Raw genomic sequence first — 131,721 nt, 5'->3', positions numbered from 1 at the left:
TGTGCTTATAGTCCCAGCTAATTGGTATATGTGGAGGCTGAACTGGGAGGAATACTTGAGCCCGAGAGTTGTAGGGCACTATGAAGGCATCTGTGAATAGCCGTGGCATTCTAGCCTAGGCAACATAGTAAGACCCCATCTCTAAAAAATAACAAACAGAAAACCTTATTTTCCTTTTAGCTCATCTTTGTTTTCTACAATTCCAAAGCCTTTTCTTCCATGTCTTTCTTTTAATCCAAACAGCAGACAGGAAGACAGGCAGTCTGCTCCAGTGTAATTACAAAAATTTCAGGAGGCAAGTGGTTTTAACTTCTCCGAAAGGAAGGATTTCCTTAAGGCTATTGTAACTTGCTTAAATTTCAGGCCTCCTTGATAAAAAAAAATCAATGAAGGAAGTGCATCAAGTGTTTCTCTTAATGTAAGGCTCTCCCTTACATTAAGTGTGGGGACATTAAGTATAGATGTCCCCTATATATAGAAACACCTGATCACAGAACTGAAGAATTTTGGAACAGAGAGTAACTAGATGTGCCCTAATATATAGAAACACCTGATCACAGAACTGAAGAATTTTGGAACAGAGAGTAACTAGAAATTGTGCCCAAGCTTAACAGATGTGGTTGCACATTAAAATTGGAAGAGTATGTAGGTAAAATTTCCAGGGGCTGAGATACAACAAAACCAAATGCCCACAGGGCGAGGCTGGTAGACAAGTAGGAAATTGTGGAGGCTGTGTTAAACTGTCCAAAACAGGCTTTGTCTAAAATTTATCTACTGAAGGGAGTGGGCCCTAGTGTTAGTTTTAGCTAATTGTTACCATTATAGACACAAGCCCTGTGTTATCAGATCTACTTTTTCAAGAGAAGCCAAATTGGGATTTTCTCATCAAATTTTGGTGTAATACTTGCTCAGAGTTTCTTATAACCGTGTTTTGGCCAAATACAACATAGCTATATCATAGGTACAACATACAGGGTATCATTTCTGATTTCTGGCTTGGAGAAAGGTTAAAATGCAGAGCAAAGGAGATGAAATTTCTTCCTTTTTTCTATCCTTACTTAACCATTGCCCTTGGAAAGATATAGCTTTGACAGTTTTTTTTTTTTTTTTTTTTTTGAGACAGAGTCTCACTGTATTGCCCTCGGTAGAGTGCTGTGGCGTTACAGCTCACAGCAACCTCCAACTCCTGGGCTTAGGCAATTCTCTTGCCTCAGCCTCCTGAGTAGCTGGACTACAGGTGCCCACCACAACGCCCAGCTATTTTTTTGTTGCAGTTTGGCTGGGGCTGAGTTTGAACCCATCACCCTCGGTATATGGGGCCGGCACCCTACTCATTTAGCCACAGGTGCCGCCCATGACAGTTCTTTGGAAAGGAGAAAAGGCTGATGGGTAGGCCTCTGAGGTATATTTTATCTTAAGCATTAACACTTTACAGATAGAGAGTTGGCTAAAAGAAACCATTATAAGAGGTACATAGCAGGTTAAAAGCTCAGGTTTTGATGTCAACAAAATTCTCCCAACTATGTAGCTTTCTGATGATCTAACCCAATTCAAGAGGAGACTGTATCATTCAAATGATCTTTTATTATAGCAACAGCAAATTACTTAACCCCAAACCTCAATTTATTCATATGTAATGAATAGCTACCATGCAGCAGTGTTGTATGAAATAATATATGCTGTTTAGCACAGTGATGTAGAGCCAGTTGAAATCCTTTAAGTAGCAGTGACACAATCAGGTGCTTTAGGATGAATAATCCAGGGCTCGTAGGCTGAATAAACTAGAGATGGGAGACAGAAAGAAAATGCCACACTCAAGTTTGGATACAGACAGATTTGGAAATGACTTCAACAAGAGAGAATCTAAAGCTTGGAAGAAGGATGAAATCACCAATAGCAAGTACATATAGAGAAAATGCTGATGACAGAAGCACGGAAGTGCTGCTTTGGAGGAGAGAAGGAATGTTCAGAAAGTTAAGAGAAAAAACAAACCAGGTACTTTGGTGCTGTAGAAGACAAGGGGAAAAAGGGTGTAGCAAAACCAGCATTCATTTTCCCAAAACTTTATTTTGGCTGCCATGAAATAATTATCAACTTTGAGGCAGCTGACCATTTGAGTTCTATTCAAATGATGTATACAGACAGTCCCCGAGTTACAAATATCTGACTTAGGAACAACTTTAACTTATGAACAGAGTATTACAATAAGTCCCCAAGTTACAAACATCCCACTGATGTTCGTCTTACATTTACAAATGGAGGCTTCCACAACTTACATACAAATTCAACCTGAGAACAAATCTACAGAACCTATCTCATTCATAACCTGGGGACTGCCTGTAATAGTATTTTAAATTTTGGAAAAGGTCGCCTTATACCAATGCCTGGCCTTTTAAACAGAATCCTTAAGAGGTTGGTTATAGGGTGGCACCTGTGGCTCAGCGGGTAGGGTGCCGGTCCCATATGCCGGAGGTGGTGGGTTCAAACCCAGCCCCGGCCAAATTAAAAAAAAAAAAAAAAGAGGTGGTTATAATTTTGAAGGCTGGCAGTAATTTCTTTGAAAGCAATCCCCATCCATTTTATTGCCGCAGTTAAAAATTGAAAGAAACTGGCTGGGCGCAGTGGCTCACACGTGTAATGTGGGAGGCCCAGGCAGGTGGATTGCCTGCCCTCAGCAGTTCAAGACCAGCCTGAGCCAGAGCGAGACCCCATCTCTAAAAATAGATGGGCGTTGTGGCGGGCGCCTGTAGTCCTATCTACTTGGGAGACTGAGACAGAGGATTTGAGCACAAGAGTTTGAGGTTGCTGTGAGCTGTGATGCAAGAGCACTCTACTGAGGGTGACAAAGTGAGACTCTGTCTTAAAAAAAAATAAAATAAACTAGTTTTTTCTTTTTCAATTATTTCTTTTCTATAGCCATTCATACTACAAATTATAATCCTTTCTCTCTCCCACTTCATCTCTGTGGTTCCAACTATACGAACTATAGGACATGATTTCAAACAAATTCACTATCTTGGTCACTCTCTTTGGAGTATCACTTTATACTTATTATTTTTTTTTTTTTGTAGAGACAGAGTCTCACTTTATCGCCCTTGGTAGAGTGCAGTGGCGTCACACAGCTCACAGCAACCTCCAAATCCTTGGGCTCAGGCGATTCTCTTGCCTCAGCCTCCCAAGTACCTGGGACTACAGGTGCCTGCCACAATGCCCAGCTATTTTTTTGTTGCAGTTTGGCCGGGGCTGGGTTTGAACCTGCCACCCTCAGCATATGGGGCCGGCGCCCTACCCGCTGAGCCACAGGCGCCACCCTATACTTATTTTTTAAAATAACTTCATACTTATTGCTTAGAATTGAGCAACATACTCCAGATAGGGTATGACCAATGGCAAGTGTAGGACTATATCTTGTTTAGACATTATTCAGATAAAGAACACAAAGAACCTCTTTCGCTATGTTAAGAATTCCAATACTAGCGAGCTAATTTAGTTGTGACCGGCAGTCAGTCACCCTGGGTAGAGCGCAAGAGTATCATTATAGCTCACAGCAACCTCAAATTCCTGGGCTCCAGTGATCCTTCCACCTCAGCATCCTGAGTAGCTGGACTATAGGCATGAACCGTAACACCTGCTAGTTTTTCTATTTTTAGTAGAGACAGAGTTTCAGTCTTGCTCAGGCTGTCTGGAATCCGGAACTCCTGAGTTCAAGTGATCCTCCCACCTTGGCCTCCCAGAGTGCTAGGATTGCAGGCATGAGCTACTGTGCCCCACATTTTTAACTTCCCTCAGGCTTCCCACACCACACATTATTAGTAAAAGGTAGGCCTTTTGTTTTTGTCTACTTGTAATGCACAATAGGATTGCACTGAAATAGCTTGCAAAGTTTTTATTTTATTGAGTCTCACTCCGTTGTCTGGGTTTAGAGTGCCAATGATGTTGCCTCAGCCTCCCTAGGTAGCTGGGACTATAAATACCACAATGCCCAGCTACTTTTTCTGTATTTTTTTTTTTTTACTAGGGATGGGGGGTGGGAGGCTGGGTCTCTCATCTCTCTCTTGCTCAAGCTGGTCTCCACAACTCCTGAGTTCAAGTGATCCACCTGCCCTTGCCTCCCAGAGAGGTAGGATTAAAGGCCTGAGCCACTGTGCCCCACCAGTTTGCTAAGTTTTTGACAGCTCATAGAAAAACTCCAGGTAAATTACAAGACCAAGGATTTTCTCTCATCTGAAACCTATCAGATTGCATTATCCTGTAATTCTACAATATAGAGCTTACCTTTATCCAAGGCCTAGGTATGTTTTCCATTTTCCCTTTCTACTTCTGAACTCTTTTTCTATAAAATCATATCATATACTTGGGATTGTATTAGAATAAAGTGAATATAGTAGCTTTTTTTTTTTTTTTTTTGCAGTTTTTGAGTTTTTGGCCCGGTTCGAACCCGCCACCTTGGGTATGTGGGGCTGGCACCCTACTCCTTTGAGCCACAGGCACTGCCCAGAATAAGGTGAATATAGTAGCTTTATATTTAACATAGACTCAGGTTTAAGTGATTTTCGAAAATATTATTCAGGCTTTAAATTAGTAATATGATTGTTTTCTATTTCCAGATTTTATTTTACGTCTAATACATATTATTATACTAAGCAAGATACAGGAAGACTAAAATTAGCCTACAGGTAAACAAATTGCTTAGGGAATTGGTAATATTATGATTTGGTGAACATTCCAATTAGTGTACCTGATAAACACACTATGTGGCTGATGACAAAATACCCTAATGACTGTCTCAAAAAAAAATACACATATATATAATTTAGCTTAGGACTTTAGAGTACATTATAGTCACTGATACAAACCATGTTTATTTAAAAGCGTGCTCCAGGGCCGGGCGAGGTGGCCCACGTCTATAATCCTAGCAGTCTGGGAGACCAAGGCGAGTGGATTGCCTGAGCTCAGGAGTTCAACACCAGGCAGGCATTGTGTTGGGTGGCTGTAGTCTCAGCTACTTGGGAAGCTGAGGCAAGAGGATCTCTTGAGCCTGGGAGTTTGAGGTTGCTGTGAACTATGACGACAATCTTGCACTCTACCCAGTGTGACACTCTGTCTTTTGAAAAAAAAATCTAATTTGTAAGGATCCTGTAGTACTTTATTTTTTTAAGAGACAAGGTCTTACATATTTTGGGGTGTTACCCCTAAGTACTGTATTATAATAATAATAGTTTGTTAAAAAGAGACAAGGTCTTCTATTATCCAGGTTGGAATGCAGTAAAGATCATACATACTTCACTGCAATCTCGACCTTCGACCTCCGGGGCTCAAGTGATCCTTCTGTCTCAGCCTCTTCAGTAACTGGGACTACAGGTACATGACCATACCTGGCTAATTTAAAAAAAAATTTTTTTTTTTTGAGACAGAGCCTCAAGCTGTCGCCCTGGGTAGTGCCGTGGCATCACAGCTCACAGCAGCCTCCAACTCCTGGGCTCAAGTGATTCTCTTGCCTCCGCCTCCCAAGTAGCTGGGACCACAGGCGCCCGCCACAACGCCCGGCTATTTTTTGGTTGCAGCCATCATTGTTTGGCAGGCCCAGGCTGGATTCAAACCTGCCAGCCCAGGTGTATGTGGCTGATGCATTAGCCGCTTGAGCCACAGGTGCTGAGCCAATTTTTAAATTTTTTTTTTTTTTTTAATTGTTGGGGATTCATTGCAATTTTTAAATTTTTTAATAAAGACAGGGTCTCACTATGTTGGCCAGGCTTGAACTCCTGGGATTAAGTGATCCTCCTGCCTCAGTCTCTTAAAGTGCTGGGATTGTGGACATGAGTCACTGCCTGGCATCCTATCATGTTGGAAAATATTCAGTTTCTCTGTTTACTGATAAGAAACCTCCAAGACTTCAAAGTACATTAAGTGAAAAACAGGAAGATACAGAACAATGCACTTTGCATGCTGGCATTTGCATAAAGAAGAAAGAATGCATATATTCATGCTAATATGTGGTATACAGATCATCTGCAGAAGGATAAACAGGTATATGCCTCTGGGAAGGGGATTAACATAACTAGAAGACAAGGTGAAGTACGATACTAAATACCTATTTTATGTTATATACCACTCTGTAGCTTTCGACTTTCTTACCATGTTTACGAGCCATCCATTCAAATAAATACCCCAAAGAATGCTATTTTAAAATGCAGATGCTAAGGCTTATTCTGCCCTGCTTCAGTGAGAATCTTTGCAAATAGGGCTTAGAAATCTTAATTTTTAATGTTCCCCAGATGACTCTCATTCATAGTCAAGTTTGAAACTATGCTATGAAATCATCTTTTAGGATCCTACATCATTTTCCCTTTATTGGGAGGTATAGCTCTGTGAAGTTTTTTTTTTTAATATAAAAAATGGTGGGTAATTAAAGGAACTTTTTTTTTTTTTGCGGTTTTTGGCCAGGGCCGGATTTGAACCTACCACCTTCGATATATGGGGCCGGTGCCCTACTCCTTTAAGCCATAGGCGCCGCCCAATTAAAGGAACTTTTTTTTTTTTTGGCCGGGGCTAGGTTTGAACCCGCCACCTCCAGCATATGGGACCGGCGCCCTACCCCTTGAGCCACAGGCGCCACCTGTAAAGGAACTTTTTATAAGTTACATTCATAATACGTATTGACAACATAGCATGACCATGTAAAATAAGATTTCCACTTTTTTCAATAAGCAGGAAAATTTTTTTTTTTGAGACTGAGTCTCACTACATCGTCCTCAGTAGTGTCACGGCATCACGGCTCACAGCAACTAGGGCTTTAGTGATTCTCTTGCCTCAGCCTCCCAAGTAGCTGGGACTACAGGTGCCTGCCACAATGCCCAGCTTTTTGTCGCAGTTGTCATTGTTGTTTAGCTAGCCCAGGCTGGGTTCGAACCCGCCATCCTCGGTGTATGTGGCTGGTGCTGTAACCACTGTGCCAAGCAGGTGCTGCCCTGGCAGGAAATCTTGTAACACTGTTGACTTCAAATCAGATCCTTTCCTATGTTGTTCATGCAATTCTGCATTTACTTATTAAGAGCCTCACTCTGTCACCTAAGCTGGAGTGCTGCGGTGTGAGATCAGTTCACAGTAACTTTAAACTCCTGGGTTCAAGTGCTCTTCCTGATTCAGCCTTCCAAATAGCTGGACTAAAGGCACCCATCGCAACAGCTATTTTTTTCTATTTTTAGTGGAGACAGGTTCTCACTCTTGCTTAGGCTGGTCTCAAAACTCCTGAGTTCAAGGGATCGTTCTGCTTCAGCCTCCCAGAGTGCTAGGATTGCAGGAGCCACGATACCCGGCCAATTCTGCCTTTTTAAAATTTTATTTCTGAGACAGAGTCTCACTGTCACCCTGGGTAGAGTGCTGTGGTGGTATAGTTCACAGGAACCTCTAATTCTTGGGCTTAAGCAATTCTCTTGCCTCAGCCTCCTGAGTAGCTGGGACTACCAGCACCTGCCACAACGCCCAGCTATTTTTTTTTTTTTTGGTTGTAGTTGTTTGGCAGGCCTGGGCTGGATTCGAACCTGCCAACTCCAGTGTATGTGGCTGGAGCCCTAGATGCTGAGCTACAGGCACTGAATTTCTGCATTTTTATTTTATAATTTTTTTTTTTTTTTTTGAGACAGTCTCACTCTGTTGCCCTGAGTTCTATGGCATCACCTTAAGCTCACAGAAATCTCAGTCTCTTGGGGTCAGGTGATCCTCATGCTTCTGCTTCCTGAAGTAGCTGGTATAACAGGCATCCACCACAATGCCTGGCTTGTTTTTCTATTTATTTATTTTTTAGTAGAGATGGGGTCTTGTTCTTGCATAGGCTATTCTCAAACTCCTGACATCAAGAAATCTACCCAATTCTGTATTTTTAATTACAGCTTATTCAAAGAAATAAAATAAACGTAATAGAGGTTAAGAAAATTAAAGAAAAACCCAAATTTGGAATGCATTATACAATTGCAGAAGGGTGAGAATCAATTTCTTTTACTTGAGCTATCATTAAAACATAAGCATGTTGGGTGGTGCCTGTGGCTCAAGGAGTAGGGCGCTGGTCCCATATGCCGGAGGTGGTGGGTTCAAACCCAGCCCCGGCCAAAAAACAAACAAACAAACAAACAAAAAAAACATAAGCATGTCATAGAAAGCCAGTTTGAGACACAGAGAATAACTAGTAAGTCAGTCAGTTGCCAAAACTGGTTCAAGAATGCATTGGCAGGGTTATAACCAATGCTTCTTTTGACTAGAAAATTTAGTTTTAGGAATTAGAAAGTTTAGAGTTTTAGGAACTGTCAACATGGGTGGCGCCTGTGGCTCAGTGGGTAAGGCACCAGCTCCATATACTAAGGGTGGTGGGTTCAAACCCAGCCCCCAGCCAAACTGCAACAAAAAAATACTCGGGAATGTGGCGGGCGCCTGCAGTCCCAGCTACTCAGGAGGCTGAGGCAAGAGAATCGCCTAAGCCCAGGGATTTGAGGGTGCTGTGAGCTGTGATGCCACGGCATCCTACCGAGGGTGATAAAGTAAGACTCTGTCTCTAAAAAAAAAAATCGCCAAAGCAGAAGATATTCATATTCAATCCAAGTTATTCTTTCATAAGATGGTCAATGCGGCTCTAGCTCGCAGCAATAAAAACAGCTATATAAAAAATAAATATAGGGCGGCGCCTGTGGCTCAAGGAGTAGGGCGCTGGTCCCACATGCCGGAGGCGAGGGGTTCAAACCCAGCCCCGGCCAAAAACCACAAAAAAAAAAAAAAAATAAATAAATAAAAAATAAATACAGAAATAACTTTTAGTGAAAAATTAAATAGTACCATTGTATTTCTAGATGTAGACATCCAAATGCAATTTTATTTTTTAATTAACATTTCTTTATTAGAGATGGGGGTCTTGCTATGTTGCCCAGGCTGGTCTTGAACTCATGGTCCCAAAGCTATCCTCTCACCTCAGCCACCCAAAGTGCTGAGATTATAGGTGTAAGCCACCATCCATGGCACCAAATGCAAAAATTTGAAATATAGGTTCAAAATATTTTTAGAACATTAATTGGAAAGTGAGGGGGGCAGCTTGGCAAAGTGCTGATCATAGACTTTGAAATGTGGGTCTCAAATTCAATTGTCACTTAATTACTGACATCATAAATAAGAAATATAATCTTTAATATTTTTGCACTCTGGCTTCAGGTTCATTTGGAAAATAAAAAGCTTAGCATCCTCACGCATGTCATGATTTAAATGCAAAAACATGTAAAAAGACCTAGCATGGTGACTGCAATCACTGAGTAAATAATAAAGGTCAGTTCCCTTCCTTCCCTCTTAAGATAGCTGTGAGAAACAAATTCTAAAAGTTTACTCAATGACTAAATATTCAAAGAAAAGTAAAATGAAGTCCAGAAAGAGTACAAATACATTTAAAAGAAAGAGGCAGGCGAGGTGGCCCATCCCTGTAATCCTAGCACTCCAGGAGGCTGAAGTGGGTAGATTGCCTGAGCTCACAGACCAGCCTGAGTCAGAGTTAGACCCTGCCTCTAAAAATAGATGGGCATTGTGGCAGGCACCTAGTCCCAGCTACTTGGGGGTTTACTTGAGCCCAAGAATTTGAGGTTGCTGTGAGCTATGACACCAATGCACTCTATCAAGGGTGACAAAGTGAGACTCTCAAAAAAAAAAAAAAAACCAAGAAAGAAAGAAGGAAGGAAACAAAGAAGAAAATCTTGTCCCGTCCAAGTTTAGTAAAGGTTGAGGATGCCTTATCCAAAATGCTTAGGATGAGAAGTATTTTGAATTTTGGAATACTTGCATTATATGAGTTGAGCATACCTAATCTGAAAAGCTCCAATGAGCATTTTCTTTGAGTGTCAGTGTGCAAAAAGTTTCAGTTCTTGAGTTTAGAGACTCAATTGATATTCAAGAAAAGCTTGAGTCTCTGGTTCTATTTTGCCAGCGGTCTCCTATATTTCCTGGCCTTCTAAAATTCAGGGGAGAGGGGCGGTGCCTGTGGTTCAAAGGAGTAGGGCGCCAGCCCCATATGCCGGAGGTGGAAGGTTCAAACCCAGCCCTGGCCAAAAACTGCAAAAAAAAAAATAAAATAAAATTCAGGGGAGAAGATTTCCAGGAAGAAAGTGAACCAATATGGTATCAAATTGTAAAATTTTCTAGAAATTATGTACTCAGGTAATTAATAAACAGGTCAGGAGTATAAACAAAATATAGTGCCCAATAAATTTAAATATGATTTTACTGAAGCCATAGTCATTTCAAAGCAAAAGTAGTTTATGATGTCAACTCTAACATATCATACATTTAAGTCATTATATGAATTTGTTTTTATTTGTGTATTTCACTGTAGTGCCATGACAACAAAATGATATCTGTGTATAAGAGCATACATACATCAACAGTAAGATGTAACTTTTCATTACACCACTGCTAAAATATTTAGCTTTGTGTAGGAGACATAAAAGCATGTAAGATGGCCATACCAAATAATTTTCTGTTTTTTTCCTTAATCTTAATTTTTTATAGTGATACTTTACTGACCTCACTGTTAACAGAACTGTAAATTATCTGGGTGATGGGGTGTGGGGGAGATCATTCAACTGTGTTATACTCTAATAGTTGCTAGAGTAATCTCACACACACCAATAAGGAGCTGTCACTGTAATTAAGGGCTAGTTACTGTTGTTAACTGCACAATGATAAAGTTCTTTCAAAAATATTGGTTAGCCAACTTATATGTGAAAAATGCCCTTTCCACTTACACAGAAGAAAAAATATTCAGAAAGTTATTTTTGGCCTTGCTATGTCAAAAAGTCAACTGTACAAAGTCTACGTGTTAAACCTAAAATTATAATTTTAAAAGTCTATTAAAAACAAAAACGTCATGCATTTTTATTATTATGCAGAGGCTTTAAAACTGTTGCAAGACCATATAGTATATATTAGCTTTTATACTGCTAATGCACAACTAACAGCAAACTTGATTAACAGAAATCTGTCTTAATTACACCTTTATATATCACACTAGAGGGACAAATGCCACAAGATTCGCAGAAACATTTAGTTCTGAGCACTCAAATGGCAGAATAACTTTTTGTGTTGTAATCCTTCACATATAGAACAAAAGAAAAAAAAAACTCTGCAGTCTCACGTTACAAAAAAACGTACTGCTGTAAAATATAAGGGTAAAGGATATCATCTATAACACAAAGTAACTTACAACTAGTGTCAAAAGCAAACAAAACGTCTAAATAAAAATATCAAAATACATAGAGCAACTGAAGCACAAATCCTGCATTAAATACAGTAAAGATTTAATAAGACAACGCACTAGTTAATAAAAGACACAAAAATAGGGGAGGGTAGACCTAGGGTAACCAGAAAATAAAACCAAAATAATGGGGGGAAATCGGAACCAGTTTTCCCCCTAGTCAGAGCACAAGGCTACTCCTTTTTTTTTTTTTTTTTGGTGTCTTTCCATTCATATAATACCTAACACTGTACATTAACTTTTTAATGTCATAGAAAAACTTGGTTCTTCCATGAAATCCTTAAAATTCTTGATAAATTTTTCAAAGCAGACATTATTATGAATGAAAAACAGCCAACAAACGGGCACCTGTTGTTTTTAACACTGAAGATTTACAGAAACTTTTTAAAAGTTATCATAATCTTTTTTGTCTTTTTTCCCCTCAGCTTCAAATCCATCCACTCCATCACTATCCCTTCTTCGTTTCCTGTTGTTGTGGATATTGAAACGTTGGCTCATTTGTGGTAATGGATCCATGCCTAGAACCTTGTGTATCTGGCGGAATGCAAGGAGTCTCAATGCAAACTGCAACAAAAGAGTCAGAATTTAGAGTTAATTAAAAAACCCCAAATAGTAACCATGTACCACCCCCAGATAACAATATAAAAAAGTATGCTTAATGAAAGAACAATGGATTAGTCGCATGCTGCAATAATCCATATATTCTGATATTTTTATTTCTAGGCTTTTCTACATGCGTGCCATTTTATTTTCTAAAACTAAGTCAAAAAATATTTCTTTGAATACATTTTATGTTCATCAAAAAACAAACAAACAAGAAAAAACAACAAACAAAACAAAAAAACTATCCTGAAACAACATACAACAAAAGAAAAGTGTCTCTGACACTGAGTAAGCCCTTCTTTTGTTCATGTTCATGTATTTTCCCACTCCATGTTTTCTTTGGATGCCCAAGTATACAGGACTCAGTACTCAGAGCTCAGGCACAGGGTGCACTGACATTCACCTTCCCAGCCTCACAAAAAGAGAACTATGCTTCTTCAACATTTTTCAATTCACCATGCACTTATACGTTTGTTCACTTTAACAGATTCTTAAGCACTTACTTACTATGCCAGAATGTAAATGATAAGAAAAGTTTCTGCTTTTATGAAGCTTGCCAGTTAATGGAAATAGACACAAGAAACAAAATAATGACAAGTGATATCAAGGAAACAAGCAGTGCTGGGCGTAGTTGCTCACGCCTGTAATCATAGCACTCTGGGAGGCCAAGGTGGGTAGATTGCCTGAGCTTGCAAGTCTGAGACCAGCCTAAGCCAGAGTGAGACTGAGCCTCTAAAAATAGCTGGGCATTGTGGCGGGCACCTGTAATCCCAGCTACTCTGGAGGATGAGGCAAGAGAATCTCTTAAGCCCAGGAGTTTGAGTTTCCTGTGAGCTATGACACAATTGCACTCTACCAGGGGTAACGAAGTGAGTCTCTATCTTAAAAAAAACAAAAGGAAAGAAGTAGGGTGTTGAAAAATGAGAGCTACTTGCCTTTTGTATTTTTTAAGATTCCATAAAGAGAGAAATACTTGTTTTAATAGACTGCCTGGTGATAGCCTCCTTAGGTATGTGGTAGAAAGAATATAATTTAGGAAATGCAGTTATACTCATGTGAATATACCAAAAATTTTTTTTTTTTTTGTAGAGACAGAGTCTCACTTTATGGCCCTCGGTAGAGTGCCGTGGCCTCACACAGCTCACAGCAACCTCCAACTCCTGGGCTTAAGTGATTCTCTTGCCTCAGCCTCCCGAGTAGCAGGGACTACAGGCGCCCGCCACAACACGCGGCTATTTTTCTGTTGCAGTTTGGCTGGGGCTGGGTTTGAACCCGCCACCCTCAGTATATGGGGCTGGTGCCTTACCGACTGAGCCACAGGCGCCGCCCAGTAATATCTTTTCAAATGGGCTATTTATTTATCTTCAGCCAGAAAGATCTGGTATTTACTACAAGCAATCTTAACTTGTTTTCAGTGAGTCTAAATTGCTTAACAGTGGACAATGCCCAAATGATCACTTGCTTAGAATACCCACACACACAAACGCACCATTCAGTAATTGCAAAGTATGAAAAAGACCAACTTGCAAAGTCACAGTAATGCTGGATAATTTCTCATAAATTATCCATAATGTTCTATAACTGTTTCTTCAAAACACTTTCTGGTATAAAAATTTACATTAATCCTGACATCTTCCAAACCCCTGCCAGAAAAGACAACAAATTGAGATCTTAAATCCAATAATTTTCAACTACTTTAAGTGGATTATTATTGTTCAGTCTGCCTTTTTCTCCTACTCAGTATATTTCTAGAAATCAAAAAAGGAAAGCTACAGGCGGCGCCTGTGGCTCAGTGAGTAGGGCGCCGGCCCCATATGCCGAGGATGGCGGGTTCAAACCCAGCCCCGGCCAAACTGCAACAAAAAAATAGCCGGGCGTTGTGGCGGGCGCCTGTAGTCCCAGCTGCTCGGGAGGCTGAGGCAAGAGAATCGCGTAAGCCCAAGAGTTAGAGGTTGCTGTGAGCCGTGTGACGCCACGGCACTCTACCAGAGGGCGGTACAGTGAGACTCTGTCTCTACAAAAAAAAAAAAAAAAAAAAAAAAAAAAGGAAAGCTACACCAACTTGATTTTTTCCTCACTTATTCACTAGTTCACATGTTTTTTTTGGTAACTACTCTTCTAATATGATTGATAATTGATAATGATAATACTTTCTAACATTTAAGATCCTTCCATATACACGGTGCTAATATAGTTACACATACTAACAATTAACCTTCCCAACAATCCTAGACAAGATACTGCTTATATTTGTATTTTATAGATAAGATAGCAGAGCTAGTATACAAACCTAGGGAGTTGGACTCTGGTGCTCCCACTTTTACTATAGTGTACAGTGGGAAGAAAGGCTAAATTATAATAATGACTATAACCACCACTGCATATCCCTTCTGTGTAACCAAGGGGATATAGGAGTGTCTACTGATCTTGATATATATACCTTAACACCAAGGTTCAATGAGAATGAAAATGTTGCTGTATTTTTATATTAGACACACTACATAAATAATAAATTCTAAGATTTTATAGTGTAATCTTCTCTAAGGGTGTACCCGGGCGGCGCCTGTGGCTCAGTCGGTAAGGCGCCGGCCCCATATACCGAGGGTGGCGGGTTCAAAGCCGCCCCGGCCGAACTGCAACCAAAAAATAGCCGGGCGCCTGTAGTCCCAGCTGCTCGGGAGGCTGAGGCAGGAGAATCGCCTAAGCCCAGGAGTTGAGGTTGCTGTGAGCTGTGTGAGGCCACGGCACTCTACCGAGGGCCATAAAGTGAGACTCTGTCTCTACAAAAAAAAAAAGAAATAAAGGAAAGAACATTATAGGCTGTGCACAGTGGCTCACACCTGTAATCCTAGCACTCTAGGAAGATTGCTTGAGCTCACAAGTTTGAGACCAGCCTGAGTAAAAGCGAGACCCTGTCTCTACTAAAAATAGAAAAACTAAAGCAAGAGGATCACTTGAGCCCAAGAGTTGGAGGTTGATGTGAGCTATGATGCCACGGTACTCTACCCAAGGCGACAGCTTGAGACTCTCCCCCCCACCCCCCCAAAAAAGATTATATAGTGACTTCATCTAAAAGGACAGTAACTTAACAAAGCTTTGGGGGGTTAGGAGTACTATTACCTGTGCACTGGATGTGATGTCTTCACGCTGCTGGTCAGTCATTGTTGCCAAGGTATCAAAGGGATCCTTTTCACAAGGATCCAGGAGTCCGGGACTACCTATAGCAATCACAAGGAGACAAAAGCATTAGCACTATTTGTTAAAGAAGAATTCTTATTCATCCATCAAACAAGTAAACATTTTACTTCATTAAAAAAAAGTAAGACTTACCTTTAAGAATAATCCCTGAAGAAATGCACTCAAAAACTCTTCTCAGTGCATCCCCGGGGCTCTGAGGACTAGAAGCACTACTGATTGCCTTCTCTACTAATAACTCCATAGCCTAAAAATAAAAAATGTTTCACAACTTACATACCAAAGGAAATACTCATTTTTAAACACCAGCATGACAAATCATAAAGTATCATTAAAAGTTTTAAAGACTGGGGCGGTGCCTATGGCTCAGTGAGTAGGGCGCCGGCCCCATATGCCGAGGGTGGCGGGTTCAAACCCGGCCCCGGCCAAACTGCAACAAAAAAATAGCAGGGCGTTGTGGCGGGCGCCTGTAGTCCCAGCTGTTCGGGAGGCTGAGGCAAGAGAATCGCGTAAGCCCAAGAGTTAGAGGTTGCTGTGAGCCGTGTGACACCACGGCACTCTACCCGAGGGCGGTACAGTGAGACTCTGTCTCTACAAAAAAAAAAAAAAAAAAGTTTTTTTTTTTTTTTTTTTTTTTTTGGTTGCAGTTTGACCTGGGGCAGGGTTTGAACCCGCCACCTTTGGTACATGGGGCCGGCACCTTACCGACTGAGCCACAGGCGCCGCCCAAAAAAAAAAAAGTTTTAAAGACTGAAAATTTGCATAGAAGAAGTCACAGAGAGAGAAAAGAAAAATTACATATAGGGCGGCATCTGTGGCTCAAGGAGTAGGGTGCCGGTCCCATATGCTGGAGGTGGCGGGTTCAAACTTAGCCCCGGCCAAAAAACAAAACAACAACAACAACAACAAAAAAAAAAAAAAGAAAAATTACATATAACATACCAAGAACATTTGGGCTAAGTGCTATGGCTCATGCCTATAATCTTAGCACTCTAAGAGGCCAAGGCAGGAGGACTGCTTGAGGTTAAATTCATGACCAGTCTGAGCAAGAGGGAGACCCCATCTCTACTAAAAATACAAAAATTAGCCTGGTAATTGCAGTCCCAGTTACTCAGAAGGCTGAGGCAGGACCAGAAGTTTGGGGCTGCAGTGAGCTAAGAGAATGAATGCTATGCCATTTCACTCTAGTATCTGGCATGACAGAGCAAGACTCTGTCTCACTCCTGCCAAAAATTCAAAATATTCCAATTTAAGTATTCAAGTAATGAAAAACAAAATAGATAAGATATAGTTTGAAAAGGTTCTGCAATTTGTGTCTAATGAAGAAAAATGCCAAAGAGTAACAAATTTTTAATTACTGTTATCCTTTATCATGAGACCTCTTGAAATTCCTTAGATTAGGAGGCTTCTCATTTGAAAAAAATTCTTTAGACATTTAGGGCCCATCTATAAACTGAGGATGCTAGGATGTTAGAGCAAGACAAGAGACTACTAAAAAGACATTTTGTCTTTATTCTTTACAAATAGTGAATGTTATTTAAATTTTCATGTGATTTAAGTAGACTGTCATTATCTCTGAAGAAAACATAAATTACACTTTTACTGTAAATTATATTTGAGAAACTCAAAAATCCAAAACAGTGAATAAAAAACAAAAGTTAAAAAAGTATGTATTTAGGGGTGGTGCCTGTAGCTCAAGGGGCTAAGGGTCCAGCCATGTACACCAGAGCTGGAGGGTTCAAATCCGGCCTGTGCCTTCCAAACAATGACAACTACAACAAAAAATAGCCAGGCATTGTTGCGGGTGCCCAGCTACTCGGGAGGCTGAGGCAAGAGAGTCGCTTAAGCCCAGGAGTTGGAGGTTACTGTGAGCTGTGACGCCATAGCACTCTACCTATTTTGAAGGGCATATTAGGAAAGGAAAATAAAAAAAAGAAAGAAAGAAAGAAAAAGAAGAAAAAAAACGAAGGGTATATTAGCAAAATTTTTAATTTAGAGTTTTAAAAATCGAAATACAATTCACATTAAGATTTATCCTCTTAAAGTGTACAAGTCTGTGGATTTTAGTATACTTAAGTTAAGCTTTTACTTAAGATTGTAAACAAGACTATCAATAGCAATTCAAAGAAACTAGTTTTGAACTACAATGAAATCTTAAGATGGTAACAGAAGTTGAAAAGACATTAATGAGAATCCACTTATAGTTGTACATTAAAAAAACTCAAGACTTAAGAGGTAAAAACTATGTCAACCTATTCACTCCAAGACCATTTCTCAGTATTGCTTAAGTAAGACTAATTCTAAAAAGTTTGGACATATGAAGATTGTAGTCCCAAATAAAAGAGGAATATATTTCAATAGAGATGAAAATTTAAAGAAACAGTGCACATAAACAGTTATGAAAGAAAGCAGGCAGCACTGAGAGACTGAAAAGAACCCCCAAACAATGGATGTTTATTATGACAAATGCAATGAAAAAGATTAAGATCGTTCATTTTATTCAGCTGAAGAATGCAGGAAGATAATGTTCAAGACATTTTTTAAGAATTTTCACTTTAAAGGTTTTAGTATTTTAAGGACTAAGCTCGAGTCATCTAGAAAACTCTAAGCACGTACACAGAATACTTCTCATTTCTAGACAGATCAAGTATTATTTTAAGATGTCAGAAGACTGTAAGATCCTTGAGGATAAGGTTGTTGCCATTCACTCTGAACTCCCAAGTGGCCAACATATAGTAAACACTCAGTAAATGTTTATGAAATGAAATAATTTGGGAAATAATGTGAGAATAATCCTGACAATTTAGTGATAAATGAATCCAAGGAAAATAATTAGTAAAATATTGATCCTGTGCCTAAAATCAAAATTGAAGTCCTAAAACATGTAATTTTCCATAAATGCCACAAATTCTTATTATTTTTAGAGAATTTTATAAGAAATAATCAGCTACAATTTAGGCTACGTCCACACAAAAAAGTCGACATACTGAAACATACACAATCTAAGCCAACTATCTGCCTTCTGAAATCATCTGCTGTGAAGAAAGCAATCAAAACATTTCCTAAACATGGCTGTTTTGCAACCAGATCTCTGAAATATATGCACTCAGTAAAAGGGCAACATCAAAGTTAAATAGAATCAAATTAAGGAAATGATACTTCAGGCTATAATGCAAATGATTTTGATGGCTAGCATTATTTAAGAGAAATGTTCTCCATGATAAATAATTCAAAACCAAGGATTATAATAGTTGGGTTTTTAAACTTTATTATTTATTTACTTATGGAGATAAGATCTCATTTGTTACTCAAAAAATCTTATTTTTGACTGGATTCCAACTTAGATGTGGAAGCTTTCAGAGAGGACAGCCTGCATCTCTTGGCATGTGTTCCTGTTGCTTTTCTTTGGCTTCCTTCGTTCTCTTGGCCAAAAGGAGTCCTCAAACTATGGCCCGCAGGCCACATGAGGTGGTGTGATTATATTTGTTCCCATTTTGTTTTTTTATTTCAAAATAAGATATGTACAGTGTGCATAGGAATTTGTTCACAGTTTTTTTTTTTTTTTTTTTTTGAACTATAGTCCGGCCCTCCAACGGTCTGAGGGACAGTGAACTGGCCCCCTGCTTAAAGTTTGAGGACCTCTGGTAACATATTCAGCAGCCTCTTCCTTATTTTTCTTAGTATGCTGTTTCTTCAGAGCAATACATTGGCATTTATGTTGCAAGACATGTGGAGTTACAAGACACTGAATCTTGGGAGCTTTGGTCCTAGGTTTCTTACCTACCATCTTTGTTCAAGGGCTTTCTCACAATGTTTTGGCGAACATCATCATTAGAGTGAAAAGTTTGAGGATTCTGCTAGCTCTTCTGGGCCCCAGATGCCGAGGCACCGTATTGTCAGTCAGTCCAGGGATATCCTTCTCTCCTTTTTTTATAATAACCAACTTGAGAACATTCAGATTGGCATCCACAATGCAACCCTGGACAAATATGCACTTCCTTTTATTTTCAGTAGAGATAGGGTCTAGTTTTCTATTTTTAGTAGAGATAGGGTCTCACTCTTGCTCAGGCTGGTCTTGAACTCTTGAGCTCAAGGGAGCCACACACCTCAGCCTCCCAGAAAGCCAGGATTATAGGCATAAGCCATTGCGCCCAGCTGGGTTTTTAAAATCTAACTTTTAATTTTCTTTTTCTTTCTTTTTTTTTTTTTTTTTTGGTAGAGACACAGTCTCACTTTATGGCCCTCTGTAGAGTGCAGTGGTCTCACACAGCTCACAGCAACCTCCAACTCCTGGGCTTAAGCGATTCTCTTGCCTCAGCCTCCCGAGCAGCTGGGAATACAGGCACCCGCCACAACGCCCGGCTATTTTTTGGTTGCGGTTTGGCCGGGGCCGGGTTTGAACCCGCCACCCTGGGTATATGGGGCCGGCGCCTTACCGAGCCACAGGCGCCGCCCCTAACTTTTAATTTTCTTTCTTTCTTTTTTTAATTAACATACAGAATCTCTGTATGTTGTTCAGGCTGCAATGCAGTGGCTATTCACAGGTGTAATCACTGCACACTACAGTCTTGAACTCCTGAGCTCATGAGTTCTCTTTGGTCTGTAACAGGAATGCCCCTTACTCAGCAACAGGGGGACCTGGCCATGGGTCAAGACACCCTGCTTCATGGGCAAACCTTGCTTGTCATTTCCACCACTGATTCGGACCACATAACCCTTCCATTCTTCACCCAGTGCATTAGCAGCAACTTCTGTGGCCATGCGCTTCTCATATAAAGTACGAAGTTTGCATTCATTGTCCACTTCAATGAGTTTCTGGCAGCCAGTGGCTGGGAAGGAGACATTCAGCTTCATCCTGAAGTATCTGAATAATGCCTCTGAGGTGCCACAGAAAAGAGCTATTTATTCTTTTATTGAGACAGAGTCTCACTTTGTCGATCTCTGTAGAGTGCCATTGGTGTCACATCTCACAGCAATCTCAAACCCTTGGGCTTAAGTGATCCTCTTTCTTCAGCCCACCAAATTTGTAACTGGGAGTACAGGTACTCACCATGACATCCAGCTAGTTTTTCTATTTTTAGTAGAGATAGGGTCTCACTCTTGCTCAGGCTGGTCTTGAACTCTTGAGCTCAAGGGAGCCATACACCTCGGCCTCCCAGAAAGCCAGGATTACAGGCATAAGCCATCACGCCCAACTGGGTTTTTAAAATCTAACTTTTAATTTTCTTTTTTTTTAGAGACAGAATCTCTATATGTTGTTCAGGCTGCAATGCAGTGGCTATTCACAGGTGTAATCACTGCACACTACAGTCTTGAACTCCTGAGCTCAAGTGATCCTCTCACCTCAGTATTGGTGTTTGCCACTGTACTTGGCTATATAATGTTTTTAAAAACCACTCATAAAATGTATTTTTTCATTTTATCTGCAGCTTTATTTAAGACTAACTCTTACTAAGTGGGAGGCTTCATTCGAAAGCACAATTTCACTTAACCTTTTGACCGTGCCTGTGTGTTCAATTTTCAAACAAAAACTTTGAGGACACCTGTTACTGTTATGTTACCTGACTTAAGTCTATAAGCATCATATGCTTCATTCTCAGTATTTTTCACAATTGTTCCTTGAAATAATTATACAAATAGTGGATTCTTGCAGGAGTATAAATATGGAGTATAATAAATTCAGGAGACTTCATCATTGTTGAAGAATTCAGATATAGAAGTAGCCTTATAAATACTTCTCACAAAAACAATCAAGTACCTCAGAATCTGATTTGGAAAACTAAAGTATAGAACCTATTTCAAATTTAATTTTTTTTGTATGCATATTACTTTTTAAATAAATATAAAATATTGGAATGGAAGGGTGGTGCCTGTGGCTCAGTGAGTAGGGCGACGACCCATATACTGAGAGTGGCAGTTTAGAACCCAGCCCCGGCCAAACTGCAACAAAAAAATAGCCAGGTGTTGTGGAGGGTAACTGTTGTCCCAGCTACTCGGGAGGCTGAGTAAGAGGATCACCGAAGCCCAAGAGCTGGAGGTTGCTACGAGCTGTGACGCCACAGCACTCTACTGAGGGCAACCAAGTGAGACTCCTTCTCTAAAAAAAAAAAATTGAAATGGAAACCAATTTGGGTTAATTATTTTGATTCGTAAGAAAGCAAAACGTCCAATATCTCACTATTTATGGTATTAGTTGCTGCGATCACCTCACACTCACACCTCAATCGGCACATTTCGTTTCTGAGTGCTCTGCAGTCACAGAGTTAATTCAAGATTTTTTTAATTTGAGATACAGTCTCACACTCTTTTGCCCCAGGATGGAGTGCTATGCCATTAGCCTAACTCATAGCAACCTCAAACTCCTGGGTTCAAGTGATCCTCCTGCTTCAAAGTTTCCCAGTAGCTGAGACTACAGATATCCACCACATTGCCTGGTTAAATTTTCTATTTTTAGTAGAGACAAGGTCTCCCTCTTGCTCAGGCTGGTCTCGAACTCCTGAGCTTAAGTGATCTGCCTGCCTTGGACTCCCAGAGTGCTAGGTTTACTACAGACGTGGGCTACTATGCCCAGCCTTATACTGGTGCATTTATTGTTATAAGTACATGATTTCAAAGATCAGTTTTGTTCACTCTTCCTGACTCTCTCTCCCACCATCTCCCCTTCCATGACCAATGTTCTCTCAATTCCTTTTACTGGTGCATTCTCTTTTCCACTCAGGTTTTTTTTTTTTTTTGAGACAGAGTCTCACTGTGTTGCCCCCAATAGAATGCCATGGCATCACAGCTCACAGTAACCTCAAATTTTGGGGCCTAAGCAATTCTCTTGCCTTGGCCTTCCAAGTAGCTGGGACTATAGGTATTCCACTCAGTTTATTTATTTATTTATTTTTTGAGGCAGAGCCTCAAGCTGTCACCCTGGATAGAGTGCAGTAGCATCACAGCTCACAGCAACCTCCAACTCCTGGGCTCAAGCGATTCTCCTGCCTCCGCCTCCCAAGTAGCTGGGACTACAGGTGCCTGCCACAATGCCCAGCTATTTTTTGGTTGCAGCCAATCATTGTTGTTTAGCAGGCCCGGGCTGGATTCAAACCCGCCAGCTCAGGTGTATGTGGCTAGTGCCTTAGCCGCTTGAGCCACAGGCGCTGAGCCTCCACTCAGTTCTTAATGGCTCGCCATTCTGAAAGGAGAGAATGCTCTCTGAAGTACACGAACGACTCTCTCATAGAAGGCCTTGGGCAGAGATGGACCAATATACAGTGCTGAAACTCCAGACTGCAAGAGTAGCCCAGGAGTGGTCTTGAGTCCATTCATACAAGTATTGAAACCTGGAATTACTAGAACAGACAGAGCTCCAAGGGCACCCTGGGTAGAGGAGACCACGGTTGAAGGATGCAGGAGGTATTAACAGAAGAATGGTACATATGCTTGTATTTTCATACTTTTTTAGAAGTTGGAAGCTATATATGGCTTACAAATAATTGTATTTAAAAATCTATTAAGAATTCCAAACACTCAGCCAGGAGCAGGGGCTCACGACTAAAATCCTAGCATTCTGGGAGGCTAAGGTGGCTGGACTGCATGAGTTCAGGAGTTCGAGATCAGCCTGAGCAAAAGCAGGACTAAAAATGGGAAAACTGAGGCAAGAGGATCGCTTGAACCTGAGTTGGAGTTGCTGTGGGCTTTGACACCATAGCACTCTATCTAGGGTGACAGGTTGAGACTCTGTTTCAAAAAAAAAGAATTCCAAACACTCAACACATTAACTGCCATCTGAGTTATATTTAACTCATGCCAGTTTTGAGCCTGGGGCCTCATGAAACATATATAACTCACACATCTCTTGACTGATCTTGACCTAGTAAAATACCATGGTCCCAAGGAAAAAAAATTTTTTTCCTAGTGTGACAGTCAAAATGTGTTAAAAACTGAAACGTTCATATTGTCATCATGCTCCCATACAGTAAATGCTTTACTGGCTAATCAATGAAATAAGAAAGCAAAAAGTGGAGTATAAAAAGATATACAGATACCTGGGCAGCGCCTGTGGCTCATTGAGTAGGGTGCAGGCCCCATGTACTGAGGGTGGCAGGTTTGAACCCAGCCCCGGCCAAACTGCTACAAAAAAATAGCTGGGCACCTGTACTCCCAGCTACTCGGGAGGCTGAGGCAAGATAAGCTCCTAAGCCAAAGAGTTTGAGATTGCTATGAGCTGTAACACCAAGGCACTCTACCAAGGGTGACAAAGTGAGACTCTATTTCTAAAAAAAAAAAAACCCAAAAAACCCCCCAAATGAACAAAGTTCTGCTTAATGTTTTTTGTATTTTTTTTTCCTTTTTCTGAGACACAGTCTTACTATGTTGCCCTTGGTAGAATGCCGTGGCATCACAGCTCACAGTAACCTTAAACTCTTGGGTTGGGCTTAAGTGATTCTCTTGCCTCAGCCTCCCAAGTAGCTGGGACTACAGGCACCTGCCACAACACATCTGGCTATTTTATTGTTGCAATTATTGTTGTTTAGCAGGCCCTGGCCGGGTTTGAACACGCCAGCCTCAGTGCATGTGGTCAGTGCCCTACCTACTGAGCTACAGGTGCTGCCCTAAGGGGTTGATTTTTAAAGGAAAATGTAAATTGCCAAAATTAACCCCTGGAGATAGACTAATCACAATGGAAAAAAATTGAGAAAATACCATTCTCTTAAAAGGGACTGGGAACCGATGTCACATGAATTTTTATAAATTGTCAATTAAAGTTTCTTTTTGTAAATTAAAAAAAAATTCTGGGTAGGGATGGAGTCTATGTTGCCCAGGGTGGTTTTGAACTCTTGGCCTCAAGTGATTCTCCCATCTCCACCTCTCAAAGCGCTGGGATTATAGTTGTGAGCCACCATGCAAAAAGGTTCTGATGTTGCTAAAACTGCTTCAGATTTAAAAGAACAAAAGTGCTCAAATTATTTTGACAGTTAATGATCACTGCTTCTAAATCTGACAAAAGAGTACACAAACAAAACTATAAAAATTGGCTCGGTGCCTGTGGCTCAACCAGCTTGGGTGCCAGCCACATACACCTGCGCTGGCAGGTTTGAATCCAGCCCAGGCCCGCCGAACAACAATGACGGCTGCAACCAAAAAATAGCCGGGCGTTGTGGCAGGTGCCTGTAGTCCCAGCTACTTGGGAGGCCGAGGCAGGAGAATCATTTGAGCCCAGGAGTTGGAGGTTGCTGTGAGCTGTGATGCCACAGCACTCTACCCAGGGTGACAGCTTGAGGCTCTGTCTCAAAACAAACAAACAAAAAAACCTTCAAAAATTTATTTTGTGTCACTATAGAATTCCTAATCTATCAGCAAACAGAACTTAAAACTTTGCTTGGTGCCCGTAGCTCAGTGGTTAGGGTGCTGGCCATGTGCACCAGGGCTGGTGGGTTCGAACCTGGCCCGGGCCTACTAAACAAACAAACAAACCAAAAAATAAATTAAAACAAACAAACAAACAAACAAACAAAAAAAAAGGCTTGGTGCCTGTAGCTCAGCAGCTAGGGTACCAGCCACATATACCAGAGCTGGTGGGTTTGAACCCAGCTCAGGCCTGCTAAACAACAATGACAACAACAAAAAAGAACTTAAAACTTCGTTAAAAGACTATTCATATATATATCTGCATCCCTGGAATGCTAAGGAAGATCAATATGAAAAAAATCTATCTGTATAATAAATATACAGTATTAATAAGTTGATAAGGTTCTGGGCAGCACCTGTGGCTCAGTCGGTAAGGCACCGGCCCCATATACCGAGGGTGGCGGGTTCAAACCCAGCCCCGGCCAAACTACAACCAAAAAATAGCCGGGCGTTGTGGCGGGTGCCTGTAGTCCCAGCTACTCGGGAGGCTGAGGCAAGAGAATCATTTCAATCTCAGGATATCTCATACTCCTAAGAGTCAATACTATACAAGTGACGATATTCTCCAAATTAATCTCTTAAGTCAATGCAATACTACATAAAATACATCAAGATGACTTCTGAGAAACTGAAATGGTAATAAAGTTCAATTAGAAAAATAAACATGTAAGAAAAACAAAATCTGTAGCAGACTGTATGTAATGAGGACAGACAATGACTGGGAGGAGAGATGGAGAGGAAAATTTGAATGTTACAATACAGTATGAAACTTCAATAATTAAGAGTATATTTAGTACTAGAGAGGAAAACAGACTAAGCAAGGAAAGACAACTCTTGGAAATAAGCCCACAAAAAAGAAACGTTTGGAATAGTTTCTAAACCTCAGTGTTACTGATAATTTAGGCTCTACAATTCTTTGTTATGTGTACAAAGGTGGGGTGGGAGTTTCCTGTGTATTGCAGAAATGTTTAGCAGCAGTCCCAACCTCTATCCACTAGATGTCCAGATAACCAAAAATGTTGCCAAACTTTGTAAAATGTCTTCTGGAGGGTGTGATTACCTGGCTGACAACTACTGGTTTATGGTAATGATGATATTTCAAATTCAGTGTTGGGGAAACATATCACTAAATATATTATTAAATGGTCTTAGAATAAATGGCAATTTGTCTGGATTAATCTTTGATCCATTTAAAACTTTTGAAATAATCACATAAGTAATACAAATGTTAATTTATCCCAGGTAAGAATGAAACATATGCAGATCTCTTTATTAACTGTTCCGCTATACTAATCATTATTTCCTCATACTCCCCAAAAAAAATCACTATTGAATTTAGAATATATGCTTCCAGGAACTTTTGCTATGTATTTAATACACAAATAACTTTCTGATGAACAATTAGCACAAGTTCTTTGACCTTGGAATTTCAACCCTAGCAATTTATTCTACCCTCCAAAGCTTGACAGTAATATATATAATGAAGTATGAAAATATAATAGCAAAAGACTCCAAACAACCCAAATATCCATCAAATGGATACCAGTTAACTAAAATATGGCATGTCTGTACAACGGGAATACTATATAGTCAATATGGGGAATGCTATAGATCTGCCTCTTCAAAAGGGTTCCAAGATGTTAAAAAAGATGCAAATAAGCACCTTCCTCTTGTATTTAAAATACAAACAAAAAAAATTAACTTTAGCCATTCAGCTCTCACTTACCCAATTCTTTTTCTAAAATTTTAATTTACCCTTTTTGAGATGGTCTCTCATATGTTGCCTGAGCTAGACTGCAGTGGTACCATAGCTCACTACTGCTGCATCCCGAGCTGCTCACTACAACCACAAACTTCTGGGCTCAAGCAATCCTCCTGCCTCAGCTTTCTAAGCAGCGGAGACTACAGTATGTGTCTTGATGCCTGGTTGATTTTTTAAAACTTTGTACAGACAGGGTTTCCCTATGTTGCTCAGACTAGTCTTAACCTCCTGACCTCAAGCAATCCTCTTGCCTTAGCCTCTGAGAGTGCTAGGATTACAGGCATGAGCCACTGTGCCTGGCCTTCCATTTTATTTTTTGAATGAATCCCTCTCTACCTAAATGCTTGCTATTCAGGAATCAACATGTTTTAAACAGCAAGCAATATAAAAAAATAGGAACATATTATATACACATATATTTTTTTCTCCTGGAAGAAATCACAGCAGACCATTAAGATAATCTGCCTTCACTGCCTATTTCGTACCTTTCTGCTTTATTGAATTTCCTTTTTTTGGAGACAGAGTCTCACTATGTCGGCCCCAGTAAAGTGTCATAGAGTCACAACTCACAGCAACCTCAAACACTTGGGCATAAGTGATTCTCTAGCCTTAGCCTCTCGAGTAGCTGGGACCACAGACAGGTGCCCACAACAACACTTGGCTATTTTTAGAGATGGGGTCTCGCTCTGGCTTAGGCTGGTCTTGACCATGTGAAAGTCCTGTGAGAATTCTAGATCCTCCCAGAGTCTAGAATTATAGGCGAAGCCACCGCACCTGGCCTGAATTTCCTGACACGATGTATGCTTTTTAAATAATATACATATCTCAATTTTTAAAATTCCCAATTCTATAACATTAGTTTTTAAAAAGTCAACAGACATCAATCCACGAATGGATTAATAAATTGTGGTATATGTACACCATGGAATATTATGCAGCCTTAAAGAAAGATGGAGACTTCACCTCTTTCATGTTTACATGGATGGAGCTGGAACATATTCTTCTTAGTAAAGTATCTCAAGAATGGAAGAAAAAATATCCAATGTACTCAGCCCTACTATGAAACTAATTTATGGCTTTTACATGAAAGCTATAACCCAGTCACAACCTAAGAGTATGGGGAAGGGGGAGGAAGAGGGGGGATGATGGGTGGAGGGAGGGTGATGGGTGGGAACACACCTACGGTGCATCTTACAAGGGTACATGTGAAACTTACTAAATGTAGAATATAAATGTCTTAACACAATAACTAAGAAAATGCTAGGAAGGCTATGTTAACCAGTGTGATGAAAATATGTCAAATTGTATAAAAAACCAGTGTATGGCGCCCCATGATTGCATTAATGTATACAGCTATGATTTAGTAATAATAATAATCAAAAAAATCAACAGAATCCTGCATAAGGAGATTAAGAGCTTATTTTCAGTTTTCTTTGTACATCTGCATATGTAAAGGCTGATAAATACTGTAATATTTAAAAAAATTAACAATGTAAGAAGAGCAAAAAATGGACAGAAAAACACAAAAACAAGCATTAACTACAATTCTTTAATTAGCAAATTTGTTTTTTTTTTTTTAGCAAATTTGTTTTTTGAGACAGAGTATCACTCTTGTCACTTGGGCTAGAGGGTACTGACATCATCCTAACTCAATGTAACCACAAATTCCTGCCTCTAGAGTAGCTGAGATCACAAGCATTCACCACTACACTTAGCTAATTAGTAAATTTTGAGAAAATTAAATTCTAAGACCCTCATGATTTCCCACTGGAGGAGAAAAAAACTGTATTTACTAAATATGAAGAGCTGACAATGAAATATAAATCTATAGAGGCTAAACCCCACAGAAATATTTCCTACATGCTTTCACACCATATAGTTACATACTACTTACCCAGCTTGGAAAATCAGACCAAGTTGGAACTCGCTGACAGAGGTCTCGAAGAATACGTATGATAATCACACAGGACTGCAGACCGTTAGCTCTAGCCTTGAGAGCAACATAAAAACCAACTGAATTAATCCTAGAAATATTGAAAATATCCCTTGATGAAAAAAAGTTAAAATACCACTGTTCAATGGAAGCTCAGATAAAAATAAAAATAACCACACTTAAAATTGGATTCAATGAGCTGCCATTTACAGCAATATTTTATGCCAGGGTTAGTATTTAAAAGCTGGTATTTAGGTCAAAGTAAACAGATTATACAAGAACAATATTTCTTGATCCCCTGTTAACCTTGACCTGTGTTCATCTAAAACAGTAAACTTAAAAAAAAAAATCTGCCTACATTAGAAATAAAAGAAAAAGTAGAGCTAAAAAGTTTGTCTAGGGACTGAAAGGTTAAGGAAATCTGTTTGGTTTCCCTTCTGTGCCTTTGCATGACTGCAAAGTCACTAAACCAAACAGCTGCTTCCTCACTTTTCACTCCCTACACTTATTACTTAAGAGGGGGGAAAAAAATCTTAAAACTATACACAAAGCTTGAACACATATTCCATTATTTAAAGCAAAATTAATCTGCAGCCTTATGGAATATAATATATATACACAAACATGTGATGTTCCTAAACAAGTCAACTTTAAATATAGCCACTAAAAATAAAAAATACAAAACCCAAACTATAAAACACCCCCAAACCTAATTTTATCGTCAAATTAATAGTAACTGCAATATGCAGATCTTCATATCCAGCTTTCTATGTTAACATATTTTCTGAGATTTAATTTAAAATATTATTGCTTGGGCAATGTTTTGAAATGTTTAAGCACAGTTAAACATATTTTACTGAACTACTCTCTCATAAGGCTACAAGAAAAAAGTAAAATGATGTTCCGAACCTGGAACCACTTAGCGTGGCGTAGAGCAGCCAGAGCGTCAAGGCATTTTTGCCTGTCCAAGACGTCCGGTGGGTCTTTCACCATACCCGAGGTTACATCTAAAATGGATTGAATTGGCAAAATGCAGTGAGGAATGGGTGTTTGACCAGGTGAGCAAGACACTTCCTTAAAGTAGCACCAGTGTCACATGAGCCATTTGAGAGTTTATCAGCACTTTAATGTACCAAGGCGTTATTTTCAACAAATTTATTTAATTCAATATGAAGAAAAACAAGAGAATTAAGTTAAAGTCTTAATTTAGTGATATAATAAATAATCTCTCAAAATATAAACCCTACCCACCAAAATGAAATCTAAAGGAAAGATTACTGGACACAGCGCACTAGCACAAAGACAAGACAAGAGGGAACACAAAAATCCACCTTAATAAATGAGAATGTACAATGAACTACTGAGTTTGTTCAGTATTTCAAATGGTCACAGGTTATTCTGGGCTAATATAACAAAGAACTGATGATAGATATGGAATAATCAGTAGAGTAATAATCATAGGGAGAAAAATGAGGAACCAAAAATAGGTATTTCTCAGAGTTTAATGCCCACAAAACAATTTTAGCTACCAGGGAATATGAAGTGCCCTTTAAAATGCAAAGTTCCCATAAAGTATTCCAAAAAATAATTAGAAACAAGTGGTAAAGGAGAAAAGGGCAATAGAAACTAACGTGATTAAATAGAATTAAGAATAGAAAAGATACAACAAGCAGAATACTGTGATGATATATACATAGAATCTTTTAAGTTAAGACATAAGTGAGCTACACAAAACTTGAGGAGCAAATACAAAACTAAACCAGGACAAGAAGTTAATTTTACATTAATAAAAGTCATTCATAAAAGTAGTCAAAGGGCAGGACTCTAGTTATATAAACATATTGTAAAATGTACATAGTAACAGTAAATTTGCTAATCAAACTATTAACAAGCAAATGGCAACCGAATCTAATTCATAGCTCTCAATGCTTTCAATAGTATAAATATTTTCTAACTATAGAAAAATATAATCTATATAAAAGATGAATACAACAGCCCTTTGGTCAAAGAGCACCAAAATTCTGGGACATTTAGGATATAATTCAATAATTCACTGATTATATCAAATGTTTATGAGAAACAAAAGAAATATGTAAGGAAAGTTAAAAAAATTAAAGATTACTTTAAGAGTACAAATTCCAACTCTGGGCAAGTTACTTGTTTATATATTTCATTACGAACATTCAGAAATCTTAAAAGTTAACTTGTCCTTGAGTAGATGACATATAAAAACTGACAGAGAATTCCATTCCCTGTCTGAATTTTCTATTTTCAGTTCTTCTCAAGTAAGCAGACAGATAAAGATTCTTCAGAAGACAAAAGAAGCAAGACACAGATAATCAAGAAAAATTACATGGCATTTTGAGAATAAACACTAAAAGGAGTATTTGGTGCTAAAAAGAAATCATCCAGACAAAATTATTAGTAATAATCTCAAAACTTCTAAGATTACTGAATCTAGAAAAAACCTGAACATAAGAAACAAACTCCTCTGAGGTGAGAAAAAGGAACCCAGAAAAGCAGAGGTAAATAAAACGTTTAAAAATGAAATTAAAAAAAAAAAAAAAAAGGAAAAAATAAAATACCAAAAAAAGCCACTCCTCAAAGCAGGGTTCTAGAACATGCTAAAGGAATGTTTTTCATGCCCCTTATTTACCTACATTATTTGCTGACACCAGAATGCAAATAGGTGACAATGTGCAATCTCTTTCTAAAAATGTTTCTAAATATCTAATGTTAATCCGCAATTTTATAATTTCCCTCGGTATGTGAGAAAATTTTTCTTTTTGCACACAGCATTAGTAACTTTGGAAATTTTAGTCAATGGTGTATATTCAAAGATGCCAAGGCACCTATTGCAATTTAAAATGAATCAGAGCTGTAAGTAGGACATTTTTGTTAAATTTAGAGTGTGGATTTTTGCACCCATTTTCTGTTTCAAGTAGATTAACCCCTTAGATATATACTGCTAAAATCATACTTGTTGCCTAACACCCAGTTAACAAAAGTCAGTTACTTTATAAAAACAAAATGTAAATTCTTATCCTACATGAATGTATTTCATAAATTTTAAGGGGTTAATCACCAATTAGAAGACATGCTGTGTCCACACTATTTTATGATTAAAAGTTAATGGGAATATATTAATTGAACATGTTGATGTAAAATATACAGTCTACTCAACCATTTAAAAACTAGTGTGAACACTGCTCAATTCCAGAAGAGACAAAGACGAAACAAACAAACAGCCACACAAAGGACAATAAATGCCAGGCTCTGCATCCAAAACCTCTCCTTAATCAAATGGCAGATGTGACACTAAGCTTTTGAAAACCTTGGTCAAAAATCCTTCCGATGTCTTGGCAGCAACCCCTGACAGGAATCAATTCCCTCTGCTAGAAGGCTTTGGACCGGGCCTGACAAGCTACAGGTGGGAAAAAAACACATATAATATCTGACTTGCTGCAGAAGACTCTGTAGCAAGGGTTAGAACATTTTGAACATTTCAAGCTTAAAGTCAATTAAATGTTCACTTAATTTTTAACTGTCAAACACAATACCATAAAATAGATCTGTCATGCGTTTAACAGTTATTTGGACAATTTAATCATTTCCTTTTAAAAATAATTTTTGGTTATTAAACAAGATCATTATGCATTAAAGACGCTACCACACTATGTGCAAGTAGAAAGTCTTATGACTTACAAACTGTTCTTCCGGCAAAGCCTTCCTTAACCCTTGTACTAATTCCCCAAAGCAAGCTATAGGCTTTAAATGATTTTAAGACACAGAGCATTGGGAGCTGCAGTGAGGAAGAATACATACCATTATTCTGCAGCAAGAAACAAACAATCTTCATAATGAAGCTAAAGACATGGTTTACTGCAGTTATGTGCAGCAAGGAACACTCTATCAGTGTTTCTACACTTTTGCATATCCAACTTTTCAGCTCAGTGTCTTGAAGCAAAATTTTTAAATTTTGGACTGACCATTTCCCTTGCCATAGTATTCATAAAATTCAGAACAATATTCTAACTTGAGTCTGGGTCAGACAAAAACATAAATTTGTTTCCTTTAGAAGGCATAGGTCACCCAAGAATTTATTGCAAATATGATACTATTAACTTTAGACTGTTGCAACATGATAAAATTGCTTGATACCACACAAATAGGCCTAAATAAAATTAAACAAAATGTATTCTGAAATAAAGTTAAATGGTTAAATATAATTTCACACTAAATATAGCAGTATTTATAATATATGTTAGATTTTTTTCAAATCCTGAGTTATATGCTGTTTATGACTTGATTAGATTGACTCAGGAACTTTCTCCAGCAACACCTATGGCCAGACCTTAAGTGGAAAGTCATGTTCACATAAAAACCCTTTAACAAAACCTATTTATTTTTAAGATGCAAAGCTTAAGATGTAACATATAAATGCTAATACAAAGTAGGCAAAATTAGAAATATCTCCCAATAACATTTTTTAAAAAATGTTCTTTTCCTGCTTGTGAAAAGCCCACGGCCTTTAAAAAACTGCTTTTCTATAAGAAAACCGATTTAAAGGGATAGTAATTGGGAGCCTATAGACGCTATTTTACACAAATAAATTTTATATTCAACATACAGTACTCTCTCAACTTAGATCTCGAAGTATTAGTGTAGACTTACTCAACACATTATGATGTTTAAAAACGACATAGAAGGAAACAAAGTAAATTTTATCTGACCCATAAAACAACAGAACCAACATATTGCAGACACTGATCATGCTTTTTGGCTTAAAAGCTTTAATGCTTTGAAAATGTTACAGAACAGTCCCTAAAGCAACACTGCTGGCACCAGCAAGATCTCATCTTCTACAATTGTAAATTAAGTTTAGAAACCTTGAATTGTACTATAACTCACTATATCTACACCATTTATTTTTCAGTATCTCTAGTATAAGGGCCAAATGACCAAATATGCGTGCATTAGAATGCTCTGCATTTACGAAAGCATACCAAATCAAATAACCTCAGAGAACTAGAAATAATCACCTCAGGCCAAGCCAAATCCATGATTACATACATAAAAATGCCTCTTAAAAACATAAATGTTATGAATATTTAGCCAATTTTGTTTATTAAACATTCTTGCCTTTTTTGTAAGACAAGCAAGAGCAAGAACTTCTTAATAGAAGTTAAAATTGTGGCTCTAAATCACTAGCAACATTTTGAAATTTTTTCATGCCATCAATTATACCAGTAAAAATAATTTGAAGTTTTTTTTTCCCAGAAATCTGAGGTTAGTAAGAAAAAAAAATTAAGAATATCAATCATACTATGTTTTCTATAAAAATACATCACTAAAAAGACCTTTTATTTTGTGGAAAACAATCTTAAGCAAAACGGCTATTAAGTAAGTCAAATCTATCAAATTCACAAGTAATGCCAGCATGTTGCCTTCTAGGGCGTAATGCCATCTTAAAGAGTAGGTAAATAAAAAAATAGTTAATAGAAAAGTAGAATGCTTAATGGCTTTCCAACCTCCTTCCCTCATGTTCTCTTCTCGAATAATTGGAGATGTCAGGGTGATAGTGACTTGCATTTTGGGTTCCACACATGAATTCAAAATTATTGCTGCTTCAGATACGGCACATTTTATGTCATACTTTTCTGGGCTTATAACCTGTGTAATGAAAAATATAAAAAATTAATTGGAACTGTTGGATTAACAAACAAAGCAGTTTCATTATGGCTCACTCTTAGATGAAGAATTTCTTCATAAGAGAAACAGCAGCATATTTATTACATTTATTTGCAGAATGTGAATGATACTAAGATTAATCCCTGAACCTAATTCAATTTAACCATGTTTTATCAGGAAAGAGGAAGGCCTAGTCAATATCCTGAAAACCCAGCAATTTGATAAACATATAATTAAGTCCCTGTTTATATAAACAATAAAGACATCACAGAAATTACATGGAATATTTATAGTATAGTCTATAGGTTCAAATCCTAGCTCTACTATTTTGCTAGTGATGCAAAGATGGGCAAATTATCTAATTACACTGAGCTGTTTCTGTAAAACAGAGACAATAATTGTACCTAACTGACAGAGTCACTGGGGAATTAAATGAATTTACTAAAATAAAAGCACTTTAATACAGTATTATGTAAATGTTAACTATGAATTAGTTTTATTTCACTTGCTTATCAACTTATACAAGTGGATTTGGAAAGAGCATTTTTCTTTTAGCTTAACTGGCTAACTCTTAATTATTTAGTAAAGATTAATTTCCTGCTTTACAGTTTAACTAAGCACCATGATCAGGATCAATATATCTTTTTTTTTTTTTTGAGACAGAGTTTTACTACGTCACCCTCGGTAGAGTGCTGTGGCATTACAGCTCACAGCAACCTCAAACTCTTGGGCGTAAGTGATTCTCTTCCTTCAGCCTACCAAGTAGCTGGGACTACAGGCACCTGCCACAACACCTGGCTTTTTGTTGTTGTTGTTGCAGTTGTCAGATTCAAACCTGCCTGCCTTGATGTATGTGGCCAACGCCCCAGCCACTGAGCTACGGGTACCAAGCCAGGATCAAGACATTTCTCGTAAATTCCACAATTCTTCCAAGGTCCCCAAACCTTTTCTTTTTCCCCTTTATTGTCCTACCAGCCTCAGTAGAGGGGTAAGAAGTAGACACACAACACCAATTCTGCTGGCTCCCAATAATTACAAAGACTCATCTACGGTAAGAAACTTCATATCTAGAACAGTGACAATATATTAATAAAATAAGCAACAGTTAAGTGCCCGAGTTGTCAGAGCTTAAGTTAAATAGTGTGCTTCACTCTCCCTTTTTTTTTTTTTTTGGTTGCAGTTTGGCCAAGGCCGGGTTAGAACCTGCCACCCTTGGTGGGTGTGCTTTGTTATCAGTTGCTATCCTGGGGTCAGGTACTATTCTTCTCACTGCAGAATACATGTTACCAACAAAATTGAAAGCCTTAAAAAAAAACCAAAAAAAAAAACGAAAGCCTTGAATTTAGAATGCCTAATTAAATTATAAGATTTTGAAATAAAGTTTTATATCTTAAACAAGCCAAAGAATCATTGTCTTAAAACTCATTTGATAAGCTGGTACATAAACTTTTCTAAAGCTCAAGATTTAAAGAGTTTTTGTAGGACCCAAAGGGAAATGTTCTATTAATTGTGGACTGCCGTCATCTGCAGGATGGAAACAAGAATTATTGGCTACCATTATAAACTCAAAGTATTCACAATAAAACTGGAGAAATTAAAATCAGAATAACTATTTCAGTTACTGTTTTACTAAAAACACATATTCCACTAAATAGGCAAGAGCTACATGAATTTAAAAAATTTAAGCTTGCTATATATGGAATTTAGTTTTTAAAATAATCACTTTTTCCTGACCTGCCTTATGATTCAAGTCTTGGAAAAAGAACAAGAAAAGGAGGGCATATGCTGTATTTTTTTTTTTTTTTTTTGTAGAGACAGAGTCTCACTGTACCGCCCTCGGGTAGAGTGCCATGGCGTCACACGGGTCACAGCAACCTCTAACTCTTTGGGCTTCCGCGATTCTCTTGCTCAGCCTCCCGAGCAGCTGGGACCACAGGCGCCCGCCACAACGCCCGGCTATTTTTTTGTTGCAGTTTGGCCAGGGCTGGGTTTGAACCTGCCACCCTCGGCATATGGGGCCGGCATATGCTGTATTTTATATTTTTAAATAAATCAGCAAGATGGACTTCATGCCAAATAAGTACCATACAACCTAAAAAGATAAAAAACAGTTTCATCAATTTGCACAATGAAGCAAAAACTCAGTATGCAAAGTCAAGCCAAAATTTTAAAGGCTAGCTTAAATTTAAAATGAAGCACAATTAGTTTTGCCAAAAACTTTTGAAACAGACAAGGGGTAAAAATTAACATTTCTATAATACTTACAGCAAGCTGTTTGGGTAGGTTTTCTGCAATACGACTTAATAATGTCTTTGATGGTTTCTCTGAGCACAACAAAACAAGGTTGACATTTCTATCTCCTCGGAGAAGTAATCCTTTTGCCAATACTCCTACTCGCAAAACTCCTTTCAAAGCTCTGCAGTGAAATCAAATCATATTATAATATAATATTATTCAACAAGACCCATGATCTTCCCTAAACACAAAATAGTAAATGAAATAACTTTTCAGTAACTATTTTCATCAACCACAGCAGAGAAAATTCAGTTTTTGAACTATACTTCGAGATAAGCAATATGAATTAAAAAAAAAAAATAAATCAAAAGCCTGGTTCTCACAGGGATAACTACAAAGCAGAGGACACTAATACTTTATTTTGTTAGAATAGTATGAGTCATTTTTAATATAACACAAAAGTATTTCCAAGCTGGGTGCAATGCTGATGCTGTAATCCCAGCTATTTGGGAGGTTGAAGAGGGAGGACTTCTCGCATCTAGGAGCTGAAGGCTGCAGTGAGTTATGATAGCGCCATTACATTCTAGCCTGGGCAACAGAGTGAAACCCCTGTCTCTTAAAAAGAAAAAATTAAAAATGGCGAAGAGAAAACGAATAAAAAGTTATAGTTCAAAATGCAAATTTGATATGAAAAGACATTTCTTTTTCTTTTTTTTTTTTTTTGAGACAGAGTCTCAACCTGGTCACTCCTTGGTAGAGTGCCATAGTGTCATAGCTCACAGCAACCTCAAACTCTTGGGTTTAAGTGATCCTCTTGCTTCAGCCTCCTGAGTAGGTGGGACTACAGGTGCTTGCCACGAGGCCTGGCTATTTTTAGAGACGGGGTCTTACTCCTGCTCAGGCTGGTCTTGAACTCCTGTACTCAGGCAATCCACCTGCCTCAGCCTCCCAGAGTGTGGGAATTATAGGCATGAGCCACTGCACCCAGGCTTGAAAGACATTTCGGAAGTTTGGACTTATCCATGCTTTAAGGAAAAGTTATTAAAACAAAGACTGAATGTGGATGCAATAAATAAATACAGAAAAATAGCAGCTGAATGTAATTGAAAATTATTAAGCACTGACTTGAAACAGATTCAGAATAGTTCTAGATCAATTAAAAATAAAATGAGTTAAATTATAAGGTTAGAGATTGTATGTCAGTGGAACTTAATATTTCTAATTTTAGCAAAAAGCAGCTGGTTACATTAAATATCTAACAAAGACACAGCCAAGCCATGTAGATTAACACCAGTTACCACTCTCTGTAATATTTATTTCGAATGTAAGAAGTCCATGTAAGAAAACCAAAAATACATAGGTAAATAACTTTAAAAACACACCTGTCTTTATTTCCCTCTTTCTTATCATCTCCATCTTTGCTCTTACTCTTCTCATGTTCAGACAAACTGTCTGAAACAAGTTTTAGAGCACGTTCAGTGATAGAAACAATTTTCTGAACTGCCTGTAACTCCTCTTCAGTTGGATAAATGGTTGCATGTTTTGTCATTACATAACGGTCATCGGATGAGTCAGGACGACGTAAGGGCTAGAAAGAAAAGTTACTGCATTAAAAAATGTTTCTTGAGCAAAACTAAACTATTGTTTTTCAACTATACATGTATTTGTCATATCTTTTCAGTAAGTAAATTATACAAAATGCCCATTTAAACCTATTTTCTCCTTTATTCCATTTCAGTAAAAATGAAAATGCACACTGAAGAAAATTATACTATCGAGACTATATACATACAACTTAGGTGGGCAATACTTTTAATTCAACTTTAAAAACCAGTGATTCTTTACTTTCAGTAATTCAAGTTTTGTAACTGTCAAGGCTCTGTGCAAAGACAAATACGTTAAAGAAAAGGAGTTTGCTATTTTCTTGTAACTACTCTCTAGAAAACAGAACAAATGATGTTTTCAGTAGTCTTACCTCCTATGAGATATTCCTTTCACCCATTTTCCACAGAACACAAACTCTGAAGATACAGATCTTTCTTTCCTATAGTTTTCCTAACGCGCTTCTTTTTTTTTTTGAGACATAGTCTCAAGCTGTCTCCCTGGGTACAGAGCCATGGAGTCACAGCTCACAGCAACCTCAAACTCTTGGACTTGAGTAATTTTCTTGCCTCAGCCCCCCAAGTAGCTGGGACTGAAGGAGCCTGCCACAACGCCCGGCTATTTTTTTGTTGTAGTTGTTTATTGCTGTTTTAAACAGGTCCAGGGAGGGTTTGAACCCACCATCCTGGGTGTATGTGGCTGGAGCCCTACCCACTGTACTACAGGCACTGCCCATAAACACACCAATTCTCATGCTTATCTTTACTTATTACCCCTTAGGCATCATTCAATTTAGAAGAAAAAATACGTTTTAGATAGACAGAATTTGAAGAAGGAAAAGAGATTCTAAACTATTGGTAATGGGAAGATAAAAATAAATTTAAAGACAAAGCAGGTGCCTTCAAAATCAGTTGTTCCTGCTAATGCAACAAAAAACAAAGGGAAGAAAATATCTTATGTGAAAGAGTTGGCAAAAGCTGCTCTGCTTCCATTTAGCATATACTGAAAATAAGAAAGATTCATAAAAACACTATGAAGTTCTTATACATAGGTACTGGAATTGAAAACCTGTAATAAGCGGAGGGAAACGAAAAACTTAAATCAAGATTACAAGATTAAATCTATAGACCCTCAAACTGTTTCCACTGATGCTATACCAGTCTTAAACTTTCACCCTTTAAAACAATGAGGATACTCACTGCAGGTCCCTGTGGCTGTGGAGGCATGCCTGGTCGGACTCCAAGAAGGCCTAATGGGCCTGGAGGACCATGAGGATAGCCTCCATCAGGCATTCGGCGGCGATCATCCCAATGATGTTGTTCCTCCTCCATTCTTCTCCAGTACATGTCCTCTTCATAACGTCTGAAACATAAAAAATAATGTTATATATGAATGTTACTTATGAGGAAAAAACACAAACCAAGAACTTATATAAAAAGCAATTAAAAAACGTGGGCTTAGATAAAACCTTTCTTTTTCCCAACTATACCTGATTTCCCTTGTTTGTTTTCATGAGAAGTGAATAGAAATGAATGAATGCCAGTGAAAAAAGACCATGATAGAACAAAAAGAAAAGCAGAAGAAAATTTCACAGCCTGAGGATAATGTAGCAAGAAAAGGAATTAGAAACCTCCAGAGTTCCTTTCAAACTTTCCCCTTGTAAGATAGAGATTGTAAACCCAAATGTCACCAATTATATACATGTGGTAAAAAACCTAAAGTGAACATAGGACATCTAGGAATTTTCTTTTGTCTTCTAAGAAATGTGCTGTCTCCTATTTTTTTTTCTTTAAGAGAACGTCTTGGGGCTTGGCACCTATAGCTCAGTGGTTAGGGCGCCAGCCACATGTACTGGGGCTGGGGGGTTTGAACCTGGCTCCAGGCTGCTAAAACAACAATGACAACAACAACAACAAAAAAAATAGCCAGGTGTTGTGGTGGGCGCCTGCAGTCCCAGCTACTTGGGAGGCTAAGGCAAGATAATCACTTAAGCCCAAAAATTTGAGGTTGCTGTGATCTGTGACACCATGGCACTCTACTGAGGGTGACATAGTGAGACTCTGTCTCAAAAAACAAACAAACAAAACCCTAAAAACATGTCCTGGCTAGACAGAACAGCCGCAACTCAGCTCCTATTAATTATTGCCCTATGGGGATACAGTAGTCCCTTATCTGGAATTTTATTTTTTATAGTTTTAGTTCCCAAAGTCAACCATGGTATGTAAATATTAAGCAGAAAATTCCAGAATTAATTCATAAGTTTTCAATCGTGTGCTGTTTTGAGTAGTGTGATGAAATCTCGGGTAGTTCAGCTTCATCCTACCTGTAATGAGATTTGTCCCTTTGTCCCACATATTCACACTATATATAGCTCTACCTATATAGCTCTACCATTAGTTAGTTTTAGCCATCTCTGTGAATAGATCAAAAAAACATGGTTTGCCCATGATCGCATTAATGTACACAGCTATGATCTAATACAAAAAAACAAAACAAAACATGGTTTGCACAGTCTTCAATACTACCCTTAATTCCAGTTATCGACTGGGAGTCTAGGAATAAGAGTGTACTATTGTACAGGCTATATTGCTAAAGTGTTGTCAGGATTTTTATGAAATGTCATGGTTGCTGGTTCAGATTACAAAATACTGCAAATATCAAATATAACACCCATTGAGCTGAATGAAATGTGGGCAGCTAGTAGGTAGCCTCTACTTTATTGGTCAATGTTTTCACAATCTCTTCTAATTTCTTTTTTACGCCTGCACACTTTTAGTTCTATCTTCACTTTCAGTTTCCGATTAGGATACCAAAAACTTCCAAGAGATAGTCTATGTTCAAAAGGTATTTTGTTTACAACAACATGTAAGAGAGACATGCGCTTCCGCTACTAATTTTCTCAGGTTGGGAATAAGCTATGTTTTTTCATATCATCCAACTGAGGACTGTAAAACCATACATCTGTGTTATTTGGGCTTAGAAAAAAATAAAAATAAAAATGGGGGCTGCACCTGTGGCTCAGTGAGTAGGGCACTGGCCCCATATACTGAGGGTGGAGGATTCGAATCTGGCCTGGCCAGACTGCAACAAAAAATAGCTGGGAGTTGTGGCAAGCACCTGTGGTCCCAGCTACTTGGGAAGCTGAAGCAAGAGAATTGCCTAAAATGCCAGGCAGTGCCTGTGCTCAAGGAGTAGGGCCCCGGTCCCATATGCCGGAGGTGGCGGGTTCAAACCCAGCCCCAGCCAAAAAAACCAAAAAAAAAAAAAAAAAAAAAAAAAAAAAAAAAAGCCTGCCCCCATTTAACTTAATATTGTTAGCACTAACAGTAAACTATCTGAAACTGGAATGAACATGAATTTCTAGAACCTTTAAGTCATTTTTTATTTTTTTAAGAGACAGAATCTCACTTTGTCGCTCTCAGTAGAGTGCTGTAACATCACAGCTCACAGCAACCTCCAACTCCTGGGCTTAGATAATTCTCTTGTCTCAGCCTCCTGAGTAGCTGGGACCATAGGTGCCCGCCAGAATACCCAGCTATTTTTTGTTGCAGTTTGGCTGGGGCCGAGTTCAAACCCATTACCCTCGGTATATGTAACCGGCACCCTCCCCACTGAGCCACAGGTGCCGCCTGAGGGCAGGTATTTTTACCCATTGTTTAACTTACCATGCTCAGTACATAATATAGTTTTTGGCATAAAATAGGTGCTTATATATTTGATGTATCAGTAAAAGAGGAAATAACTGTATAATCTGGGTACAGAGAAGAATTTCCAATGTATTATAAAGGCAGAAACTTCATGAAGGACAAAACTGACATATAAATACATAAAAACTGATATATAATAGCAAAAACTAAAGGTAACACATAACATAGGGTTAATAACTACTGTATAAAAAACTGTAGGAATTAACAGGTAAGTAAAAACTGAAAAACTAAGCAATTTACCATAGAAGAAATACAGATAGCTAAGTATGAAAACAATCCAAATGGAAAAAAGAATGGCTATTGTGTTTAATACCTCATAGGTAGAAATTTTATTGAATTATAGCAAGATTTCTCAAAGTGTGGTCCAAGGACCCCTGTGGCCCTTGCAGGGGAATCCATTAACAATTACTTGCACAATAATACTAAGACATTTGCCTTTTCCATTCTCATGCTAAGTGTATAGTGGAATCATCCAGAGGCAAAATGTTGTACCATAACAGAATACAAAAGCAGCCTTCTCTTAAGCCAGACATTAAAGAGTACGCAAAAATGCAGAGCAGCATAACTTTCCTCAGCATTCTGGGAAAGAAGTATAGTTACATTTTCTACCACATTATGTCAAACCTAGTTAGTCTAACAAGTATACATTTAGCTAAATTAAAAAAAAAATAACTAAAATGCCATTTAAAAATTAATAATTATTTAAATTTCTCAGTTTTAATTTTTAACATAATGCATTTTTTTTTTTTTTTGGAGACAGAGTCTCACTTGGTCATCCTTGGTAGAGCGCCTTGGCTTCTTACCTCACAGCAACATAAAACTCTTGGGTTCAAGCAATCCTCTTGCCTCAGCCTCCCAAGTAGTTGAGACTACAGATGCCTGCTACAACACTCAGCTATCTGAGACGGGGTTTCACTCTGGCTCAGGCTGGTCTCAAACCTGTGAGCTCAGGCAATCCACCCACCTCAGCCTCCCAAATGCTGACAAACATGAATAAAAGCTCTTTGGAGTCCTCAATAATAATCAAGTATCTTTCTTTTTTTTTTTTTGTAGAGACAGAGTTTCACTTTATTGCCCTCAGTAGAGTGCCGTGGCATCAAACAGCTCACAGCAACCTCCAACTCCTGGGCTTAGGCAATTCTTCTGCCTCAGCCTCCCGAGTAATAATCAAGTATCTTGAGACCAAAAAGTTTGAGAACCACTGGGTTACATAATTTAGTACAGGGAGACATGTTGAGGATCCTTTAATCAAACAATTCCATTTTTAGGACTTTATTATTGGCAACCAATCACCAGATATGCAATAATACAGCCTGAAGGAGGTTCAGTATATTATTATTAATAATAAGGAAATACTGGAAACAACCTAAATGCCTCACAGTAAGGGTCTGGTTATAAAGAAAATTTTACATGTGCACAAAAGAATACTATGTTACCATGAGAAGAAAAGAATCATAATTTAATTTTTTAAAAAGTTGAACACATGTGGCTCAGTGCCCATAGCCCATGTGCTGGCCACATACACGGGGGCTGGTGGGTTTGAACCTGGCCGGGGCCTGCTAAACAACAGTGACAACTGCAACAAAAAATTAGCCAGGTGTTGTGCTGAGTGCCTGTAATCCCCACTACTTGGGAGGCTAAGGCTTGAGAATTGACTAAAGCCCAAGAGTTTGAGGTTGCTGTGAGCTGTGATGCCATTGCACTCTACTGAGGATAACATAATGAGACTCTGTCTCCAAAAGAAAAAGCTGAATACATGTAAGTTAAAAAAAAAAACAAAAAAAAACTTATAAAATATGTATACAGTATGCCTTTGCTCCTATTTTATTTTTAAATTATATCTGTGGAGATTAAAAAATAAATAAATATTTAAAAACCTACAGAAAGTGCAGCGCCTGTGGCTGAAAGGAGTAGGGCGCCGGCCCCATATACTAGAGGTGGTGGTTCAAACCCAGCCCCGGCCAAAAACCGCAAACAAACAAACAACAACAAAAAAAACACCAAAAAACAAAACCTACAGAAAAATACTCTGAGCAGCAGTATTCACAATAGCCAAAACATGGAAACAATTCAAATACCCATGGACCGATGAATACACAAAATGTATTGTAATGATGTAGTATATGCACACAATGAAGTATTATTCAGCCATAAAAAGAAAAATATTTTTTCACTACAACATAGATCATGAAAATATTATGCTAAGTGAAAGTCAGACACAAAAGCTATACATTGTATGATTATATTTATCTGAAATGTCCAGAATTTATAGACACAAAGTAGACTAGTGGTTGTCTAGGGCTTGGGAGCGGAGGTACTGGGTACTAGGGACAAATGGAGAAGTGACTGTTAAATGGGTTCGTGGTTTCTTACTAAATCAACTTTTTTTTTTGAGACAGTCTCAGTATGTTGCCCCCTCAGTAGAGTGCTGTAATGTCACAGCTCATAGCAACCTCAAACGCTTGGGCTTTAAGCAATTCTCTTGCCTCAGCCTCCCAAGTAGGCGTCTCCCACAACGCCCAGCTATTTTGTTGTTGTTTAACAGGTCTGGGTTGGGTTCAAACCCTCCAGACTCGGTACATGTGGCCAGAGCCCTAACCACTGACCAATAGGCACCGAGCCTAAATCAATTTTTCTTACTAAATCAATTTTCATACTAAATCAACTGTGGTGTCCGTTGCAAAACTCAGTGAATATACTGAAAACCAGCGAACTGTACAGTTTAAAGATATGAAGTATATCTCAACATAACGTTTTATATTTTAATATAACTGTATGTTCTATTTTGCTTGTTTTAAACTAAGGCACTTGTTTATAACCTATTACTTCATATATTTAATATATATAAGATACCAGTTACCACTTAATTCCTAATACCAAGGCCATGGTCAAATACTAGCATAGCCAATAACTTAATTTTAATCTATATCTTTCCTAGACCTAGAATCCTCCTGAAAAGTGAAAATTGAAAGTATATCAAATAAACCTGTATTGATATGAATGGAAGTCATACACCCAGAACAACCACATTTTGTAAAAAGGCTAAACCATGCTTATTTTCATGCTATTAACATTAAAAGTTAAAGATAATTACCTCATTTCCATTCTCCAGCGTTCTTCTTCCTCTCGTCTTCGCCAATATTCTTCCTTCTGCATTTGCTTTCTCATTTTCTCTTCTTGAATTTTTCTGGCTCGAATACTAGGCTTTACTTCCACTTGCAAATCTGGATTTACTTTTTTCTGTTAATGTAATAAGACACTTTTAAAAAGCAGCACCCCCAAGAATCTACATGTATTTTTAATCATACAATGCCACAAAGCATAACTGTATGATAACTTTTAATCATACAAAGCAAAACTGATATATATTTAAGTTGAATCAGAGAAAAGATTCAGAATACATTAATAAAAAATTTTAATTAGTGAAGTTTAAATTTATATACTTAGTATGTAAAAATTATCTAACAATACTGAGCAACAGAAAATCTTATGAAATCCTTAGGGAGACAGAGAGATATTTAATTTTATTTTACAGTTGACCTTAGAATAGCATGGGTGTGAATTACACAGGTTCACTTATATGCTGCAGATTTTCTTCCACTTCTGCCACCACCAGACAGCTAGGACAATTTCTTCTCTTCCTCCTCCTACTCAATGTTAAGATGATGAACATGAAGTCTTTTATGATGATCTACTTCCACTTAACAATAAATATATTTTTTGTTTCCTTATGATTTTCTTAACATTATTTTCTCTAGATTACTTTATTGTAATGTACTCTATAATACATATAACATATCAAATAAGTGTCAATTTGACTATTTACACTATTAATAAAGCTTCTAGTCAACGGTAGGCTATTAGTAGGTTTTTGGGGGAGTCAAGTTATGAGCAAATTTTTCACTGCACCAGGGAGGGATGTTGCTGTCCCTAACAACTGTGTTGTTCAAAGGTCAATTGTACTTGTTCATAAATAGATAATTCCAAATGTCTGTGTTTTGGTTGAAGTTTCTTTTCATATAAAAGTACTACCCTCTCAGACTCTTTTTATTGATTTTCATCACCTCCGTCTTTAAAAGAGAAAACATGTTTCTATGTACTTTGCTTTATCTTAGCACTTGAAGTATGTTCAATAAAGAATTCCTAAGACAAATGAAGGGATTTCCCAATGTATTAACTCATTACAAAATTCATTTTTGTGGGAAATCTACCAAAATAAAGGAGGTAAGGGGAGACTTGACACTTTTAAAAAACACTCTTTGTGAAGCAATTATCTTTATATTACTTAATCCAAATAATGTTTTATTCTGCCATACTAAAATCGATAACACACACACACACACATACACACACAAAAATAAATAAAACTGGTAACACAGTCACATTGGTCTTCTTACATTTAACAATAATAAATAGTGATAAATAAAAAACAAACAACTGAGTTTATCCAAATGAGTCTATCAATATGACATGTTAATCTTAGAAGGGGAATTCTTGGACTGGGTAAATTTTGTTTAGATGCTTGTTTTAGTATACAGAAATGTTCTGGGTTAAAGAAAAAAGAAGAAATCCTCACTTTATATTGAAGTCTGTGTCTTCGCCCTTTTAAATGCATCTCCTTCGCATTGGGATCATTAAAGCTGCACTCGCATAGTTTACAATGGAAGCGAATTACTTTTCCTTCATCATTTCTTACCTTGGTATGGAAAAATAATTCAAGAATCTTAACAGAAATGTTATAGTTCAAGATTTCATTCATAAATCCAATCTATTTTTGTTAAAGTTGTCAACAGTTAAAATTTTAAATGAGAATAAACGTTGGATTCTTGTTTTTGTTTGCCTAGGCTGGAGTGCAGTGGTGTGGGATGATAGCTCATTGCAGCCTCCAGCATCTGGTCTCAAATGATCCTCCCACCTCAGCATCTCTAGTAGCTGCAACTATAGTCATGTGCCACCATACTGGGCTAACTAAAATACAAAATTATTTTAGAGATGGGGTTTCGCCATGTTGTCGAGGCTGGTCTTGAACTCCTGGGCTCAAGTAATCCTCCTGCTTCAGCCTCCCAACTAGCTGGGATTAATGGCGTGCGCCATTGAGCCCTGGAATTTTTAACTGGAGTTTTGTCAGATGTGTTAGCATATATTTGCTTTTGCAATTATACTTCATTTTAATGTTGCTGCCTATACATAAACATTTCGATTTAAATGCAGCTACATCCCTTCAGTTCTTTAATAAGTAATTACTGAATAGCTGCTACTGGCCAAGTTTTGTTCTTAGAGATGGAAATAAAAATGACTAACAGCAGTATTTTGGTATTCAAAATTCTCAAAAAAAACTCAGGATTATAGAGGGTAATCATGGAAGATCAAGACGATTTTTTCTAACTGCAAAATCAGGATGACAAATAAGACCGAAATGTTACCATGAAGTCTATAATGGATCAAAGTGTGCACACCATTAATACTGGCTCTGAATGTAATTCTCTGAAGTTTAGGATTACTTCATTAAATAGCAGCTAGATTTTAGGGTGTTTTGGCCAAGAATTATTTTTTTTTTAGACAACCAAATCTTACTATTCTAAAAGATAACACTTCAAGTTAGAATTGTTTGTGAAATACTTTTAAATAACCTAGTTGTCCATGTTGTAAACAAAGAACTCAATATGTAATTTTCCTTGATAGAAAAAGGATGAAAGAACAAATATTTACCCAAACCTACTATATGTTAAGCACTGTGCTAGGTACTTTATTTCATTTATTTAATCTTCACAACTTTGTTGCAAAAAAATCCCAATTTTACAGATGTAGACACTGAAGCTCAGAAAACTTATACATGTTTTATAATAAAGTGAAAGTAAATAGTATTACACTATTGTATGATCTTTCTCCTAATAGAAAATATTTATTCAAGCCCCTCTGGGGGCCCCTCACTCTTCCAATTTACTGAGTTTACTTTACCCATAAAATAGGAATAGTTTTGTAATCAACTTGGGAAACCAAATAAACTGGTTCTGTTAGGCTGGTAACCTTAATTTTACACAGAAAACTGTTCAAAAAGGGAAATACTGGCTCTCTCCATCAACATTTTGCTACCCAGAAGTTTTAAATATTTTATGTTTTATGATAGGTGGAGAGCATAAGAATGTGTGTCAATAAATGGAAAGTTATTTATAACACAGTGACAGTATTAACAAGAAAATAACAAAACAAACCTCTGTGATGTCACTTACGCAGGTTTAAATGGCACTCTTTTATATAACAAGATTCCTTTGATATCCTTTCACAAGCAACTTAAATCTAAAATACAATTAAGTATAATTTAACTTCACACGTAAAGCATGTTTACAACAAAGTGACACCTTTTCCTTTATCTAATTAAATTCACAGCAGTAGTATTTTCAAACAGATTACCTCCTCCACATAATCATGGCCCACTGGCTGCACATCACTCTGCAAAGCAGCAAGAGATGTAGGTGTGACTGGTTCTGACACTGCGTCTGGCTTTACTTCTGGAATTTGGACGGAAGAAGTAACAGGAGTATTTTTAACACATTCAGTTCCTTTTAAGTCGTCTGATTTATTTCCTGTTGACTGCAGCTTATTGCCACCTAGAAAAGCATCCAAGAATTACACCGATTTTATTTTTATATAATCATATAAACCTGATAAAATGAAAACTTCAGATAAAGTTCTTATTTTTTTCTACCAATAGTCAAACTACTGTTTTATTCAAAATAGAACTGTGAAGAACCACATAAACTGTTTGACTTTTTTTATCCTATTAACGAAATACATTTCTGAATTTTTTCCTTCTCCATCTTTGAACATCCAATGACATCCCCCCCAAGTCCCCATTCCCTAAAAGTGAAATGTTAGAACTAAGCCTAACTTATGTTTGTATACTTATTGGTTTCTTGGCAAATGACTAAACAAATGAATAGTAGGTTAAGTTCAGATAAGCAGGCGGCTCATGCCTGTAATCCTAGCACTCTAGGAGGCTGAGGCAGGGGGATTGCTTGAGGTCAGGAATTCCAGACCAGTCTGAGTAAGAGTGAGACTCCATCTTTACTAAAAATAGAAAAATTAACCAGGAGTCATGGCAGACGCCTGTAATCCCAGCTACTGTGGAGGCTAAGCCAAGAGGATTTCTCAAACCCAGGAGTTGCTGTGGAGGCCACTGCACTCTACCCTGGGGAATAGAATGAGACTCTGTCAAAAAAAAAAAAAAAAAAAAAGTAAGTTCAGTGACTAATTTTCTTTGAAAATTAATTCAAATAAAGTTTTCTACTATGAAAGCAAGAGAACCAATTTAGGTTTTATCACTGATTATTTCCTTCAACTCATTAACTGCTGAAATCAGTATGAACTTACATCAAGAGTTATTTATAAAAGATTTTTAAAATTGTTGTTCTGAACTGAAAATATAAATAACCTCAAAACTAGAAGTAGAATTATAAATCATAGCTTTCATTTTAATCATCATTAAATTTACTTTATTTATTTGAGACAGAGTCTCATTCAGTTGCCCTCAATAGAGTGCCATGCATCATAGCTGAGAGCAACCTCTAAGTCTTGGGCTCAAGAGATCCTCTTGCCTCAGCCTCCCAAGTAGCTGAGACCACATGTAGGCACCAGCCACACGCCTGGCTATTTTTTTAGAGATGAGGTCTTGCTTTTGCTCTTGCTCAGGCCGGTCTCAAACTCCTGAGTTCAGGCAATCCATGCGCCTCAGCCTCCCAGAGTGCTAGGAATACAGATGTGAGCCACTTCACCTGGCTTAAACTTACTTTAAATAACTGTTCTAGAGAATATCATATTGTAAATTTCTGCTTTTAAACCATTCTTTCAAAAACATCTTTAAGTGTTTATAATACAATAATCTCAACACTTATGACAGTTCTAGTAATATAGTAAGAGTAAGGCAATGTAGCTACCCTTTTAGTGACCACAATATAAAGGAAAAAATAATTATAATGTCATACATTCGGCAGTTAAGTATGAAAAGAATATTTTGGAAATGTAGAAGAGAGAAGCTATAATACCCTTTCCCCATAAGGAAAGGAGGTGACACTTGAACTAGGATTTCAAACAAGAATTAGTATGAATTGATCAACAAGAAAGAAGAGAATGATGCCTTGAACAGAACAAATCGCTTATAAATAAAAGTACTGAAATGAAGCATTAAAAAGACTATAATAAATCCAAGGAAGCGTTAGTAGTCCAAGATGAATACTTTTACCTATGTAATAGTGTTAAGATACGAGGCTGGAAAGGTAGGCAGGAAAGGACCTTGTATGACAGTATTAGGGAATGTAGACTCTTTATCCTATTACAAAAGGAAGGCCACTGAAGATTTTTAAGCAGAAGACTAAGCCAACGTGGTATGTATTTTAATAAAATGACTGATGAAAGTGTTGAGAATATATTGAAGAGACTGGCGGCAATAAGAGACAAAGCTCTAAAGAAGAGACTGGAGGTGATGGTAATAAAGAAGAATTTTTTTTTTTGGTATAAATACCATAGAGGTAGAAACAAAAAGACTAAGTAAACAGCAGGAGGAAACAATAAATAAGAATGTTACCAAAGTTTTCCATTTGAGAAATCAGCAACTTTATGAGGTGATTTCACAGTAGTTGTGATAAATTAATGAGTCAGAAAGGGACACCTGGGAAGATACCTACAGAAATACCCACAGGATGACTACAGAATACTTAAAATACGACTCTCCAACTCAGGTAGAGGCTTTGAACTTGCTAAAAAGATTTTAAAGTCATGGTACACTCGGAAGTGAGATCACCCATAAGAACAGGAGTAAGATGAAAAGTCAGGGTTCGAATCGTAGTAACACTACCATTTAATAAAAGAACTAGTAAGAACTGAGAAAAGACAAAAAAAAAAAAAGGACTGAGAAAAGACATGAAATCTAGAGATAGAGATGTACCTTAAGGTACAGCAGTCAACTGTATCAAATATTAGGGAAGTCAACAGGATGAAACTGAAAACTGGCCACTGGATTTGGCAATTAAGTCTTTAGTGAGTAGTGAAAACAGTTTCAGGAAAGAGTAGAGTGGAAATAGTATAAGAGACTGAGGATTGGGTAGGAAGTCCAGAAGCAGAGAAAGACTTGTTAAAAGCTTGAGACTACAGAAATGGGAAAAGGTCTCTGTGACCAGGGAAGAGACAGGTATATATGCATGACTAAGGGGAAGAAATCAGTACAGGATAGACTTTAAACAAAACCAAAAATCCCACAAAAGGCAGCTGTGGGAAGAAATAAGGACCCATAGAAAGAAAGAAAATGGAGGGCGGCGCCTGTGGCTCAAAGGAGTAGGGCACCGCCTCATATGCTGGAGGTGGCGGGTTCAATCCCAGCCCTGGCCAAAAAACACAAAAATAAAAAAGAAAGAAAATGGAACAAGAGCATGAACAGAAAGGTTAGTTTGTAATGTAGGAGAAATACCACTTTAACAGAGTTAGGAGGAACACAGAGGATATTTAGTACTTGCCAACAAAGTTTATTTTGGGGGTAGATGTTTTCTTGGCAGCCATATTTGTAGGCACTGCTGATACTTTAGTGTTAGATGTGCTATTAAGAGATGAATTTCCTGTAGTCGTAAGACCCTTCACTGAAGAAGCTGCAACTGATGAAGTATTCACAGTACAATTGCTTGCTGCAATGCTTGAAGGAGAGGCAGTTGGTTTTGAAGCAGATACAGCCGTTGAAGACGTAGCTTGGCTAACAACATTTGGTTCTGTTGAAGGAATGGGCTTACCAAGTTTTGTGTGTAATTTAACCACCTACAAAACAAAAGCACATTTTATTTGTCAGGAGCCTCAAAAATGCAGATTTTGAAGTTCTCTGGAACAACATTATAGAATGAAAATCTAAACTCTATTTTCCTTTGTTGTATTTTTTCCTGTTACATGTTTTTATACACAAAACTGTTTTCAAGATAATCTCTGCAAAACAGATATAGTTACATATTCCATCTACTACCAGGTGAAAAAACTAAGGCAAAGAAGGATGGAATGATTTGGCCACATGCAGGGAATCTATAATTAAGTAAAATGAGAGGTGGAAAATAATCACATGACAATTTTCAACTAGTGAAATAAATGGCTTAGTTCAATGCAAAAAGAGGTCTCTAGTCCCTCCCTCTTTAAGTAACGACTATTTGATGTTACCTTTATGTATTATTAGCATATCAGCAAGCCTTATAATGCATTCAAAGTTTTCCAAATTTAAAGCTGCCTTTACTTAAACCCCCATTGAAAAAGTAAAAGAAAACAGACTAAGACATATGGGTGTGTGTGGGAAAAAACACCTACTTTCTGATGCTTAGCACCACGAATGTGGGCAGCATATGCATCTGCTCCTGTACAAGACACATCGCAGAGCTCACAACGTAGCTGATTTTGAGTCCCACGAGTAGAGTTGTTGCTGCTGCTGGTATTTTGTGAGGCTTTCAATGCAGCTTCTTTTTTTTTATGTTTCTGTCCTTCTAAATGTTCTTTATAAGTCTGTTTCAAACAAAAAGGACACATTTTGCTTCACTAATTTTCTTTCTACATTATCTAAAATTATTTAATTCTCAAATCTCTAATACTCATTTAAAAACAAAAACTAAAATTTTAAAAGCAATTGAAAGGGGATGGTAGCATTTCCTACATATGTAATACATCTCTGGATGTATCTTGTTTACCAAGAATACACTTACATAACACAGAATTACAAAGCACTTTCATACACAGCCATAATGAGGCAATGGCTGCCAGTTTCAAGAATTGGTATCTTTTATGGCTTATGGATAATGTTAGATAGAGAAGGCTAAGATACTGATCATACCACAAATAAATTACTTAATGACAAAATTAAGATGTGGGGGGAATGTACCTACATTAGAAGAAAAAAAAGTTACTGTATGTTAACAGGATCCTTTACAATAGATATATTTACTTATAAAACTGACTTTTCTAATTCAGAATGCATTTTGACATAGAATCTGTACTAGAATCCATGCCACCTTAAACAAAAGCTTATTTAAACTGTGTCAGAGCCAAAGTTGTACATACTTGCAAGGAAAAACAGTATTATGTAACATTAGCCAACAAAATAGTAAAATTATATATTAAAAATCACCTTGAATGAAGATGACTGAGGATGGCAGTTAATTCAAGTAAAGACAACAGGTGGGTACTTTTGTTTTGTTTTTTGAATGGGACCAAATGGTTTCTCTTTCATATTTTATTTTAAAAATTGTATGTTCACCATAGAATTTCAGAGCTGGATAGGACTCTGGGACTTATCTAACACATTGATTTTCTAATTCTTAAACAATCCTTTTTCCAAATGAAATCATATGTAAGTATAGAAAATTGTTTTCGAAAAGAAGATCTAAGGCTCAGCCATTTGATTCTCCTTTCATTATCTGAAGTGGCTCTGTGAAACAGTTTGAGACACAATTATTTAGGACATCAATTTTCAACCTGTGGGTCTCAACCCACTGGAACTGTATTAAAGGGCCGTGGCATTAGGAAGGTTGAGAACCACTGATTTAGGACAAGTCTTTCTTACAAAAGTGAGAAAACAAAAGTCCAAAGGAGTTAAAGTCTCTAACTTGCTCAAAGCCATATGGTTTAGTGGCACGGCCACAATTGCAACCTTCCCCTTACGTCTGAATCAACTTACTCTTCTTGTGAACATCTAGACCAGCGGTTCTCAATCTGTGGGTCATGACCCCTTTGGGGGCTGAACAATCCTTTCACACGGGCTCCCTAAATACATCCTGCATATTAGATATCTACATTACTTCATAACAGTGGCAGTTATGAAGTAGCAATGAAAATAATTTTGTGGTTGGGGGTCACCACAACACGAGGAACTGTATTACAGGGTTGTAGCATTAGGAAGGTTGAGAACCACTGATCTAGACTCTACTCCAACTCAAAATCTCAATATATTTTTCTCTAAGGCTCAAAAATCCCTTAAGACACCCTTAAGCGGACACTTGTACCAGACTGTTTATTGCAGCTCAATTTACAATTGCCAAGATGTAGAAACAGCCTAAATGCCCACCAACTGAGGAATGGCTTAACAAGCTGTGTTATATGTATACCATGGAATACTATTCAGCTATTAAAAAAAATGGAGACTTTACCTCCTTCGTATTAACCTGGATGGAAGAGGAAGACATTATTCTTAGTAAAGCATCATAAGAATGGAGAAGCATGAATCCTATGTACTCAATTTTGATATGAGGACAATTAAGGACAATTAAGGTTATGGGGGAGGGGAAGGAAAAGCAGAGAGAGGGAAGGAGGAGGGCGGGGCCTTGGTGCATGTCATACCTTCTGGGGGCAAGACATGATTACAAGAGGGACTTTACCTAACAAATGCAATCAGTATAACCTGGCTTATTGTACCCTCAATGAATCCCCAACAATAAAAAAAAAAAAAAAAAAAAAGACACCCTTAAGGTCTATTCTTCTATAACCATTCAATACCCTCAAATTAATGGTCAGCCTCATACCTACTCATCCCAAATACTGTTGCTAACCTATCACCCTAGGTTATGTTCTATCCTTTTACATGGACACCCACATGTTAATATGTGGCACTCATGACATCAACTCCTCTGAATAATCAGCCCAGAGTAGGGAATGCTCCTCAAATACTAAGACTGGCATTCTTGCTCCTTTCCACGTATATCGAGTCCCTGAAAACACTCCCCACCTGCCTCTATAAACCATGCAATCTACAACAAAACCATTTCCTATCATATTCATAACAGGAAGAAGTTTTATATACAGGATGTCCATGAAGTTTGTGCGAAAGTTACTACGTTAAACTATTTTAAATTGCACATGAACTTTATGTCTACCCTGTATTTAGCCATACATATTATGTTTGCTAATTTGGTGTAACTCAGGAAATGTTAGTAATTAAAAGCACTCCAAAAACTCAGTAGTAAAAATAGAACTAATCTAGTAAATTTTTAAAACATATACATAAAGGCAGAGTGCAGTGGCCCATGCCTGTAATCCTAAGCACTCTAAAAGGCCCAGGTGGGAGGACTGCTTGAGCTCAGGAGTTTGAGACCAGCCTGAGCAAAAGTGAAACTGCACACACCTGTAGTCCCAGCTAAGTGGGAGGCTGAGGCAAGAGGGTTATCTGAGCCCAAAAGTTTGAGGTTGCTGGGAGCTATGATAACACCACAGCAGAAATGGTCTCAAAAAAAAAAACAAAACAAAACAAAACAAAACAACAAAAGTAGGGTAGAAGTGTTGAAAATACCAGACAGCCAAAACCTTCTCTTTGCAAATAACATGTCTTTCATCTGCTAAACTGTTTACCAAATTTTTATATAAAAACTAGACATTCTCTCAGAGTAATAACAAATAAGGCAGAAATCAGAGTTTGGCTTCCCATTAGCTATTATAAACTCAGACCTACAAATCATCCATTTAAAGGTTTAAAACCAAGAACAAAACAAAATCAAAAAGAAATAAAGGTCTTGTGTTCTTCATTAGTTGACTATTTTTGAAAAAGGCACTTTCTTACACCTTTCTTGTTCTCAAAGTACCTATTCCTCTCATGGAAGAGGTCACAGAAATAAATCATATTCTATACAGCATATAGAAAGTCAGTCTCATTAAAAATACAATTCTGAAAATTATAAGCAATTATCTTAAGTTGGAGAATTTTGTATAATAAAGGCTTTACAAAGTATGTTATAGATGCTAAAAAGAAATGAAATAAAACTCAATTTTATACCCAAATCCCAATTAATTTGACTATCAAACTTTTAAACTAAATTTAAGCTTTATTCAAAGAGCAAAGTCTCCTTCCTTTTTAAAAAAGCTCAATTTGCCCATTTATCATTTACATTTTTACATTTTTTTCCCTGAATACAATTCTCATATCTCAATAAAATTAGTTTAAAAATGAGTGTTTAACAAAATATATGTGCACTGGCTGAAAGCTAATAGGAAAGAAACTGTAAACTTCTCTGTAGGCACAAGAGTTAGAATATCAACCATACTTAACTATCAAAAATAACCAGTGATGAATCATGGTTTAACATACAACGTAAGTACCTGTGGTCCAGCACAGCTGATCTTACAAACGTCACAATAGTGAATCTGGGGTGGTTTGGGAGGCTGTTTTGGTTTCAGTTGTTTATTTTGGAATGGTGCTTTTTTAGTAAAGGTGGTCCCTGTCCAGGCAGCTGTAGCAGCAGCAGCAGCAGCTGCTGCTGCTGCTTGTTTCTGTTGCTGCTGCTGCTGTTGGTAGTAGGAAGATGCAGCTGAATACACTGCTGCTTCGTAACCTGAATAAGACGTACCTTACAAATAAAATCAAACAAAAATTACGTTACATAATTATAGAAAGACAAGTTGTTAGTTATAAATTTAAATTCCATAAATCCTACAATGTTATATTTACTCGTGCATATTTACAAATAATGTATATCTAAGAGAACCCAGAAAAAACCTCACCTTCCTTTTCTGTAAGTCACTCAATAAGTATTCAACATATGCCAGGTGTTAAAGAAGTATAAAGAAAACAGAAGATTTGGTCCTTGCTTTACAGAAACTTAGTTCAGTTGGAGGGATTTGACAGAATGACAAACATATGGTTATAGAATCTATTAATTCCCCAAATGTAAAAATCATCAGAACACAATGAGAAGTATTGAATTTCAGGAAGAATCTGAAGTAGGATGCTAGATAGGAAAAACAAAAACTCATGAAAGTAATATTTGACATGTTTGGTGGCTAAGAGGATAAAAGAAGAAAAAGGTATACAAAGATAACCCCAACATTGAGCCCCATTGATTATCTGATGGGTTGTATAACTGATAAAAGCAAGAAGGTGACAGAAGCTAGTTTGGGGAGGCAAAGTAAATAAAGCTTAGCATAAGTTTATGATATGAAGCTGGAATTCTGATGAAAATATAGAACAAATGTTAAAAGATTTTGAAATTAAGGACCAACACACTGATTCTCATCTTCCAAAAGACGAAAAAACACTGTGTTTTCTGGTTAAATGTAAGGATTTGATATATTTCCACTATGTCTCCACAGAATAAGTATGTCAGCTAATGATATATGTTACGCTGAGTGCTTTAGAAACAAAATAAAACATTTTAAAATGTTTTGACAAAGTTGCTGATTTTATTTATTTATTTAGCCTAGGCGTCCCAAGTAGCTAGAGCTACAGAAGCACATCGCAATGGCTGGCTAATTTTTCTATTTTTAGTAAAGATAAGGTCTCACTCTTGCTCAGGCTGGTCTCGAACTCCTGAGCTCAAGGGATCCTCCTGCCTTCGCCTCCCAGAAGTGTTAGAATTACAGGTGTGACCCACCGTGCCAGGCCTGAAGTTGGTGATTTGACACCTAAGCCTGTCTGAAAACAAAAACTTGCCACTTTTAAACTAAGATCTCTGGAAATATGACAAACATTTCAGAGACTTCTTTGTAGACGTCTTTATTTCTGTAAGTAGTAATGGGTGGGCACAGAATGATACAAGGCTCAAGAGAGAGGTTCTTATTTGCCAGAATGGCACAGAAGAAGTACTTAAGGAATGCTGCTTGTTTAGTAAAGGTGGTCTCTCAAGTACAGACTGCTATACTGGAAAGACTTATGACACACTAATGCCAATAAATCTTTATACATAAAGAAGAAAACATGAATTTGAAGGGTGAGAGCTAAGATACATGGAAAATCATAATCACAGAAATCTGGAAATAAACATATCTAGAGAGAAAGGAATCTAACAAGTTTTGAGGAACACCTTTCTAGATTTTTATATCAGATTAATATTGGAGTATATAAATAGGAAGTTTTAAGATAGAAAGTATGGAACAGACAAAGTCTCTGAAATGAAAGTAGGGAGACTTATCTCAATGATAACCACATGATCAAATTTTTAAAAAATCAAACAACAAAAGTGGTTAAAAGAAAAATTCTATAGATCAATAAACTTAATATGGGAAGTCATACAAATGTCCTGTTACTTAAGAATGTGGTAAAAGAACAAACTCACAAAGTGTTTTCTAAGTTTATAGGCAAACACACAAATAGTTTAAATTTCACTATAAAGAAATACCATAAAATGTCCAATTAAAAATAATAATGCTGTTTTTAGATGATTACTGATTTGGACCATGATTTTTATAGGAAATCTTTCTAACAGACATTAGAATTTAATTTAATTTAGAAGTCTAAATTTAATTCTTTTAGAATTTTATAAACTATAAAAATGCCACTTACAATATAACTTTATAATTATATATGAAAGGAAAAAAACATAAGATAAGGGCAAGAGGCTAACAGTGCCAGAAGACTAGGTCTTCTAGTTTTTGTAAAACTAAGGGTTCAGGGCGGTGCCTATAGCTCAATAAGTAGGGTGCTGACCCCATATACTGAGGGTGGCCGGTTCAAACCCGGCCCCATTCAAACTGCAAAAACAAAACCCTAAGAGTTCATAGTATGAGAATGAATGTGCTATGTGCAGTGTAGTTTTCAGAACTGATACGTAATGCAGATGAAAAAAAATCTTACTATCCTTATTTTATAGATCAGAAAATGAAGGATTAGAAACTGTGAGATCCTTTAAACACAAAACTAATGCACAAAAATCACCAGGTTAAGCTTACTATTTACAAAATAATATCCATCTGCACATATGTAGTCTAAAACTAATAAAAGGCAAATTTAATTATAGTTTACTACTTGGTTTAAAAAATCAAAATATGCATTAAAGAGTGGGCTAAAGATTCTGGAACTCTGTTAAAGAATACCTTAAGTTCTCCTATGACTGCAAGGAAACAAATATACTCTTGTAAAAGCATTGTAGGAAAAAAATACAGTATTAGGGTCTATCTGTAAGTTAAGTAAAAGCTTGATTTTTGGAAACTAAACTAGCTTCACTTAAAAAATACTCTGATTAAGGCTGGGTGCAGTGGCTCGCACTGGGAATCCTAGCATTCTGAGAGGCTGTGGAGGGTGGATTGCTTGAGCTCAGGAGTTCCAGACCAGCCTAAGCAAGAGCAAGATCCTGTCTCTTAAAAAAGAAAAAATATAGCTGGGCGTTGTGGTGGGTGGCTGTAGTCCCACATACTCAGGAGGCTGAGGCAAGAGGATTGCTTCAACTCGGGAGTTTTTGAGGTTGCTGTGAGCTATGATGCCACCACAGTCTACCCAGGGGGACAAAGTGAGATTCTGTCTCACAAAACTTTGATTAAAAATGCTTATCAATTACTATGTTACATTGTTAGAAATGCTGAAATATTTTTAAAGGGTTAACATCAGAAACAAAAACATATCATTTCAGTAGTAAATCCATCATGGTATAAATCACCATTTAGTAGGCAGCAATATTCCATACTACTCATTTTAGTCAGAGAAAAAAGAACAGCTGACCTAAGTTGTAGCTGCCAAAAATTAGATATAAGACTCAAAGCCTTAACAATGATTTTTCTGGATTGCCATTTTGTGCTGTGCCTCACATAATCTTTGAAAATTAATAGTTCTACATCTAGGCCTTTATCCTAGGGAAAACAAGTGAGCGAATGCACACATCTTTATATATATGGATTATTCTACCCAGTGCTGTTTCTAGTTTTTCTCTAATATACAACGAAATGTTCCCAAGTACACACTTTAACATATAGGACATCCATACAATAAAATATTATGTAGCCATTAAAATGGTTTCTAAATACCATTGGAATTTATAAGAAACCAAGGTTCCTTTGTGAAATGTTTGATTATGAGTCCAGGGCAGGGAAAGCTCAAAGTGTATCTGTACAATTTACAGTGCCAAAAATGAAAGAAGTGCTCAAAAACTATTGAGAACATGTCAAAAAGACTCTGGAGCTGACTTGAAAAGGATCTTAATGGCCAAATTGGAACAATGTGAGCCTGAAAGAAAAAATGAGAGTAATGGATTATAAATACAGTCAGTCCTCCATATTCATGGGTTCTCTACATCCAAGGATTCAAGGATTCAACCAACTGTGGATTGAAAACATGGGGCGGTGGGAGACAGTGGGAGGGAAGTGGAAAAAAAAAAACACGGGGGGGAGAATAGTCAAAAATAAAAATGAAAATATTCAACACAGTGTATCATCTATTTATATAGCATTTATATTGTATTAAGTATTATTAGTAATCTAGATATGACTTACAGTACATAAAAGAGAATATGTGTAAGTTACATGCAAATACTTGGCCACTACTTTATATAAGGGACTCAAGCATCTGAGGATTTTGGTATCCACGGTAGTCCTGGAACCAATTCCACATGGATATGGGACAACTGTACCTTGAATAAAAAAGAATGGATCCATAGCAATATCAAAAAAGAAGTGAGAAAAGAGGACTCTTCTTTAGAGAAGAATGCCTAAGAATCAATGTAAAAGGATCTTGCAACTGTCACCATAAAAACTGATTCAGTTAAGAGATTTTCAAAAAATCTAATACCATAAGGTGGAAGGTAAGCGGGCAATAGGCCCACAGATTACTTGTTAATTACAAAGGGAAAAGCTATCTATATAATGGAGAGATGGGAGACACCACTTTAACCAGTGAAGGCATCATCAGTAAGGAATAAGTTGATATTACTATGTGCTCCTCATGCTACGAAATAGAAAATTACTCTTTCTTAAAACACTGCCTAAATCTAACATAAATCACCAGATAAATCAAATTGTGGCATATTTATTCTACAAATGGCCTGAGTTCTTAACAAATGTATCATGAGGCTTGGTGCTCATAGTACAGTGGTTACGGCGCCAGCCACGTGCACTAAGGCTGGTGGGTTTGAACCCGGCCCAGGCGAGCTAAAAACAATGACAACTGTAACAGAAAATGGCTGGATGTTGTGCCAGGCACCTGTAGTCCCAGCTACTTGGGGGGCTGAGGCAGGAGAGTCGCTTAAGCCCAGGAATTTGAGGTTGCTGTGAGCTGTGATGCCACAGCAGTCTACTGAGGGTGACAAAGTGAGACTCTGTCTCAAAAAAAAAACAAAAAAAAAAAAATCATGAGACAAAATAAAAAGAAGGGGTTGTACTAAAGGAAATTAACACGCTATGATAGCTAAATACAATTCATGACCTTTGACTGGACCATAAATTTAAAACAAATCACAAACACGAACACACACATGCCAAATATAAAGCCTGGCCATAAAAGACATTTTTTTTACAAATGGAGAAACTTATATATCAGACAGTTTACATGTTCAATTCCTTTTTATAATGACATTGTGGCTACATAAAAGAATATCTTTACTTTGAAGAAGTACATTCTGATGAATTTGGGGCAAAGCAACAGCTCATCTACAACTTACAAAATATATTACAGAATGCACTTGAAAACAGGTTTTAAGAGAAAGAAAGGTAAAATTAAAAAGTTGGGGGAAAACAATCAAAAGAATGATATAACTCTATTTTTGGCAAGAAAAGAACATTTACAATGACAAGAAAGCAATTTGCATAATTGCATGAAAAAGATAAATTCATTTTTATTAAATAACCATGATATTTATATACATATATTCTATGGAAATATAGACATGCAATAAAATGTTAATGAAAGTTAGTGTCCAAGGGTAAATATTTAATGGTTTATCTCTTTTCTGTTATCTACAGTTTCTAATTTTAAAGTAATGATCTGTTACTCATGTAATAAGGCAGCAAGTAAAAAATATCTCCATACTGTGTAAACAACCAGAGAGAAATAGCCATGTGTGAGACAAAGGAGAGGAAGATCAAGTAAGACAGAAATAATGAATAGGAAAGGCTACTGGTATTTCCGTTTTGTTGAAGCTAATGTAGACATTTAAAAAAAAATTAAGTGGAAGTCAGATTTCACTGCACTAATCCTGGTTATAATTATAGCTCATCAACCAGATAAGAGATGGCCAGAAAAGGTCTATCTGGGAAACCTGAAATGATAGGTCTAGAAACAGTAATAAATTTAACAGTTTCTTGAGATCTTAACAAAAGATTTCTTTCCTAAATAGGGAATATCCTTGACTATGTCTTTAATAGATTATAAAAAAGCCTTTCTACCCTGATCTCTTTGATTAGGTCCTTGACATTCACCAGTCCAACTGGAGTTCTCAGACATCAATGTCTCACTCCAATTCATTTCCAAGTGGTTGTCAGATAACTTACAAATCTGCTCCTACTGCTCCATTTCTTAAGAACTCCTCTGTGGTGCCCTTTGTGCCCATATGATAAAGACAGATAATACCACAGCAGAGTATACAGAGCTTTACACACTGACATTCTACAATTACCTCCTGATATTTACCCTGCATATCCTGTATTCCAGACACAACAAACTACTGTTCCCAAACACTGTATGCCTTCCTAGTTCATGACTGTCTCCCTAGCACCCTAGAGTAAGAGTTAAGAAATCTCTGAGAAATAAAGCGTCATTGTGGCTTATCTTCTGAAAAATAAATAAATTTAACTGATTTTTAAAGAATTCAGAAGTTAGGCTTCTTCTAATACCCAAGCTATAACAAAATATTAAGAGGTAAGAATTGCCCAGGTGTAGCAGCACATAGCTATACTCCCAGCTTACTTGGGAAGCTGAAGCAGGAGGATCACTAGAGCCCAGGAGCTTGGGTTGTAGTACACTATGCTGATCAGGTGTCTCCACTAAGTTTGGCATAGATATGTGATACCCCAGAAGCTGGGGACCACCAGATTGCCTAAGGATGGACAAACTGGCCCAGGTCAGAAATGGAGCAGGTCAAAACAACTGTGCTTATCAGTAGTGGGACTGTGCCTGTAAACAACTGTTGCACTCCACTCTGGGCAACATAGCGAGATCTTGTCTCTTAAAAAAAAGAAGAACTGAAATTGCCCATGCCACCTTAAATGCTCCATGGAACAAGACAGTATTAAGGAATAAAACGCAAACCAACAATAAAATCTTACAAGTGTACAAAGCATAATATCTATAAAAAAACCAATGTGTGATTTTAATCACCAGAATACTGTGAAGTACCTAAGCAGGAAATGAGCAAGAGTAGAGGACAGAGTAAGGTTTAGTGATCATACCTCTCTAGGGGAAATATTTAATTATTTAAGGAAAATAAAACTATTCTGTCCTTCTAAGAGGTACGTTACATAACCACCATCTTATTAATGTTTAAAAAGACTACCCAGTACTTTCATGATTGCTTATCCATGATAATAAATATAAAAAAATAGCTCTTGGAGGGCCTAAATAAATGTGTGGTATTCCCTGAGTGTCAACCTTGACTTTTCAAATTCATTTGGAAAAAGTCAAAAGGGAAAAGATCCTGTACAGGACAGGTTGTTATTTCCTCTAATTATAATGCTAGGCCTAAGAATCATAACTAGCTTTCAAATCCCCAAAGAGTATTTTATAATTTTATATTTTGCTAAGATCTTGGGTTGTTTTTTTTTTTTTAAAAAGCATACTACTTACAGTGTAGTTCCATTTGTCACATTATGCACATATATTTATATTAACACCTATCAATTTAATTCCTGTTCTTGGGAGTAAAATAATTCTGCAGAAAATCAAGACAGTTTCTAGTAAGTCTCTAATTTGTTTACTTATTTTAAACACAGTTTATCAGCCTTACCAGAATAAGTAACTGCTGTGGTACTATAAGTAGCACTCTGAGTATAGGATGGCACCACAGTAGCTGCAGCTGCTACTGGCTGTACGGTGGAGGATACAGGATAAATGGAGAAAGTAGTGGTAGCTGGACTTGGTGTGGCTGGTTTTATGGCTGTCACTTGTCGAGTTTGCTGGGCTTGAGTATACTGAGTTGCACCTTGGCTATAACCTGCTTTGGGGGCTAAAGTGGGAAAGAGACATCAAAAAATTAGAAGAGTAAGCCACTATTGTCACTGTACCAATATCCTTAAAAACTGGAAAGAACAGGTCTAAACATCACGAACTACAGATTTTATGCCAACAATTTCCTCTTGGCAAAAGGGGTAAAATTCTTATTACCAATATGAATAAAATAAGTAAACTGATTTACTATCTTTTCCTCAACGTTTTCTACGTATTTCCAAAATGATATTTTGGCAAAATTTACAACTAAGTAAAATAATACTACTTAACACTTGGTAGAAATAAAAATGTTTTTGTGAAAAAGGGTGTATTGTGTTTAGGCTAGTCAGTCTACTTTTGAGTTAGGCTTAATGCTGGAAGCAAAAGGGAGCGAAACTCAAAGTATATATTTCAATTCACAGCGAAAAGTTCAATGTCTAATTATGTAGAAATTGTTGATATACCACTTATAACATTTTACTGATTTACCCATAGTAAATGTCAATCTAATCCTAACTGATTGACTTAATCTGTCGAATGTTGATAGCTTGGATGTATTTATTCTTTTTTTTTTTGCCACTAATATAACTTTTAATGACTAAATGAATGAGCAAACAGTAGCACATCAACTGATTGAAAAATTAAATCTTTTTTTCCCAAATACATTGACGACTCCTCATTTTCTTTACTCTAATTGAAAGAATGGTGGTGTTCCCAGTGGTTCTTTGGTTTGGGGAATGTCCTCCCTCTGCTTCTTTCACATTTAGTCGCAATTCCCAACGATCCAAAAGCATGTTCTATTGCAGAATCAAGTTGAAAAGGCACTGTCTCTTCAACTGGCTTGAGAGCTATGATGTAGGCTGTTTTGTCTTCCACTTTGTCCTATTGTGGGTTTTCTGGTGCCCAATAAGGTGTAAGCTCTAGGTGAATGCCTTTCCACATTTGTGGCACACATATGGGCGCTCCCCAGCGTGAGTCCTCTGATGCTGAATGAAGTGGGAGCTCTGGCGGAAGGCTTTTCCACAGTCCTGACATGGGTAGGGCTTAGCTCCAGTGTGAGTTCTCAGGTGCTGGGAGATGGCTGAGTGATCATTGAAGGTCCTCCCACACTCTTGACATTCAGATGGTCTCTCTCCAGAATGAACTCTCTGATGCTGTGTAAGGGAAGGGCTCTGAACAAATCCTTTCCCACAGTCCTGACACACATACGGCCTCTTCCCAGTGTAGATTTTCTTATGCACAGAGAAGTATCTTCGGTTCTGAAACATTTTACTGTACTCACTGCACCTGCAAACTTGGCTCCCTTGTGAATTCTTATAAATGTAATCTGCTTAGCACTCCGGCTGAAGGTTTTCCTACAACCACTGCCTTCTTTGGCCTTTTGTCTTCCACAATGATTCTGATGTTTTATATGTGAATTATGTTTGATGTTCTTAACCTGTGAGCCACGTTTGTGCAAACGTTTTTTAGGAGACACCTTCTGGAGCAAAACCTGACTTGTGTCAAGACAAGTGTTTACCTGGGACTTGGGGCTTTCACAAGGATCCACCTGAGGGAGGACTTTTTCCAGAGCAGACCCCACTTGTTTCAAAACTTTGTCTAGGATGTTCAGGTCCACATGCTGCAAGACATCTCCCAAGATGGAAGATGTGGCACAATCCCTTGAGAATTCTTGTACTTTCAGGCTGTGGGCTGGTTCTCCCTCAGGAATGTCAGAATTTGGAGTTAACTGCTTACTTTCTGGTGTAGTCTCCCATCCCACAGAGACCAGGTGCCCGAATGTCTCCAGCATCACATCATGGTACTCAATCCTTTGTGTTGGGCCTGGCAGCCCCCACTCCTCCCGGGTAAAGTCCATAGCAACATCCTGGAAAGTCACTGGTTCCTGTGAAGTCACATGTGTTGTCTGCTCAGGACAGTTCTCAGGCAGGACCATCTCTGGCTGGATGGCTGTAGCCTTCTGCTGCTTTTTTTCCTGCTGAGCAGGGACCTTGAGACAGCAGGTGGGGTCCTGTGAAGGCTGGGCAGGTGGTGCTTCCTCCTCAGATAGCCAAGTCGCATCCTCCACCAAGGCTGCCACCTCTTGGTAGTCTTTTGGGTGCTGTGATTCCACCCACGTCCGGAGTTTCCCAGGTAGTGCACCCAGGAACTGCCCTAGCACCAGCAGCTCCAGAATCTGCTCCTTGGAGTGAATGTCAGGCTCCAGCCACTGGTGACAGAGTTCACGAAGGTGGGTGAGGGCTTCTCGGGCACCTACCACATTCTCATAATGAAATTGCCGAAATTTCTGACGAGCAGCCTCAGGATCAGCTGCATGCTTGCCCAGCTGTTGTACTGGCTCCTTGAGAATGTCAGGACTCAGGACCCCATCTTCAGCATAGAGAGTGCGAATCTGGGCATTCAGGGCACCAGCTACCTCCGTTCAGTGTAAGGACCTCATAAACCTCAGTGTTCATCAGGGGATTCTCAGCAGGAAGAGGATCCAGTTGAGTTTTGATCTGAGGCCCAAGATATTACAGGACCAGATCGTCGGAAGCCTGGAGGCCATACTTTTCTCTCTCTCAATCTGTCTGTCTCGGGAATGGATGAAGTCCCGGTGCACGCCTCACAATCGGATGTATTTATTCTTAAACGGCTACCATTAATGTCTCTGCTACCTTCGACCATATTTAAAACAATGTACTTCCAAAGAAACTTACAAGGCTTACCATCAATTACTGAATTAATCAATTAAATTAATAATTGATAATAATAATGATCATTAAAACACATAAATGTAATTTCTAAGAAAGGTCTACATAATAGGAGGCCAAATTCAGTTTATACTCAGTTAAGATACTGTAGAGCTTTCATCTGTATCTGCATATGAAATATGATCCACATAACAAAGATGATTATCTTATGCGGGAGACTAATATGTATTTAAGAGTTAAATGACTTATAAAAGTCACATAGTCAATATCAGAACTTAGGCTAAAACAAGATCTTCTGAATCTATGCTATGCACTCTTAAACACAACAATGCTTAAAGCTTGGCAATTAACAAGGAAGTTCCCTATAGATTATTTTATATACAAGTTGATAGAGATCATAAGAAAAGTCATTGTAATTCAAAATTTTTTTTTTTTTTTTGTGGTTTTTGGCCAGGGCTGGGTTTGAACCCGCCACGTCCGGCATGTGAGACTGGCGCCCTACTCCTTGAGCCACAGGCGCCACCCGTAATTCAAAATATTTTAAAACCACTTTTAAGGGACTCATAAAATCTTAGAACTAGAAAGGACTTTAGAGAGATCTGGAACAACAATTTCATTTTATGGGTAACAGAATGCAGATGAAGAGAGGTCAAAATTACTTGTCCTCATTAGTGGGAAAGCCAGTACTGTAAGCCAGTCCTAATATCTCCTAATCCAAGGCTCTACATATACACTCAGGTTCTTCAAAAATAATCACACTAGTTGACCACTTTTCAAAACTTAGAGAGGTTTGTTTTTAAATGTTCACAACACAAATCTCTACTAAAAAAAAAAAAAAAATCTTTTCTTCTTTTTCATTAAAGAGACAAGGTCTTACTCAACCAAGCTGTAGTGCAGTGGCATGATCACAGCTCACTGCAGCCTCCAGCCTCTAGGCTCAAGTGATCCTCCTGCCTCAGCTCCTGAGGAGCTGGTTCTACAGGTGCGCACCACTGTGCCCGGCTAATTTTTAGATTGTTTTGTAGAGATGGGGTCTTGCTGTGTTGCCTGGCATCAAACTCCTGGCCTCAAGCACTACTCCTGCCTTTGCCTCCCAAATTGCTGGGATTCCAGGCATGAGCCACCATATACAGCCAAAATCCATCTTTTGAAGTCTACAAATATGCAGGCTTTTTTGCAAACAAAACATTCCCTGAACTTGAACCATTCTGAATACTATATTTAACATTATAGGTGGCTTGTAACAGAAACCAACCATCATTATAGATCAGAGAAATATGAATTAAAAATATGGGCCCATTGAAGAGTTTCTACCAGTTACAAAGGCAGCTGGCAACAAAATATGTTCTGGACATTTCTGGCAAAGATAACAACGTGGTCAGAAGGTATCGGTTGGTCCCAGCTTCTTTTGTATAACTCATTTCAGCAGGAAGAAACTGTAGGCTGAAAGTCTAGAAATGGAATACATTTCCAGGAAAGAACAACGTGATTACAAATTGTTGCCATGGCCTTCTCCCTCTTTGTGATGCAAAGGCATTCTAGTAGAGGAAGAGAAGGACGTGGCTAGAACCTGCCTCTCCAGGTGACAAAACATAATTAGTTTAGATGGCCTCAAAGCTTATCTTCATAAAAAATGCCCCAAATCATGTACTTTAATGGTTTATAATGAAATCATGTGTGTTAGTAAAACCTACCTGTTTGATAGTAGGTTTCAGCAACAGAAGGCTGAGGCTGGGCAGCAGCAGCTACAGCAGCAGCAGTTGCTGTTGGTTGTTGGTAGTACTGCTTACTATCATAAGCTACAGCAGGAGCTGTGGATCTTACATATGAGTATGAATCCTAAAGAAAAAGGAATGAGAGAAAGTCTTGCTGAGACAAGTAGCAGGGGGGAAAAAATCATTATTATGTAAAAAAAGGAAAGCAAAAAACTAAATACGTAGTTTTGTATCAATCAGACCTAAACATAAAGCATCAAACTCCATACAAAGAGGATGCTTTCCGGAGTTTATCAAACAAGAGCAAAAGCATTTCAGCCAGTATGTTTAACTCTTGTTGCAGTTCGGCCGGGGCCGGGTTTGAACCCGCCACCGTCGGTATATGGGGCCGGCACCTTACCGACTGAGCCACAGGTGCAGCCCTTAACTCTTATAATCAGAGCAATCACTGCAACATTTAAAAATACTACTTAAGTAAAAATGATTTTATTGGGGCTGGGTGCAGTGGCTCATGCAATTCCAGCACTCCGGGTGGATTGTCTGAGCTCAAGAGTTCAAGAGCAGCCTGAGCTAGAGCAAGACCAGGCATTGTGGCAGGCGCCTGTAGTTCCAGCTACTTGGGAGACTGAAAAAAGAGGATTGCTTGAGCCCAAGAGTCTAAGGTTTCTGTGAGTTATGACCCCATGGCCTCTACCAGGGGGTGACAAAGTGAGACTGTCTCAAAAAAACAAACAAAAAACCCCCCAAAAACCAAAAATTGATTTTATTAAAAATTCATGGCAGCTGTGCTTTAAACATAGATCTTACAATATTAGAAAAAAAAATCTGGATGGTAACTAAGGTTCACCATTACTCAGCCTTCTTCTCATTGTTTCTTTTTTTTTTTTTTTTTTTTGAGACAGAGTCTTATTATGTCACCCTCGGTAGAGTGCTGTTAGCATCACAGTTCACAGCAATCTCAAACTCTTGGGCTTAAACAATTCTCTTGCCTCAGCCTCCCAAGTAGCTGGGACTACAGGCACCCGCCACAATACTTAGCTATCGTTGTTTCTTTTTTTCAAGAAAGATCAAGGTGAGCTGGATGAATTCTGGCACTGCATAAAGTAAGGAGAGGTGGAAAGGTATATAGGTAGAAAGGCTGAAGAAGCAGGCAGGACCCAGAAAATGATGGGTTTCATAGACCCTATTAAAAACAATAAAATTTATCATATTCTATTTCTGGACATAATGAAACATAATCACATCACAAAAAGGAATTCTAAGTTTAGTAATTTGCCAAAATTTAATAGCAAATACTAATACTGTTCATTTATATTTCAATTTCTTTCTTCACAAAGTAAATTCTTATGCTTTAGAAAGAATGTAAAAAAAAAAAACAAAACAGGGAAAGCCCAGAAGGATTAAAGTTTAAAATATGGAACCTAAAATCAAACCAGTAAGAAATGGATTGAAGAAATTAAGACCAAATTTATCTAATAAACAAGTAGTAAAGTAGTATTGTTTTAAATATAACACTGTAAAGAGAATTTATAATTCCCATAAGACTAAACAAGAGGCAACTGGATGAATAAAAGCCATAATCAATACCTGTTATACTGTATACCAAAATGAACATCTTGACTGGATAAATGTACGGGCAATAGAATTTCTAGCTTTGGTTAAGTTTCAAGAACATATGTAATTGTCCTACAGTTTAGGGTCAGAATTCTCAAAATAGGATAATACTTGTGTTTCAAATGGATAAACAATGCTACAGTACAAACAAGGAACATCTTTTCTGTCTTAATTTGTTTAAAAAATAAAGGTTAAATTATTTACCCAGCAATTAATGTAAAACCTCTTAAAAATTAAAGCAAACATAGGCATATATAATACAATAAAATAGACAGGGGGAAGGAGGGAAAATTATTAATATAAAGCTCACTTGGGCAACATCTGTGGCTCAGTGAGTAGGGCGCCAGCCCCATATACAGAGGGTGGTGGGTTCAAACCTGGCGCTGGCCAAACTGCAACAAAAAATAGCCAGGCGTTGTGGTGGGTGCCTGTAGTCCCAGCTACTTGGGAGGCTGAGGCAAGAGAATTGCCTAAGCCCAAGAGCTGGAGATTGCTGTGAGCTGTGACGCGAGAGTACTCTACTGAGGGTGACAAACTGAGACTCTGTCTCTAAAAAAAAAAAAAAAAAAAAAGCTCACTGCAAAAGACCTTAATGGTTTGGACTATGTCCCTAAATTACCTATGAATACCCTTTTACTTTTTTCCATCATTAGATGTACAGGGATGTCCAGAAAGATCCAAGCATGTAATGTGGAAAAGATATGCACATCTGGATACTTTCTGGCCAGCCCTTGTATATTTTGAAAGACTCAGTCTGAGAAGCACTGGTTTGAGCATTACATTATACACTGAAGCCACGGAAGCCTGCATGTTAAGGATGTTGGGACCAGTAGTTTTCTTACCTGGTAGTTTTGTGTAGTAGCTGGAGGTGGCGGTGGTGGTGCTTCTTGCTGCCTCTGGGTATAACCATAGTCAGTTGCTGTGTGTGCAGTAGGGTAGCCTCCGTAAGCAGCAGCTGTTGCAGCAGCTGCCACAGCTACTGGAGCAGGCCTGGCAACTGCAACTGTGGCGGCTGCTGGTGCATAGGCAGCAGTAACTGTGTGAGCAGCCACTGGAGCTTGATGGACAGTGTAACTAGCAACTGTAGTTGGATGAGAATAGGCTACACCGGAAGCTGGCTGCTGGCTACATTGTGGAGCAGAAGAATAAATACAAAAGAATTTTAAAATCCAGGAATAAATAACTTGAATGAAAAGTTTTTATTTATCAACCAAAAAGCACATTTGTTTTTAATGTATAATATAATCATGAACTATAAAAGGCCAAGTATTTAATTAAACTCAATCAACCTCCTACTCAATATCACATTTATTATTGTTCTGTAACTTTTTTCCCTTAATCTTAATATACATACATTATAAAGTCATATATATTGCTTCAGGTCACAGATCATACTGCAAAGCAACTGATGACAAACTAGGACAACAAATTTACAAAACTATTGTATGCATATAACAAAGTTCTTTATTATGTTCTATAATTTAAAACATCTCTACAAAAAAGCATAAGAAAAATATTGTACTTGTTATTTCAACCCCAATTACAGAAAACATTTAAGGTAGAAACCATTGATCAGTTGATTCAAAAAGCATTTCTGCTGATCTAAGACAGTGGTTCTAACTAGCAGAGATAATTTTGATGATTAAACTGCAGAGAAGGCGGTGGTAACATATGCTACTGGCATCCAATGGACAGAGGCTAGAGACGTCACATATACTTCAATGCACAGACCAGCCCTCCACAACAGAGAATTAACTAAGTATATCTGTAGATAGTGCTTAAGTTGAAATGTCTTGCTCTAGGGTACATACCTACAATGAAATATCCAATATTTTAGGTAAATTTTCTAGCTTTTAGTCAGCATTTCATTATATAAATTTACTTTTCTCTTAAAAATTTATTTCTGTATGTTGTAAAAGACCTAAGTTGAATACTTTGCAACCTCTGTAGAACCTCCGTAAGTTGACCATCCAAGGAACTATAACAAACTGGTCAACGTAAGGAACTTCGAGTACACATGGTGCATGTTTGGTGTATGAAAGTTAGGACAACTTAAGGAGATGGTCAATCCAGGGACATGGTCAGCTATGGAGGTTCTACTGTATAACCAACTTTAAAGAGGCAAAAAATTTTCCCAAAACAGTGATCAAGTGAATATCCACCTAAAGTACCTAAAGAGTAATGTGTTTAACTTGAGAGCCCATGTCACATATTAAGCAAACGCCTAGAGAATTTAGCATATGAAAATGTAGTTCTTGTTTTAGGTTCTCTGAGTAATACACTCAATTCCATTTGCTAAAGCTCCATTGCACCAAAGCAGAAACACCTTCTAAAAAAAGGAGAGCCCCAACAGTTATTTAGCTAACAGGTTTTAGCTGACCACAAGTTTTAATATGTGCCCACAGTTAAGAATAGATAAAAACAAACAAACAAACAAACAAAAAATGACATAAGCCAAAGCTGCACTAATAAATCAGAATATCTGATTCATGGGTTACAGCACAGGGTATTTTGTACTGGTATATGTAGTACAATAGATTCATGGTACAGAATTAAAATTTGGGGCCATATTTTAACTGTGTTATAGAAAACACTGATAAACTAGGCTGTGTCCAAATGAAATCAAACTAAAGCTTATAGATAATGGGTTTTATTTCACATAAAAAGAGGAGGAGCTCAAGAATTCAGTCTAGAAAAGGAGACAGCTGCCTTCAAATAGAAGACACTCTATGCTGCTCCACAGAACATAACCAGAATCAATAGATGGAAGTTACAGGGTGGCAGTCCAATATGAAAAAGAAAAACAAAACAAAACAAAAAACAACTTAGAATGAAATCTAAAGAAACTCTTTTAATTTCTATTTGGAATAAAATTACAATTTTCTACATATATGCCAACAAGTCAGGAAAAGGAAAATTTATATTAAATAGTGGAAAATTAATTTGGATTAAAATTTTCCATATCCTTAAGAAAAAATGCCAAAAACATGTTCTACTTCTTCAGAATTCCTAGAAGTGAAAGAAAAAGATTATACAGTACTTAAATTATAAATACACCTGTGAAACTTGTTTTTAACGTGTACTAGCAGGTTAAGATTTTATTTTTATTTTTTTTATTTATTGTTTTTTTTTAGACCGCGCCTCAAGCTATCGCCCTGGGTAGAGTGCCATAGCATCACAGCTCACAGCAACCTCAAACTCCTGGGCTTAAGTGATTCTCTTGCCTCAGCCTCCCAAGTAGCTGGGACTACAGGTGCCCACCACAACGCCCAGCTATTTTTTGGTTGTAGTTGTCATCGTTTGGCAGGGCCGGACCAGATTCAAACCCATCAGCTCTGGAATATGTGGCTGATGCCTTAGTCGCTTGAGCTACAGGTGCACCCGTAGGTTAAGATTTTATACATCCAGACTACATTGCACAAGAGGAATACTGGTTATGTATAAACTCAGACAAATATTGAATTCCCATACTCTTTCTGTATTCATTCCACCAGTACTCATCGATTTTCTGTCCACATTCCTTGGTTTCCAAAATTTGTCCTATAGGACAAAAATTAGGAATACAATGGGAATGTGAAGTCAACCAAGCATTTTGACTTTTACCACCTCTGATCCTAATCCCCAAAGTCCATTTGACTTAGGAATGACAATATGCTCTGATTTATGCCCACTGCCCCAGAGCAATTATTAATAGTACTCACTTTCACTCTCCTAAGTATCTTAGTCTGAACATTAAATTATATATTCACTCATCTCAGGAACCAAATTAAAAAGATGCCAGTGCATTTAGCCATTACTATATCAGTGGTTCTCAACCTTCTTAATGCTTCTGTACTTCAATACAGTTCCTCATGTTGCGGTGATCCCCAACCATAAAATTATTTTCATTGCTACTTCATAACTGTAATTTTGCTACTGTTATGAATTGTAATGTAAATATCTGATATGCAGGATGTGTTTAGGCGACCCCTGTGAAAGGGTCGTTTAACCCCCAAAGGGGTCGCGACCCACAGGTTGAGAACCGCTGCTATATACAGATCCCTGTGTCTGCTTAACCTAACCCTGCTCTGTATAGCCAGGTCTCTTTTTACCCATCAACTAGACTGAACCATATCCTCTACCAAAAGCATCACAAAAGATAATTTAGTCCAAATGTTTGCTGTTCAGATTAAAGATTCCCTGGTTTGTTATCCTACATCCATCTGGATAATTCCCTTTCAATTTTAAATATCCTTAGAAAACTACCTATTACATGATATATATGACCACACTGGACTAATTCAATTAGCCATCTAGTGGCTAAGTCTAAGTGCAAATTTACTTTTAAAAACTCAGGTCAAATGAAGTTCAAACTATGTAAAGTTAGTTTTAAGTCAAAATAGTTCAAATCAGGAGGCGGAGCAAGATGGCAGCCGAGTAACAGCTTCCTTGCATCTGGGCACCGTGAGTCTGGGGAGATAGGACTCCAGGCATCTCTGGCTGGTGAGAACTGCCTATCATCACTCCTATGAGGATACAGGGAGTCAGCGAGAGACTTCTGGACCCCAAGAGGAGGACTAAATCCGTGGAAAACCGGCAAGTGGTCGCGTGTGTTCAATCCGTCTAAACCCGCCCACAACTGTAAGTTCAGTAGCAGCGAGACTGCAAACCAGAAAGGCCTTGCCTGTGCACTGTTTTGATGTCCTTGGACTTGGCACTAAGTTGAACTGCCTTGGGGAAGGCCTGAGCGGGAGTGCGAGAACTTTGGCCGTTGTCTAGGGCCCCAGTCTGAGCCGCTGAGCCAGACGGAGCTAATAGTGTTTGGCGGTGGGTCACACGGATCCATTGTCAGCGATCTGCCCCGGCAAGCTCCGCCCTCAGGGTCGCAGAGCTAGAAACGGGTGGGAGCTGGTAACCCAGCAACCAAGTAGCCTAAGGGTGGGGTCTGAGCCGCCTTGCAGCCCTAACCCTCAGGGGCAGAGTGAGACCGGTTTTGGCACACTGAGTAAGTGGATAGCCACTTCAGCAGCAATTCCAGCAAGAAAGCTGGGAAAGCTTCTGCTCAACAAGTTTACAAGTTCGAAGTGCCTTTTAAGTAGGCTGAAGAGAGATTCAGGGTGTCTACCTGCTGGGGTTTGAGTAATCAGCAGCCTCCAGTCGTATCTAAACTGTGACTAACATCTCATACCCCAGAAGACCACGTGTTGCCCAGACAATATTCAATAACATATACAAACTGCTTTGTTTTTGGTTGTGTATTTTTTTCTTTCTTTTTTTGCTTGGTTGTTTTTTTTGTTTGTTTATTTTGACGTTGCTGATATTCTTTTGTTTTTTTAATTTCAATCTTTTCCACACAGATCCCTTTTTCTTTCTCAATTTTCCTAGTTTAATTATAATTTCCCATTGCTGCTTTTTTTAATAACTTCAACTTCATTTTTGCTAGTGTTTCTACCGATATAATTTGGTTTTTTCACCCAATTTCATCCCTGTAAAGTTTTCTGTTTGCTTCTTTTGGTTTGATTTATAGCATTTTTGTCTTTCCTCTCTACTTGGTGGAGGTGGGGTACTGTGTCTGATCAGGTTAGCAAAGAGCTGCTGACCTCAAGGGAACCACGCAACTGGGCACCCCCAGAAGGTGGGGTTTTTTAAGGTTGTGTCAAAGTACCCTACTGTACACCTATATTGCCCTGTCTCCCTCTTTCTGTGCCTCTCTTCTTTTTGTCAATATTCCTTATACCCACCCCCTCTTCTTTCTCTATCTTTCTTTTTTTCTTATCACTCGGTCCTCCTTTCTTTCATCCCCTTTTTTTTTGCTCTTCAACCTTCTCACCCTTCTGGTCCTGTAACCTTTAGTCCACAGGCACAAGAACTTAAAGAGCAAGAGGAAGTGAAAGGAAAATTAGGGCAAGCAAACAGATAAAAGAAATCACTCATGAGGAAGAATCAGCAGAAAACTCCAGGCAACATGAAGAACCAGTCTAGAACAACCCCACCAAGGGACCATGAGGTAGCTACTGCAGATGATTCCACCAGTATAGAAATGTTAGGAATGACAGAAAGGGAATTTAGAATACACATGTTGAAAACAATGAAAGAAATGATGGAAACAATGAAGGAAATTGCTAATAAAGTGGAAAATAACCAAAAGGAAATCCAAAAACAGAATCAAATAAGAGATGAACGATATGAAGAATATAAAAAGGATATACCAGACCTGAAGGAACTGAAACAGTCAATTAGGGAACTTAAAGATGCAATGGAAAGTATCAGCAACAGGTTAGACCATGCAGAAGAAAGAATTTCAGAGGTAGAAGACAAAGTTCTTGAGATAACTCAGACAGTAAAAGAGGCAGAAAAGAAGAGAGAGAAAGCAGAACGGTCACTGTCAGAATTATGGGACTTTATGAAGCGTTCCAACATACGAGTTATAGGAATTCCAGAAGGGGAAGAAGAATGCCCCAGAGGAATGGAAGCCATACTAGAGAATATTATAAAAGAAAATTTCCCAAACATCACCAAAGATTCTGACACACTGCTTTCAGAGGGATATCGGACCCCGGGTCGCCTCAACTCTAACCGAGCTTCTCCAAGACACATTGTGATGAACCTGTCCAAAGTCAAGACAAAAGAAAAGATTCTGCAAGCTGCCAGGAGTAAGCGCCAGTTGACCTACAGGGGCAAATCCATCAGAGTTACCACAGACTTCTCTAATGAAACTTTCCAAGCAAGAAGACAATGGTCATCTACCTTTAATCTACTTAAACAGAACAATTTTCAGCCCAGAATTCTGTACCCTGCTAAGCTAAGCTTCAAAATTGACGGAGAAATCAAATCATTTACAGATATACAAACATTGAGGAAATTCGCCACAACAAGACCAGCTCTACAGGAAATACTTCAACCTGTTCTGCACACTGACCACCACAATGGATCAGCAGCAAAGTAAGAACTCAGAAATCATAGGACAGAACCTAACCTCCACACTGATGCAAAAGATAAAACTAAGCAATGGACTCTCACCAAATAAGACGAATAGAATACTACCACACTTATCCATTATCTCAATAAATGTTAATGGCTTGAATTCCCCACTGAAGAGACATAGATTGGCTGACTGGATTAAAAAACACAAGCCATCCATTTGCTGTCTGCAAGAAACACACCTGGCTTCAAAAGACAAATTAAAGCTCCGAGTCAAGGGTTGGAAGACAATTTTTCAGGCAAATGGAATTCAGAAGAAAAGAGGAGTTGCAATCTTATTTTCAGATACATGTGGATTTAAAGCAACTAAAGTCAAAAAAGACAAAGATGGTCACTTTATATTGGTCAAGGGAAAACTACAACAAGAAGACATTTCCATTCTAAATATTTATGCACCCAATTTAAATGCTCCCAGATTCTTGAAGCAGACCTTACTCAGTCTGAGCAATATGATATCTGATAATACCATCATAACAGGGGACTTTAACACACCTCTTACAGAGCTGGACAGATCCTCTAAACAGAAATTAAACAAAGATGTAAGAGATTTAAATGAGACCCTAGACCAACTATGCTTGATAGACGTATATAGAACACTCCACCCCAAAGATAAAGAATATACATTCTTCTCATCACCCCATGGAACATTCTCCAAAATTGATCATATCCTGGGACACAAAACAAATATCAACAGAATCAAAAGAATTGAAATTTTACCTTGTATCTTTTCAGACCATAAGGCACTAAAGGTGGAACTCAACTCTAACAAAAATGCTCAACCCCACCCAAAGGCATGGAAATTAAACAATCTTCTGTTGAATAACAGATGGGTGAAGGAAGAAATAAAACAGGAAATCATTAACTTCCTTGAGCATAACAACAATGAAGACACAAGCTACCAAAACCTGTGGGATACTGCAAAAGCAGTTTTGAGAGGAAAATTCATCGCTTTAGATGCCTACATTCAAAAAACAGAAAGAGAGCACATCAACAATCTCACAAGAGATCTTATGGAATTGGAAAAAGAAGAACAATCTAAGCCTAAACCCAGTAGAAGAAAAGAAATATCCAAAATCAAATCAGAGATCAATGAAATTGAAAACAAAAGAATCATTCAGAAAATTAATGAAACAAGGAGTTGGTTTTCTGAAAAAATAAATAAAATAGATAAACCATTGGCCAGACTAACTAGAAATAGAAAAGTAAAATCTCTAATAACCTCAATCAGAAACGATACAGGGGAAATAACAACTGATCCCACAGAGATACAAGAGATCATCTCTGAATACTACCAGAAACTCTATGCCCAGAAATTTGACAATGTGAAGGAAATGGATCAATATTTGGAATCACACCCTCTCCCTAGACTTAGCCAGGAAGAAATAGAGCTCCTGAACAGACCAATTTCAAGCACTGAGATCAAAGAAACAATAAAAAAGCTTCCAACTAAAAAATGCCCTGGTCCAGATGGCTTCACTCCAGAATTCTATCAAACCTTCAAGGAAGAGCTTATTCCTGTACTGCAGAAATTATTCCAAAAAATTGAGGAAGAAGGAATCTTCCCCAACACATTCTATGAAGCAAACATCACCCTGATACCAAAACCAGGAAAAGACCCAAGCAAAAAGGAGAATTTCAGACCAATCTCACTCATGAATATAGATGGAAAAATTCTCAACAAAATCCTAGCCAATAGATTACAGCTTATCATCAAAAAAGTCGTTCATCATGATCAAGTAGGCTTCATCCCAGGGATGCAAGGCTGGTTTAACATACGCAAGTCCATAAACGTTATCCACCATATTAACAGAGGCAAAAATAAAGATCACATGATCCTCTCAATAGATGCAGAAAAAGCATTTGATAAAATCCAGCATCCTTTTCTAATTAGAACACTGAAGAGTATAGGCATAGGTGGCACATTTCTAAAACTGATTGAAGCTATCTATGACAAACCCACAGCCAATATTTTACTGAATGGAGTAAAACTGAAAGCTTTTCCTCTTAGAACTGGAACCAGACAAGGTTGTCCTCTGTCACCTTTACTATTCAACATAGTGCTGGAAGTTCTAGCCAATACAATTAGGCAAGACAAGGAAATAAAGGGAATCCAAATGGGAGCAGAGGAGGTCAAACTCTCCCTCTTTGCTGACGACATGATCTTATACTTAGAGAACCCCAAAGAGTCAACCACAAGACTCCTAGAAGTCATCAGAAAATACAGTAATGTTTCAGGATATAAAATCAATGTCCACAAGTCAGTAGCCTTTGTATACACCAATAACAGTCAAGATGAGAAGCTAATTAAGGACACAACTCCCTTCACCATAGTTTCAAAGAAAATGAAATACCTAGGAATATACCTAACGAAGGAGGTGAAAGACCTCTATAAAGAAAACTATGAAATCCTCAGAAAGGAAATAGCAGAGGATATTAACAAATGGAAGAACATACCATGCTCATGGATGGGAAGAATCAACATTGTTAAAATGTCTATACTTCCCAAAGCAATCTACCTATTCAATGCCATTCCTATCAAAGTACCTACATCGTACTTTCAAGATTTGGAAAAAATGATTCTGCGTTTTGTATGGAACCGGAAAAAACCCCGTATAGCTAAGGCAGTTCTTAGTAACAAAAATAAAGCTGGGGGCATCAGCATACCAGATTTTAGTCTGTACTACAAAGCCATAGTGCTCAAGACAGCATGGTACTGGCACAAAAACAGAGACATAGACACTTGGAATCGAATTGAACACCAAGAAATGAAACTAACATCTTACAACCACCTAATCTTTGATAAACCAAACAAGAACTTACCTTGGGGGAAAGACTCCCTATTCAATAAATGGTGTTGGGAGAACTGGATGTCTACATGTAAAAGACTGAAACTGGACCCACACCTTTCCCCACTCACAAAAATTGATTCAAGATGGATAAAGGACTTAAATTTAAGGCATGAAACAATAAAAATCCTCAAAGAAAGCATAGGTAAAACACTGGAAGATATTGGCCTGGGGGAAGACTTCATGAAGAAGACTGCCTTGGCAATGGCAACAACAACAAAAATAAACAAATGGGACTTCATTAAACTGAAAAGCTTCTGTACAGCTAAGGAGACAATAACCAAAGCAAAGAGACAACCTACACAATGGGAAAGGATATTTGCATATTTTCAATCAGACAAAAGCTTGATAACCAGGATCTATAGAGAACTCAAATTAATCCACATGAAAAAAGCCAACAATCCCTTATATCAATGGGCAAGAGACATGAATAGAACTTTCTCTAAAGACGACAGACGAATGGCTAACAAACACATGAAAAAATGTTCATCATCTCTATATATTAGAGAAATGCAAATCAAAACAACCCTGAGATATCATCTAACCCCAGTGAGAATGGCCCACATCACAAAATCTCAAAACTGCAGATGCTGGCGTGGATGTGGAGAGAAGGGAACACTTTTACACTGCTGGTGGGACTGCAAACTAGTACAACCTTTCTGGAAGGAAGTATGGAGAAACCTCAAAGCACTCAACCTAGATCTCCCATTCGATCCTGCAATCCCATTACTGGGCATCTACCCAGAAGGAAAAAAATCCTTTTATCATAAGGACACTTGTACTAGACTGTTTATTGCAGCTCAATTTACCATTGCCAAAATGTGGAAACAGCCTAAATGCCCACCAACCCAGGAATGGATTAACAAGCTGTGGTATATGTATACCATTGAATACTATTCAGCCATTAAAAAAAATGGAGACTTTACATCCTTCGTATTAACCTGGATGGAAGTGGAAGACATTATTCTTAGTAAAGCATCACAAAAATGGAGAAGCATGAATCCTATGTACTCAATCTTGATATGAGGACAATTAATGACAATTAAGGTTATGGGGGGGGAAGCAGAAAGAGGGATGGAGGGAGGAGGGTGGGGCCTTAGTGTGTGTCACATTTTATGGGGGCAAGACATGATTGCAAGAGGGACTTTACCTAACAATTGCAATCAGTGTAACTGGCTTATTGTACCCTCAATGAATCCCCAACAATAAAAAAAAAAAAAAAAAAAAAAAAATAGTTCAAATCAGGCCAGGCACAGTGGCTGATGCCTGTAATCCTAGCCCTCTGGGAGACCGAGACGGGTGGATTGACTGAGCTCACAGGTTCAAGACCAGCCAAAGCAAGAGTGAGACTCCTGTCTCTAAAAATAGCTGGGTATTGTGGTAGGCACCTGTAGTCTCAGATATTTGGGAGGCTGAGGCAAGAGACTCACATGAGCCCAAAAGTGTGAGGTTGCTGTGATCTATGACACCACAGCACTCTGAGGTTAACAAAGTGAGACTGTCTTAAAACAAAATAAAGTTCAAATCAAGGTATTTGTTTAGAGTATTAAAAGGTGTTATCTCCCTACACACAACGTAAAACTTAATTATCTTTAAAGTTTCTTGAATAAAACAGAACATAAATTCAATAAAACCCCAAGTCTTATATAGCAACACTTAGGAAATATGAGAAGACTCATTTACTAAGCATCCAGTATAGCAGAAGCTCCTATGCAGATTAATGTCCTCTGTGAATAGAATGTAATTAGCTTCAGTTTTAAATTGAGACAAACTAATAAATCATGAAACAAACATAAAAGAACATGCGTTAAGAAAGGTTAAGAAATAATTCAAGAGTTAGGCAAAACAGAAGGGTATTTCCCTGCGGGTGGGGGGAAGGAAAGTAAAATATCTGGGAAATTATTAATGGTGACATCTTTACTTGCTTATCAAAAAGTGAGGCAGAGGCCTTACTGAAATAAGAGTTTGCAGGCAATCTTACTGCTTTTTGTGTTTGTTTTGAGATAGAGTCCCCACTATGTCACCCTTGAAAGAGTGCAGTGGTGTTCACAGCTCACAGCAACCTCAAACTCTTGGGCTTAAGTGATTCTCTTGCCTCAGCCTCCCAAGTAGCTGGGACTACAGGCACCTGCCACAGTGCCCAGCTATTTTTTGGTTATAGTTGTCACTGTTGTTTGGGAGACCCGGACTGGATTCGAACCTGCCAGCTCTGGTGTATGTGGCTGGCGCCTGAGCCGCTGAGTGGCAGGTACCGAGCCTTACTGCTTTAAAACAAACAAACAAAAAACAGACATAGCCTGGTGTGGTGGCTTGCCTATAATCCCACCAGTCTGAGAAACAGGGACCAGAAACAAAGTCTTGAAGCTAGAAGTTTGAGACCAGCTGGGACAACATAGTAAGAACTTGTCAGGAAGGAAAGGAAAAAGCAAAGAGAGCTGGGCTCAGTGGCTCACACCTGTAATCCCAGAACTTGGGAGGCCAAGGGAAGAGAATCACTTAAGCCCAAGAGTTTGAGGTTGCTGTGAGTTATGGACGCCATAGCACTCTACCCAGGGCAATAGCTTGAGACTCTATCTCAAAAAAATAAAATAAATAAATAAATAAATAAAAAATAATAAAGAAAGAAAGAAAAAGAAAAAGCAAAGAGAAATTTCCCACTCCTGAAGGGAATCGCATGTTTTCAAATCCAAGGGCCCAGAGGCCTGCAAAATAGAATTAAAGAATAAAACCCAGAGACACATCATTTTATAACACCTCAGGACAAAAAGACCATTTAATTCTCCAGAGAGGGAAGTCTGGTCACATACAAATAAATGCAAATTAGATTTCCTTACTGCTAACAGTAGTGACTAGAAGACAATAAGGTAATGTCTTCAAAATTCAAGAGAAATGATTATTAATATAGAACGCTGTACTCAGCCAAACTGCAGAATAAAAATTTTTTAGGCATTCAAGGACAGAAGGAGCTTACCTCCTACATGTTTTCTTAGGAAACTACATGAAGATTATTTCAGCTAAATAAAAAGTAAACCAAGAAAACATAAGATCATGCAAACGGTGAACAAAAATGAAAGCTTAGGTGCAGCAGGCCCAGAAAGCAATGAATTAGAGGAAGGAAGGACAGAAGCCTCTGTTAAAGACATCCAGAGAAAACAGGGGACTAGACCCAACAAGTAGACAAGGAGCCTAGAAAAATATTAAAAGATGATCAAGTCACTGATAATAAGATTTTAGGTAATGAAAGACTAAAGGAAATATAAAAGTGCTTAAGAAAGGCATGATCCTGGTAAAAGACTTCACAGTCGAGCAATTAATACAGTGTAAAAAAGGAAAAAATCCTTTAAGCTTAGGTTTAGGAGGGTATTCTATTAAGTGGCATAGGGTTAAAAAAGAAACACATTTAGACATTATAATCATAGAATGGCACTTGGCTCTACTGTAAATACTATTTACACAATCATAATAATGAAATGGACTTTGCTTCAAAGTATTAGGATTAACCTAAACTACAGAAGATGGCTCAGCGCCCATAGCTCAGCGGCTAGGGCACCTGCCACATACACTGGGACTGGTGAGTTTGAACCCAGCCCAGGCCTGCCAAAACAACGACAACTACAACAAAAAAACAATAGCCGGGCATTGTGGCCGGTGCCTGTAGTCCCATCTACTAGGGAGGGTGAGGCAACAGAATCGCTTAAGCCCAAGAGTTTGAGGTTGCTGTGAGCTGTGATGCCACAGCTCTTTACCAAGGGCGACATAGTGAAACTGTCTCAAAAACAAACAAAAAACCTAATAATTAATTAAAAAGAAAATAAATAAATAATAAAAGATAAACTGTGATTACAGAATGTAATGTAAAACTATTGCTTACATTGGGAGATGAGGTAGGGAAAGCACAAAACAGTTTCAAGATTCTTAAAATAGAGAGTACTGAGGTACCATTTATTTTCGATGGAACCAGAAACAGAATGTATTGTCTGAAGTAACGGATAGCCTACCAATGAATTTGGGAAGAGGAGAAATGAAAAGCAAGAAAGGCTATTTACTAATTCCTAAATTATGACCATAGGAAACCAAAATATATAAAGTTAAAACGTTTTTAAATAGCAGAATAGGCATGTTAGTGATATGGAGGTTAACACTAACAGAAATAAAGCCTGAATGCATTAAAGGTAGAGGTTTCTGGGAAGTTTAAGTCTTTAGTTCCTATACAACAGCAGTTCTAAAAATGGGATCCAAGGATCCTTGAGACTCTTTTAGGAGGTTCAAAAGATTCTCCCTTTTTCAACTGCACATCTGTGTGAGGCCAGATTGACTTTACACTATTTTAATTCAAACAACTTAGTACACAGATTGAATGCAATAACAGATTTGAGAATACAAATATCTTAACTGAGATATTAAAATGACTTATAAAAATGTAAAACAGGGCGGTGCCTGTGGCTCAAGGAGTAGGGCGCGGGTCCCATATGCCAGAGGTGGCAGGTTCAAACCTAGCCCTGGCCAAAAAAAAAAAAAAAAAAAAAAAAAAAAAAAAAATGTAAAACAATGTCTCTAGTCTATTTCTTTAAAAATTAGTTATTTTCATTAACATGTTTGGTTTTTTACTGTTTTTATAAGTGATTTAATAGTATCTTGAAAATTCCTTAATTTTTAATAATTATCAAAATATCAATATAAACTAAATAAAAATTCTTTGGTATTCTCAATAATTAGAAGTATTAGAGGGGTTCTAAAAACCAAAAAATTTGCAAACTTCCATGTTATGATACAAACCAGTAACAATAGTCTGTAATGGTTATTCACCATTCATTTCATTGGTCTCCAGTTATCCCTTTAAGCAAAAAGTTTCTGTCTTGCAATAGAAAAATGAAATTACTTAGCTTACTAATAAAAACTACCACTTATAGCAAAGGTTTATAATTCATAGAAACTAGCAGAAAATTATTTAATGTAAACTTACTTTATTACTATTAAATAGCAGAATCAACCCTATGCCACTCATGCCTCAGTGTGACTGCACGGCACATAATCATTGCATCTATTCTCCACAATAGTTATGTTCTTTTTTTTTTTGAGACACAGCCTCAGGCTGTCACCCTAGGTAGAGTGCCGTTGCATCACAGCTCACACCAACCTCCAACTCTTGGGCTTACACGACTCTCTTGCCTCAGCCTCCCAAGTAGCTGGGACTACAGGCGCCCGCCACAATGTCCAGCTATTTTTTGATTGTAGTTGTCATTGTTGTTTGGCAGGCCCGGGCTGGATTTGAACCTGCCAGCTCTGGTGTATGTGGTTGGTGCCCTAGCCGTTGAGCTACAGGCACTGAGCCAACAGTTGTGTTCTTAAAATAATGTAAAATATGGTGACAAGTTCAACATACAAAAATCAGTATCATACACATTAACAAAATGAAACATAAGTAAATGCTATATAATTATATCAATTGACATACAAAAAGCATTTGACACCATTTCATGATTTCAAAAACAAAAACACTTAACAAAGTATGAATTGAAGGCAACAACAGCAACATAATAAAAAGTGTTTAAGAAATGCCCACAGCTAACATCATACTCATTGATGAAAGACTGAAAGTTTTTCCTCTTAGATCAAGAATAAGACAAGGACATGTGCTTTGGCCACTTCTATTCAATATAGTATGTCAAGTTCAAGCCAGAGCAATTAAGCAGAAAAAAGAAACAAAGGCCATTCAACTTGGAAAGGACCAAGGTACCTTTTCACAGATGACATCAACTTACACATAGAATATTCCACAAAAATACTATTGGAACCAATAAACAAAATCAGCAAAGTTGTAGAATATAAAATCAACACACAAATATCAGTTGCGTTCCTATAAATGAACAGTAAACAATCCAAAAGTAAATTAATAAAAAAATTCCACTTACAATAGCATCAAAAATAAAATATTTAGGAATAAACTTAACTAAGGAAGTGAAGGACATGCATACTTTGAAAACTACAAAACAAGGAGGTGCCTGTGGCTCAGTGGGGAGGGTGCCGGCCCCATATACTGAGGGTGGCAGGTTCAAACTGCAACAAAAATATAACCAGACGTCATGGTGGGCGCCTGTAGGCCCACCTTCTTGGGAGGCTGAGGCAAGAGAATCGCCTGAGCCCAGGAGTTGGAGGTTGCTGTCAGCTGTGTGACACCATGGCATTCTATTGAGGGCCACAGAGTAATACACTGTCTCTACAAAAAAAAAGAAAGAAAGAAAAAGAAAACTACAAAACACTGCTGAAAGATTTAAACACAAAAATAAATGGAGAGACAGTCCATGTTTATGAATTTAAAAGACATAATACTAAGATGTTAATACTACCCAAAGTGATCTAAAGATTCAATTTAGGTCCAATGTAATTCTTATCAAAATAGCAATGGTTTTTTTTTTTCCAGAAAAAGAAAAATCCATCCTAAAATTCCTGTGGAATCTCAAGGGGCCCCAAATAGCCAAAAGAACCCTAAAAGAAAAACAAAGTTGGAGGTCTCTCAATCCCTGACTTGTAATATAGTAAGCAAAATATAGTAATCGAAACAGCATGGAACTGGCATAAAGACAAACAATCAGGCGTCCTCAAACTTTTTAAACAGGGGGCCAGTTCACTCTCCCTCAGACTGTTGGAGGGCCAGCCTATAGTTTAAAAAAAAAAAACAAACTATGAACAAATTCCTATGCACACTGCACACATCTTATTTTGAAGTAAAAAAACAAAACGGGAACAAATACAATCACACTGCCTCATGTGACCTGGGGGCCGCAGTTTGAGGACCCCTAAAAATGGAAAATAACAACAGGGTTCCTTTCCCTCAGAAATACAGACTTGCATATCCAGTCAAATGACTTTTGACAAGAGTAGTAAAGACTATCATCAGAAAAATGCAAATCAAAACCACAATGAGATATCACATCATATCTATTAGGATAGCAAATATTAAAAAAAAAAGTATCAAGCATTTTGATTCATGTCTGAAAAATTGGAACCCTTATGTACTTGTGGTGAATTTTGCTACAGAAAACAGTATAGATGCCCCTCCTCCAAAATTAAAAACAGAACTATCACATGATTCAGCAATCCTACTTCTGGGTATCTATTATCCAAAAAAATTCAAAGTAGAGTCTCCTAGAGATATGTGCATGCCTGTGTTCACAGCGGTACTAGTCACAAGAGCCAAGAGGTAGATGCAACCCACAAATTCAACAGTGGAATGAATACACTGATGTGTTAAACATACAGGCTCATATCCAACCTTAAAAAAGAAAATCCTGTCAAAAGGTACAACATGGATGAACCTTAGGACATTATGCTAAGTGAAACAGGCCAGTCACAAAATGACAAGTACTACATGACTCTACTTACACAAGGTATATAGTACATACAAACAGAAAGTAGAATAGTGGTTACCAGAGGCTGGGGAGAGGGGAAAAAGGAAGGATTATTTTAATGGGTACAGTTTTAGATCTTCAAGATAAAAAACTGAAGAACACCTGGAGATGTTTCACAACGATGTGAATATACTTGAACTACTTGGAACCATATACTTAAAAACGATTTAAGATGGTAAATTTTATACTTTTAACCACAATAAAAAAAAAAAACTGGGTGACAATTCTTAATAGAGCACTACCTCATTTCAACTTTATTACTGCAACTTTAAACTATTTTTCTTTTCTTTCTTTCTAAGAGACAGGGTCTCAGCTCAGGCTAGATTACAGTAGCGTGATCATAGCTCACTATAACCTCAATTCCTGGCTCAAGTGACCTCTCACTCCCAAATAGCTAGGACTACAGGCTCACACTACCACTCCAGGCTAATTTTCAACTTTAATTTTTTTTGGAGACAAGAGTCTCACTTTGTCGCCCTTACAGAGTAATGTGGCATCACAGCTCACAGCAACCTCCAGCTCTTGGGCTTAGGCAATTCTCTTGTCTCAGCCTCCCGAGTAGCTGGGACTTACAGGTGCCTGCCACAATGCCCGGCTATTTTTTCTGTTGCAGTTTGGCTGGGGCTGGGTTCGAACCCACCACCCACAGTATATGGTGCCAGTGCCCTACTCACTGAGCCACAGGTGCCGCCTTTAATTTTTTTTGTGGAGATGAGGTCTTGCTACATTGCCCAGGCTGGTCTCGAATTCCTGTGCTCACACAATCCTTCTCTTCCTCAACCTCCCAAATTAGGTCAACTTTTCAAAGTAGCAAAAACAAACAAGTGAATATTCTCTTATACAAAACCTATTAAAGAGAACCTTAAAAGCCTCCCAATACAAAGAATCTAAAAACAGAAGCAAACTTACTTTTGTTAAGCAAGTAAGTTGGACAAAAAAGAAAAAAGAACATTCTGAAGCTGAAAGCCAGAAGTAAGCTAGACTATTCTGATGGTATTTTCAGATCCCTGGAGGCCTGAAATGTAGTAGGTGTGCTAAATGTTACTGTTTTTCGAGGAGGTAAGGAAATTAAGTACTGAATGCAAATCAACACACTGCTTCATTCATTAAGAGAATTTTGCTACCTCCCAAATGTGAGCTTAATTAAACAATATTTTTAGTAATGCAGTTATAGCAGATGTACATTAACCTACAAATGCCTCTCATAGGCTAGTAACAAAAAAGGTGATGGAGCAGCACACCTCCCCCCTTTGGTCTAAAACGAATCAGATATGTTATTAATTCTCAGGGAGAATGCACAGCACTTGAGTGGCCAGAGCTCTAAGCCCACTGCCTACAGCTGTAATATCCTTTATCCAAGGCTCAAAATGTCCTCCCAGTTTTCTCAGTGTGCTGCTGAATAAATACCACTTTATGGGATAGCAGAGACATGAAAGAAATGGGAAGCAAAGCTTAGAATTAATTAGGAAAAAGCTCTCTTCTGTCTTTTTTTTTTTTTTTGAGACAGAGCCTCAAGCTGGTGCCCTGGCATCATAGCTCATAGCAACCTCCAACTCCTGGGCTCAAGCGATTCTCCTGCCTCCGCCTCCCAAGTAGCTGGGACTACAGGCATCCACCACAATGCCTGGCTATTTTTTTGGCTGTAGCCATCATTGCTGTTCGGCGGGCCCAGGTTGGATTCGAATCCACCAGCTCAAGTGTATGTGGCTGGCGCCTTAGCCGCTTGAGCCACAGGCGCCGAGCCACCCTCTTCCATCTTTAAGGGAGAACTGTAAGGAAACTTTTTCCCTGTCTCAGCCTGGGCTCTGGGTAAAAAAGAGTAACATCTCTCCTAACAATTTTTACTCATAAGACAGCTTTCCCCCAGGTTTGAAAGGTTCTGGAATTCTCATCTAACCAGGAAAACTCCAAGCCAAGGAGTTAAATACAGACTGAGTATCGCTTATCTGAAATGCTTGTGGCCAGCAGTGTCTTGGATTTTGAAATGTTTGCATTATACTGAATGGTGCAGTATGCCTAACCCCAATTTCCAAAATCCAAAATGCTCCAACGAACATTTCCTTTGAGTGTTATGGTAGTGCTCAAGAAGTTTTGGATTTTGGAGTATTTTAGATTTCTGGATTGGGGAATATACTCAACCTAACTCTAGGCTGACAGTATTTTCCGGTACCACAAAACACTTACTCCTCTCTAAATGCTGCAGATAATGATCTGACTAATAAATCTTAATTAAAAAATCCCAACAAATCACAAATCTGAAGAATAATTTTTTTTAAAAAAGGCTACAGGCATCAGAATTACTGGATACAAAACATAAGCACATTTAAAAAAGTAAAAGAGACTATCAAAACCAAGGAAAAAGGGGTGGGTCAAAAATAACGAAATGAGTATTTTAGAAAGAACCAAGCAGAACTTCCAGAAACGAAATACAGTACATAAAAATTATAAACAGGCTCGGCACCTGTAGCTCACGTGGCTAAGGCGCCAGCCACATACACCAGAGCTGAAAGGTTCAAATCCAGCCCAGGCCTGCCAAACAACAATGACAACTACAACCAAAAATAGCTAGGCATTGTGGCAGGCGCCTGTAGTCCCAGCTACGTGGGAGGCTGGGGCAAGAGAATTGCTTAAGTCAGGAGTTAGAGGTTGCTGTGAGCTGTGATGCAAGGGCACTCTACCCAAAGCTACCCAGAGACAGCTTGAGGCTCTGTCTCAAAACAAAAACAAAAACATATACACACACACACACACACACATACATACATATGTATAAACAGAAATTAAGAAAGGTTATTGTACAAATTACTAAACCTGGCAGGCACAAAATTAAATACAAAATTAAATTTACAAAAATATTTGTAAAAATCACCCAGAATGTGCAAAGAAATAAAAAGATAAAAAATACTGAAGAGCTCTTAAAAGATCTGGAGGGAAAGAACAAAGAACAAAAAAATGTTAACTTACATCTAATTGGAATTGCAAATTGAGAAAAAATAAAATCTTTGGATTCAGAATCCCCCAATAAATCCTCAGTAGGATTAAATAAAAAGGAATTCACACAAAGATACATCTAAACCAAACTGTAAACACCAAAGACAAACTCTTATAAGCAGCCAGTGGACAAAAGTTGCCCATAGAAAGTGATGACTACTCAAGAATGAGGGTGAATTGAAGATATTTTGAGATTAAAAAAACAATCAGGGCGGCGCCTGTGGCTCAGTGAGTAGGGCGCTGGCCCCATATGCCGAGGGTGGCGGGTTCAAACCCAGCCCCGGCCAAACTGTAACAAAAAAAATAGCCGGGCCGTTGTGGCGGGCGTCTGTAGTCCCAGCTGCTTGGGAGGCTGAGGCAAGAGAATCGCGTAAGCCCAAGAGTTAGAGGTTGCTGTGAGCTGTGTGACGCCATGGCACTCTACCTGAGGGTGATACAGTGAGACTCTGTCTCTACAAAAAAAAAAAAAAAAAACGGAAACAAACTTGCCCTTTCACCAAGGACCTGCCAGCAAGGGCTGTGCTCACAAAAAAACATTAAGTAGGCAGCCCAGGTCAGATGGAGAAGTACAAAATGTGCCTGGGCAATGACTTGCACACAAACAAGAATGTATGTGAAAAGACTGCCATTACTCCCAGCAAGCAGCCCTCCAACAAGATAGCAGGCTATGTTATACATCCCGTGAAGTCAAGCTGCAGGACAACCAGAGAGAAAGGAGAGAAAACCACATCCCTGAGTTCTCAGCCCAGGATCAGATCAGTGAAGTAGATCTAGACAACTAAGGAAATGCTGAAGCCTTTAAACTTTGGCAGTATGTCCAATGTGCAGGTCATTCAGCCTACAGTTAAGATGAATTTCAAAACACCAGGTGGAGCCCACTAAATCTTTCTACTATGCTGTATGTACTATTATTTCAATAATCCTGGGACAACAGCAAACAAAGAACCTGTTATTAGACCCACACTGAAAGAAATTCTGAAAGATTCATTTTAGGAAGAATGAAAATGATCTCAGAATGAATGACTGTTTAGCAAAAAGAAAGGTAAATATGAAGTTAAATTTAAATATTCATTGACTATATAAAACAATTAGCTGTATCCAGTGGTAACTGGTTGTGAGGTTAAAAATCCAAAATATTGTACAAAAGCACAAAAATTAGCAGAGACTCACGGTCAAAGCATTTTAAGTCCTACTGTTCAGGAGAGTAAAGTTAATGATTTATTTTAGACTAAGTAAAATATTCATGTTAAATTTCTAGAGGAACCAATATAGGACAAAAAGGAATATTTAATTTCGTCCTCTTAAGGTAGCAAAAATCTCAATCAAGAAAATGTAGAAAGCTTGTCATTCACTTTATTAGATGTGCTTTTTGTTCCCTAGAAAACATACTGTGTGAGAGCACATTTGTTTCAATTTTGCATACAATGGCAAAGAAACTTATGCAAAACATTTTTTCTTTCTTTTTCATAGCACACAAAACACAATCTGACCTTTCCAATAGTCCAAATTTAATGCTCAATACTGTTGAACTTTTCTAGGTCAAACTGTGGGATTTTATATACCTACAAAATTACTGACAGACTTAATGTCATTAAATTAGGTTTAAAATCAGGTTAAATATAATTTCATAACACTGAAAAAGATACAAAATCCAACCTCTTCAGAGTGTCATGCCAAAGACAAACCAACTTTATTCCTTTCATTTGATGGTCTAATGTCAAACTCCCATTATCTTATCTTTACAATGCTTATTAAAACAATAGTCATATTTTATACCATAATTTTAGAAGAAACTTTAATTTGGTTTCCATTTCTTCTTAAAAACTAGAATAGCTTATCCTACAATTTCTACCAACTCACTAGACTGGCTCACCACACAGAAGGGAGATGTCATATAGTGTTAAATATCAGATGAAGACTGTTAACTTTCTTGGGATCTCCAACTTTCAAAATAACAGGAAAAACAGGCATCACCATTTACCACCTGGGGTCCACCTTTTAAATTTTCAGAACTTCTGTAGTCATTAAACAGTTTACACAAGAAGACAGGATAATGAAAACAATGTTTAAATAAGATTTGAAGGATAGTAAACACAAATTTTTTTCCACCTTGTCCAGATTTCAATGGTATGTGGGCCATGTTCTCTGAACACAACTGCTCATCAACTTTTCATGCAGAAACTTCGAACATGGACATCTCATAAATGGTGAATCCAGATTTAAAATACAGGATATCCATAAAGATCATGTGCTATTTAGAATATTAAACTATTTTAAATTGTTCATGGTCACCCTGTATGTCTCTAATGGGTTCTAGTTTTTCATTACCTCTTCATTTTTCATCTTTCATTTACAGTGTCAAAATGCAACGCTTAAAAATTTTTTTTTGAAATGTCTGATGGCTCATATTTTGTTACAAAGACAGCCATCTTCTTTGCTCCATTAATTGCAAAGCACCTTCAATTTTGGATTTGGAATGTTTAAATCCAGCACCTATTCATTTATACATGACTTATTTCTTTCCAATTACACCTTTGTATACAATATCTGTCTTCAGCATTTGTCTGCTAATGAACCATTATGAAGTAAATTTTGGTGCATGAACATTGCAAAAGATAAAGAACTCTGCCACATACCCTATTAGCAAAATGGGATGTCCTGGTTCTTGTCACAGGATGTCACATGATCAAGTACCTTCTGTGAATGACTACACAGACAAAAATGCATATTCCCTTTTTAACCTTTTTAAGTATACTGTTCACTTACTGATTCTTGAGTTTGAAAAATTCACTTAGAAGACAGTAATCTGAAGATTCTTTGTCAGAGATTCTGCTTTTACAATCAATTTCACTATTAGTCAAGAGTGGTACTGTTTTTTACCTTCAGCTTCTGATTTAACAAACTGTGAAATGTCTTCCTGTGTCCATTTCTTCTCTTTGCTGGTATGGATAAAGAATGAATAATTCTGAATCTCAACTGTGTTCAAACAAAACTAAAAGCCAACTATAAAGTTAGTGTCTATTTTATATGTTCTTCAAAGAAGATGGCAACACTTGAGTAATGCAATATCCAGGTATTCCACTATTGTACCAGCCTTCTAAGTGATCCCAACATTCTTCTGTTTTCTAATCGTAATTATTATTTTTTGGCATAGCTGAGAATAGGTGGTAAAATAAAATAACTTCTAAGATAATAAAGTAGCAAAATGCCAAAATGTAAAATCTTGTAAGATAAGATAAATTTTATTCCATTTAGAAAATTAGAATTTTTCTTTGTTCTTTGGAAGACATCTAAGAAAATAAGTAATGAAATGATAAACTTGGAGAGCAAGATGGCGGCCGAGTAACAGCTTCCCTGCAACTGGGCACGGTGAGTCTGGGGAGATAAGAATCCAGGCATCTCTGGCTGGTGGGATCTGCCTATAATCATCCCTTTGAGAATACAGGGAGTCAGCGAGAGACTTCTGGACCCCAAGAGGAGGACAAAAACAGTGGAAAACTGGCAAGTGTTCGATTGGTCTAATCCCATAGGCAGCTGTAAGTACAGCAGCAGCGAGACTGCAAACTGGAAAGGCCTTACCTGTGAACTGTTTTGTTGTCTGTGAACGTGGCACTCAGTTGAACTGTCTTGGGGAGAGCTTGAGCAGGAGTGCGGAGAACTTTGGGCATTGTCTAGGGCCCCAGACTCAGCCACTGAGCTGGACGGAGCTAATAGTGTCTGGCTGTGGGCAGCAGGGAGCATTGTGAGAGAACTGCCCTGGCAAGCTCCGCCCTCAGGGTCGCAGAGCAAGGATCGGGCGGGAGCTTGTGATCTAGTGACTGAGCAGCCTTACAGCCTTAACCCTCAGGGGCAGGGTGAGACTGGTTTTGGCACACTGGGTAAGTGGATAGCCACTTCAGCAGTGATCCCAGCGACAAGCACTTTCCTGGGAAAGCTTCTGCTTAGCCAAGTTTAGAAGTCTGAAGTGTCTTTTAAGAGGCCTGAAGAGAGATTTAGGGTCTCCACCCTGTGGGGTTTGAGAAATCAGCGGACCCTCCAGTTGTATCAGCATTGTGATTAACATCTCATACCCCTGTTCCCCAGACAATATTCAACAAGATATATATACTGCTTGGTTTTTGGGTTTGCTTGTTTCTTGCTTATTTTTTTTTTTAAATTTCAACTTTTTCCATACAGATTTTTTTTTCTTTTTTTCTTTCCCCATTTTTCTAGTTTAAATACAATTTCCCTTTCCTGCCTTTTTCAATAATTAGAACTTCATTTTTGCTAGTGTTTCTACCCCTATTATTTGGTTTTTCACCCAATTTTATCCCGTCAAATTTTGTTTGTTTGTTTTGGGTTGATTTATAGCATTTTTGTCTTTCCTCTCTACTTGGTGGAGTTGGGGTAATGTGTCCAATCAGGTTAGCAAAGAGCTGCTGACCTCAAGGGAACCACTCAATCGGGCACCCCCAGAGGTTGGGGTTTTATTAAGGTTGTGTCAAAGTACCCTACTATACACCTATCTTGCTCTGTCTCCCTCTTTCTGTGCCTCTCTTCTTTTTGTCAATATTCCCTTTTACCCACCCCCTCTCCTTCCTCTACTTTCTTTCCTTTTCTTTCTTTTATCCCTGCTTGCTCTTCAACCTTCTCATCCTTCTGGTCCTGTACCAAAAGGACTCACTGAAACCTTAGTCCACAGGTACGGGAACTTAAAGAGCAACAGGAAGTGAAAGGAAAATTAGGGCAAGGAAACAGATAAAAGAAATCACTCATGAGGAAGAATCAGCAGAAAACTCCAGGGAACACGAAGAACCAGTCCAGAGAAACCCCTCCAAGGGACCATGAGGTAGCTACTACAGAGGATTCCACCTATAAAAAAATGTGAGGAATGACAGAAAGGGAATTTAGAATACACATGATGGAAACAACGAAGGAAACTGCTAATAAAGTGGAAAATAATCACAATAAAATTCAAAAGAAGAATCAAATTAAGAGATGAACGATATGAAGAATATAGAAAGGATATAGCGGAACTGAAGGAACTGAAGCAGTCAATTAGGGAACTTAAAGATGTGATGGAAACTATCAGCAACAGGTTAGACCATGCAGAAGAAAGAATTTCGGAGGTAGAAGACAAAGTTCTTGAGATAACTCAGATAGTTAAAGAGGCAGAAAAGAAGAGAGAGAAAGCAGAACGTTCACTGTCAGAATTATGGGACTTTATAAAGCGTTTCAACACACAAGTTATAGGAATCCCAGAAGGGGCAGAAGAATATCCCAGAGGAATGTAAGCCATACTAGAGAATACTATAAATGAAAATTTCCCAAATATCACCAAAGATTCTAACACACTGCTTTCAGAGGGCTATCGGACCCCAGGTCGCCTCAACTCTAACCGACCTTCTCCAAGACACAATGTGATGAACCTGTCCAAAGTCAAGACAAAAGAAAAGAGTCTGCAAGCTGCCAGGAGTAAGCTCCAGTTGACCTACAGGGGCAAATCCATCAGAGTGACCACGGACTTCTCTAATGAAACTTTCCAAGCAAGAAGACAATGGTCATCTACCTTTAATCTACTTAAACAGAACAATTTCCAGCCCAGAATTCTATATCCTGCTAAGCTAAGCTTTAAAGCGGACGGAGAAATCAAAACATTTATGGATATACAAACATTGAGGAAATTCGCCACAACAAGACCAGGTCTACAGGAAATACTTCAACCAGTCCTACACACTGACCATCACAATGTATCAGCAGCAAAGTAAGAACTCAGAAATTAAAGGACAGAACCTAACTTCCACACTGATGCAAAAGATAAAACTAAGGAATGGACTCTCACAAAATAAGATGAATAGAACACTACTATACTTATCAATTATCTCAATAAATGTTAATGGCTTGAATTCCCCACTGAAGAGACACAGATTGGCTGACTGGATTAAAAAACACAAGCCATCCATTTGCTGTCTACAGGAAACACACCTGGCTTCAAAAGACAAATTAAAACTCTGAGTCAAGGGTTGGAAAACAATTTTTCAGGGAAACGGAATTCAGAAGAAAAGAGAAGTTGCAATCTTATTTTCAGATACATGTGGATTTAAAACAACTAAAGTCAAAAAACACAAAGATGGGGCGGCACCTGTGGCTCAGTCGGTAAGGCCCCAGCCCCATATACCGAGGATGGCGGGTTCAAACCCGGCCCCGGCTGAACTGCAACCAAAAAATAGCCGGGCGTTGTGGCGGGTGCCTGTAGTCCGAGCTACTCGGGAGGCTGAGGCAAGAGAATCGCTTAAGCCCAGGAGTTGGAGGTTGCTGTGAGCTGTGTGATGCCATGGCACTCTACCGAGGGCCATAACGTTGAGACTCTGTCTCTACAAAAAAAAAAAAAAAAAGACAAAGATGGTTACTTTATATTGGTCAAGGGAAAAATACAACAAGAAGACATTTCAATTCTAAATATTTAAACACCCAATTTAAATACTCCCAGATTCTTGTAACAGACCCTACTCAGAGCAATATGATATCCAATAATACCATAATAACAGGGGACTTTAACATTCCTCTTACAGAGCTGGACAGATCCTCTAAACAGAAATTAAACAAAGATATAAGAGATTTAAAGGAGACCCTAGAACAACTGTGCTTGATAGACGCATATAGAACACTCCATCCAAAAAATAAAGAATATACATTCTTCTCATCACCCCATGGAACATTCTCCAAAATTGATCATATCCTGGGACACAAAACAAATAGCAACAGAATCAAGAGAATTGAAAATTTACCTTGTATCTTCTCAGACCATAAGGCACTAAAGGTGGAACTCAACTCTAACAAAAATGTTCGACCCCACACAAAGCCATGGAAATTAAACAACCTTCTGTTGAATGACAGATGGGTGCAGAAAGAAATAAAACAGGAAATCATTAACTTCCTTGAGCATAACAATGAAGTCACAAGCTACCAAAACCTGTGGGATACTGCAAAAGCAGTTTTGAGAGGAAAATTTATCGCTTTAGATGCCTACATTCGAAACACAGAGAGAGCGCGCATCAACAAACTCACAAGCCATCTTATGGAATTGGAAAAAGAACAATCTAAGCCTAAACTCAGTAGAAGAAAAGAAATATCCAAAATCAAATCAGAGATCAATGAAATTGAAAACAAAAGAATCATTCAGAAAATTAATGAAACAAGGAGTTGGTTTTTTGAAAAAATAAATAAAATAGATAAACCATTGGCCAGACTAATGTAAATAGAAAAGTAAAATCTCTAGTAACCTCAATCAGAAATGATAAAGGGGAAATAAGAACTGATTCCACAGGGATATAAGAGATCATCTCTGAATACTACCAGAAACTCTATGCCCAGAAATTTGACAATGTGAAGGAAATGGATCAATATTTGGAATCACACCCTCTCCCTAGACTTAGCCAGGAAGAAATAGAGGTCCTGAACAGACCAATTTCAAGCACTGAGATTAAAGAAACAATAAAAAAGCTTCCAACCAAAAAATGCCCTGGTCCAGATGGCTTCACACCAGAATTCTATCAAACCTTTCAAGGAAGAGCTTATTCCTGTACTGCAGAAATTATTCCAAAAAATTGAGGAGGAAGGAATCTTCTCCAACATGTTCTATGAAGCAAACATCATCCTGATATCAAAACCAGGAAAAGACCCAAACAAAAAGGAGAATTTCAGACCAATTTCATTCATGAATACAGATGCAAAAATTCTAAACAAAATCCTAGCCAATAGATTACAGGTTATCACCAAAAAAGTCATACATCATGATCAAGTAGGTTTCATCCCAGGGATGCAAGGCTGGTTTAACATACGCAAGTCCATAAACGTTATCCACCGTATTAACAGAGGCAAAAATAAAGATCATATGATCATCTCAATAGATGCAGAAAAGGCATTCGATAAAATCCAGCATCCTTTTCTAATTAGAACAATAAAGAGTATAGGCATAGGAGGCACATTTCTAAAAGTGATCGAAGCTATCTATGACAAACCCACAGCTAATATTTTACTGAATGGAGTAAAACTGAAAGCTTTTTGTCTTAGAACTGGAACTAGAAAAGGCTGTCCTCTGTCACCTTTACTATTCAACATAGTGCTGGAAGGTCTAGCCAATACAATTAGGCAAGACAAGGAAATAAAGGGAATCCAAATGGGAGCAGAGGAGGTCAAACTCCCCCTCTTTGCTGAAAACATGATCTTATACTTAGAGAATCCCAAAGACTTGCAACCACAAGACTCTTAGAAGTCATCAAAAAATACAGCAATGTTTCAGGATATAAAATCAATGTCCACAAGTCAGTAGCCTTTGTATACACCAATAACAGTCAAGATGAGAAGCTAATTAAGGACACAACTCCCTTCACCATAGTTTCAAAGAAAATGAAATACCTAGGAATATACCTAACGAAGGAGGTGAAGGACCTCTATAAAGAAAATTATGAAATCCTCAGAAAGGAAATAGCAGAGGATATTAACAAATGGAAGAACATACCATGCTCATGGCTGGGAAGAATCAACATTGTTAAAATGTCTATACTTCCCGAAGTAATCTACCTATTCAATGCCATTCCTATTAAAATACCAACATCGTAATTTCAAGATTTGGAAAAAAATGATTCTGCGTTTTGTATGGAACCGGAAAAAACCCCGTATAGCTAAGGCAGTTATTAGTAATAAAAATAAAGCTGGTGGAATCACCATACCAGATTTTAGGCTGTACTACAAAGCCATAGTGGTACTGGCACAAAAATAGAGACATAGACACTTGGAATCGAATAGAAAACCAGAAAATGAAACTAACATCTTACAACCACCTAATCTTTGATAAACCAAACAAGAACATACCTTGGGGGAAAGACTCCCTATTCAATAAATGGTGTTGGATTACATGTGAACTGGATATCCACATGTAAAAGACTGAAACTGGACCCACACCTTTCCCCACTCACAAAAATTGATTCAAGATGGATGAAGGACTTACATTTAAGGCATGAAAACAATAAAAATCCTCATAGAAAGCATAGGAAAAACACTGGAAGATACTGGCCTGGGGAAAGACTTCATGAAGAAGACTGACATGGCAACTGCAACAATAAAAATAAACAAATGGGACTTTATTAAACTGAAAAGCTTCTGTACAGCGAAGGAGACAACAACCAAAGCAAATAGACAACCTACACAATGGGAAAGGATATTTGCATATTTTGAATCAGACAAAAGCTTAATAACTAGGATCTACAGCGAACTCAAATTAATCCACATGAAAAAGTCAACAATCCCATATATCAATGGACAAGAGACATGAATAGAAACTTCTCTAAAGATGACAGACGAATGGCTAACAAACACATGAAAAAATGTTCATCATCCCTATCAGAGAAATGCAAATCAAAACCATCCTGAGATACCATCTAACCCCAGTGAGAATGGCCCACATCACAAAATCTCAAAACTGCAGATGCTGGCGTGGATGTGGAGAGAAGGGAACACTTTTACACTGATGGTGGGACTGCAAACTAGTACACCTTTCTGGAAGGAAGTATGGAGAAACCTTAAAGCACTCAAGCTAGACCTCCCATTTGATCCTGCAATCCCATTACTGGGCATCTACCCAGAAGGGAAAAAAATCCTTTTATCATAAGGACACTTGTACTAGACTCTTTATTGCAGCTCAATTTACAATCACCAAAATGTGGAAACAGCCTAAATACCCACCAACCCAGGAATGGATTAACAAGCTGTGGTATATGTACACCATGGAATACTATTCAGCCATTAAAAAAAAAATGGAGACTTTACATCCTTTGTATTAACCTGAATGGAAGTGGAAGACATTATTCTTAGTAAAGCATCACAAGAATGGAGAAGCATGAATCCTATGTACTCAATTTTGATATGAGGACAATTAATGACAATTAAGGTCATGGTGGGGGTGGAGGAAGGGGAGAGCAGAGAGAGAAAGGAGGAGGGAGGGGTGGGGAAAGGAAGAGCAGAGGGAGGAAGTGGGAGGGGCTTGGTGTGTGCCACACCTTCTGTGGGGAAGACACGATTGAAAGAGGGACTTTACCTTACAAATGCAATCAGTGTAACCTGGCTTATTGTACCCTCAACGAATCCCCAATAAAAAAAAAAAAATTACATTAACGTGAGGGGTGTCCAACCTGAGGCCCACAGCCTGCACGTGGATAATGTCAGGACTTTTTTTGCCTATTTGCAGGGGTGGACATCACAAAAAGTATAGACAGACCTTTTTTCTGCTCATCAGCTTTTGTTAGTGTTTGTGTATTTAATGTGTGGCTCAAGACAACTCTTCTTCCAATGTACAGCAAAGAAGAAAAAAGGTTGGACACTCCTTGGGGAGACATGACCTCTTCACTGACTCCTGAACACAGCACGTAGGCCTCTCTGTGTAGAGCTCCTTTTCTTTCTTTCATCAATGTTTTGTAGTTTTCAGAACACAAGTCCAGTGCACGTTCTGTGAAACTTACACCTAAGTAATTTTCTTGAGTGGCTGTAAATGGTATTGTATTTTTAATTTCAGTATCCACATGTTCATTGCTAGCATGTACGAATACAGTTAATTTTTTAACGTTTATCTTGTAACCTGTGACCTCACTGAACATGCTTACTGCTTCTAGGAAGTTCCTTCTGTTGATTCCTTAAGATTTTCCACATAGACAATCATATTATCTGCAAAAAGGGATAGTTTTATTTTTTCTTTCTTTCTGATTGCCTGCTTTTACTTCTTTTCTCTTTTCTTTTTTATTTTCTTCCCTCCCCCTCTATTTCCTTCTTTCTCTCTTTTTTTCTTTCCCTATTTCAGTGGCTAGAACTTTCAGCAACATATTGTATTAGAGTAGTGAAGAGAGGGTAACCTTGCCTTGTTCTTGATCTTAGATAAACCATGCAGTCTTTTATCATTAAGCATAATGTTAACTATAGATTTCTAGTTTTCTCATAGTTTTTATCATGAATTAATATTGAGTATTGTTAAATGCTTTTTCCATCAATTAGATGCTCACATGATTTTTCTTCTTTAGCCTTGTATCCCCACTCAGAAAAAAACCTACTTGGTCATGGAGTATAATTCGATATAAAGCTGAATTCTATTAGTTAATGTTTTGAGATTTTGCCTCTTAAATTAATGAGATATACTGATCCGTAGTTTTCCTTTTTTTGTGCTATCAATGGATGACTTTATCATCATGATAATACAAATTTTATAAAACAAATCGGGAAGTGCTGATTTGATAATGTGGAATGCTTACATTGAACTGATTAACATAACCATCACTTTGCTTACTTATTTGTTGTGGTAAGACAATTATACTCTATTCTTAATAGTTTTGAAATGTACCACTGCATTATGGACATTAGGTGAGGTCCCAAAGTTTGGTAACTGATATTACAAGTGCTTTCTTACCAGTTCTTACAAGATTGTCATGACCACTTTTATATCAATACTCTTTTCGCTATAAATATTAAAATCCCTTTATCAAGTTACCACCCAAAGCCAGTTGAGATATTTGTTAGAATTATAGTATATATATAGATTACTTTAGGAGATAATTGACAACTTCACGGCCTTGATTTTTTTATTCAGGAGCACAGCCCATATTTACTTGACTTACAATTTTTCAAAAAAATTATTGTATTTTCTCCTTAAAGTGTTTTGCATATCTCATTAGTTTTATTCCTGCTTAACAGGTTTGGTGGCTACATATAAATGGTGCTTATCTGAAATTTAATCTCATTCATTATAGTTGAAACAAGAATGCTGATTTTTGCCTGATCTTAGATCCAGAAAATGTAAACTCTTTTGTCCAGCAACTATATGCTGCCTGCAAATAAGAAAAATTTTCTTTATTAAATTGAAATTGATACTGAAGATCACCAAATGATACTCAAGCACCTACTTTTAAAACATTTTACTGTGAGATTATAAAGCTCTCTGTGTTAAATGTGACAGATACCAACTAAGGCATTCTCTTAAAACCCTTATAATATTATTATTCAAAGCTCTACAGGAAATAGCACTGGTAGGAATACTTACTGAAAATCAGACACAAGGCCAGTAAGGTTTTGTTTTCTTTTGTTCGTTTGTTTTGGAGACAGAATCTCACTATGTCTCTGTTGGTAGAGTCCCATGGCATCCCAACTCACAGCAATTTTAAACTCTAGGGCTTAAGTGATTCTCTTGCCTCAGCCTCCCAAGTAGCTGGAACTACAGGTGTCTGCCACAAGGCCTGGCTATTTTTTTGTTCTTTTTGTAGTTGTCCTTGTTTGGCAGGCCCGGGCGGGGTTCGAACCTGCCAGCTTGGGTTTATGTGGCCGATGCCCTAACCACTGAGCTACGGGCACCGAGCCAGCGCCAGTAAGTTTTATATTTAATCTTCACTGCAAGTCAACTTAGGTGAGGAAACAGTTTCAGGGAGGTTAAGTGATTTGGCCAAGTGACTGAAGAGATGGGAGCTGGGATTCGAATCCCAAATCTGTCTAGCTCCAAATGTATGCCCTTTTCATCATAGTATACTATGAAACAAGTTACAAAAGCATACTCAAGCATACACCTTTTATACAGAAATATTCTGGCTCATCCTACCCTAATAATACTAATAACATTTATAGGAAATAATGTAATAGTAACAATCCTTTTCGAAAGAAAATTTTCATTATTTAGTACTTGTTCATGCAATACTCCAATCAGGGTCTCTGATTCAATCATGGAGGAGCTAATATAATTAGCTGTTGTAAGTAAAAAAAAATTTATAAAGCCTGTAAATTTCCATTACCAAGGTTTGTTTTGAAACCTGTTCACCTGTTTTTTTTTTACCTTCTCAGTTAGTAATTAATCCTTTTCTACCTTACTAATGTTACTTTTATTCTTTCCTTTAAGGTACAATAAGCTTAACACTACATACAAATAAAAAGTTAAAAAAAAAAGGAAAATAAAAAAAAGACAATCAGTAAATCAGCCTTCTCAAGTTAACTGTTAGCCTACCCAAGTTACCTTAATGATGTGAAGAGATACTTACCCTTTAAGAGTTGCCCCTGAGATATCTCAAAATCATCAGACAAGATGCCTTCTTTTGACTAGCAGATGTTTTAATTTAAATGTCCAGTCAAAATTAGACACTTCAAAATAGTCAAAATCTACATATTGATAAATTCAAGGTTTTTCTAAAACATAAGGGATACTGTCCATTTAAAACTTTCAAAAAAATGGTTATGCCCTATTAATTGTGGACTATAATGGAATTATTTCATTTAGAATTTTTAACATTACTTATGCTTATTAATGTGTATGCCACAAATCCCCTTCAAAAACTGAAAAACTTCTATGAGAACTTCTGTATCATTGGCAATGTCAATGAAGAAAATGGGGGAAAATCTGATCCTACGAAATTATCAGAAAGTTTTTTTCCACTGAGAATTACTTTTCCTCAATTTTTTTTCCTCCTCTGAAATCCTTGTAACTGTCAAATAGTTCTGGTCTTAAGATTATAAAGTTTTGTCTAAAGTTATGTCTCAAACAAAAAAAGTACTCCACAGAAGTAGGTTACTGACCCAACCAAGTTCCATTTCTGCCATGAAGCCTTCCCTGTATTTTCACCACACTTAACATTTGCTTTGTCCTGTGCCTGTACACATTAATGTTCTGTCAGAAACATACACATGTAAACACAACAGACTTATTTACTTGCCTTAAAATAAAACCCCAAACAATAATCAAATATCCACAATATAAAATAGGAAGAAAAATTCAATAGCTGATGAGCTTACAGCATAAGGACTGAATAAATGCTTACCAAGAAAATGTTTATTATGCATTATTACAAATGAAAAACTAAATTGGAAAGTTATTAGTAACAACTTTATGAATCATAATCTCTTTATTAGAGATCTCTATAACATCTCTTAAATATCTTCAGTGTGCCTTTACGAATTGCAAACATTAACAAACCAAAATAAACCTAAAAAAACAAACAAACAAACAAACAAACAAACTAACTAAAATAAATTCAATCAAATACCTTTCATACCTGTAACCAGGAAAACTAAGAACCAGAATACCAGAATTAAATTCAGGCATATGAGATTTACTTTCAGTTATCTGTATTCATTGATAAGTGAAGTAATTCAGTCACATATCCACATGTAAATACAGTCTTATATGCAGGTGATTGGTTCCAGGACCTCCATGTACAGGAAAATCACATATACTCAAGTATGCCCTATAGAAATAACCTACACAAAAAATTGGCCCTCCATATACTAAGGTTTCCCATTCTACCAAAAAAATATTTGCTGTCCACAGTTGTTTGGGGGAAAAAAACCACTTTATTTATTTGAATATAACCGTTCAAGGTTCAAGGGTTAACCATACTTAGAATTTTCCTGAGTCTGAGGTGATCTTTCAAATTAGAAAAATAATTAGAGTAGGTCTGTCTTCCACCTCCAAAATTTCCATTATAACTTCCAGTCAGGAAGAAAAACTAGCATCATCACATCACTGTATTTTTCACACATGCTTTTGCTATTAATGTTATTTATCCATCTTCTCAAACCAAAGTTTTAGAATTACTGGGCCTGATTTCTTGCTATTAAATGCAAAAAAATTTTCATGTACTATGTTTATATACAAGGACAGAGCACTTTAGTTTTAGTGACATATGCATAAAAGAGGAATGGCAAAAACTAGTCTTTTCTCATTACACATGTATATAACAATTTTGTAAGTTAGAATGTTGTTACAGTTTACTGAAACTTCAAGATTCAAGACCAAATAAATATGAGGTACGGAAACTTTGTAATAGTCTCCTATATTGAAATAAAACACACGTAAATATTTTATCAAAAAATTATGTATCTTTAAATTGGTATTTCCTCCATTTCTATCTACAGGTCTGCATTTAGAAAAAATATTTCATAAGTGCCACAAAGGACAAACCAACTTTTCAAAAATAAACAATAATCCAACATGTCTATCACTCCCCCTATACCAATAAAACAGAAAAAATACCACATAAGTCAAGCAAAAATTTTAATGATTAAATACTGTCTTCTCTAGAACGCATAGTACTTACTAGCAGTAGATTTATGGCACAGATGCTGATTATCTCTTTCCCAGAAAAAGAAAAAATGTTTTGACTTTTTTCTCCGCCATTCCAAAACTTATCAGTCCTAAAAGGTTTTGGCAGAGTAGCTGAAACTTTGTTAGTTGTCTAATTATCACAAATTGTAAGCAAAGGGCTTGTTAATGTTTGAAAAGCCTCAAGATTTTGCTGGAACAGTTTGTCACCACAATCCTTTTATCTGGGAAATGTAGGCCTCAAGAAAAGATTTTAAAATGCCACACGTGTTTAAGGCATTCAACAATTAGTAAAATGCCAATTTCATCAATATAATGCACATTTATACATTTTGACATCTCTTAATAATCAATGGAGCCTTAAGCATTGTGTCTTATTTTAACTGGTAATTTTTTTTAGTAGTACACAAAATAATAGTATCTTTTACTATAGGTACATAGGATTCCATGAAATACAGCAACTTTCTCTCAGAATTACAACTGTCAAGCCAAAAAGACGGTATCTCATTTTACAGATAAGGAAAATTAGCCCCGTATCTCATTTTACAGATGAGGAAAATGAAAATCCAATATAAAATGTCCCCGAAGTTATAAAATCAAGAGTAGAAAGAGACTGAACCCAGGTCTTCTGGCTTCCAATAATGCCCTGTCCATTACACAATCTGCCTCCTGAAGTAACATCAGATGCAAAAAACTATCCGGGTTTAACTAATAGATAGGATACCTAATACATACAGATATATGTATCTAATATATATATCTATAAAGCCCATCACTCAGCAGCTCTATGTGCTTACGGCTTGTCTCAGACTAACTCAAAAATAACAAAGACAATTTTAAAAATCCAGGTATTTTTGTGTGTGTTTGTGTATGTTTGTCTTTGATAATATGTACAATAAACTAAACAGACATTTCAGAAGTGAGAGCTTTCATTCAGATAGACTTCACACGGTGCATTACAATGACTCACTACAATCTTACTTGCGTTTTCTTTTCCTAGGAGAGGAGAGACCCCAAGGAGAATTACTGGCCTACCTGGAGCCTCAACTCAAGACTGTGCACTCATTTATCAGCACTAGAAACTTCGCACATCTTTTCCAGTCTAGCAACTACACAATTCACAGGTGGTTGGTATAACATCTCTCCTTGCAGGGAAAACTAAAGGAATCCAATGAATGCAGTGACTCCCGCAGTTAGTTTGTAGGACTCACAGCGGAGAGCCAGAGAAACCACAAGACGGAGGAAAAGGTACCCGAGACGACGACGACGACACATTATCTGGGCTTAGGGGGCTGAAGGACCAGAAGACTACGAAAACAAGCGTAGCAGGAAAGGCCGGTGGGCTGTGACGAGGCACTCCCGGAGGTCCCTTCGCCCACCCGCGCCATCCCCCAAGTAGGAGGAAGACAGAGGTGGGCGCTGGGCTGGTGAAGGCTGGGACTGGGGGCCGCCGGAGGCCGAGGCTGCTGCGCTCAGCGCCGGCGGGAGGCCATTTTAGCTCTGGGGCCGCCAAAGGCCCCCGCGGCCCTCGGCGTCCCTAAACCTAAGCGGTCTCTACCTCCCCGCCCCCACGGGGGGCCGCTTCGGGCGGGGCGCGGGAGGCTGCGGGCCGGGCCTGCAGCGGACCGGGACCGGGATCGGGGCCACCGGGTGGGGGATGGCGCGGGGGCGTCGCGTCGGCGGCATCCGGGCCGAGGGGCAAGCGGAGAGAGGAGGGGGAGAGCCGGGAGCCGTTACCTATACTGGGCCGCAGCCGCCGCCGCCGCCGCCCCGCTGTGGGTGAATCCAAAGTAGTTGCCGGTCGCCATTTTGGCATCTTCCCCCAGCCGGCTGGGCACTGCGGCGGGCGCGGAAAGTCAGGTCCCATGGCGGGAGGAGACACACGGAGGGGCCGACACGCCGAGGGAGAGAAGGGGAAAGAGAGAGAGAGAGAGAGAGGCGCCGTGAGAAGCCGCCCTGGAGGGGCCCGGGCCGCGGCCGCCTCCCCCTCCCGCCTCGCACTCCCTCACTCACTCGCACGCCCCGGTGGCGGCCGCCGCCTCCTCCCCGGAGCCAGCCCCAACCCCCGCGCCTGCCCGCTGCCCCGGGCCGGGGAAAGGGCTGGGCAGAGGCCTCGCGGGCCACATTAGACTCACCATAGGTGAAAGAAACTACAGGGCATATGGGAATCATGGGCTCGGGCTGCTGCTGCTGAACTCTGAACTCTCACCCGCTGCCTCCCTCCTCTGCCCCGCTCCTCCTCAGCGGAGAACAGACCGCCGCCTCCGGCTGCACTGCGCAAGCGTGCCCGCGCTCGGCACCCTGGGAGCTGTAGTCCCCGCCGCCTTCGCAGCTTACGCGGGCGCGTGCCGAGGCCCAGGTTCGTGCAGTCGCGGGTACCCGGACGCCAGCCGGGAAGGGCGGGTCTGGCCTTCTCCCAAGTGGTAGCGGCCTTGAGTGGCTGCACTACTTCAGGGGTGCGTGGGAGGAGCGCCTTGTCTGGCCGGAGGGGAATCGAAGAGGGTGACCAGAGAAAAGTGACGTCTGTCCGTCTTTTCTCTTTACTTTTCACTCATTTCCTCCACTTTTGTGTATGCATTTGCTTGCTGCTTTTCTGTCCTCCTCGCCCGATTGTTTTTCATCAGAATTTGAGCTGGACTCATTAAGATTTTGCCTTATTTCCCTCATTCTCACTGTTTTCCGCAGCCTCTGAAGTGCAGAGGGAGAGAAGGGGAGGAAAGAAAGACGAACGCAAAGTGTGCTTTTCTGCTGAAGACACTCCGCAACACCCTCCCCGAACACACCTTTTGCCACACCCCCACCCCGCACCCAATCTTTGAGTCTTTCAAGCATGTTTAGAGCCCCATAAAGTGTCAGTTACTGTCGTGTGGATGGAGCAGGCTACTAAACAAAGCCCTTGTTCACACAAGATTTACGATATTCTAGGAAGGGGTAAGTATCAGACTATAGCCAAAACAGAAAATCTTGTGGGTGGTGATTGGAGCTTCAAAAATAAAGCAGAATAAAGAAAATAAGGGAGGTGCCAGAGTGTGGTTAGCGTGAGCACTTGAGTAGAGCATTGAAGCCGGTAGATGTCGGGGGGGTTGGGGGGCGGTGTGCAGGGCAGCCAGTGGAAGGGTCCTAACGCAGGAACGTTCAAGAGCAACAAGATCAGTCTGGCTGGAGCTGAGTGAGGGGGAGAACAAATCAGAAAAGTGCTTAGTAAGGGCGCTGGATCTTTCTGGTAAAGACAGAATAATACTCTTCCCGGTGCAAGCATTTCATTCTTCACTCTGCTTTCTCACTGTTTTTACTTTCTTAGTTCATTTTCAACCGTTCTCTTTCCTCTCAAAGGCCCTTTTCTTTAAAAAAAAGACAGTTGTCGCCCTGGGTAGAGTGCGTGGCATCACAGCTCACAGCAACCGCCAACTCCTGGGCTTAAGCGATTCTCTTGCCTCAGCCTCCTAAGTAGCTGGGACTACAGGCGCCCGCCGCAACACCCGGCTATTTTTTGTTGCAGTTTGGCTGTGGCCGGGTTTGAACCCGCCACCGTTGGTATATGGGGCCAGCGCCCTACTCACTGAGCCACGGGTGTCACCCTAAATTTTGTTTTTATGTTTATTTATTTATTTTTTGTTGCAGTTTGGCCATGGTCGGGTTTGAACCCACCACTCTCGGTATATGGGGCCAGCGCCCTTCTCACTGAGCCACAGGAGCCACCTGAAATTTTTAATTTAATTTTATTTTTAAGTGACAGGTGCTGGCTCTGTTGCCCAAGCTGGAGTGCAGGGACACAATCATAGCTCACTGCAGCCTGGAACTCCTGGGATCAAGCAATCCTCCTGCCTTCACCTCCCCAAATTCTGGGAGTACAGTCCTTTTTCTGATGTACTATTTTCTCTGGCCTTACCTCTTTCCTGCCTTTCATCAATGCATTTGTGCTCCATTTTACCTCTCCCTCACCCTGTCCAGGCCCATCCCCCAGATGCCCTGCTACTCATCTCTCTCCTCAATGTTGGGTATGAATAATGAAAAGAAATGCAAAGGGTGAATCAGAACCCACCTGTGAAATTCAGGGCTTTATCCCACCTTCTTATGGCACAGCAGAAACAATGCCTCAATTCTTATTTTTGCCAACCTTGCTCCCCCACACCTCCTACAAAAAGTACAGGTTCTCAAAACCTGTCTGATTTGTCCTCTTACTCATTTCAAAAGAGAAAATGTAGAACATTTCAGAAAAATCAATGTCATTGTTTTTGAGAATACTGAAGTTTCCCCAGGCAGAAGTTATTTGTGTTCTAAGTGTTGCTAGGGAAAAAATGTCTCTTACACAAAAGATATTATTACAACTGTATTTTAAAGATAATTTGCCTTGAACTTCATTGAGCAATCAAGCCTCAAGATATTGACTATAATTGCTTTGATGAACCTGACTATTACTTACTATGCGATTTGAGTAAAACTAGAGGAGAACAGGCAGGTGTTAATCACCTTCCTAAAAGGATTCTATGTAGGCCAATTTTATGCTTGGTTGCTTAGCAGATTTTTGGAAGATGGCATGCTGCTGGTGCACCCCAATGAATAAGCATAGGGTCAGAGTAGGTATGGCAGTAATGAAAATTATTTATAACAGCACTCTCCTCAGATACGCAGCCAATAGAACAGCCTCTACTTGCCCCTGGATTGGGCTTCTTTAGGGAAGGAGTTTTGGTGGGGACTTTGAATTAAGAAGACTCCAGTCTTTCTCCTGAGCATTTAGTGGAATGACCTGAGGTTGTAATTTGATCTTTCTGAACCTATATGATGGGTATAACAGCCCCTTCATGGGACTTTGGTGGAGATTAAATGAGGTAGCATTTATGTAACACAACACCTAGATTTTTTTTTTCTTTTGAGACGGAGTCTTACTGTGTCACCCTCGGAAGAGTGCCATGGTGTCACAGCTCACAGCAACCTCATACTCTTGGGCTTAAGCGATTCTCTTGCCTCAGCCTCCCAAGTAGCTAGGAGTACAAGTGCCTGCTACAACGTCTGGCTATTTTTTATTGCAATTGTCATTGTTGTTTAGCTGGCTCAGGTCGGGCTCAAACCTACCAGCCTTGGTGTATGTGGCTGGTGCCATAACCACTTTGCTACAGGTGCTGAGTCCAACACCTAGATTTTTTACATAAAAAGAACTAGGCTGAATGATGGTGAATCTTTTGTAAATCAACCTTCTATTAAGCCAATGCACTGTGCAAGTTACTCACTTACAACCAAAAAGGAAGAGTACCCAGCCTAGGCAACATGGCAATCTACAATCCTCTGACCCAAAACCAGATGAGAGACTTGGGTGGAAGTAACCAATTATTATACAATATGTATCTGTTATCCTTTATGTCCAGAAATGTTCAAAATGTAAATCTGTGAAACCCTTCTGAGCTTCCCACCTCTCTCAAGATCAGATAAAATCCTTCCGTGTGGCTTACAAGACTGTGTGGTTTAGCCTTCCTGTCTTTTCAGTGTCTTCCTCCTTATTCTCTTCATTCCAGCCACCTTGGCCTCCTATTTACCATGTTCCTTCCCACCAAAGGACTTTGCATAGTCTCCCTGCCTAGAATGTTCTTCCTTCTTCTCTTTATCCAGTTAACCCTCATGCTTTGAGATCTTAATTCAGATCTTAAGTTCAATCCCTCCTCATCCTTTCCTGACCTCCTTGATGGGTCAGACCCTTACTAATTATGCTATTAGAGGACCAGGCATCTCTCCTTCATTTCTCTTGTCACAGATGCAATCTTACATTTATTGTGTGATTATTTGATTAATATGTATTTCTCCTATCAAACTATAAGCTTCATGAGGGCAGGGTGCCATTATTGGGTGTCTGGTGGTAAGTATGCAGAAAGTACTTATAGAATGAATGAACCAGGCTGTGCATACTTTACTCTTTCTTTGATGATTCAGAAGGCAGGTCAAAAACCTGTAATGCCACAGGGTCATCATTATTTAATATGGACCTCAGTTAAAATCTGAAAGCAAATGAGGAAATGTTCCTTGGCAGTCATTTAGCCACAAGGTGGAGCTAGCCTGAGAAAGGCAGCCTCTAAACTCACCAAAAAATTATCTAGTCACCTTCAGTTACACCTTTGAGTCAAGGCCTGGTACTCTGAAAGGCCTTGTTAAAATACAGATAAGGTAGCCAAAAGGATATCATATTATTAGATACTCTTTATCAATTGTTATATAGCAAGCTGAGTAGGAGCAAGGACTCTGAAACTGAACCCACCTGGCTTCAAAGGATAGCTCTGTCACTCTTTGCCACAGTCTCTCTGTGCCTCATTTTTTCCTCCTCTTTAGAGATGCAAAAGTAGTATCTAGTATACATTAGGGGTTGTTGGTAGAGGTTAGACTTTCTAGATGTAATGCTCTTAAATCAGTGCCTGGCTCTTTGATAGCACAATGTAAGTATGGGCTGTTACTCTAACCACCACCCATTATGTCACAACTGGAGAATGGGCCAAAGGATGGAATTTTTTTTTTTTTTTTTGGTAGGGGAAGAGGAAGATTGGGACCACAAGGGCATAAAATGGGAGGTACCTGGATAGGTAGGGCTGCAGTGTGAAGGACTTTAGGAAGGCCAAGGAAAAATGGCTGTTGTCTCATTGTAGCTGGGAGCTCCCAGAGAAGCAAGGAAGCCAGGAAGCTCACGTGGAGCCCATGACCCTCTCCTAGGACAGATAATGACAGTTATTTCATTTGAGCCTAATAGAGAAAGGAAGGGAAATGAGGTTCTAGATCTGGTGATGACTCAGACAGGCTAACTCTGGCATTCTGGGACCCCACCAACCCAGACAGGTGGAAAGGATGGCATATGGAGGGCACCAGAACCAGGCAAAAGATGTAATCTGGCCATTGAACTGGCTCCTAAGGGCCAAATGAGGTAGGACAGTACAGTTCAAGGGGAGAGCTCTTACTTCATTTAGGACTCCAGCTGCTGGAGTGTGACAGTGACACACAGGAAGTAGGCCTATCCGAATCATTTTCTTTCCCCCTTTCCCTTTCTCTCCTGGAGGAGTCCAAGTAGAATTGAACTTGTGAGGTGGATCTGGATTGAACTAGGTTCTTGAGGGAGAGATGCTGCTTAAGCCATGTAGATCAAGTTCATTTGGCAGAAGGAAGAATGTGAATGAAGAGTAGAGGCAAACAGCAGGAGCAAACAGATGGATTTATAACAGAATGGCATCAGGGCCAGGCAGTGGCTCATGCCTGTAATCCGAGCACTCTGGGAGGCCAAGGCAGGAGGATCCCTTGAGCTCAGGAGTTTGAGACCAGCAAGGGCAAGACCTGGTCTCTACTAAATATAGAAAAATTAGCTGGGCATTGGGGAAGGGACCTGTAGTCCCAGCTACTCGGAAGCATGAGGCAGGAGGATCATTTGAACCCAAGAGTTTGAGGTGATGAGGTAGGCTAATGCCAGGGCACTCTAGCCTGGGACAGTAGGGTGAGATTCTGTCTCAAAAAAAAAAAAAAAAAAAAAAAAAGAGAAAGAGAGAGAGGGAGAGAATGGGATCAGATGAACAGGATGGAGCAAGGAGGAGGAATCTGGGGCAGTTGCTGTGAGCAGCTTCAGAGCATCTGCCATGACCATTCTGTAATGGCCCAGGGGCCCATCTGAGGCTGTGGAGGTCTACCCTCTTCCTCTCAACAAACACACACCAAAGATTTGCCAGGAGCACCAGAGTTTTCTGGGAAACTATAGGCTGGTTCCCAAGAACTGTCTGGGCCACACTCTGGACACTGTTCCAGGGGGGAATCTTACGATGGCAGGCACCTAAAACCACTTCAAACATGTTCCGGCCCCTCATCTCACTGCAGGTCTAGTCAAGGATGGAGCATGGAGGCCAGGGTTGAGGCCAAGGAGACCAGAGCACAGGGTTAACCGGCACAAACATAACAATTGGAGGAAAACTACTTAATATTAAACTTGCTTAATATTTCTATGATGTAGCACAGGCCTAAAACTCAGTTTTCAAATTTTAGCAACAACATAAGGTGAGACTGTGTTGAGAGGAAAGCCAGATAGTCTTTGCTGGACACTTCGCAGACACTTGGTGCTGTTCTTCTCAGTATCAGTGGGTATGTTCTATGGACCTTAGGGAGTGTGGAGCTCTTACAGTTACTATCCAACAACTGGGGCTATTAAATTATTCTGTAAAAAAAAAGTGTGGGAGAGTAGGCCATACAATGATATGTTCACTGAGAAGAGATGTAGCATTGCACAGAGCTAGAGGCATAACTGTGTGGTCTAGGAGACATGCTATTCTTCAAAACCTTGCTGGCATTCTTTCTTGGGTTTTTGGCCAAAGAATGGTGAATGGTAGATAAATGGATGGAGATGTGAAGGACTTGAAAGAATTAAGGAACTGAGAATCATGGTCCAACACTGGAGTAATCCAAGGAAACGAAATGCTTTCTTGATCAACACAGTGACAGCTACTGGTGCAAAAGAAGGTTTAGTGAAGATGACAACATATGTGTGTTATATCTGGAAAAGAGACTTTGTGACATAGTGGTTCCTTCTAGGGCCAGATTTTGTAGATTCAAACCCTACCTGCACCACTTACTCCTATACACACATACACCCTCCGTGAGTCTCAGTTTCTTGGGGAAAATAATTATACTTCCTTCGTCCATGGTTGTTGTGGGTATCAAATGAATTAATACATGAATAAAGTTCTTGGACCATTACTTGGCCTATAGCAAGTGTGCAATCATGTTAATTATTATTATTGTTACTATGTTGTTGTCAGTTGTCTTGCTACCACTGGCTGTGGAAGGGCCAGGTTTATTATAAAATCACATTATGAAATCCAGAATGATAATTTCCCAGAGGCCTTTGGGTTTTTTCTGAGATTGTCTTGACGTGTCATGGATGATCATATATAGAGGGCATAATATTCAAAGAGCGTCCCCTAGAGGGTCGTAGGCCGTGTTTGATCCTCTGAATGAATTCTGGAGACCTGCAGAGACACTTTTGCAACAGAAGCACAGATCTATGTGTGGAACTTTCCCTGGCAGGTGAAAACTGGTTGTTTTGGTAAAACAGTCCCATCCTCCCTACCGAGCATGTTCCAGAGCACCTGGAATAAGCCTCAGTGTTTATAAGGCAATTGTCTGTGTATTGATCACGTGCATTCCTTTTGTTTGCCACCAAGAGAGATCCTGATAATGTGTTTGGGATTAAACAGATATTGGCAATACCTTTGATCTCTGTCATCCTGTTATACCTATTTTTTTGATTACATTTTTTATTGAGATTTAATCCACATGCCATAAGACTCACCCTTTCAAAGTGTTTAATTCAGTAGTTTTTAGTATATTCAGAAAGTTGTGCCACTATCATCACTATCAATTGTCACTAGACAATTTCCATCATCCCAATTATAAATCCTATACCCATTAGAAGTCATTCTTCATGTCTACCTTCCCTCAATTCCCAGCAACCATGAGACTACTTTCTGTCTCTAGGGATTTATCTATTCTAGACATAAATGGGATCATATAATATGTGAATTTTTGTATCTGCCTTCTTTCACTTAGCATAAGGTGTTAAAATTTCATTGTCCATTGGATATACCACATTTTGTTTATTAATTCATAAGTTTTTGGATATTTGGGTTGTTTCCATTATTTGGCTATTATAAATAATATTACTGTGATGTAAAATGTTGATGCCCAGGTTTTTGTATGAATATATGTTTTCAATTGTCCTGAGTATATTCCTAAGAATAGAATTGATGGCATTTATCTTCCTTTCTACAACCACTGCCCTTCTGTTGTGTAAGTCTATTTCAATAGACTACAAATTGCTCTCTCTTCCTAAGGATCTAGTCTTCTCAAATCTATCCCTACATAATTATCAAAAGATCTAAGAGTTTTTAAAATTGGATGGTGGTAATAAGAAAACAGTGTATATTACAATGAGTTATCCCATTTATTCTTTATAAAAACTTACGAGGTAGGTACTCTTATGATCATCCCTTTCAGAGATGATAAAACTGAGTTCACAAAGGTAGTATGTGGCAGAGGCTTAAACTAAGGTTTAAACTAAGCCGATCTGTCTCCGGAATGCCTAATCTCTATGACATACTAAATACTGCCTCCCTGAAACACATCTGAACAACATGTTACTATCCTGTTGAAAACTTTGCAAGAATTCCCACTTGCCTAAAATAAGAACACGTCCTAATACTAGTGGGTCACCGGAGTGAGAGTCATCTTTGTGTTTCTAGCTCTTATGCACATGACTATTTCCCATCCATAACCTCCCAGAGCACTTATATTATTGGCTCTCTAATTATTTTATTTCAAGGCATCCAACACTTTGTATTTCCTAACATCTATCAGTTGTTCTTGCTTAATATCTCTCTTCCCCCCAGGAAAGAACATAAACTCCACAAGTAGAGGAAATATGTCTGTTTTGTCTTCTACTGAGTTTCCAATGCTTAGGATCATCCTAAAATATAGTAGGCACTTCATGAATATTGGTGGGATGAATGAAATTAGTCTTGTACCCATTTCTTGAGGGCAATGATTTTATGATATATGTTTTTGATGTCTTTTTCCACCCTCCCCCAGTTACCACCTGGCATGATACTAGGCACATAAGCAAATGCCAGCCTATTTTAGTCCTCCAATCTCCCTGGAAATTTTAGTACATGTTATTGGCTGCCAATTCTCAACACTCAACACCAGTGTTATAATGGTTTCTTTGTGTAACACATTCTTAGGAATCTGAAGAACTTGCAGGACTCAAGGCAGCCACAGGACTAGCTAACAAAGGGCTTGGAAAACCGTCTCAGCTGTACTGTGGCCTGATTTAGAGCTTGATATGATCACTAGTGAGCAATGCTGAAGGGCATATTGTTTTAGAAAGCACACTCTAGGGCAATACTGTCTAATAGAACTTTCTTCAAAGATGGAAATGTTCTCTGTCTACACTATGCACTATGCTCACCACTAGCCACATGTGGCTGTTCAATACTTGAAATGGGGCTGAAATGACAGAAACTAGATTTTTCTTTTTTTTTTTTGGATTTTGGCTGGGGCTAGGTTTGAGCCCGCCACCTCTGGCATATGGGACCAGCGCCCTACTCCTTGAGCCACAGGCGCCGCCCTGGAAACTAGATTTTTAATTTTATTTAATTTCGATTTAAATACTCACATGTGGCCACTGGCTGACGTATTGAACAGTACAGTAGTAGAGTCAGATGATCTAAGTTCAAATCTTTGGCTCCACTACTTACTAACAATATGACTTGGGCTAATTTACTTCATCCCTGGTCTCCCTACCTACAAAATAGGATAAATAATAATAGTGCTAACCTCATAAATTTGATATGAGGATTAAATAACTACACATTTTGTACATGGGTTCATTCAAGTAGCATGGGGTGGCCAGGGAAGGAAGCTGACTGACATCCACAAAATGGGTCATCTTGCCCACCTGATTGATGGAGTGACTCCTCTGCTGAGAACATTTGCTGGTGGGCATTTATATAGTATATTAGTTTCCTATTCCTGCTGTAACATATCCCAGGAGTTCCTGATTTAAAACTATGCATATTTATTATCTTATAATTCTATAGCTTACAAAACTCATTGGGCGGCGGCGCCTGTGGCTCAGTCGGTAAGGCGCCAGCCCCATATACCGATGGGTGGCGGGTTCAAACCCAGCCCCGGCCAAACTGCAACCAAAAAATAGCCGGGCATTGTGGCGGGCGCCTGTAGTCCCAGCTACTTGGGAGGCTGAGGCAGGAGAATCGCCTAGGCCCAGGAGTTGGAGGTTGCTGTGAGCTGTGTGAGGCCACGGCACTCTACTGAGGGCCATAAAGTGAGACTCTGTCTCTACAAAAAAAATAAATAAAAAAAACAAAAACAAAAAAAAAACTCATTGGGCTAAAATGAGATTGTCAACATTGCAGCATTCTTCCAGAAGCTCTAGAGGAGGATCCATCTCCTTGCTTTCACCGGCTTCTAGAGGTTGCCTACATTCCTTGGCTCATGGACCCTCCATCCATCTTCAAATATTTCTCTGACTCTGACAGTTCTGTCTTCCTCTTGTAAGGATCACTGTGATTATGTTGGACTCACCTGGACAATCTAGGATAATTTCCCCATCTCAAAATCATTAACTTAATCACATCTGCAAAGTTCCTTTTGCTATGTAAGATGACATATTTTTAAGTTTGGGGGCCTAAGATACATGGGATATAAATATCTTCATATTCTGTGATCATTCTGAAAAGCTTATCCATGTACCTCTCCCTCAGTTCACCTTGTCACAATTTTGCTGTCCTTGTTCTTTCCCAGTCCCTGACCCACTAACTCCCCAGCCAGCTCCCATTTATAAGTATATATCCATACTCAGTCTATCTTAGTTACACATGAAGTAGATAATAAGGTTTACTCCCCCAAACCTGCCCCTTACCACTATGTTTCAAGGCCCCCCCCTTCATGTGGCAACAGGGCAGCAGTTGTCCCCATCACTTTGTGCTGACATACTGTGCAGATTGGTCAACAGTTCAGGCCCTTGATTCTTCCTTGTTTGACTCTTTTGTGAAGCTATAAGGATGGTTGGAGAAAGAAAGCACAAAGTATCATGGGCTTCTGGTCACTTGCTTGTGATGTGACAGTTATTGGTACCTTATGAACTGTTCATCCTGGTTTCATATGCCACCAATTCTGTTGTGGAATGCCACTGTAAGAGGCATTTAATTTTATGGCTTAGTGGATCAGCTAATACCCAGTTCATGATGGACAGTTCTCATAGGCTTGTGAGGTTCCCTACCCAGGTGTTTAGCCTCTGCTGGGGCTCAGAAGCCTCTCAGGAGCTGCTCTTCACATGGAAGAATAGTTGTTGGCAGACATGATCTGCTTCCAAAATCTTAGGAGTTGGTGTTTGATTTTCCTGTTGAAGCTTGCAGAGGCTGTGTATACCATGTTTGTCTGCCACAGGAATTTACAGCACAGCTGTATCTTTGGGTCATAAGGCCCAGTGGCAGGGTGGCAGGGATCATAGCCTGGACTTTCTTCAGATCCTTTTCTTAACTGATTCATACTCAAAACTGGTAGCATTAAGGGTTTACCCAGTAAGTGGATTAGAGCTACCTACCAAAATATAGCCCATATTGCCTCAAAAACCCAAGCATGTTCAGCAAGCACTATGCCTTAAGGCAAAAAGGGTTGTGAGGCAGCTGGTGAGGCAGCTGCCCCAGTGTGGTTAAAAGGCCTTTGGGGGGGGGGGCGCGGCACCTGTGGCTCAAAGGAGTAAGGCTCCGGCCCCATATGCCGGAGGTGGCAAGTTCAAACCCAGCCCTGGCCAGAAACTGTAAAAGGCCTTTATGAGAGGGGCTGACGCCCTCAGACTGGGGAGGGGCTGCCTCTTCAACCAAGCATGATATGGGGGACTTAGGGTTCAGAGTTCTTAGCCTTGACTGTCCATTCCAAAAGGTCCCCATCTCATCCTGTGTCTCAAAGTTCCACTCTTTCCTCACCTGTATCCTAGCCTTAAACATTTGCCAACATTCAGCCTTTAATTGATGCTAAAACTCTGCAGCCCTTACCATTCAGCCTTGAGCATGGTAAACTCAAAACTCTGCAGCCCTTACCATTCAGGCATTTCTTCCCTGTTACCTCACAGGAGATGAGGGACTGAGTCAAAACTGCCACTGAGGGTTCCTGAATGACAACTTATTTTCTTAGTTAGATAGTCAGTTGAGTTCCCAATGCATTGTTCTGCCCTTTCACTTCATCTCATGCCACTCACCAGTTAAAATGTGAGAACCTGTGGTGCTATCACCTGCCAAGGACTGTTCATATCCCTGTTCTCCAGGGCAAGGGGAAGCTCCACATGCCCCCTCGAGTGTGTAATACCCACTATGTTTCCATTTCTACTTCCTTGGCCACTCCTCGTACATTATACTCCATTATCCTTCCTTGGCCACTCCTGAGGACCCCACAGAACAGCAAATCCAGACTGGGTAATTGAACCTAAAGGATCAAAGGAAGGACTCAGTTCAAGAACCTGACAAAGAGCGCTGTGTGGAAAAAGCCACCAGGGCTGTTGACTTGGAAGGAAGGGAGGGAGATGGGAGCACACAGATTCGCAGAGCTCCCTCTCCTCACTCTCTGATCCAAATTAGCCAACCTTAAACCTCTGTGATCTATACAGTTCAGCCTCCCAAGACACAGAGAAGGGTGGGGAATGGTGAAGAATGGATTTGGAAAAGCAAATAAATAGATGTTTCTGATATAGATATAGATATAGATATAGATATAGATATAGATATAGATGATATAGATATAGATATATTGTAAAAGTCAAACTTGCTGGGCCAGACGCTGTGGTTCACGCCTGTAATCCCAGCACTCTGGGAGGCCCAGGTGGGTGGATTGCTTCAGCTCACAAGATCGAGACCAGCCTGAGCAAAAGTGAAACCCCTGTGTTCAAAAATAGTGGGGCGTTGTGATAGGCACCTGCAGTCCCAGCTACTTGGAAGGCTGAAACAAGAGGATCACTTCAGCCTAAGAGTTTGAGGTTGCTGTGAGCTATGATGCCACAGCACTCTACCCAGTGTGACAAAGTAAGACTCTGTTAAAAAAAAAAAAAAAGTCAAACTTGTTTGAGACCTAGACCCATTTTTCATTTATTTTAGAAATATCTTCAATCAAATTTTTCCCTCAAGCACCTCAGAATCAACACGAGCAAAACAGAACTCATCTTTGCTTTCCAAACTCATTTCTTTTCTCAAGTCTCCAGCTTTAGTTACGGCACTATCATTCATGTAGGCAGTTAGCTCTGTGAATTGTCCTTGATCCCTCCCTGTTCCTTGTATCCTGCATCTTTTTGGTCAACGTTCTGTACATAACTTTCAGCTTCATCTGTTCTCCCCTGTTTCCCTCCCAGGTTGTCAGTGTAAGCGCTCATCTCTTCTCATTTGAATATGTCAATACCTCTTAATTCATCTTCCTTCCTGCATGCTTTGAACCATAATCTACCATGCCATGGAGTGATTTTCCTGAATTTCAAATGTGAATCCAGTATATTATCCCCTTGTTTATAAACCATCAGACACTTAGCCCTGAGACTGAAATGCAAACTACTTAGAATGGTACTCAGCACCCTTGGCAATCTGGTTCCTGGGTCTTTCTTAAGCCTCGTCTGCCACCTGTGTGTACTGTGTGTTCTCTGCTCTGTCCTCCAGCCATACAAAATACTCGACATTTTCTGAATGTGTTTTGTTATTCTTTCTGTGCTTTCCCACGTATTTCCCCCCTTTGCCTGTTATATTCTTTCCTTCTGCCTGCCAGGTGAGTGATAATATCTTTTGTAAGAGTCAATTTAAGTGGCCAGTCATGGTGGCTCACACCTGTAATCCTAGCACTTTGGAAGGCCAACCTGGGAGGATTGCTGAGGTTAGGAGTTTAAGACCAGCCTGAGCAAGAGTGAGACCCTAACTGGATATAAAAAAAACAGAAAAATTAGCTGGGCCTGGTGGTATGTGCCTGTAGTTCCAGCTACTCAGGAGGCTGAGGCAGGAGGATCTCTTGAGCCCATGAGTTTGAGGTTGCAGTGAGTTATGATGGTGCCACTGCACTCCAGGTTGGGTGAATTGCCCAGAAACTGTCTCAAATAAATAAATAAATAAATAAATAAATAAATAAATAAAAGTTAACTCAAGTGATTTCTGGGAAGCCAGCATTGAAAACCATCAGCCAGGGTCCTCTAAAAATGAACGAATGAGTATTTAGAATGTAATTAAAAGAGTATGAAGTATTACATTAATGTAAAAAATGTAAGGCATGCAGCTACTCATAGAGCTATGTATGGGGTTTAGTTGAATCTATTTAATATATGCTATAGATTGTGAAAGCAACCAAGAAGAAAACTCTGTCACCATTGATTATAAGATGCCTTCCAACTTCAGAAATATTATAATGTGGAAAAAAGTATACCTTAGAATCGGTGAAATAAGGTATCACTTAATCTACCCTTTCATCATATACTTAAGGAAACAGAGATGTGACTTGCTCAAGATCCCATAGTTCCATAGTGACAGTGCCATATTTTGAGACATCTCCTGGCTTCCAGCCTGTTTCTTTTTGTCACATAGATTGATGATTGGTGTGGATATTAACAACTCCCCAACTTTGCAAAATAAACTTTCATTAGGGGCCCTTATCCCCTTTCATGTCAGGAATACTGCAAAAACTATAGGCTAGTTCTTTAGAGTCTGCATCCCCTCTTCCCCCAATACCACAAACACCAGGTGAAAACCCAAGCATGCACATGTGTACACACTCACCTATACATGTACGTGCACACACACTCATTTTGGCAGGGCCCTGCCGACAACACTATCCATGTTTCTAGGGAAACTACTGCATCTTGTTTGCACTGCTTGAGAGATTCTTCAGCTATAAGAAGTCCTTTTTTTTTTTTTTTTGAGACAGAGTCTCACTATGTCACCCTTGGTAGAGTGCTGTGGCATCATAGCTCACAGCAACCTTAAACTCTTGGGCTTAAGTGATTCTCTTGCCTCAGCTTCCCAAGTAGCTGGGACTACAGGCACCTGCCACAACACCTGGCTATTTTTGGTTGTGGGTGTCCTTGTTTAGCTGGCCCAGGTGGGGATCAAACCTGCCACCCTCAGTGTATGTGGCTGGTGCCCGTAACCACTGTGCTAAGGGCGCTGAGCCAAGAAGACCTTTTTTTTTTGTTTTTGGAGCCAGAGTCTCACTCTGTTGCCCCAGGCTGAAATGCCATGATGTTAGCCTATCTTACAGCAACATCAAACTCCTGGGTTCAAACCATCCTCCTGCCTTAGCCCCCCTGCCACACCAGCTGGCTAATTTTTCCATTTTTAGTAGAGACAGTCTTGCTCTTGTACAGGCTGGTCTGGAACTTCTGAGCTCGAGTAAATTCACCTGCCTCAGCCTTCCAGAGTGGTGGAATTACAGACATGAACCACCTCTTCCAGCCACACCTCCTGATTTTTACAGAAATCTCATACATTTTCCTCCCTCCTGAGCCAGGGTCTCTACATTTCACTGCATTGCCCAGAAAAGATGCTCCTCTCTTTGAGTCCATGTCATCAGAGCAAACTCAACATTACAGGTTTCCATGCACTGAAAGCAACAAGACCAAGGGGAGGAGCCAATAGTCATCAGTCACCGGATGATAATTTTTTTTCTTTGCCTGTTCCTTCCTCTGAAGCAAATGATGTTCTTGATAATGTTAATGTACTGCCATGAAGGTACTTTTCTTCTTTCTGTGTTACTTAGAAACTCCTTCTGATCTCTACTGAGTAATATTATGTTAGGATTTCTAAAGGACAGAATATTCTAGCTATTTGAAAAGTTTTAAAGTTAGTGACTCTCTAAAACCAGTGTTGCCCCAATGTTCCTGATGATAAGAATCACATAGAGATTCTTCCAATAATACAAATTCCTGAATCCCACTGCAGTTCCACTAAATCAGAATCCCAGGGACTACAATGTGGGAAATCACGTATTAAACAAGTCCCTTCAGGTGATTCTTATGAGCAGGGAAGTTTAGGAACATTGTGTCCAGCCTCATCATGCTCAGGATGAGGACACTGAAGCCCAGCACTATGGTTTGAATGTTTTTGTCTCCTCCAAAGCTCATGTATTAGAAACTTAATCCCCAATGCAACAGTGTAGGGAGATGGGGCCCAATGGGACATGGTTAGGCCATGTTAGGCTCCACCCTCACAAATGCATTAATGCTTCTATAAAAAGACCTGGGGGAGTGGGTTGTCTTTCTTCTGCTCTTTTACCATGTGAGGACACAGGGTTCCTCTTTGCCCTTCATCTTCCACCCTGTGATGATGCAGCAGAAAGGCTCTCGCCATGTGCTGGCACCTTGATCTTGAAGTGGCCAGCCTCCAGAATTGTGAGCCAGTAAATTTCAACTCCTTATAATTTAATTTATAAATGTAAAGTTGAGTAAGAAATGGGTAATTTATAAACACTTATTAGGCTGAGAGCAGTGGCTCACGCCTGTAATACTAGCACTCTGGGAGGCCAAGGCAGTTGGATTGCCTGAACTCATGGGTTTGAGACCAGCCTGAGCAAGAATGAGACCCCATCTCTAGAAATAGCCCGCAGGCTGGTGCAGTGGCTCATGCCACCTAGCACTATGAGAAGCTGAGGCAGGTGGATTGCCTGAGCTCACAGGTTCAAGACGAGCCTGAGCCAGAGCGAGACCTTGTCTCTAAAAATAGCCAGGCGTTGTGGCAGGTGCCTGTAGTCCCAGCTACTTTGGAGGCTGAGACAAGAGAATCACTTGAGCCCAAGAGTATGAGGTTGCTGTGAGCTATGATGCCATAGCACTCTACCAACGGTGACAAAGTGAGACTCTGTCTTAAAAAATAATAATAATAATAATAAAATAAAAATAGTCTCGCGTTGTGGCAGCCACCTGTAGTCCCAGCAACTTGGGAGACTGAGGCAAAAGAATCGCTTAAGCCCAAGAGTTGAGGTTGCTGTGAGTGAGGATGCTACAGTACTCAATTCAGGACAACAATGTGAGACTCTGTCTCAAAAAAACCCCCCAAAACAAAATAAAAATAAAAACTTAAATGGTCACTCATGATTTGGGTAGTTTTCTGCATGTATATTTACTTCAACCTAAGCTTACTTTAAAAAAAAAATAGAACCCCTAGAGCAGTGGTTCTTCACTTTATCAAACTCAAATGGTCCATTTTATAATATCCTCTGTAAAATGAAAGCTGTGGATGATTATACATACTACATGCATAATTAAAAACTTTTTCTTTGGGGGACTTCACCTGTGGCTCAAAGGAGTAGGGTGCCAGCCCCATATACCAGAGGTAGCAGGTTCAAACCCAGCCCTGGCCAAAAACTGCCAAAAAAAAATTTTTTTTTTCTTTTTAAAATAGAAGTTAATTTTATAACTAAAAAAAGTGATATGATACCTTAGTTGAAGTATAAACAAAAAATGAGAAGGAAAAACTTTCCAGTAAAATAATGTGTATTTCAGTATATTAATGTTTAGTCATGTCTATTCTGTGAGACACTGAGTACGTAAGGTGCTTGCATCTTGGGTAAGAATCTCCAGTAGGGCAGTGCCTGTGGCTCAGTGAGTAGGGCACCGGCCCCATATACTGAGGGTGGCGGGTTCAAACACAGCCCCAGCCAAACTGCAACAAAAAATAGCTGGGTGTTGTGGTGGGCGCCTGTAGTCCCAGCTACTCAGGAGGCTGAAGCAGGAGAATCGCCTAAGCCCAGGAGTTGGAGGTTGCTGTGAACTGTGATGCTACGACACTCTACGGAGGGCAATAAAGTGAAACTCTGTCTCTAAAAAAAAAAAAGAGACTCTCCATGTAAGCAACAGTTGGGAGTGCAGACCGAATCAAGTAATACAGGAGGTAATTAGGAAGGCACAGGTGATAAGATTTTCTGAAATGGTAAAGCAATCTGTGCTAAAGTGCTAAGCAGAACATAGTACAACCACCCTTCCATCTACATGGTGATGACATTCCTTTGAAATCTAGAGCATGTTAAAACTGGGCAAATATACTTTGTGTTTATATGTCAAAGCTGACTTAGATTCTAGGCTCAGACCGTTACGCAAATGCTTTACACATACATGAATGTCCATTTTGATACCATAAAGTTGTGCAGGATGTGGGGCAATCCATTTTTGTACAGGATTGTGGCATAAGGGTTGTGGTATTAGGAAGGTTGAGAACCACTGGTCTAGACCGTCATCACTGCCTACTGAATGAACACTAACCCTTTTTTTTTTTTTTTTTTTTTTTTTTTTTGAACACTAACCCTTTTAAATTCAGTTTTCTGCAGAACATTTGAACCAAAGACAGGGTCCATTTTGGATAGATTACAGGTTTAAATATGAAAGGAAAAATCAATAAAGTCTTTAGAGGAGGACAGAGGAAGGACCCTTTGGGCTGGAGAAGGCAGAGCAGGATGTCAAACAGAAGTCACAGTGGCAGAGGGGACGTCTCCTTGTCCAGTCAAGGAATGGGAAGTGGAAGCAGAGCCCAGAGACTTGGAGGGTGGCACATGCCTGTGGCTTAGGGATTTGAGAATTTCAAGCATAGCAGACCCTAGGCCCACAGTAGTCTGACTGACTCCAGATTCTTTCTGTGGTGGTTCAAGACTCCCTAACAGACTTTCCTTCTTGGTCAGGGTCAGTGCAGCCTGCCACCAGAAAAGGACCGGAGGGCCCATGGCTGAGCAGGGAACAGGCAAGGATTCGTGCGTCTCTTTACCCAGGGAAGGCATTCGACTAGCTGGGTGCTAAAGACTGAACTCTGACCTTTTAAAATTTCTATTGCTCAAATTCCTTTCTAAGAGGCCTGGTGAGTCATCCCTATAAATGATAAAATCTCACTAAAATAGAGTTTATTAACCCAGCGTAATGTAGGTTTTTCCACCCTGATCCTGGCATGGCATCACATGATAGATAGAAGACCCCTTTCTAATAACTCAAGCATTCCTTTCTACTGATCCACCTTTTTAAACAAAGCTTAACTCTTTCAACCAACCATCAACTGAAGAATCCCTAAAACTCATCTATGACTTGTAAGCCTCTGCTTTGAGAAGCTGAAATTCAGGGTCACTGGTGACCTCAACAGCTCCACAAGGTATGGAACAGTGGAAACAGAGACCTCATGCTTTGTGTGTTTTAATGAAAACAACTATTACTGTTGTGCCAGGCCTGTCTAAGCCCTTTACATGTACCACCTTATTTAATTCTCCTAATGACTATTATGTGAGATTCTATTACTGTCCCCATTTTACAGATGAGGAAACTGAGGCACAAAAAGTTTAAGGCACTTGTCCCAGGTCATACAGTTATTTAAAGACGCAGAGCCCGGATTAAATGCTGGAAATAAGATTCCAAAAATACAAATTCTATGAATTTGACAATTTAAAAATATCTGTTACCATATGGAGTCAGGAAATGTTTGTCCTTCTGTGACTGACTTATTTTACTTAACATATGTCCTCAAGTTTCATTTATGCTGTCACATATTGTAGGATTTCCTTCTTCTCCTAAGGCTGAATAATATTATTTTATATATTATATATGTGTATGTATATTAATATACACACATACATACTACGTTTTCTTTATCCATGCATACATTGATGGGTATTTTAGGTTTTTTGCACGTGTTGGCTATTGTGAATTGTGCTGCAATGACAAATCTGCTGCTTCGAATCAGATCGCATACACCTGGAGCTTCTTCAACACCATATCTTCTGTCTTGTTTTTTTTTTTGTAGAGACAGAGTTTCACTTTATTGCCCTCAGTAGAATGCTTTTTTTTTTTTGTTTGTTTGTTTGTTTTTTGAGACAGAGTCTCACTTTATCATCCTTGGTAGAGTGCTGTAGTGTCATAACTCACAGCAACCTCAAAGTCTTGGGTTCAAGCGATTGTCTTGTCATAGCCTCCCAAGTAGCTGGGACTACATGTGCCTACCACAATGCCCAGTTCTTTTTTAGAGATGGGGTCTCACTCTTGGTCAGGCTGGTCTCGAACTTCTGAACTCAGACAATCCACCTGCCTCAGCCTCCCAGAGTGCTAGGATTACAGATGTGAGCCACCACACCTGGCCCATGCTGTCTGTCTTGCTAAGAATGGTCAGTGGTTCTGATTTGTGTGTAGGACTGTGTACTTTACCGTGACTTCCAAAACCTTGCATAACTCAACAATTTCAGATCTCAGCCATAGTCTACCCAATCTCCCCACTGAGCCCAATGTAACAATTTTTCTTTAGACTCTTGTATTTTGCTTTACTTCATAGCCTTTCCCTTTGTCTGTAATCATATAAACGTCACTCATCCTTCAAGGTCTTAGCTCAAGTCCCATCCCTCCAGTTAGCCTCCTATATTAGTTGGAATTCTGCTTACTGCCTTCACTACTACCACTTCTTGCAAACCACTGGTGTCCCTTACAGGGGCTGCTATAGTAACCTAACTCTTTGTTGCTGCTTCCTTTGTCTCTTGTATCAGTGCAGATTAGGCCCCAAGCACTCCACGGCTCAACTCTTTCTGGTGGCTTCATTTCTCACTTATAATAAAATCCAAATTCCTTACAGGTTTGTCTGTGACCTGGCCCCTTCCCACCTACCATTTCCTCCAGCCAGTGGCCTTCCTCATGGGTTCTGAATTTTGCTCCAGTCTTAGGATCCTTGTGTTTGTTCTTCCTATTCTAGTTTATTTTTCTTTCATACTTATGGCCTGTTCCCACCCTTAATCTGGCGAATCCAAGCATCCAGTTAGATTCTCAGGGATGTCTTCCCTCTGTTCTATGTAAAAGAGCCCTCTTTTTCCAGCCACTTGCTTTGCTTTTGGGGGGGTGGCATTTATAACCAGTTAAAATGACACACTTACATGTCTATCTCTTTATTTTTGTTTCCTTGCCCTCTTCTTCTAGGAAATGTAAGCTTCATGAGGGCACAGACTTTGTCTCTTTCACCTTCGTGTCTCAAGTGCTTAGCACCATAGTTAAATAGATATTTGTTGGATAAATGAATAAATGACTCTTCCAGGACTAGTCTGATATAAACCTATCTTCTCTAGAGAATGGAAAGGTGAAGATACCATTTACCAGCCACTTATCCCAGGTAGAGTCCCACAGAAGTAAGTAAGGCTTAGACAATGGAGCTTGTGAATTTCTGCTTGGGCCACCAAGAATTTTTCTCTCAAAAAGACTTGGTGACTGGTGTCCTGAGACTGTTCACTGGCTCCAGGGACATCTAATTAGAGAACAATGACTTTTCCTTAACCTTCCCAGTGGTGTTCTAGAAAAAAAGCAATTCACCCCAGCAAGGGTGCTCATGCTTGGCTGCTGAGCACTGCTTCAGTTTGTAGGAGAGATGGTTTGAATGCAGCCCTGAGGGGAGTCTCAACTGATTTTTAGGCACAGTTGCCATGTTATCTGTCTCCTGGGGAAAAGGGCCCTGTACTAAAATGAAAGAATCAGTCAAGCTTAAGAGCTATAGATAACAGTACAGGGCGGCTGTGTTTCACTCCCTCATAGAGTTTAACCCAGGTTAGAAAAAGACATTTCAATTCCACAGCAACCCGGGGGGAGCTGTACTTTGCTTTGGCCTCAGAAATTCAGGAGATGTTTATAGGGATGATAGACAGGGAGGTGGCTGGTAAATGGCATTTTCACTTTTCTGTTCTCTGGAGAAGATAGGTCTGTATCAGCCTAGTCCTGGAAGAGCCATTCAGTATAGCTGTGCAGCAATAGTCTGTGCATGTATAGTGAGGGAGCTGCGTGGTTAACGTGGGATGCGCTAAGGAAAGGGCCGACTGGCCAGGTTTTACTACAGTGGCTTTACTCAGAAAACACACCAGATTTCAGTGGCTTACAACAGCTTCAATGTTTATGTTTCTCACCTGTAGGAGGTAAGTCAGCTTCAGTGATTCTGCTTTAGGCTGTGGGTCTGGTTCAAGTCTGCCCCACATGGTTCTCATGCTGGGACCAGCATGGTCGATGGCACAGGTTCAAGAAGCCAAGCTAAACTATGCAAGTGCATTGAAAACCTCTGTTCAGGTGACATACATTAATATTCCATTGGCAAACAAATCACACAGTCAAGTCCATCAGTGGGTCCCGAAAATGTACTCTGACTATTCTACTAGGTACCTGGCAAAGCCCCACGGCAAAGGCTATGCAGGTTTAATTCTATTGCAGGGAGAAAGTGGAGAATTGAGAGCAGTAATCCAGACTCCCACAGGGCCTATCTTTGCTGTTTGGTGGCACCAGTGAGTTACCATGGAGACATCTTGAATGAAAAGGGAGAAACTCAATGGTAAGGGCAAGAAGCAGAAGATCCTTCCTTTGTTACTGTTACTTTGAAACAGATTTCTTGATTTTCACCCTTGAGGCTGAATTTGAGGTTCCTAGATTTTTACCTCCAGGCTAAATTTGAGACTTTTAGAGGCTCAAATTACTGGATCAAGAACGTTTCCCTGTCTGGCAGAAAGCAACAAGGCTGAGAACTTGAGCATGGAGAGCTTGTAAAATGCAGTATCCTCGCCTGGCTTAAGAAGAGAAGGCACCTTTATCAGGTTTGCCTTAAAAAAAAAAAAAAGATAGGTTTTCCTTGCTCTGTTTTTATGAACTTGGTTCTGTGATAACTTCTTTTCATGTCTAAGAATTAAAGCAACAATAAATCCCCCAAACTAATTTAGGATTAGTGTACCTGCAACTATGGGAGAATGAGAATTCCACATAATTGATATTTCTGTGTAATGGAAACTGCCCCTTCAAGTGCCAAAACAAGTCTTTATTTTTGCCACCTAAAAAAATCAAATTGTTCTAGAGCATATCATTAATTATCAGTCTTAAAAATCAAATAGTTTTCTTCTAAAATGAAATGTGTATTGAAAACAAAAACAAACCCAAAGAATCCGAGACCTAATTTAATCTTTTCTAAAACTAAGAATATTTATCTTTGTTTATTAGTTTGGAGCACAATTTAGTTTCCCCTTTTCTGTTTATGTCTGTTCTTTTTATTAGTCCTTTAAAAAAAATGCTTTGAGGAAGAGATTAGAACAAGTAATTATCTTTTTTTTTGTTTGGTGTTCTTATTTTTATTATAACCAATACATTTCAAGGTAAATTGTATTTGTTTTCTATCTTACATGTAATTTGATTCCTTATACATACATTGTTCGTAGATTGATTCTAACAGTTGAAACCAAGTAAATATTTACATTTTTATGAATATTCATTATAGAGTTAAGCTGTGTACCATGATTATGTTTTCTTTCTTTTTTCTTTTATTGTTAGATCATAGCTGTGTACATTAGTGCAATCAAGGGGTACAATGTGCTGGTTTCATATACAATCTGAAATATTCTCATCAAACTGTTCAACGTAGCCTTCATGGCATTTTCTTAGTTATTGTATGTAGACATTTGTATTCTGCCTTTAGTGAGTTTCGCCTGTACCCATTCTAAGATGCACCGTAGGTGTGGCCCCACCCATTACCTTCCCTCCACCATAACCTCCCCCCTCCCTTCCCCTTCCTTGGCCCTTTCCTCATAGTCTTGGGCTATATTTGGGTTATAGCCTTCATGTGAAAGTTATAATTTAGCTTCATAGTAGGGCTGAGTACATTGGATACTTTTTCTTCCATTCCTGAGATACTTTGCTAAGAAGAATATGTTCCAGCTCCATCCATGTAAACATGAAAGAGGTAAAGTCACCATCTTTCTTTAAGGCTGCATAATATTCCATGGTATACATGTACCACAATTTGCTAGTCCATTCGTGGGTCGATGGGCACTTGGGCTTCTTCCATGACTTAGCAATTGTGAATTGGGCTGCCATAAACATTCTGGTACAGATGTCTTTGTTATATTGTGGTTGTTGGTCTTCTGGGTAGAAACCTAGTAAAGGAATTATAGGATCGAATGGCAGGTCTATTTTTAGGTCTCTAGGTATTCTCCAAACATCCTTCCAGAAGGAACATATTAGTGTGCATTCCCACCAGCAGTGTAGAAGTGTGCCCTTTTCTCCACATCCACGCCAACATCTCTGGTTTGGGGATTTTGTTATGTGGGCTACTCTTACTGGGGTTAGGTGATATCTCAAAGTAGTTTTGATTTGCATTTCTCTGATGATTAAAAATGATGAGCTTTTTTTCATGTGTTTGTAGATCCTGCGTCTGTCTTCTTTAGAGAAGTTTCTCTTCAAGTCCCTTGCCCACCCTGAATGGGATCACGTGTTCTTTTCTTGCTAATACGTTTGGGTTCTCTGTGGATTCTGGTTATTAGACCTTTATTGGAGGTATAACCTGCAATTATTTTATCCCATTCTGAGGGCTGTCTGCTTGCTTTACTTACTATGTTCTTGGCTGTGCAGAAGCTTTTTAGTTTGATCAGGTCCCAGTAGTGTATTTTTGATACTGCTTCAATTGCCTGGGGAGTCCTCCTCATAAAATATTCACCCAGGCCGATTCCTTCAAGAGTTTTCCCTGCACTTTCTTCAAGTATTTTTATAGTTTTGTGTCTTAAGTTTAAATCTTTTATCCAGTGAGAGTCTATCTTAGTTAATGGTGAAAGGTGTGGGTCCAGTTTCAATCTTCTACAGGTTGTCAGCCAGTTCACCCAGCACCATTTGTTAAATAGGGAATCCTTTCCCCACTGAATGTTTTTAATTGGCTTGTCAAAGATCAAATAATGGTAAGTAGCTGGATTCATCTCTTGGTTCTCTATTCTGTTCCAGACATCTACTTCTCTGTTTTTGTGCCAGTACCATGCTGTTTTGATCACTATTGATTTATAGTACAGTCTCAGGTCTGGTAGCGTGATTCCTCCTGCTCTGTTTCTATTGCTGAGTAATGTTTTGGCTATTCGAGGTTTTTTCTGATTCCATATAAAATGAAGTATTATTTTTTCAAGATCTTTAAAATATGACAATGGAGCTTTAATTGGAATTGCATTAAAATTATATGTTGCTTTGGGTAGTATAGACATTTTAACAATGTTGATTCTTCCCAGCCATGAGCATGGTATGTTTTCCATTTGTTAACATCTTCAGCTATTTCTTTTCTTAAAGTTTCATAGTTCTCTTTGTAGAGATCTTTCACATCCTTTGTTAGGTATACTCCCAAATAGTTCATCTTCTTTGGCACTACTGTGAAAGGAATAGAGTCCTTGACTGTTTTCTCGGCTTGGTTATTGTTGGTATATACAAAGGCTACAGATTTATGGGTGTTGTTTTGTAGCCTGAGACATTGCTGTATTCCTTAATCACTTCTAAAAGTTTTGTAGTAGAATCCCTAGTGTTTTCCAGATATACGATCATATCGTCTGCGAGGAGTGAAAGTTTGATCTCTTCTGACCCTATGTGGATACCCTTGATTGCCTTTTCTTCCCTAATTGCAATGGCTAAAACTTCCATTACAATGTTAAAGAGCAATCGAGACAATGGGCAACCTTGCCTGGTTCCTGATCTAAGTGGAAGTGATTTCAATTTAACTCCATTCAATACGATATTGGCTGTGGGTTTCCTGTAGATGGCCTCTATTAGTTTAAGAAATGTTCCTTCTATACCAATTTTCTTAAGTGTTCTGATCATGAAGGGATGCTGGATATTAT

General features: G+C 38.8%; 1 protein-coding gene and 2 pseudogenes across 1 annotated transcript; all 3 read right to left on the bottom strand.

Annotated features, from left to right (window-relative positions):
• Window positions 1-10,228: 10,228 nt before the first annotated feature.
• Window positions 10,229-106,840, bottom strand: ZFR (zinc finger RNA binding protein). The gene is made up of 20 exons (XM_053592598.1): window positions 106,701-106,840; window positions 106,303-106,402; window positions 70,102-70,384; window positions 67,625-67,769; window positions 63,038-63,256; window positions 55,497-55,744; window positions 51,729-51,920; window positions 50,906-51,197; window positions 47,811-48,007; window positions 45,976-46,095; window positions 44,494-44,639; window positions 38,892-39,054; window positions 37,473-37,678; window positions 36,121-36,271; window positions 33,696-33,837; window positions 29,074-29,171; window positions 28,126-28,221; window positions 15,212-15,323; window positions 15,002-15,099; window positions 10,229-11,842 (listed from the first exon to the last, which is right to left on the bottom strand). Exons 1-20 carry the CDS (start codon window positions 106,735-106,737, stop codon window positions 11,663-11,665), a joined length of 3,225 nt encoding a protein of 1,074 aa, XP_053448573.1. The 5' UTR covers window positions 106,738-106,840; the 3' UTR covers window positions 10,229-11,662.
• LOC128587855 (40S ribosomal protein S6-like) lies at window positions 15,815-23,315 on the bottom strand (annotated as a pseudogene).
• Window positions 63,924-65,936, bottom strand: LOC128586622 (neurotrophin receptor-interacting factor homolog; annotated as a pseudogene).
• Window positions 106,841-131,721: the final 24,881 nt, after the last annotated feature.

The sequence above is a fragment of the Nycticebus coucang genome, chromosome 1 (assembly GCF_027406575.1).
Source record: "Nycticebus coucang isolate mNycCou1 chromosome 1, mNycCou1.pri, whole genome shotgun sequence".
Taxonomy (NCBI): Eukaryota; Metazoa; Chordata; class Mammalia; order Primates; family Lorisidae; genus Nycticebus; species Nycticebus coucang.
Note: the sequence above shows the minus strand (reverse complement) of the source record. Positions and strands in the feature narration are given on the sequence as shown.

What these genes read in the sequence shown, in the direction of transcription:
- ZFR (XM_053592598.1), bottom strand. Translation starts at nt 106,737, where the DNA reads ATGATTCCCATATGCCCTGTAGTTTCTTTCACCTATG. An exon ending in CGCTGGAGAATGGAAATGAG is followed by an intron (nt 39,055 to 44,493) that starts GTAATTATCTTT and finishes TTTATGTTTCAG; the next exon opens with ACGTTATGAAGAGGACATGT. An exon ending in GCCACGCTAAGTGGTTCCAG is followed by an intron (nt 28,222 to 29,073) that starts GTTCGGAACATC and finishes GTTGCTCTCAAG; the next exon opens with GCTAGAGCTAACGGTCTGCA.